This window comes from Lepidochelys kempii, chromosome 27, assembly GCF_965140265.1.
Source record: "Lepidochelys kempii isolate rLepKem1 chromosome 27, rLepKem1.hap2, whole genome shotgun sequence".
NCBI classification, from domain to species: domain Eukaryota; kingdom Metazoa; phylum Chordata; order Testudines; family Cheloniidae; genus Lepidochelys; species Lepidochelys kempii.
This window is the reverse complement of record NC_133282.1, coordinates 16,671,599-16,809,364: the sequence shown is the minus strand read 5'-3', so window position 1 is coordinate 16,809,364 and position 137,766 is coordinate 16,671,599. Positions and strand designations below refer to the sequence as shown.

Below are 137,766 nucleotides of genomic sequence, written 5' to 3'. Positions count from 1 at the left end.
CACCGTCTTCCGGCCCTGCCCCCCACCCTCCTGCGCTGCCCCCCCACTGTCCCCAAGCCCTGCCCCCTCTGCCCTCCAGCACTGCCTCCCAGCCCTGACCCCCAATACTCCCCAACCCTGCTCCCCACTGCCCCCTGGCATCAACCCCACCCCATGATCCCTGGTCTGCCCCATCTGTGCCCCCGGCACAACCCTCAGTGCCAAGAACCAGCCCTCCAGGGGACACTGCCTGCAGCTGGCCAGGCAGGGAACAACACAGTGCCCAGGGTCAGTGGTGCGGGGGGGAGCTGGGGGGCTCACCAGGATGTCCAGGCAGGCGGCCTTGAGCAGGGTGATCTGGTCGGCGATGGTGAGCGTGGTGAAGCCGGGCAGCTGCTTGGCGAACTCCACCGTCTTGATGATGCACTTGGTGGAGAGTTCACTGAACTTGTCCCACAGGTCGATGTCCAGCGAGACTCGCTGCTCCGAGCTGTTGTTCTGCAGGGACGTGCCGGCCACGGTGAGCGGGAAGGGGAGGGCCAGGGGTCGGTTCCATCAGCCTGTCACCGCACAGGGCGGCCCTCACGTACCCCCCTGTCCCCCGGCATGAACAGCGCTCTGCCCTCGCAGCACCTCTCAGTCAGCACTTAACTAAAGATGCAGGGGGCTCACTGTACAGCTGAGGAAACTGAGGCATGGGGCGGGGAAGCAAGTTGTTCAAGGGCATGCAGAGAATCAGGGACAGAGCTGGATAGAACCCAGGAGTCCTGGCTCCCAGCCCCCCTGCTCTAACCACTAGACCCCGCTCCCCTCCCGGAGCTGGGGATAGAACCCAGGAGTCCTGGCTCCCAGCCCCCCTGCTCTAACCACTAGACCCCGCTCCCCTCCCGGAGCTGGGGATAGAACCCAGGAGTCCTGGCTCCCAGCCCCCTGCTCTAATCACTAGATCCCGCCCCCCTCCTGGAGCTGGGGAGAGAACCCAGGAGTCCTGGCTCCCAGCCCCCTGCTCTAACCACTTCACCCCACTCCCCTCCCAGAGCTGGGGAGAGAACCCAGGAGTCCTGTCTCCCAGCCCCTCTGCTCTAATCACTAGATCCCACCCCCCTCCTGGAGCTGGGGAGAGAACCCAGGAGTCCTGGCTCCCAGCCCCCTGCACTTTTTGCTGTCAGCCCCCTGGGCACCCCAGGCCAAGGCAGCAGGGGGCTGGGAACACAGACCCTGGGTAGAGCGTGGAGCAAATGGGGCACTGGCAGGGATGTCAGGGGATGTCGGGCCGTGCTCACAGCTAGGCCAGCTGGGGGAGTGAAGCTTCCCAGATGCAGCCTGCCCCCCGGAGCTCCAGCCCCACTTCCGTGCACCCGAATCCTGATCCCAGCCCCCCAGGCTGCTGCCCCTCACTCCCGCCCCGCAACAGTGTTCCCCCGAGGCTGGGGCGACAGCCGGGCACTCACCGTAGTGTATTTGCCGAGCTGGCACAGGGCGGGGAAGGTCTCCTGGTGGGCTTTGCGCACTTTCTCAATGAGATCCTCCACCTCGGGCGTGAGGACGTAGCTCTCCGAACACTCCTGCTTCGGCGCCTCCTTCTTCTTCTTGTTCCTGTCGTTCCGGACGGCTGGGGGGGAGGGCAGGCGGGTGAGCGGGCCGTCCCCGATGCCCCTCGGCGCACCCCCCCTTTCTCACCGCCATGACGGGGGGGGTCACTCGCTGGGCACCCCCCCGGCGCCGAGAGCTCAGCGATCACAGACTGTGGCGGGCAGCGAGCCCAGCCCCTCGGGGCGTCGGTATCAGCAGCCCCCCCTAGCATAGGGGGGCGGGGCCCGGAGAGACGCCCAGGAGGGGATTGGGGGGGCTGTATGGGGGGTGAACTGGGGGGACTGCATGGAGGGGGGAGGTGAGCCCCCTGCACGGTGAGGACCAACAGCAGACGCTGCCCCACAGCAAGACACAGGCTGTGCCCCAGGAGCCCCCGGGCTGCACAGACCCAGGCCCGGTGACCAGCCCCACACAGCAAGTGGCAGAGGCAGGAATTGAACCAGATTCCCCCAGTCAGATGCCCTAACCGCTAAGCCAGCCTGCCCCTGCCCTGGACAGAACAGACCCGATCTCCTCCCCTGGGGGCAGGGCGAGCACCGCTGGGTGGGCCAGGAGCTAGCTGGGGGCCAGGGGTGAGCTGGGGGGTGAGGCGAGCTGGGGGCGAACTGGGGCGATCAGGCTCCTGGGGGCTGAGGCGAGCTGGAGGCGAGTTGGGGCCGCGGGGGGAGCTGGGGGACGGGCGAGCGGGGCCCGCGGCCTCAGGCGGTTGGAGCAGCCGAGCTGACAAATGGCAGCGAAGCCAGAAGCCGTGCACACGGCTCTTTAACAAGGCGCCGGGGCCATCAGCAGCCGATTACGGTGACAGGCCATCGCTCAGGCCGTGCGCCGAGGGAGGGGGACCGGGGCTGCGGGAACCACTCACGGCTGCTCGGCAAACCCAGCACCGTGGAGAGGAGCGAAACGCGGGGAGGGAACACTGCAGCTGTGACCTGGCGTTCATCATCGGGCCAGGGCACGGCCCAGAGCCAGCCGCACCGAGGCCTCAGCTCATCCCCCACCCCGGCTCCATGACACCCGTTGCAGCCGGCGGCTAGCACCCCAGGGCGGGGCAGGCTGGGAAGGGCCCCGAGCTCCAAGCTGGCCCCCTCCCCGCTCCCCAGGCAGGGTCCCCCCCCAGCCGGTCTCTGAGCACACTCCCGCCCCGGCTCAGGGGCACGGCCGGGCCACCGCAGCGGATGGGGCAGGAACCTGGGGGGGCAGGATGCCTGGGTTCTCCTGGCGGGCCCCACGAGGCGGGGGGCGGGGCCAGACAGCTGCACCCCCTTTGGGCTCTGCAGAGCCAGGCAGCCGGGAGGGCGGGTTTACAGGCGGGCGCCATGACAACTGGCCTGCAGACGCCGGGAGGCCCCTGTCAGCGTCATTTATCTCTGACATCATCAATCACGGGTTGCCGGGGCAACGGCCTGGATCCCGCAGGAAGGGAAGGGGCCCAGCTCTTGGCCTGACTGGGAAGCCCCCGACCCTCGGCCTGGGGGGGGGGAGTCACCAGTGCCCCCCCCCCACCCGCCCGGCCGGCTCGGGGACTCCCACGCCGGCCTGCTCCCCGGAGGGTGCAACGCCGGCTTTCAGCCTCCCCGCCCCGGGCCATAACCCCCCAGCCTGCCCCCCATGCCACGCCCCCCCGGCCATAGCCCCCCAGCCTGCCCCCCATGCCACGCCCCCCGGGGCCATAACCCCCCAGCCTGCCCCCCATGCCACGCCCCCCGGGCCATAACCCCCCAGCCTGCCCCCCATGCCACGCCCCCCCGGGGCCATAACCCCCCAGCCTGCCCCCCATGCCACGCCCCCCCGGCCATAACCCCCCAGCCTGCCCCCCATGCCACGCCCCCCCGGGGCCATAACCCCCCAGCCTGCCCCCCATGCCACGCCCCCCCGGGGCCATAACCCCCCAGCCTGCCCCCATGCCACGCCCCCCCGGCCATAGCCCCCCAGCCTGCCCCCCATGCCACGCCCCCCCGGCCATAACCCCCCAGCCTGCCCCCCATGCCACGCCCCCCCGGGGCCATAACCCCCCAGCCTGCCCCCCATGCCACGCCCCCCCGGGCCATAACCCCCCAGCCTGCCCCCCATGCCACGCCCCCCCGGGGCCATAACCCCCCAGCCTGCCCCCCATGCCACGCCCCCCCGGCCATAACCCCCCAGCCTGCCCCCCATGCCACGCCCCCCCGGCCATAACCCCCCATGCCACGCCCCCCGGGCCATAACCCCCCAGCCTGCCCCCCATGCCATGCCCCCCCGGGCCATAACCCCCCAGCCTGCCCCCCATGCCACGCCCCCCCGGGGCCATAACCCCCCAGCCTGCCCCCCATGCCACGCCCCCCCGGGGCCATAACCCCCCAGCCTGCCCCCCATGCCACGCCCCCCCGGGGCCATAACCCCCCAGCCTGCCCCCCATGCCACGCCCCCCCGGGGCCATAACCCCCCAGCCTGCCCCCCATGCCACGCCCCCCCGGGGCCATAACCCCCCAGCCTGCCCCCCATGCCACGCCCCCCCGGGCCATAACCCCCCAGCCTGCCCCCCATGCCACGCCCCCCCGGGCCATAACCCCCCAGCCTGTCCCCCATGCCACGCCCCTCGGGGCCCTAACGCCCCAGCCTGTCCCCCATGCCACGCCCCCCCGGGCCATAACCCCCAGCCTGCCCCCCATGCCATGCCCTCCTCCCCCCAGGCCATAACCCCCAGCCTGCCCCCCATGCCATGCCCTCCTCCCCCCAGGCCATAACCCCCAGCCTGCCCCCCATGCCACGCCCCCCCCGGCCATAACCCCCAGCCTGCCCCCCATGCCACGCCCCCCCCGGGCCATAATCCCCAGCCTGCCCCCCATGCCATGCCCTCCTCCCCCCAGGCCATAACCCCCCAGCCTGCCCCCCATGCCATGCCCTCCTCCCCCCAGGCCATAACCCCCCAGCCTGCCCCCCATGCCACGCCACGCCGGGGCCATAACCCCCAGCCTGCCCCCCATGCCACGCCCCCCCGGGCCATAACCCCCAGCCTGCCCCCCATGCCATGTCCTCCTCCCCCCAGGCCATAACCCCCCAGCCTGCCCCCCATGCCACGCCCCCCTCGGGGCCCTAACGCCCCAGCCTGCCCCCCATGCCACGCCCCGCCGGGGCCATGACCCCCCCCGGCCCCCCCCCCGCACTCACACTCCTTGGACATGCCGACGTCGAAGCACTTCTGCAGGCGGCAGTACTGGCACCGGTTCCGTGTCACCTTGTTGACGACGCAGCTCCTGTCGCGGTGGCAGGTGTAGGCCATGTTCTTCTGGATGCTGCGGCGGAAGAAGCCCTGGAAGGGCCGGTCAGAGCCCCGGTGAGCGAGGGGGGGCAGCCGGGGCACCAGCTGCCCCCCCCCCCGGCCCCGGTGCGGCGCCATGGCAGGATGAGGCCTCCCCCGCCCACGGGGTTTGGCTTTAATTACCATTAAAAAGGCCCCCCCCGCCGGTCCAGACCCAGCGGCTCCCCCTGCTGGCTGCGCGGCTGCATGGCGGTAAAGCCGGACAGGGTCGGAGCTTCCGGGGGGGTAAAGGAGCAGCAGGAGCCCGGAGCCAAGTCTGGAGCCAAGTGTACGGCCCCTCGCGCTGGGGGCCCCCCGGACCCCGACCGAGATGGGGGCTCCCCTTGCGCCGGGGGCCCCCCGGACCCCGACCGAGATGGGGGCTCCCCTGGCGCCGGGGGCCCCCCGGACCCCGACCGAGATGGGGGCTCCCCTGGCGCCGGGGGCCCCCCGGACCCCGACCGAGATGGGGGCTTGCTATCAAGAACAGAAGCACCCCAGGCAGAAAATGGAAAGAGCGTCACCAGCTTTTCACGGATGGGGAAACTGAGGCACGGAGCGTCTGTGGCAGAGCTGGGAAGTGACCCCCCCGCCCCCAGCCCCAGCCCCACACCTAGGCCGCAAGGTCCCCTTCCTCTCCAGGGGCCAAGAGGAGAGCCAGGCCGGTGGGATGGGCCCAGGGGAGGGGAGATTGGCCGTGGGCGCTGGAGCCAGGAGACGTGTGAGACTCCGCAGCCAGACGCTCCTCCTCCCCCGCCCCCGGGCTGGCCCCGGCCCAGCCGCTGCTGGAATGTAACTCCGACGTGCTGAGGGATGCAAAGCAGCTGAGCGAGGAACCCCGCACATCCGCGCTGAGGGATTAATCCCGGCTCCCATGCGCCCCCCTCCCGGGGTGGGACACACACACGCACAACGGGACACTCGGGGGCTCGGTGGGGGAGCTTTAACCGGCTGCGCTTGAGGGCACACGAGAGCAGGAGACTGCGTGTGAGCGACTCTGAGACACGCACCCAATCCGGCGCCCTTCACCCTGACCCCTACGCAGAGACGGTGACGCCAGCCGAACAGGGCCGGAGCCAGCGGCTGTTGCACTGTTTAGCGCTAATCCCCAGCAGAGCCAGGCTAAGCTCCACACTGCTCGCTGATCCGCGAGGCTGGGGCAGGGGGTGCTCTCCTGGGGGGCCCTGAGCTGCACGCACTGCAGGGCTGTAATGGGTGTGCGTGGGGGGTGTGTAGCGGTTAATACAAGGAACGGGGAGCCAGGACTCTGGGGTTCTATTCCTAGTGCAGACACACTGGCAGACCTTGGGGAGGGACTTCACTTCTCCCCATGCCTCAATTTCCCCCTCACCCAAGGAATGGTTTACGCTGCCCTCCAGCCTCAGGGCTGAACCGTCAGCAAAGCCCCTGGCCTGGAGGCTGCTGCCCAGCGGGGATGGAAGAGGGAGCCCCCTGCCCTGGCCAGCCACAGGCTGGGAGCGTTTTGCAGCAGGATGCAGAGCGCAGGGTGCCACGCCCAGGCCAACCACGGGTGATGGGCACTGGGGACAGGCGCCTGGCTGGCGGGGGCGGGGGGTCCTAGATGTGAATTGGGTGGAACAGCCAGAGAAACACCACAGCCGCCAGCCCCCCATGCCAGGTCCAGAGCGGGGTGGACACCTGGCGCCCCCTGGGGGCTGGGCTAGGAATGGGGTCACTGCTTTACGGGCAGGAAAACCGAGACTTCGAGGGGCCTCGTTCAAGCGCGCGGGTTCCCGTGACTGAGCACGGAGCTGAGCACGTGGCCCGGGAGGCCCATCAGCAGCTGCTTTGAGGCGAAATGACCTACGGCAGGAGTGGGGGCGCGACTGGAACCCAGGACTCCTCGTCCCTTTGTCTGAACCAGACCTGGGGTCCCCCCTCAGGGAGCTGTAACCTGTAACCATCAGCCCCCCCTCCATACCCGCTACCCGGGGCCCCCCAGCCCTGCCCCCCAAGCTCCCTGCTAGCCCCGCACTCACCTTGCAGCCCTCGCAGGCGCTCACCCCATAGTGGTAGCCCGAGGATTTGTCCTGGCACACAAAGCAGGGCTTGTAGATCCGGGGCAGCGGGGGTGGCGAGGGGGGGCTGGGGACAATCTCCTCGGAGCTGGTGCTCTGCGTCTCGATGGCTGTGGGGAGAAGGGGAGATGCGCTCAGGGGTCTGGCTGCTGCGTTTGGAGAGGCCTGTCCCCACCCACGGGCACCCAGAGGGACTCTGCCCCATGGCAGGCGCCCCGCATGCAGCAGGGCATTGGGAGGAGACATCGGGGAGAGGGGAGTTGCGGCAGGAAATTGCGGGGCAGGGCAAAGCCACTGGCAGGGGGGTGGGCGAGCCAGAGTCTGCTCCCTCCCCACTTCACGGGACCCTGCCACACGGCTGGCCATGCTGGGCACAGAGGGGAGATGCCTACAAAGCAGCCATGGTCTGCTCTTGGCATGGGGGGCTGCCCCTGTGCTGGCCTGGCTGGCTGTGTGTGTGTGTGTGGTGGTGGGGGGTTTTATCTCCCTACTGGACGAACGCCAGCCCATGGCCCTGCCCCTGCGGTGCCCAGTGCTGCTGGAACCCAGCCCCACAGGCCCCGTCACGACGGTATCAGAGCGTCGCGAGAGAGACACCAGCCGCAAGGACACGCGGCTCCCTCTGCTCCGCCCAGTGCCAGAAACGCCAGGGCAGCCTCCCCCCAGTGCCAGCGACACGCGGGTGGAAAGGAGCAGCCGGGTACAGGAAGCTCACGGTGCTCCGTCCCCTGCACGCCTGGCCGCCGCTGGGCGGCATTCCTGGCAGCAGGGTCCCCCCCTCAGGGCAGTCCCGGGGCCCCCAGGAGCCCATGTGCCCGCCAGGGAGCTGCCAGCCCTCAGCGCAAGGGAGGTGGGAGGAGGATTCCCAGCCTTGCAGATTCAGCTTGACGTTTCCAGGCCATAGGATGGAGCCTGGAACCGAGTCAGACACAGCCTAACCCAGGAGCCGCTCGCTGCCTCTGATCAGCATCTGAAGGGACCTGCTGGCACCCCCCATCCACCTGGCACCCCGCCCCAGCAGCCCAGCACTCCCCACTGTCTGCCCGGCACCCCGCCCCGGCCGCCCTCGGAGCGGCCAGATCCCTCCACGGGACGGAGGGGTGGGCAGGACTGGCTTTGCCAGCCGCACCCTGGAACCAAAGTGGCCTGGGCTCCCCCAGGAGCTGAGAGCCTGCTGTCGGGAGATGACGGGGTTCGTCTGGACACCCCAGAGTGTCGGGGGTGTGCGTGCAATTGGGTGAGTGCAGGGGTGTGTGTGTCTGCAATTGGGGGGGTCTGCAAAGGGGTTGGGGGGGCCTGTCAGGATACGACCTTGAACTAGAAATTTGAAAACAGATCGACCCAGCCAAACCCTCCCGTCCCACCCAGGAGACGCCCCAGCACCCAGGGCCCCAATGCCCCCTGCGACTGACCCTAACAGCAGCAATCGCCTGGCCGAGCGTCTGCTCCGGTGCTAAGGGAGCCTCCCGCATGCCGCGCACGGACGGCCACGCGCCCACCCGCACGGCACACACACTCTGCACAAACAGAGGTTGGATGGGGAAACTGAGGCATGGAAAGCACAGTGACTTGCCCAGAGGCCAGCAAGGGGGCGAGACCAGAAGCCAACAGTCCTGCAGCTAGTTCGTCCCCGGAGTGCACAGAGCTCCCCTGGGCCCGGCTCTCTACCAGCCGACAGGCCTGCGCTGGGCCCATCTCGAGCTGCCCGTTCACAGAACCACAGTCCCCCAACCCGTCAGAGCACCAGGGAAACAGCACCACAGACGCCCCCGCCCGCCCCAGCCCAGCGCCGATGGGGCTTAGCCAGGGAACGCGGACCAGGCCCTCGCTCCCCGAAGGCTAGGCGAACGGGGGATGTTGCTGGACTCCCTGGAGTCAGAGCGGCACAGCTGCCCCCGTGCCAGACCCTGAGCTCACCCTGCCAGCGAGCGGCAATACGGTGCCTATGACACAAGGCGGGGCAAGTCCGACTCCAGCCAGCAGAGGGTAGCGGCGCGCAAACCCTCCCCACAGCGCACTGCAATGCCCCCTCCCTGGGGGTGCTAGCACTGGGCGGGGGGGGGGGAGACCCAGGGGCTGGCTCTGGGGGGGAGGCCCAGCAGTACCCCTAACCCCACCTGCTCCCCGCGGGCACGGGACCAGGAAGGGGTTAAGGCGGCGATGCCAGCCGCTCAGGGTGTTTGCACACGGTGGGAGCCAAGCGAACCAGTCGAACAGGATATGACGGGCCTGGCCCCGCGGGGTTAACACACCAGCCCCCACCCCCCAGGTCTGCTCTGCGCAGGGAACAAGGGGGCCCTGCCTGCTGCCCATGCGGGGATCAGACCGCAAAGAGCAACGCGGCCCTGAGCACAGGGAAAGCCACCCCGGGCACTGCTGGGGGATTCCTGGCCCCCAGCCACTGCGCAGCCGGGAAAAGAGGGGGGTCGTGGTTAGAGCAATGGGGGCTGGAGGCCAGGACTCCTGGGTTCTGTCCTTGCTGTGAGATAGGCCAGGGGCAGGGCTCCCATTCCCCCCCAGGGGCACGGAGCATCTCTCTCGGGCATTCGCACGCCATCACGGGGCCGGCTGCTGCCGCTGCAGGTGAACACCAGGCACACGAGGGCTAAAGAGACAGGACCTGGGGTGGGACACCTCCCAGGGGGCACTCGACCAGAAGGGAAAGGGGGGCAACAGGTGGGGGAGTTACATGGCACTTGCTCCCCGCAGGGGGCTGCTGAGAGACGCCCCCAAAGCGGAGCCCCCAGAGAGTGGCTGTCTGGGAACGCCCAGGGACAGAGCGGCGCTGGATGGGCATTTCCCAGGCCCCCCACCCCAGCTCGGAGCCTTTTGGTCACAGCCACAGGGGAAGCCCCGGTTAAAAATGGGGGACCTGTTCCCATCACAGGTCCAGGCTGTCGCTTCTCCTGAGGGTAACGAAGGAGGCTGCGCTAATTACTCTGCAGTGAGGAAACCCAGGAGCTCGGGGCGGGCACAGTGGGCAAACATAGGCACCGTGCTACAACGAGTCCAGGCGGGCCCAGAGACAGGCAGAGGCAAGGGGAGATTCCCCGCAGGCCAGAGGCTCCCTGAACGACACCGACAAGGTGGGGACCCCAGAGCCCCCCGAAGGGGGCTGGGGCTCATACCGGCAGCTGCAGGGCACATCCTCATTGGCTGCACATGGGCAGTGCCAGGGCCCCTGTGGCAGACGCAGGATCCCAGGCCTGAGGACCCCCCCACAGGCCACAGCCCCAGGAGACTGGGCCAGGCGCCCCACGGGCCAGCGGGTCAACCATGCTGTCAGTGGTCAGAGCAGTGGGGCTGGCAGCCAGGCCTCCTGGGGTTGCCCAAGGGCAAGGGGCTGTCGGGGCTGTGCTGTAAGCACTAGGCTGGCTGCAGATCTGCTGACGCTGTCCATCTGTCCATCCCTCCGGGCCTTGAGGAGAGGGAGTCAGGGGCTGGAGAGCAGCAAAACAAGCAGCCCCTCGCCAGCTCCCAGTGCCCACCAGGACGCAGCAGCTGCTCAGGAGCGTCTGGATCCCCAGCCCCCACGGCTGCAGGGGCTCCCTGAGGGGCAAGGTCCGTCTGGGACAAGCAGCAGGAAAGAGATGGGCTCCCTACCCCAGCATCAGCCGGAGCCAGGCCCAGCAGCGCAGCCGGGGCGAGGGGCTGGGGAACAGGCCTCGGGCTGGGCTCAGAGCAGCGAGAACCCGGCTGGCAGCTGCCCCACGCCCTCCTGCAGGGCAGGAAGGCGTCTCGGCCCAGGGCTTCCCCCGCTGCAAGCCGGGATCCCTGGGCAAGCTCAGGGCCAGGCGCCAAGGAGCTGGGGCTTGGGCACTCTGTTCTGGCCCCTGGGAGGCAGTGGAGTCTAATGGTTAGAGGCGGGACCTGGGGCCAGGATTCCTGGCTTCTATTTTTGTAGCTGAGAGTGCAGCCTAGTGGGTGGAGCAGGGGCTGGGAGTCCAGGCCCGGCCCTGCCAGACTGTGTAATACCTTCGGAGAAGCACTGTGTTTGGGCCTCAGTTTCCCTCTCTACAAAGCAGAGAGAACACGGGTCACAGAGCCCCAGCCAGGGGTGTCCAGATGACTGCCATGGAGCCCAGCCAGGCCCCGCGAGCCCCCTGTCCTGAGCAAGCCACCCTCTGGCCCCAGGAGGAGTCCGCCTCCCCCGCTGCTTTGCAGGAAGAGCAGCTCCCCCCGCCCACACTGGGGTGCAAAGCCAGGCTGCAGTTCCTGGCCTGGTGTCGGGGGATCGGGGGGGGCTGACCTGGACGAGCTCAGAAGCTGGACAAACCAGTAAGCTCCTGACAAGGACAGGCAGGGGGAGCAGGGGGCTGAGGCCGGAGGGGGGCAGTAGGGGGCAGAGCAGGAGGAAGCAGGGGAGCTGTGGGGGGAGCGGGGGGCTGAGGGGGAGACTCCAAAGGGCATGTGATAAAGGCGCCGGAGGATCGGCACAAAGGGGCCATTGTTGGGTTAGCTTCTGCCAAGACCCACATTCTTGACAATAGACAGCCCAGCCCGGGGGGGGGGGGGGGGATCCTTCCCCTTCGGCTCTCCCAGCCATTCCTCACATGCCTGGCGTGGGGGGCTTGCGTTCCGGCAGGCGCGGGGTGGGTGGGGGGTGCTCACACACACGGGGCCCAGGATGCACACAGGAGGGGCAAGGCCCATGGGAGCATGGGGGGGGGGGAGCCCGGGGGTGATGCCAACAGGAGTGCTGGTGGGGGCCGGGGGGGGGCATGGGAGCATGGGGTGGGGGGTGCAGCCTGGGGGTGATGCCAACAGGAGTGCTGGTGGGGGCCCGGGAGAGGGGGAGGCCCGTGGGAGCATGGGGCGGGGGGTGCAGCCCGGGGGTGATGCCAACAGGAGTGCTGGGGGGGCCATGGGAGCATGGGGCGGGGGGTGCAGCCCGGGGGTGATGCCAACAGGAGTGCTGGTGGGGGCCCAGGAGAGGGGGAGGCCCGTGGGAGCATGGGGGGCGGGCCAGGGCTCGCACTGGGGCCTCTGGGCAGACTCGCGCTGTTTCTGTGCCCAGCCCCTCCTCAGGCAGCCCAGCCCGGGAAACAGGCGCTCGGCCCCAGCCTGGGCAGCACCCGCTCCTCCTCCCCCCGCCTGACAGGCCCTGAGCTCTGTGGGGCAGGGGCTGAGGGACCAGCCGTGACGGCTCCCACGTCCTCCCGAACTTCTCCCCACAGGGACTTAAACAACACTTTGCCCCCCCCCCCCCCCGGCCGGCAGAGAGCGGGTCAGCCCCACGAGAGAAGGGGAAACCGTGCAGCCTGGCCAGGTGATCAGCTCCCACAAAGAGCCCTGGGGTAGGAGACACTGCTGGTGGCCCGGAAGGGTCCAGCCTGTGTCCCGCGCCCCCCACCTGGCTCCCCCCAGCCCCACGCCACTGCCAGCTACGCTCAGGCAATGGGGCTGGGATGCCACCGTGGGAGGGAGCAGGCCGGGCATGGAGGGAGAATGGGATCCCCACGGGGCAGGGGCTGGAGGCTGCAGGGAGCCTGGTACCTGTCAAAGGAGCCTGGGGGACCCGATACCTGTCGGTGCCCATGGTCCTGTGACTGCAGCCCGAACCAGCACAGCCCCCTCGCTCTGCCAACACATGCTGGCACCAACTTTCCAGCGGGAGAGGAGCCGGCCTGTTCCAGCCCCACACCCCCCAGCTACGGGGCAACGAGACCCCACCCAGTCCTCACCCCACCCCCATCCACCCTGGCAATGCAGGCAGGCGCTGCCCATCTGGGGTGGGGGCTAACCCCTCCCTCGTTCCAGCCCAGCGTGGCGGCCAGTGCCCAGGGCTTCCCGGGACAGGCCCACTTGGCATCTGGCCCGGGCTGCGGGGCCAAGAGCCAGGGCAGGGGGCAGGAGATGCTGGGGTTCGTGACGAGCGCCACACAGAACGTGCTGGGCACTGATCCCCGGCGGGCGTTGCCACTCCAGGGAGCGGAGCCAGCCGGGCACCAGCAGGCCGGGGTCCACCACCCTCCTCGGGGAGAGCAGCGCTCGCCACTGAGAGACCGACAGAGCTGCCCACGCATGTCCCCCCACGCATCCCCCCGCCCACACGCGTGCCCCCACACGCATGTCCCCACGCCCCCCGCCCACGCATCCCCACATGTATCCCCACATGCATGTCCCCGCGCCCCCTGCACACGCCCCCCGCCCACGCATCCCCCCACACGCATGTCCCCGCGCCCCCTGCACACGCCCCCCGCCCACGCATGTCCCCACACGCATGTCCCCACGCCCCCCCACGCATGTCCCCGCGCCCCCGCCCACGCCCCCGCATGTCCCCACGCATCCCCACACGTATTCCCACACACATGCCCCCCGCCCCGCACACGCATCCCCACACGCATCCCGCCCACGCAGCCACCCCTGCGTGCACACACTCACTCCAAAGGGCCCCTGGCAGCAGTGAGCACTCAAGGCGGCTGGGGCGAGGCTGACGCAGAGAGATCTGACGTAGCAGCGGGTGGGCATGGCACCAGTGCTGGCCTCCTGCCCCCTCACCCCCCATCGGGCCACAGAGGGCCTTGCAGAGCCGAGCAGACAACTCCTCCCCCGCGTCCCGCCCATGCCAACACGATGGCAGCAGCCCCCGGCCTCCCTGCCCCAGCCCGGACCCCCGGGGCACATCTGCCGGGTGGGGGGGGGTGCGGACCGCTACCCATGACACTGCCAGGGGAAAGCTGCCCACCCCAGCCTGGGCCCCGGCAGGGACGGGAAAGGAGGGCGGGGTGGGGCGGGCGCTCCTCACGGCCCAGGGCAAGCACAGCCTGGTTCCGGTTCCCCCAACGTGCCACTAGGGCAGGAGATTTTGGCGACACAGACCCAGGGCGCTGGACCAGTCGGTGGTGGGGGGACCTGGTCAAGGGGTCCCCGCTGCTCGAGCTTCGTCACGCACGGGGCACCGGACGCCAGCTGCTGCCAGATGTGGGGCATGCAGAGCACCTACCATGGCGGTGAGCTGGAGTCACTCACTGAGTCCCCCTGGCAGCCCCGACTGTGCCAGGCTCGCGCCATCTGACCGAGCGGCTGCGGGAGAGCCACACTGGTACCTGCCTGGCACAGAGACCTTGCAGAGCAAAGCGGGCATGTCCCTTCCTTCCTGGAGGCCCCTGGCCGATCCCAGGAGAGCAGAAAGCCGGGCAGCCCAGCCCGCTCCCCACAAGAGCTCCGGGCACATGGGGCCGGGGGCATCGGAGAGCAGCACCCCCTCCCCGACGTACCCTGGGGAGCAGGGGAAGCTGCTCGTGGAGGGAGGGGCTGGCGTGTGAAATAACCCAGGGGGCGGAGGGAGCAGGAATGGGGTGGTGGTGGTGCAGGAGGGGCCCCACGAGAGGGGACGGTACAAAGGTGCCAGGAGGGGGGCTGCAGGCGACTAGAACCCAGGAGTCCTGACTCCCAGCCCTAACCACTAGACCCCCCCTCCCCAGGAGTAAGAGGGGAAGCAGCTGCAAGCCAAATGCTGCAGCTCAGAGCTTCCCTGGGCAAACAGGATTTAAAAGCCCCCCACCCCCTCCCTTCCTCCCACAGCCCTGGCTCTATTTTCACTCCTCATGGGTTTGCTTTTCCTGAGTCGCTGCACAGGAAATCCAGCGAGACACGCCCCAGACCTCGCCCGGCTGCCCAGCCCCCAGGCAGTGCCCGGGCTACCAGCTCCGCCTGGCCAGGGAGCCCCCGGGCGGGCCAATGTCACCACCGCGCCGGCGTGGGAAACCAGGCTCCCGGGCAGCGGGGCCGGCCAGCATTCCAGAGACAGCTGGGGAGAACCCAGGAGTCTTGGCTCCCAGATGCCCCCCCCGCCCCAATCTAACCACTGGACCCCTCTCCCCTCCCAGAGCTGGAGAGCGCGCCCAGGAGTCCTGGCTCCCAGCCTTCCCACTCAAAGCAAGAGACAAACACTCTCTGCCAAAGTCATCCTGCACTAACCCCTAGATGCCCCGTTAGGGGAATTCCCCATCCTGCAGCACTGCTCCCCCCACAGCCCCTGGCAGGCCCAGGCAAGCACGCCCTGTGAACCCCTTGGTGGCCTGACCCCTTCCTCCCCCCACACCAAGGAGGGTGCATCTGAGCCATCTGTCCTGGGGGGCCCCATATGATCCAGGGCAGCCTTGAACCCCATGACTTTAAAGGAGGGCAGCATCAGCCCCCCGGGTCTTGCCATGGTCGGACAGACCCCTGCATGGCTTGGAGGGTGGCGGGGGGGCTGCAAGCTCGGCCATCGCTCTCCTGCCCTGAACTGCTGAGCGGCTGGAAGAGGGTGGCCCCTGGGCGCAAACAACTTGGGGCCCACAGAGCCCCTCAGCTCTGGTCCCACAGCCCACGCCCAGTGCAGACCCGGCCTGGCCTGCCTGAGGCAGGCTGGGCCACTGGGCAGGGCGACCCCCCCGAGAGACCCTGGCTGCAGCATCCCTGGGAGCCTGAATCAAGGTGGGGAGACCAGCCCCCTCCTGCTATGCTACCCCCTCCCCCAAAGCCTGGTACGCCCTGCCCAGCTGAGCCATGGGGGGGCCCTCGAGTGGGAGGTAGCATACAGCAGAGCCCTGCTCGCAGAGTGCCCTCGGGTTCCCCCACCCGCAAGGGGAGAAAGGTCCGAACTCACCAGGTGCCCCCGACCCCATCTGCCCGCGTCCCGCCTGCCTGCCTGGCACCGCCCGAGTGCCGCAGCGCCGGGGGCTGGCTGCGGCAGAGCCAGCCGGGGTGGGGGCGACGGAGCACGGCTAATGTGAGGAGACTGCGGGGCCGTCCCTGCACCCGCCCGCCACGCTGCCCAGGAGAGCATCGCCCCCGCCCCGCACTGGCTGCCGGGAGCAGCGAGTGTCCGTCACCACCCCCCCGCCCGTGGGCACACACAGCCTCCCCCCGGCTCCTGGAACCCCACAGGAGCCCACGCAGGGGGGCTGCCTCCCCCTCCCCCCCAACCAGGCGGAGTCTCAGCTGGAGAGCAGGGGGCAGTGCCCTTGGCAGGGTGGACGCAGGCTCTGAGGAGTGGGGCAAGGCAGGGGAGAAGGCTGGGAGTCAGGACTCCTGGGTTCCCTTCTTCGCTTGGACGCTGGGGAGCAGCAGCGGACAGGTCACGTGATCTCTCTGCACCACAGTCGGTACCATGGACATTCCCCGGGGGACAGATCTGCCCCGGCCCCCTACCAGCCCCACCGCCCCCAAAGGGAGGGATCCCAGCTCCCTGGCTAGAGAGAACCAGAGTAACCCTCGCAGAGAGCTCCACGCAAACCGAGGAGGAAACTGAGGCACAGAAGGAGGCAGTGACTTGCCCTCCGTCACACAGCAGGTCAGTGGCGCAGCCAGAGATAGAGAGCCCAGCCCACTGCTCTAACCACTAGCCCACGCTGCCTGCCGCAAATAACCATCCCCAGGACTGGCCTGAAATGCTCTGGCCCAGCTGGGACTGGCATGAGCTCGGGGGGGGGGCCCCCGCGTGCCAGCTACATTACCCCCCCACCCAGCGTTCAGACCCAGCCGGAGTGGGGTGGAGGGTGTCGTATCGGCCTGGGCCAGCTACCCGCAGGGACCACTGCAGTGCTGCCAGCCGGGGGGAGCAACCCAGAGCAGACCCAGGATGGGCAAGGTCAGGGCACCCGTCATTTGTTGGCAATTCACCACGCGCCCTTCCATCCACCTCCACAGCAATGCCCGGCCCCTCCAGCCCTGTAGGGACTCCACGCCCCTCGCCCACCATGCAGGACAAGCACACCACGGCCGGACCACTGACGCCTGATCACACGCAGTGCTGGATCCACCCCCCCCCCCGCCTTTCCCACACGCTGCGCCAGATCCACCCCCCCACGCACCGCACCGGATCCACCCCCCACGGGTCACGCTTCCCCACACCGGCAGGTCATACGGACACCTCACACAGCACACCCCCAGGCTCTAGATGGGATGGGGGGGGTCAGGGAAAACTGGGGGGGGCAGGGAGGGCAGCACCCCCAAATCAAGAGAGAGATACCTGATCCGCTTTGGGGCGCTGGGAGCTGCAGCTCCCCTGAACCAGCCATCAATGCCCAGAGAAAAGCCAGGCAAGCATGGGTGCAGGGCGCAGACCTCTTGGAGAGGGGCAGGCATCGGCATGGGGGGTCCCCAGCCCGCCGGGAGAAGACACTCCCCTGCGGGGATGGGGAATGTGGAAGCCACCCCGGCTGTACCAGCTTTACAAGGTTCCCGCCTGGCCAGAGGGTTACAGGTTGGACAAATTTTCCCCTCGCAAATTGGGGCAAAAAGTCAGAAGTTCAGAACATTTTCATGCCCTGATCAGTGATCCGGCTTGGGTCAATTAACATGTTTTGTTTCCATTTTAGCCGTTGTTAGGGGGTGTTTGAGAAACTACAATTAGCTCCCCGTGTTAGGCAGGAAAGCTTTTTTTTTTTTTTTTTTTAAATTAAAGATTCTGAAGTCGAAATGGCTCTTTTCACAATTTCAAACCCTTTTTCTCTCCCTGCAAGTAAGTTTTTAGCGTTAAACCCAATAATAAATCGTGGGAACCGGCCCTCAGCCAAGTGTCTGGTTTCCATGAACTGGCACTGCCCAGAGACAAACGTCCGGCGGAAGAGTCGCGATCAGCCGCAGGAATCTGAGCAGGGCTCCCGCAGGGGTCTCGCCCACCCCCATAGCCTCTTCCCCGCCCCCCGGACAGGCCCCAGGGCCCATGGGGCAGGACTTGTGCCCCAGTCTGACCCGTCCCTGACTAGAAATCAGCAGGCTCCTGGCCCCAAGGGGCTGAGAGGTGTAGCCCTTCCTCCTCACAGCCCCCAGGCGAGAGCACAATGGGGATCGGGGAAAGTGTTGCCCCCCCCCACCACCACCACCATGCCTGGACCAACAGGTTAAGAGAGGCTCTGGATTTGGCATGTTACTGGCTGCCAGTGCCAACGGGAGAACCCAGGAGCTGCCAGCCCCGCTCCGCCAGGCACCCCAGGCTCCTCACCAGGCAGCCAGGTTTCTGCCACCACTTCTGAGGAGTGTGGGTCCAGCGCCCGGAGCAGCCCCGGGGCTGAGCGCCCGGAAGGGACACTGTCAACCAGGCTACTCCACACCCGTCCAGTGCGGGGCACCCCGACGCCTTCCTCACAGGCTGCCAGAGACCAGGCACTGGGACAGACAGAGCCTCCTCCCCAGCAGGCTCTGAATCCGTGCCCCCCTCCTATTCTGAAAGCCCACCCCCCAGCCAGACACCGGCAGTTATTAGATGGTGCTAATTCGCTTCGCCCGGCACCCGCCCCCCCACCAGTGGCCTCCACATCCCGGCCTAGGCTTCTCGGAGCAGGACAAGCAGAGCACATCCCATTCCTGCAAGCTACCCCCACCCGACACCAGGGAGCCCCCGCGCACCCGGCCCAGGCCAGCCGAGATCAGGCCAGAGCTGCCAGTGCCAGGGAGGTGGCCGCACGACGCGTGGCCAACTCACCCTTCCAAACCTGCATCCTATTTCCTGCACCAGCAGGCGCCTGAAAATAAACCCCGTCGGCCCCAGGCTCTGGGGCGCAGCCAAGGCCCCCCCAGGGCCCAGCCCGGGCCTTTCGCAACACCTGGAGGGGGAGGGGAAGGCAAAAGGGCAGCCCCCCTCCGCCCTCTGGACACAAACCTTTTAGAAGCTTTAAGCCAAAAAACCAACAAGCTGCCCAAGGAGCTTCCCACCCCCCTTGCTGACAAAGGCCCCGGAGGAGGGTCCTGTTGACTCCCTGATAAGAGCAAAAGGTCAAAGGGCCCCACAGACAATGGCAAAAAGGGACTTTGTTCTCTGGAGATTGGGCCGGGGAGGCGGGTGTTAGGAGACCAGGAGGGCAGGCAGCGCCCAGGGGCTGGGCATCGGGGAGGGGGGGGGTCGTGTCTGGGCGACCAGGAGGGCAGGCTGGGCACGGCAGATTTGGATGGACCGGGGCTGCACTCCAGGCCCAGCGCTGGCCTTGGGAGGTTTTATTTAACGGGCCCAGTTCAGGTGGCAGCTAACAGCTCCAATGCCAGGCAGGGTCTCGGGCATCGCTTTGGCTCAGTAGTACAGGCCAACCCAGCTGGGGGGGTCCCCCCATCCTTGCCCCTTGTGGATCCCCCAGCTCAGGCTGCCGCCCTGACACTGGAAGACAAGAGAGTCTCCCGGGTGCACTTGCTCAGCGCCTTGGGGCTCTGCCCTCCTGCACAGCCCGGGGAAGGGGGAGGCAACAGAAGAGGCTGCCCGCCCCAGAAAGCTGGCATCCAAGGGGGTGTCACTTTCACCCTCCATAACAAAGTCCTGGAAAGCCGCCCCGCCCGGCAAGGACTTTCCCCCAGCATGGCGCCGGCTGTTGTTTGCCATCCAGACCCAGTATCCCTGGGGAGCCGGGCAGGGCAGATCATTCTGCAGGGAGGGCCCCAGAGCCCCCCCCAAGGCGAAAACAATCTACAAAGAGCCCAGACACAGAGCAGGGCGGCGCGTTCGCCCTGCGTCCAGCCCAGCGCCTCACAAAGGGGGGGATTGTCCCTCCCAAAGGACGGGCCTCTCATCCCAGTAACCGGGCCGAAGGCTCGGACCTCAGCAGTGCTGCTGGCTCCAAAGGGCCTTGGACCGGACGCAGACGCACCAGGCCCAGAACCCCGGGTCCCACCAAGGAACCCAGCTCCCAGCCCCTCCGCTCCCCACACGTCTCTGTGTCTGTGTGTCTCGGTTTGTTTTTCTCTCCTGTTTCGCTCCGATCCCAGCTGGCCTGTTCGGAGCAGGCAATAGCCGCCTCTTGGGGGACTGAGCCGATTTCTAACCCACTCCACCCCAGTCTGCATTTCAAACACCCCCCCAACACACACACACCCCCATTCCAAGCCTCCTCCTCACCCTGCCTGGCGCTGGGAAAGAACCAGCGGCCTTAAACTCACTCTGTTTCAACTATGTCTTGACCCCACGCGCTCCAAAGGGGCCCGGGACAGTTCCTGGGGGGCTGCATGGGGGCAGGGTGCGAGGAATGCATCCCTTGGCACCCTGGCTGTCCCACACTGCGGTTCGCCTGCCGGGGGGCATATGAACTCTTGGCAGATCTGGTGGCCCCAGGCAAACTGAAGTTTTGGTCTCTACTCCCCCAGCCCCAGGAGCGGTGGACCCCTGATGGGCTTTGACAACCCTGCTCCCTGGGCTGGTGCGAGCCGCCGAGGGCGGGGGGAGAAATGGGTTCAGCTCCCTGGCTGCCCTTCGGAAAACAGGGCACCCGGCCTCTTCGTGTTAGGCCTGGGATGTGAACGGGTATGGGGGGGGGGCTTTCCAGGAAACAATGATCCCTCCTGGGAGCTCCACCCTGCCTCCACACACGGCCCCCCACACATAGATCGGATAAAGCCACAGCAGACTATTTAGTTAATTGGATTTGGTCAGAGAGCTGATCATGGGCAGTAAATACCCCGCTCATCCCCCTCCACACACACCCCCCCCCCGGGGCCAGGGAGCCGCTTTTCAATCCCAGGCTCTTCCCAGAAAGCCCAGTGTAGCCGGGGACCCCCAGCACCCCACCAGCCGCCTGCCCAGGCGAGGCAAGGCGGGGGGAGGCGGGAATTAACTAGGCCAAGGGTTGCTTATGGCGACGGCGCGGGGCATTAGCCCTAGCAGTAATCAGGAGGGATGTGCAGCGAGGAGCCGCAGAGGCCCGGCGAGGGGAAGCCCGTTCCCAGCCCAGCCCTTGGATTACAGCCGGATTTTCAGGAGGCTGCTCCCAGCCAGGAGCCGAATCTAATTCTGGCCCCAACCCCAAAGGCCACACAACGCTCCCCTGCTCCCCTTGCACACCGCTGCCTCCAGCCAGTGCCCTGCCATCCCCCATGCAGAGCAGGGCGGCCCCTGGGGCCAGGAAACCAAGGGGGGCTGGCAGGACCTTGGAGGCCTGGCAGAGATCAGGGCCCCCTGCGCCCAAGCACCGGGTCGCTCTCCACACGCTCAGGGGATGATACCTACAGTGGCTGGAGCTGCTCCAGGGCTGGCTCCGGAGCGGGGGGCCGTACGGGGTGGGGGGGCCGATCCCTTTGTCCTGGAGCAAGCAGGCCCGAGTCTGGCTGTAAAAATCCATCATGAGGAAGGGGTTGGGGCTGGGGGTTAGCCCGGCGACGTCCACGCTCTCGTACATCTTCCCGGGGGCTCCTTCGCCCGGCCCAGAGTCGGGGTCAGGCGGGTCAAGCCCCTCAGCAGGCTGCCGTCCAGGCGCTCAGCTCCCACGCAGGGGCCATGGGGGGCCCCGGACCCCGCTTCCGCTCGCCGCTCTCGGAGACCCACACCTGGGGCCCGGGCCCCGCAGCGTGCGAAGGGGGCTCCCCCAGCCCAGGACCGGCCCCAAATCCACGGCCGGGGGCGCTGGGGAACAAACCCCCCCGCCCCAGCCGGGGCTCGGGGCCCCTCAGACGTGGGCGCAGCAGCTAGTTCCCCGGCGAGGAGCCCATCGCTCCGTGCGCTCCCGGGGGCGCGGCAGCCTCCAGCCGGCCGCGGGCTGAGAACCGCGCGGGGCAGGAGGGGCGCTCCCGGCCCGGCCGGCCTCCAGGGGGCCCCTCCCGGGCTCGGCTCCGCGGCTCGGCCGCCCGCAGCGCGCTGCGCCCCCGGAGAGCCGGGCTGCGGCCGGCGCGTCTGCTCTGCGCACGGAGCCGCGGCTGAAAATCCCTCCTGCCACGCGGCGCCTCCCAGCGGCCTTAACCCCTTGGCTGCCTGCGCGGGGCCGCCGCGCTGCGCCACGGCCCGGCCCCGGGGCGCCCCTCGCCGGAAGGGCCTTTTCCGGCGCGGCAGCGCCCGCCTCATTTGCCTAATGGCATGCGGCTGAACTCCGGCTGAACCCGCCGCAAGCGCCTCACCTCCCCGTGACCCCCGGCCCCAGGCCCCGCCGCCCCCGGGCCCCCGCTCCAGCCACAGCGACGTGGGTGCGCCCCGCGCCGAGCTGCGCCCCAGCGGTTCCACCCGCGCCCGGGCCCCGATCCTGCGCGCCCCGCCCCCGCCGCTTCCTGCGCGCTCACGGCACCTACCGCGGGCCCCAGAGTTTGCAAGCGCCTAATTACCTACCCCCCGGAGGATTACATCACATCACACAACATAACACAACCTAGCTCCTCCCCAGCACGGAGCAGGAGCGCTCACAGCCCCTCCCCTCCTGCCTGTGTTTACCCTCCACCCCCTGTGCGGCAGGGCAGGGCTGCTGGCCTCGCTGGACAGCGGGGAAACTGAGGCAGGCAGAGCCTAAGCCACATGGGGAGCCTGTGGAAAAGCTGGGAACTAGGCCCAGACCTCCCCAAGCCCAGGCTAGCGGCCGAACCGCATCCTGGCTCCCCGCCACCTGGATTCACACCATCTCCCTGTCCCATTAATACGTGTGACACCCCCCCACACCCCCCATTCGTATCTGCAGCTACAGAGTCTGAACTGCCAGGTGCCTCAGAGCCCCCAGCCCTGCACCCAGTGGCCCGAGAGCAGAGGCCAGCGCCCAGCGCAGGATCGGGGGATCACGATTCACATGGGGCACGGACACGGCCCAGCTCAGCATTTCGGTCTGGTTTGTATTAAGGTAGCACCGGGCGCCCCCGTCATGGCCAGGACGCCCCCCCGGTGTCCGGCTGCACAAACACCTGACAGACAGAAAGGGGCCGGGGAGGGGAACTTGACTTTGTAAGCGCCCAGCGCTGGGTCCCGTTCCAGTTCGTGCAGCGGCAGAGGGGGTGCGAGGGGCGGTGACGGATAGTCCAGCCCTGCTGCGGCTCCAGCCAGCTCCAGCCATACAAGGCAGACAGCGAATTTCTTCGGGGGTAGAAATCTATAGAAATACACCCCCCCCCCCATTGTATGCTTTCCCCAGATTTTTGCAGTCCTTGACCCTGGCCAGGCCCCTGCCGCCCGTCCTAGTGCGCGGCCGTGCCGGCTCATGGAGCACTGTACCCCCACGCGCCTGCCCCCTTGCAGGAGGGGCTCAGGGGCACCAGCCCCATCTTTGCAGAAGAGGAAACGGAGCCCGGGGTATTGCCCTGTTGCTCAGCCCTGTCCACACCCGAGTGCCACCATTACACCAGCCGAACCCCCTGCGCTGCTCCCGCCCCTTGGGGAGGTGGGTGAGTGAACTCCACCGACGAGAGACGCTCTCCCCTCGGTTGGGGCTTTGCTGAACCGAGCCCCTGTGCGGGGCTGTAAGTGCAGAGCTGCCCTAGACACGGCCCAGGGAAGAGACTTGATCCCCACACCCAGGCCAGGCAATAAGGCCGGGGCAGAGACAAGAACCCAGGAGTCCTGGCTCTGCCCCCCCATTGCACCCACACACATCGACTGGGGATACAGCAGCAATGCAGCCTGCAAAGCCATTTGCAAGCTACAACCTGCCCTCTCCCCTCTTCTCCGTTTCCAAGCCAGGCCAGGCAGTGCGCACCTGGGTCCTGCTACCTTCTGCAGAAAGCAGCCGCCTTGGCACGAGGTGCGACAGGCAGGGAAGAGCTCACAGGCATTTCAGTTCCTTGCCCAGTCCAGGCTGAACCCCCTTCCCCGAGCCGGCTGCCCTTGCCTCACGGAGCAGTTCACAGGGGGGAACCACTGGGAGGGGATGGAGAGTCCTGCTCCGGGGCCCAGGGAAAACGCAGGCTCCTTAAACTGCAAGTTTGAATCCTGCCAAGCTCCGCTCGGCTGCCCCATGCAGCGGCACAGCAAGCAAGCGCCACCCAGCGACTTGTGCTGCCCGGCGAGTCTTGAAACAGCACGGAGACTTCACCGTTCTTCCCAGCACGGGGCGCCCCCACCGAGATCAAGGCCCCTGCCTCAAAGAGCTTCCATTGAAAGAGACAAAGGGCAAGAGGGGAAACTGAGTCACAAATGGGAAGGGACTTGGCTAGGGCCAGCGGCAGAGCCCAGAACTCCTGGGTCCCTGGCCAGCACCTGACACAGTGCTCACCCCAGCTGCCTCGTCTCCCTGGACTTTGAGGATCATGGCCTAAGAAAGGTCTCGCCAGGAGAAGACCAGCTGCTCACCCCACACCAGAACTGGAGCTGGGGGTGGGTGGGGAAGCTATGGGATCTTGCCCCCTTCCCCACAGCGCCCCAGGAAGCGCCCCACCCCACCCCTCCCCCACCCCGGGCCAGCTGGGCCTTCAGAACTGGTCCGGGGCCAGACTCCAGCACGTCCCAGACAGCAGAGCAGGGCGACACCCAATCCCCCCTCCTCGCTCCCTGCCCTCCGGGAGGAATCCGGCAGGACGCCAGGTCCAGGAAGCTGTGGGCGCGTCCACAGGACGGCACCGCTCGCTGGTCAGTTGAGTCGGGATTCCCCCACCCAGGCAGCCGCTGCCCCTCCAGCAGCTGCACGGCTGCCGGGGCTGATGTGCGGGCCGCAGGATCGGCATCGTCAGTGCCCCGTGGCGAGGCATCCCAGCCAAGTCCCCCCCTCAGAAATCTCCCTCCTTCTCTCGGGGGGGGCTCACAGTGGATTTCAGCAGTGCCAGGGTCTCGCACGTCTGTTTGGAGACCCCGGGGCTTTGTCACGGGCGCTGGGTGCTTCGCTGGACGTGCGAGCTGCGAGAAAGCCTTTTTATAACCTTCCCCCCTCCCCCTCTGCCCTGAAAGCTGCAATCGCGTGGCCATGGGGCGCAGTAAAAACCCACCCCCATCTCCTTCAGAGGAGCAGGGGGCCTGCGGGAATTCAGCTGAGATATACAACCTGACAAGGGCCTTTATGGTGGGCGTGTGGCAGGGGAGGGTATCTCCCAGTTTCTTTCCACCCCACTCCCCTTAAGGGAACAATGCAACTCCCCCAGAGTGACCCAGGCTGGGGTGGGAGGTAGGATGGGGTGTAAGGCACTCCCCCACAAAAGGTCAGAGAGGCACAACCTAACTCCAGTGCCAGCCCCCACATCACTGCCAGGCCCCTGGGGTCCCTGCCCCCACCCCAAAGCCTCCTGGTTAGTTTCGACCTCCCAAAGCAACCTGATGAGTCCTGGGGTTTTTAGCAGCCATGCTGGGCCCATTGGCCTCCTGCAGGCTCCATGCAGCTGAGTGAAAGAAACCAGGTCCCCTTCCTCTCTGATCTCTCGGCCTTATCTGCATGTGACAGGGCTGGGCTCCCCATGCATTAACCCGCCCCCCTGCAACTCCCTCTCCCTTCCCCGCTGGCCTAAAAAAGTGAACAGTTGGGCTGAGCAGGCTTGTCTGAAATCTGCCCCCGAAAAACCTGGAGGCATGTGTGCGCCTGAGAGAGAGCAAGGCATCAGCAGCGCCTGTTTAAATAATAATAGAAAGTCAAAGGTTTTGCTTAGCCAGCAGGTTTCTGAACAAAAGCCCAGCACTCTTCCAACTTCCTGCAGCGAACATGACAAATGTCTGCTTTGACTCATTTACTGGGGCTGGAAGGAAAGCTGGCTTCAAACACACGCCGGGAAAGAACCAAACAGGCCGGCCTGCGGTAGGAATGCTTCACCTTGGGGGGACACACACACACACAGAGCCCCCCGTCCCCCCCCCAAATCTCTCCTCCTCATACTCAGCCGCTGCCCACTTCGGTCCCGGGGTTCTGGAGTCCTTCCCCCCTCCCCCGACAACAGGAAAAACGAGTAAAAATTGTGTTAAAGAGTTCAACGCAAAAGCCAAACTCAATTGGGCAACTGGGAGCGACCGGCCAGCCAGGCCCAACTGCGCTCCTCATTTGCTGGCACACAGAGCTGGCCCCCCCGGGTGAGCCTGGTACAGGGCCAGGGGCTGACCAGCCTACGGCAGAGCCAAGCCCCGGGCCTGGCCCCTCACACCCAGGGCTTGCAAAGGCCCTTTGGGATGCTCCCTAGCGCATATGACCCCCGAGCGCTTTTGCTTTTAAAAACCCCCTCAATCATTTCCGGCCCCCTGGAAGCCCCGCTGCACTCTAGGAGGCGGCTCTCGGACCCCCCGGCTGCAGGGGCACTGGTGGGTTTGGGGGTGTGGTTTTTTTGGATTATTTCTGGGGCTGGTGCTCGGCCCTTTGCCAGGTGCCTGGAGTTGGCACTCTCCCGGTGCATCGCTCGGGAAAATCTTGGGCCCCTTGTTTATTCTGTCACCAGCGTCCCCCCCCCGAGGTCCGGCAGTGTGCCAAGCAGGCTCAGACAGTGCCACCTTCACGGACCCCGGCCTGCCGCTTGCACTGGGGAGCAGCTGCCAAGCCCCGTCGAGGAGGAAGGGGCTGCTCGGCCCGAGCACAGCGGCAGAATTTGGCACCCAGGTTTCTGGCTGGGAGATGAGTATCAATCTGGGTTACGCAACCCCCCCAGCCACAGAATCCCGGAGCCCTGACTTGTGGAGCCGGACCCGGAAGGGCTGCTAGAAACCTGCAACAAATTGAGCAGTCACAGCTCAGAAAACAGCCCGCAGGCCCGCCCTGTTTCTCACCATAGCCAGGCCGGCCACGGAGCCTAGTCCAGAACAGGGCTGACTTCTTCATCACTCCTCACAGGCAGCCCTGCTCCCGAGCAAAGGGCCCTGGAATTAGATGGGCTTCCCTCGCCACCCCACGGCTGCAGACAAGGGAAACCCGCTAACTGCCGGGAACGACGCAAACCCACAGGCTCCAACCAGAGCCGCCCCAAACATGCAATTTGCTAATCACACACCAGTGCAACGGTGAAAAACCTGCTCGCACGCGCCGTGCAAATGCCTCTAAAGCAGAGGGCCATGTCCCGGGTGTTCGCTGCTCTACCCTGCATCAGCCAGGAGAGCCGCCGGTCAGAGTATGGCAGTCCCAGCAGGGGCCACAGAAACAGTCGGAGGAACTGGGCATTTTCCATAAAGCACTTAACATCGAGCAGGGGAATGCACTCCCCTGGCCGGCTGGCTGCACACGTGCGCACACTCATTCACACACACATGCACGCACACGAACTTCTCTTCCCAAAATAAAACCGCTAGCCCCCCAGTGTTTAATCTGGAACCTGACCCTGGACGTGTGAAACATGGTGAGAAAACATTTCTCCGGTTCTCACCAGGCTGTTAGTCATGCAAAGTCCCTGTTGCAAAGGCAGACTGAGCAGAAGGGGGGGTGGGCTGGGGAAGGAGAGAAGAGAAAGGAAACAAGCAGAGAAGGGAAGAGTGGAAGAACCCCCAGCCTCTCTGGACTCCTCTGAGGCCAGTCGCGCCCTAGGGCATGCGGGAAAGTTGGGATCTTGCAGGTGATAAGCCCCCTAGAGATGCACCTTCCTTAAGGCCCCGCTGCAGAGCCCTGGGTGCAGCATCGGCCCAAAGCACCCCCCCGGGGCGTTCAGTCCCGCCCCGGTATCACTCCTGCTCTTGCACCCATAACATTGTGCCACAGGCAACATCTCCACGGAGGGGCTCTGCTTACGGGGCCTCAGCAGGCCCCGTTTGGTCTGGTGCTGGGCGTCTCCAGCCCTGGCACCGGGGGCAGAACACGGCCCCGGCCAAACCCAGGGCACAGGTTGCCCCCCTCCCCAGCCACCACTTTCGAAAACGGTACCAGCTGTCAAGTCGCTCATCACAACGCATGCGATTGGCTGCCTAAAGTCAGGTGGGTGCGTTTCCATTCCCTGATTGGATGGCAAAGGAGGGGGAATTATACACGGGGGTCAGCCTCAAGGACTTTTTCTAACCGAAGATTCTTTGAAGAAAACCTGGATGGGAAAGTTCCCGCTCTGCCGTTTGCCATCGCCTGGCGCTCAAACATTCAGCTACTTACAGCCAAAGAACTACCCGTGGTCCGAGCCCCCACAACCACCTCGGCCAGTGACCCAGGGCAGAGATTTTCTTCCGATTTTTGGTTCAAAACATTTTTGAAACTTTCATTTTTCCCCCTGATTTGGGGCAGAAAAATCCTTCGATACACTGAAAATTTTGGCAGGCCGGGAAAACTGCTCCCACGTGTGAGCTCGCTCAGGCGGGAGGCTGCCAGGGCATTGCCCGCTGCTGTGCCCAGTACCACAGGCAGTTGCTACCCAGGGCCAGAGTCTCCCAAGCACCGAGCGCCCACATGCAGCCCTGAGGGGTCAGCACCCGCCAGGCCGAGGGCATTAGAGAACAGGAGCGGAGACCCTGGGATCACTCTGGGTCCAGCGAGGCGGCCCAGGGCAATCACTAAGCAGAGCCGGTCGGCTTTTTATTTGTAACGTGACAGGATCAGAGCCCTGGATCGGTGCTTTCCCGCTGCCCCTTCCCAGCCCCACGGTGCGAATGCGCACTGCCCAACAAGCAGCTATTTGAAGCGGGCTCCCCACTTCCCCAGTGACCGGCCCTCGCAGGCAGACAGACGGTTTCTCCTACAGACCGGGCCGGGCCAGGTGTGGGACTTGTGACCATTGGCACCGGCAGAGGTTCTCGCTTGCCTGCATCTCAGCCGGTCCCCCCCGACTTAGCTGTAATGAGCACCAGGAGACAAGACCCCCCTCCCCAGTAGCACCCGCTGGGCTGAACAAGGACCCCAAGCCCACTCCTGCAGCCTTTGGAGAGTTGGCTCCCGCAAGCAACCCCAGCGGGGCTGGTGCCCAGAACCCGCCCTGTGCAACCAGAGGGGATCCCCAGAGAGAAGGGGACACCCCAACCCAGCCCCAGGAAAGGCAGGCATTCCAGAGCAGGGCAGGTCACCAGAGTGTAACATCCAGCCGATCACCCCGAATCCCCCAGGGGAGTCTGCGACTTCCACTGCAAGAGACCCCCCCACCCCCAATACTATCTAACCCAGGGGAACCGGACGGCAGAACGCCCTGTCCCCTTCCCCTCACTGCAGGCAGGGCCATTGTCTTGCGCTATTCACCTCCCTCCTTTCCCTCGCTCGGCTTTTGTTTCTCCCTGCAGCTCCCCCCACCCCCCAAAGGGGATCATTTATCCAGCTGGGCAGGCCTTTTTGAGAGGCACATTCCAGGCTCTCCCCAAACCCGCCCGTGACAGGATGATGGAGAAGCAACCTAGTTAATGGGCTTTCCCATCCGCTGGCGGTGCAGCCGGGCGCTCGTTAATCTCCCCGCCCCGGCAAAGGGGGTGTGCAGAGAGAAAGGACAGTCTAAGGGAGTCCTGGCAGGCACGGCCCGGTTCTCCCCGGCCCCTGCGATGATTATTAACCAGGGTAGTTAGGGTGGCACCGGGGGCACCAGGGAGGCTCAGGTCCTGCTGCACAGAGCTGGCCGGCCGGGCACAGGTAACCAGCAGCGAGGACGGCACAGACCTTGGGGGCACACTGCTGGCATTCCCCAAGCTGGCTGGACTCCTCGGGCGTGCCCAGCTCGGCTGTTGGACAAACCCGGAAGTGCCCGGGCGAGCAGCCAGCTGCAGGCTGAGCTCTGGGAGTTCTGGGCTGTGGCTGGTTCTTTACATGATGCCAGCAGGGCCGGGCTTGGAGATCAGCTCCGCCCGCCACGTCCAGACTAACTCGCGCAGAGGTGCTGGCCTGGCAGGTTGGCACCAGGGTCGTCCCCATGGCGACACAGGCCTGGGCTGTGCCCTCAGGGAAGGGACCCGATGGCTGATGGGGCCATGCCCCCGCAACCATCACCCTCAGATTCCTGCCTCTCTGGGCTGGGGTCTTCCACCCTGCCCCCAGCCCACCCCACACCGGCTAGGATGGGATGGGGGGGGATTTCAAACACAGCAACTGCATGGTACCTTCCCCCCACACACATCGCGTGAGGCTGGGCTCAGGTAATTTGAATAAACTGCTAAATTAACACACAGGGCTCCCCCAGGCCTAATTTATGGGGCTCCCAACACCCCCCGCAAAGACACAAGCGCCTGAACCCCAAAGGTGACACCCCTCCCCCACCGCTTCCCAAAATCACCCCACTTAGCAGGGGTCCCCCATAATCACAGCCATGGGCATGTGGGGAAGGGAAACTGAGGCACAGAGCCGGGAAATAATTGGCCCACGGTCACCCAACAGGTCAGTGGCAGAGACGGGAATAGAACCCAGGTGTCCTGGCTCCCCGGCCAACGCCCTACCCTCTAGACCAGGCTGCCCTGTGTATTGGGGCATGGCCCAGGGTCCAGCCCCAAAGTGCAGTCACAGCCCAGCTGGTGAGGGGACATGGTGGGACGGGGCTGGGGCTTCCAGCTGGGCCCTGTCCAGGGGCCAGCCCAGCCCCCCACAGGGTGCCCAGCGCTCCTTGGGATGAGCAGAGGGACTCAGCCAAGGACGAAGCCATCTCGAGGCAGCCCCCACCCCCCGCAACAAGGAGGGGAGGGGGGCAAACGACCTGAACCCACACTTTAAACAGAGGGAAAATGTCAAGTGATTTTGCTAAGAGCCATCTAATGATTGGGGGGGGGGGTGTCATTTGGAGAGAGACTACATATCCCAGCATGCAGCACTCCTGCCCCCCCCTGCATCCTGGCCCAGGGCACGCTGGGAGATGTAGTCTCTGCAGCCAGTCATGCGCGTGGCTTTGCTGGGAGCACGGGTGGACGTGCTGCCATAAGGAGTCCACTATGCACCCCCGCCCCGGAGCTGGCAGGGCCCCCCAAGGGGCAGCAGCGCTGAGCACAGAGCTCCGCAGCACCTGTGGACCGTGCCAGGGCACTGATGGCATCCAGGGTCTGGGCAATGGAGGGCTGCCCCCTAAGCTAGACAGGCTGGGGATAACCCCCAGTGCCTGGAGGTCCCCCAGTGGGCATTTAAACCTGCCCCCCCACACACACACACCCCCCACGGCTGCCGCAGCGGGTCTGGCCAGCAGGCTGCCCCATGAAGCCGGATGGATGCGTGGGGCCTGAGGACCACAACAGCTCCTCGAACCAGGGCCCGAGCTCCACCCGAGGGACCAGGCTGCCCCAGAGCCAGGGTGGGAGGGGATGGGGCTACAGAGGTGAGTGCCCCCCCCCCCACAGCACGCGGGTTGCCCAGGACCCACCCATGCTCCCCCGCCGCCAGGACCGGGGTTTTGGCTCGAACGCTGCTGAATGTGGCAGACCTGGGCCAGCGGGGGCGATGGGGCCTGGTGCAGAGCGGGCGAGGCGGCTGGGATCACCGAGCAGTTAGAGGGCTTCAGCTGAGCCACCAGCCCAGACAAAGGTCAGGGAACATTTCTAGGTGGCTGTCGGGAGAGCCCCCCACAGCCCCCCTGCCAGGGTACGGGACTGGGGGCCAGTGGGGGAGGTCATGCCCCAGCTCTGCCACCCCCCATGAGGCCTCAGACACGTCTCCTCCCTGCCTTGTGCCTCAGTTTCCCCACCAGGGAGCTGTAAATGTCCCATCCCCCTGCCAGGCAGGGCAAGGTGCTCGCATCCCCTCCCGGGACATCCTGGTGGCCACAGGCCAGTTTCGCCCCCACCCAGCGCCCACGCTGACGGCCCCACCCCTTCCCTTCCCCAAAACCCACAATACCGCAAGCTCTTGTGGCAACCGGATTGGGGGGAGGGTGGGGGGAAGAGACTCCCTCCAGGTGGTCAGCAGTGAGCCCCAGGCCCAGGTCTCGGGAAAGGCGGCTCTTGGCTGGGCATTGCTGCGATGGGTGTCCTCCCAGCTCTGGCCAACACAGGCTCGGTTCCCCTTTTCTGGGGGCCCTTACGAAACTGCACAAACCAGGTCACAGGAACCTGCCAACGCCCTGGCCTGGGAGCGGCCTGGGCAGGAGGTTCTCAGAGCAGCGGGGCCCGGGTGGGAGATGCTGGGGGCCTTGGACACTCGCAGTGCCCTGACCCCTGCAGCCCTGCCAAGTCCCCTTGCCCCCTACAGCATGACACCCCCTTCCTGCCCCCCTCACCGCAGCCCCCTGGATTTTCCTGAGCTGGGCCAGCCCCACTGGCCGTATCCTCGGAGCCCTGGGGCAACCGGCACGAAGGTCTCATGCAGGCCGGTGGGCTCAGCTCGACTATCCCCTCTGCCAGGGGGCTGGTCACAGCCACCAGGACCACACGCTCCAGCCAGGTACCAAGGGGCAGGGACCCAGGAAGCTGGCAGGGCACGGGCCCCCTGGCTCCGCTCCTTCACAGCCAGAGCAGGGGGCGGGGGCCAGGACTTCTGGGTTCTATTCCTAGCTCTGCCACCTACTGCCCGTGTGACCTTGGGCAAGTCCCTGCCCCTCTCTGTGCCTCAGTTTCCCCCCCAGAGGTGGAGGAGAGTGCCGGGGGGGCAGGGGCTCTGGGAGCTGTGGCAGGCCCCCAGGGACAGAAACTGGGTTGGATTTCTGCGCCTTTCCCACCCAGCCAGAGACAAACTGCTCACTTTGTGGCAGGGGTCAGCCCGGGATCCCTGGAGGCAGGTACCGGCCGGCCATTGTGTGTGTGTGGGGGGGGTTACGAGCCACTGCCGTCAGCCTCCCCTCCCCTGGGCCAGACCAGCATGCAGCCGGGGGGGCCCCCCTTCGGCCATGCCCGGGGCACTGGTGCGAGGCAGTGGGAAGTGATACGGCTGGAATCCGATTTCCTGCCCCGTCACTCAGCGCGGGGACAAAGCCCTACAACCCCCCAGGCCGGATCCACTGCTGGCAGCTCCCTCCGGCCCCAAAAGGTTCATGGAGACAACGGACCCTCCCCCTGACACACTGATCTCAATACACCATGGCTGAGCTGGGCAAAGAGCTTAGCTGGGGGGGGGGCCCTCGCTCTGTGTCCATGCAGCATCTGACACGATGTGGGGGCTGCAGCACCCAGCACAAAGGGGCCCCCCCATCAGCCTGGCCAGAGGGGTCTGAGCTGGGGGCTTTGATCTGAGCTGTGCCCAGCCCAGCAGGGCTGGCTTGGCCTGGTGCCAGGCTCCTGGGGCGGGAGAGGCTCGGGGGTCCCAGCTCTGAGTTGTCTGTCACCCGCCCAAGGACAGAACAAATCCAGAGGCCGCCAGGCCAGCTGCAGCACAGCTGGGCCGCGGGGGAACGACCACGCACCCGCCCGGAGCAGGAGCACAGGATGTCTCGGGTCATGTTAGGGCCTGTATGGGGGGGAGGGACACAGGACAGAGGGACGGCTACTTAACCCCAGCCCCCCTCCCTGCACCGGGCCCCCTGCTCCGGGGGACAGCAGCAGCTGGGCCACATGGGGTTGGCACAACGCCCCAGACCCAGGGGCTGCCCAGCTGCGGGCGCGAGGGAGAGGATTCAGGCCCAGGAATGGGAGGCCAGAGTCCTGGGTTCCCGCCCCCTGGAGAGTGCCACACATGGGCAGCGGGTACTCCACCTACAAAATAGTGTAGGTCCTACCTAAACGAGGATCCTCCCTCCCCACCAAACTTCCTTGGCAACCACGTGTTTCGTCACCTAGAGACAGGGCCTGTGACAACAGGCGCTGCCCAGACCCAGCCTGGAGCAGGGGCCCCCCATGGCGGCTGGCACTGCCCAGACATTGTGAGTCACCCCCTGACCCAAAGAGCTCACAGTGTAAATATACAAAGGATTGGAGAGGAAACCGAGGTATAGAGTGTGAAAGGGACTTGGCCAAGGCCACACGGCAGGTAGTGGCAGAGCCAGGGACAGAACCCAGGAGTCCTGACTCCCAGCCCCCGGCAAAACCACAAGAGACACACACAGGAAAGGGGCTTCACCCCTGCGCCTCATAAACTCCCGCCCGGCTGAATGTGGGGTGACGCGGAGGCAGCTGGCATCATCGATGGAGTTGCCCACTTACGCCGGTGCCATGGCTCAGCGCCAAGCCTGCACTGCCCACGGCCCCACCCACAGCCCCAGGTGATCTGTTTAAAGCGACTGCATGAAATATTCAGCCATCACTTTCAGCGGCACATTAAAAGTGCAGGGCTGGCAGGCGAGGGGGGGGGGGGGAAATGGGGCCACTGGTGATATGTTCAGAGAGCTTCCCTGCCCCATGGGCACTGCCAGCCAGGAGAGCCCCCAAGGGCCCCACACCTGGCCAGAGCCTCAGCCTCTGGAGGAGCGCAAGCAAGCAGCCCCCCTCGCCCCCAGCACCTTCCAACGGCTCCTGCGCCCACAAATTAACGCCCCGGCTCATGGCAAAGAGCCCCTGCCCCCCAGCACAGGGGGATGTCTGGGCGCACGCAGCGGCCAGCCAGACCCCACAACAGGAACATGACGAGCACCAGAGCAGGGCCCCCACGGGAGCTCCCCGCACCCCGAGGCTCTGCAGTCATAGCCCACAAAGCTCCCACGAGCAGGCTGGGCACTGGCCTGGGAGCGAAAAGAGGCAGCCGCACTCGAATTTGGACACAAGCCCCCGCCCCGGTCCCAGGCTCCCCCGTCCCCCCCGCGGCGGGTGTTTGTGATTATCCGGGGCCGGGTGATGAACGAGCCTGTCAGGGTAAATCGCAGCCGCAGCCGAGAGGCCGATTCGATTTGTCACTTTCCCTGAGCCGCAGCTCGGGGGCCAGGAGCCGCCGCGAGGGGCTGAACAAAGGGCCCATTAATAACCCGGCCAGGCCCGGGGCACCGGAATTTCGCCTCCATCCCCCACCCCGCTGAGCCACTTGGTCAACCCTCCCACCACCCCCGGAGAATGGGGGGAGGGGGCGTCTTTCGTTGCAGTTTGTTTTTAAATCGTATGAGGGGCCGTGGAAGAATCGGCCCCGATGGTGGAGAGACCTGGGGGTCAAAGCCAGGCCCCAGAGCAGAATGGGGGTGAGGGAACCCAGCCCAGGGGGAGGGGCACTTCCAGGGAAACAGCAGGGGTGTGAAAGAGGGAAGGGTCCTGTGGGTCGGGAGTGAGGGACGAGGGCAGAGCTGGGGAGGGGGAGCCCAGGGCTGGGCTAGCTGGGGGCTGCGGGTTGGGAGCAAGGGGAACCGGCAGAGCTGGGGAGGGGGAGGAAATAGGTCAGCTGATGGCTGAATCCCACTGGAGCAGGATCTGGCCAGCCAGTTCAGGCAGGGGGAGCCACGCGCTGTGCCCAGCCACCTCCCGCCCCAGGAGTGGGGGACAGTTTGCAGCCTGAGGAAGGAACTTCATACAGGGGAGTGGGGACCCCCCCTCCACGCCCCCATCCCAGTGCCACACGCTGATCGGGAAATTAAACTGGGGCCACGCAGGCAGGTCCCCGGGAGAGCGAATGCTGCTGCAGCTCCGGGCCCCAGCAGGCCTCCGTGGACCCCTCCCTTCCCCAGGGGGCTCTGCAGTGACTAAGCTGGGGCGCTGAAGCCCCCCCCAGAAAAAAGTGGGGCATGGGGGACAGAGACAAGCAGGCCTCCTTTGCAACTGCTCACACGATGGATGGGGAAACCGAGGCAGAGGTCTCCCATTCCATGGCAGAGTGGGGAATAGGACCCAGAAAGGGGGACTTGGCTGAGGGGGGAGGGGTGCAGACAGGAAGGGGACCTGTCAGACATCTGCCCCCCCACCCCCCATCAGGCCAGCAGCACCCCCCCCTTCCCAGCCAGGCCTAACGGGCTCACAGCAGGGCCACACTAATTGAAGCAAGATTCCCCCTAAGCAGAGCCAGCTGGGCGGCTGACGGGTGCGGGGCATAAACACAACAATTATCAACTCTCCGCGAGCGGCTCCAATTAACACCCCGCCCCGGCCGCAGGCAGGGAGCACCCACCAGCCTCGGCACGGCACAGCACTCACCCCCCCACCCCCCCTGAGGGGTCCCCAGCCATGCTGCACCCCCCGGGGCCAGTGTCAAGGGTCCCAGCCAGACTCCAGCCACCCAGGGCCTCGTCCTGGCTTCAGCACAGCCCTGCAGGCTGCCCACGCCGGGTGAGCCCACGGCCCAGCCTCCGGGAGGAACAAGCCGCAGCAACCACACTGTGGCTGCCCTTTGCCCCAGGGCAGTGCCCAACCCCCTGCAGACAGCCCAGTGCGCACCCCACAGCAAGGGCTGGGGGCCTGCAGGGTCCTCGATCGGCACGAAGCACCAGCTGCTCTGGCAGGGAAAACGCTCTGGCCAAGAGATGGGGTCAATATTAGGGGTGGGGTAGGGGGCAGATCCCTCCCAGGCCAGCCGATGGCTCTGTACCCCTCCACTCCCCCCCGGGGGAGCCCCCCAGCTCCCGGCACCACGGACAGGCCGTGAGAGCGTGAGCCACTGGGGGCTGCCCAGGGCTGCCCCCCCCTTGTCTGGGCCCTGGGGCTGAGCTCAGATCGCCCCCGGCATGGGGGCTGGGTGCGGCGGCCCCCCGGGCAGGGCAGCACTCAAGGTTTGTTCACCCTTCGGTTCCTGCCGCGAGGCTCTTCAACAACCCTCTCCAGGCGGGCACGGCCCGGAGCCGGATCACGAGGCACCGACATGCCGAGGGGTCCCAGTGCCACCGAGTCACCAGGCCGGGCACTGCCCATGCCTGGCACGGCACCAGTGCCCGGGCGGGGACCAACCGATCTAACTCAGTATTCCCGCCCCCCGGAGCCGACCCAGCCCTCCCCCCTTCCCCGCTCGGCCGCCCCCCCCCCCCCCGGAGCCGCCCCAGCCCTCCTCCCCGCCCCCACGGAGCCGACCCAGGCTAACGCCAGCCCCGGGACAGTGGCCCCCCACCCCCAGCTGGGCTTACCGGCGGGTCCGGGGCCTGTGGGGGAGGGAAGGGGTGCTGCCTTACAGATGGTGGGGGTGGGGTCTGTGCAGCCAGACACTCCCCCAGCCAGAGGTGCCGAGCCCCTAACTCCAGATGCCGGGCATGGCCCAGCGGGCACCGACTTTTTGCCCAGGCTCTGCTCTGACCAGCTGTGAGTTCCAGCCCCCCGAGCTCCCGGTCCCCCAACTCTGCTCCCTGAGGATCTGAGGCAGGGTCTGTCTCTGACCAGGCAGCGCCCGGTGCCAGCTGGCACCTCCTGGCACTGCCGCAGAGCCGTAGCTGGCTCGAGCTGGCAGCCCAGCCCAGGAGCTCACCTGCCCCAGCTGCTGGCAGAGCTGACGCCAGGATCCCCCTTAATTTCCCACCTCATTCCAAAGAGCAGCCTGGCACGCTGACCCCCAGCACCAGCTGCAGAGTCATCGTGCCAGGGTCCTTGCACAGGGGGGGCAGCGTACTTCAGAGCTCCGTGCCCTGAGAGCAGCCCCCCATGGGGTGCCCAGGGCCAGCACCCCACAGCATCCAGCCAGCGGGGGGACCCCGCAAGGACAGCCCCGGAGTGGCTGGCGCAGGTGGACACAGCCTGGCTGCAGGATGGGCTCTGTGCTCCTAGCCGGGCACCTGGCCCCCGGCTCCTCCCCAGACACAGCAGCTCGGCCCCAAGGCGCCCCCCCCTCCCCCCGCTTTCCTGCTGTGAGCCCCAATTGGCCAGCACGGACCTGACATCACAGCTAGGGTGAAGGGTCCCTTTAACCCTTTGAGCACTGGAAGGGAGTGAGGGAGGGCGAGGCCCTGGGCCCTACCCAGTCGTGGATGCCCCAGTCAAGGCCCTGTGGGCAGGCGCAGGGGGGAAGCATGTGCTGGGATGGGAAGGGGGTGGAGGGAGAGGGGGCTAGCTATAAACAGGCATGTCCCCAGCCGGGCAGCACTTCCTGGTGCTGAACACGATGATTTCCCCTCCCCTAAAAGGGGCCAGGACAAGGGGGCAGAGCGACCCAGAGACCCCCACCCCACCAAGTCTCCCCCTGGCCTTTCAGCCCAGCCTCACAAACCAGCACCCCACTCATTGGCAAATGGGGGAAACTGAGGCACAGAGAGGCGCAAGGAATGCGCCCGAGACACATGGCATGTGGCCAGCAGAACCAGGAGTCCTGGCTCCCAGCCCTCCTGCTCTAACCACTAGACTCCACTCCCCTCTTGGAGCTGGGAACAGAACCCAGGAGCCCTGGCTCCCAGTCCCCCTGCTCACAGATGACATCGCTCCGCCAGTGCCCCAAAATGCGCATCACGGCAGCTGCGCCCGGCGTTCCCCGGGGCGACAGAGGGCACGACCCGGGCACGGTACTCACTGGCTGGCGAGGGGGTGCTGTATCCACTCACAGGCAGCTGGTGCTGCATGCCCGCCAGCGTGCCCGGCGGCGAGAGGCCCCCAATCATGTGCGGGAAGAAGAAGGCGTAGTGGGGCACCGGGTACCCATTGAGGTGCCCGCCCCCCGGCGCGGGGCAGGAGCTGCTGTTGCTGGCCATGGCGTGGATGCACAGTCCTGGCAGAGTCACATGCAGGCAGCTCGCAGCACCACGGGCAGCTCCATGGGGCTGCCCCGGGAAACAGGGCCTTGCTGCCTCCCCGGGACGCAGCGCTCTGCGGGGCTAGGCCGGCGCCCACCGGGGCCCAGGAGCCAGGGCAGCCTCCCCACTCCTTCCACGAGGCCTCTGGGGCTGCAGGCAGATTCTGGCACCAGCGGGCAGGGTCCACGCCACGTGTGTGGCGTCCTCTTGGCGGCTCCTGGCCCACGTCGGCGCTGGAGCTGTAAGGGAAGCAGAGACAAACGGGGGCTGGTTAGCGAGGGGGCAAGGGCAAGGGCTGAGGTGCTGCAGGAACCCAGCCTGATACACGGCCACAGGACACCTGGGTTCCAGCCCTGGCTCCCAGGCAAACCCCTCCCCCTTCTCTGTGCCTCAGTTTCCCTGCTGCAGACACGGATGTGAAGCACCATGTGAATGAAAACTATCAGTATCCCAGGACAGAGATCACAGGTGCCCCAGGCCTGGCCCGGGCAAAGGAACAGGGATACCAGGGGGAGGGATCTGGGGCGACAAAACGGGGGTGCTGGGGCCAGGAGGGCTCCTGGGCGACAGAACCGGGGCGCAGGGGGTTAAGAACGAGACAGAACCCCCACCCCTCCAGCCAGGTCAGCACCCAGAGGCCAGGCTGCCCCAGCCAGCACTGAACAGGAGCATGGGGGGAGGGGGTGGAACCAGGACACCTGGGTCCCACCCCCAGGTCTGCTGCTGGCTGCCAGCCTTGGCCCTCCCCAGCCTCCAGAGCCCTTTGGTCCCAGCGCTAAGGGACAAAGGCCCAGCGCAGGCGGCAGGGCCCGGGCCCCTCTTCCAGGTGCCCCCGACCCCCAGGCTCCCTCCTCTCCCAGCACCTCTCGACCGTGACCCGCAGCCCCGCCCCCGGCTCTGACCCACAGCCTCGCTGGTGGGCACAGGGTGGGCACAGGATGGCAGCGGGTTGGCAGCTGCGCTCAGCCCCGCCTGGCACGATGGGCTCTGCCCACCAAGCGCACACAGGCGCATCCTGTCCAGGCCCTGGGGACTCGGCTGCAGCCGCCCAAGCGCAGGGGGCTGGGCAGGGGCCGTTTCTATTTTCTGGTGCCAAGTGCTGCCGGACAATGCGTCAGGCTCAGCCAGAGCCGGACCCCTCAGCGCGGCTCCGGCCTCCTGGGCTCCAGCCAGCCATTCCCCGCCCGCAGCCCTGCCAAGGATTCCTCCTCCGCCCCCCGGAGCCGCCCCAGCGCGAGTCGCCCAGCACATCAGCGACTGAACCCAGGAGTCCTGGATCCCAGGCCGCCGCCCCTCTTTCCCCCACAGCAGAGAGCCGACCCCTGGGCCAGCCCTGGCTCCCCACTGTGACCACTGGGCCACGCTCCCTTGAGAGCCAGGCGAGGGGCAGAGCCGTGGGCTGGGGGAGGGGAGCCCACAGCTGGGGCCGGGGGGGGGGGGGCACCCACTCTGTCCCCTGCTGGAGCTGGCCGGGGCGGGGCCGGAGCCGGAGCCTTTTCCTCCAATCCCACGGCAGGGCCTGGCTGGGACCCGCCGCTTCCTAGAATCCAGAGCTGGGTGCCAGGAGCCACGGCCAAGTCCCAGCCAGCCCCGGAGTCCCCCAGCCCAGGCCCCACCGGCTCTGCCCCCGAGGCACTGGGCTCAGGGCATGGCAGGAGGGCACCCCTGCACCAAGGGGCACGTGCCCCCCAGAGCCCTGTCCCCGGCCCACCCCATGCGCCATTGGGCCAGCTGCCAGGGGGACGTTCAAAGGGGTGGGAAGGCAGGGCCCAGCGGTGACCCAGGAGGGCCCCACCCTGACCTGCCTGGCACAGGAGCTGCTGAGAGGGTACCCCATGGCGCTGCCCCGAGTGCGAGACCTGGGGGGAAGGGGGCAGGAAGGAACCCAAGTAGAGCCAGGAACAGAACCCAGGAGTCCTGGCTCCCAGCCCGGTGTCCTAGCCCTGGGCCAGACTGCCAGGGGCAACACAGCCCTTCCCAGCGAGTTCGAGACCCATTAGCCCCAGGACACCTGCTGGCACCTGTGTGTGGCTGCCTGGCCAGGGAGAGCCCGGGGCCACACCAGACCAACGGGGCACCGCCCTGCCGTGCCCGTCGCTGCTTTGCCTGCACCTTCCCGGGGCGCCCCAGCGCAGATGCAGGCTGGATGGTGTTCTGCACTGGCAGAAGGGACTGTCACCCCCGGATGTGACACACGCCCTGCGGGCACGCGCCACACAGCAGGAAGGCAGCCCCATGTGACAGGGCGGGCCTGGCACAGGGGCGAGCCGGAGGGGGCACCGAGCCAGGCCTGCGCCCGGGACGGCAGCTGCGAATCCTGGAGGCTCTTCTGCTGCGGGAGAAGCCCTGACCGCACACTTCCCGTCACGCCTGCGACCGCAGCTTCCCCTTCAGTGCTCTCGATTCCTGGCCGGGGCAGAGCCAGGGCGGCTCGTGGCCGGGCTGGGCGCCCTGGTGCACTCCGGGAAAGGAGGCACTTAGCCTGACGCCCCCTCCCGACCAGCTGTTTATGGGGCCGTTGATATGGCAGCCACCCCCGCCCCCCGGGATGGAGGGACAGCAGTGCAGGAAGTGCCCCGACAATCTGAGGTGTGGTCACAGCCTGTGGCTTCCTCTCTCCTCTCGGCTATGCCAGCCTCATGCGCACGGGCAGGTGCTGCCCAGCCAGGGGCACGGGCAGGACAGGGGAGCCCAAGGCTGGCAGAGCAGGGGGCTGCAGGTCGGGCCTGAGGGGCTCCCCCCCGCCCCGACTGGGGCAAACCACAGCAGCTGAGACCCCTCCAGTCCCGGGGGCTGTTGCACCCGGAGCCTCACGCCAGGTGGGGAGGGGGGGCAGCACCCCGAGCAGCCTCCAGGCTCTGAGTCACCTGCACATTTGTTACATCCGATGGGGATGAATCACGCCCCCGGCCCCCGGGCAGGAGGGGGCCCAGGCAGCTGCTAAAGCGGCCCCCGCGAGACCCACCCTGGTGGCATTGCCGGGGCAGGGATCCAGCTGCCTGTGCCCAGAGCTGCCGCCCCCACCCCCACCTGTTAAATCCAACCGGGTCAGGAGCCCCTCCCCCCCACACTCCTGCCCTCAGGAAACAGGGCTGGGGGCCAGCTGAGGCCCCCACCCCAGCCATCAACCAGCAGCTGGCACACAGAGACACCCGCCGACAGCACCCAAAGACAGAGGGTGAAAATCCTGCAGCAGGCTGGCACCCCGGGGCAGCGCCCGCTGGAGGGGCAAGGCGGAGGTACGATCTGCCAGAGCGACCGGGGGTGGGGGGCAGGGCTGCTCCCCTCCCACACGGGCTCCAGCAGGCCCAGAGCCAGCCTGGCAAGGCTCCCCAGCCCCCGCGCCCCACCCACCCAGCACAGATCCTGCCCCCGCCTCCTGAGGCTGAAGCTGCAAAATGAAATTCCACCTGTCCCCGGCTCCAGTTACTGCCAGGAATGTGCCCCCCCCTCCAGCGGCCCCCCCCAGCGCCCCATTCTTCTCCAGCGACAGGTGCTGCCCCCGCCAGCAGCTACAGCCACTGCTCTGGCCCAAGGCAGAGGAACCGTGTGGGGCCCAGCCAGAGCTCCCAGCCTCGGCTGGGCCGGCAGGGGGCTGCGCTTCAGGAGTGAGGGGCACCGGAGAGCTGAGGGGGCCCAGGGCTGGGCTAGCAGAGGGCTGCAGGCTGGGGGGCGGGAGAGGGGAGCAGCCCTGCAGCTGCCCCTTCTCGCCTGGCCCTTGGAATCACTTGTCCGGGCTCCGAATCTGTGGTTTTAAATCGGAGAGTTACTGACCCCCCCCCGCTAAGCCCTACCCAAGGCCCCTTCTCAGGGGACACTGGGCTGGGGGGCAGCTCGGTGCAGCGTCACCCCGGCTGGGTTTGCTGCCCACACAAGCCCAGCGCCCCCAATCTCCCCCAGACGAGGGTCGGGGCTGGGCCGTGTGGACGGTTCCCTGCAAGGCTGGGGCCTGAGGGACGCAGGATCCCGACCTCTGGGGCCAGGGCCCTCCAGGTCATACCAGAATACGACAAATACCAAAGACTCCGAAACTGGGGGGGGGGGCCCTACCCCATGTCCCGGCTTGGGCTGCTGCTGCATTTCCCATGGGGGCCCCGGGCTGGGGTCTCCGCAGCCTGGCGCAACGGGCCGGGGGGGGGAAACCACCATTCGCACCCAGCTTGAGGGAGGAGCAAACAGCAGCTCTGCACCCCAGGCACAAGGCAGACCCTGCTTTGCCCCGTCCCTCAGCCTGCGGCCCCCCCAGCACACCAGGCCCGGCTCCCGCTCGATGACTGGGTCAGGGACCCACGGCCCCTGGAGAGGGCAGGACTCCTGGGTTCCCTTCCCAGCTCTGCCAGCCATCTCCTCCCACGGCCGAGCATGCCCATACTCACCCAGCTGGCATCGCCGCAGCACGCGACGGCCAGACGCGACCCACCACGCCTTTGGTCAGACAGGGAGGGCGAGGCAGAGCTGGGAACTGCCCCCCTGCCCCATCTCCCAAGTCCCTGCCCAGCCTTCCCCTCGCAGGGACCCTAGGCTGGCAGAGGGCAAGCGACAGCCCGGCAAGCTAGCATCCATCCATCAGCTGCAGCATGGGGGGCCAGCAGGCCAAGCCCCGCAGCACAGACACCGGACACGCTGCCCTGGTCCCATGCCAGCCCTGCTCATTCAGCGAGCTGGGCAGGAGCCCCAATGCAAAGTGGGGGGACAAGGGTCTCCAGCCAAGCTGGGGGGTGGGATTCTCAGCGCCAGCGATCTGGATGCAGCCCCCGCGCTCCCCACCCCCGCTGGACCCCAGCCCCACAGCAGTGGCTAACGTAGATCCAGGGACGCCCCGGGGCGGAAAAGGAGAAACAGAGCAAACAAACCCAGCTGCCAATCAGCTCCTGTGGCTGGCGGAGCCTGCCCGGGCACTGCCCACGGGGTCCTGGGAGCTCCCAACCTGGGGCCCATTGCGCCAGGCCTTGCACAGGGCGCGAGTGCCCCTGGGCCAGAGAGCTCACCAGCCAGGCGGGGCCATGATCCCCATTGCAAACGGGGGGGGACGGGGACACTGAGGCACAGAGCAATTCAGTGACTTGCCCAAGGTGACACAGCAAGCCTGCAGCAAAGCCTGGGGCTCCCCCGCCCCAGCCCAGCTCCATGCAAGGGGTTAAAACACTTTTATTTATTCTCCCGCCCCCACACTAAGCCACCTCCTGCGGCGGGGAGAGATTAACCCATTTTCTTTAATCAGCACATTTGTCATCTCGATGTGTTCACACCCGGAGGCAGGCGCAGTGGCCGGCAGCGTCATTACTTCAGCCCCAATCCTGGGGCGGCCGCACCTCCTGCCAGGGCAACTCCAGCTGGCACAACCCCACCTGCTCCATGGGGGGGGGGGGGAGACCATGCCCATGGCTGCTGCTAGCCAGCCCCCCAGCCCACAAGGGGGAAAGGTCTAGGCAGAGCCCCTGGACGAACCCGGCCTGGGCTCTGCTCCAGAGGGGATCACAGGCAGCCCTGGGGACATGGCCCCCCCTGCTCCATCCGGGCAGAGAGTCACAGGAGGGGGAACCCAGCCCAGCACAGGGTCAGCAGGGCAGGGAGCGTCCCCGGGCACGGCCTGGCATCAAAACGCCCGGCACCTCCACTCAACCCCCACAACACGGGGCCACTGTCAGCCCCGTTCTACAGGTAAATTAAGGCATATGGTGGCACCCCCCTGCTCTACCCACTAGTCACCACTCCCCTCCCAGAGCCGGCAGAGAACCCAGGAGTCCTGGCTCCCCACCTGCCCTTGCCCAGGGCTGGCCGTCAGGCCGGGGAGAGGTCGGGGGCCAGGCCAAGGCAGGGAGCAGGGGGAAGTGAAATAGCTGGTTATAAATAGAGTGGAGCCAAGCCAGCACAGGGTCTGGAGACACCAGCGGTGCAGCCCGGGGGAAGGCAGTGCCAGACAGCTCCAGCCGGGCCCTTTCCAATGCCGGGGACACTGGCCAGTCCCGACCTGAACGCCGGCTGCCCGGCCAGCTGACGGCTCCGGGCAGGGCTAAGCCACAGCGGCCGGCTTCCCGAGTGTGGCTGAGCTGGACGGTATGACGGGGACGGGGCGCTGAGCCCTGGTGTTATGCCCGCGGAGAGCGCCCCCAGCCAAACCTGAGAGCGGGGCGGGCAGAGGAGGAGCAGACGGAGGGTCCAGACCCTCAGGGGACAGACATGCGCCGCTGCTGGGCCCTAGAGCAACGGGACACCCATCAAACCAAAAGGCAGCTCAACCCTCAGTTACCCCGTGGAACTCCCCGCTGCTAGAACCTGACGGGACTGGGGAGGCCTGGCCCTGCAGAAGGCGGCAGCGGATCCCAGGAACCCACCTCCCCCATGACAGCCAGAGCCAGCTCCAGTCCAGTAGGATATGGGGTGGCACTTCCCACAGGCAGGGCAAGCCAGCGGCTGCCAGATGGGATGCCGGGCTAGAGGGGGCCCTGGTGGATGACGTCCATTCTCACCTCCACCAATGAGGTGCTGGGGCTCCCTGCTGCCCCGCAGACCCCCCCCCCATAGCACGGGGAGGAGCCGTTCCTATGGCGTGGAGCAGGCATGCGGCAGAGGGGCGCAAACCCCTGGCTTAAAGCCAGTCTTCTGGGGGGGGGGGAGAAGAGAGGCAGCGAGGGGGGCGGGGGGCAGCTTAACAGCCTTATCTCGGAAATCCTCTCAGAGCAGATCGAGGGATTACCGGAGCCAGGTGTGAACCAAGCTGCGGCCAGTGCTGGGTGGGGACCGGGCACCCCCAAAGAGAGCCCCTCTCCCCCGGCCCAGCCAGCGGAGTCAGAGCTCCACCTCCTCAAAGACATGGGGGATACCCGGCCACAGAGCTGGGGGGTGGGGAGGAGAGAAACACTCAGCAGTCCCTTTCCCCAGTGTCCTGCCAGAACAGAGACCCCAATGCCTCCCCGGGAGGGCAGAGGGGACAGGGTGAAAATTGGCTGCCTAGACCCCCACCCCATGGCAATCTACTGAGGCTCCGACCCCAACCCCGGGCCAGTGCTACCTGTCCACCAGAGGGGCACGTGGGGGTCACTTCACTGCATCCTCAGCCCGGCAAGAGACGCTTGGACTCTGTTCCAGCCACCTGGGGCTGGGCCCCCCACCTGCACGCAGCCCCGCCGGTGCCCCTCACTCCCAACCCGCAGCCCCCGGCTGTCCCAGCCCCATGGAGTGCTGGGGTGGGTGCGTGTTGGAGGAGGGACAAGGCAGGCAGGAGGGTCCCGGCTGGTTCCCCCGGCAGTTCAGCACCTTCCCCCAAGGCCCCTGCTTGGAGCGTGGCCAGGCACCCGCAGCCCAGACTCATGACTCCACACGCTCGTCTGTAGTGTCGGGACTGGCACTGGGCAGGCACCAGGCCCACCCTCGCCACCGCTGCCCCGGCCCACGGGGCTACCCCAGGCAATGGATTTGGGGCAGGGCTGGCACAGAGCCCAGGGGGGCTGGGAAAAGCAGGGTCTTCTCTCCAGCCCCCATCCCGCCCAAAACAAACTGCATTTATATCCCACTGGGAGCACTTCTCTTCCCATCCCCTCCCAGAATGCAGCCACTTCTGGGGCAGAGCACAGTGCCAGCAGCACATGGACATACCCCCCTGCATACAGAGGAAGCAGGCCAGACAGCCATCGGTCCAGCTGCCCCTCCAAGGGCAGGAAGGGCTGCTGCCGGGAGTGACAGCCCCCTCCCTGGCAGGGGGAGCCCCCATGAGAGCCCCGAGTCAGGAATGGGGCACGGTGCCATTCCCAGCTCCAGGCTCACCCTGCAGGGGAGGGTCCTGCCAGGCAGCCGCTGGGTGGGAGCCAGGGACAGACGATGAACAGAACACGGACTACGGGGACTAATGCCACACTTGAGTCTGCAGACAGCCTGAGCCAATCGCTCCAGGGCTCACGCCCCTCTTCATCCCAGCTGGTGGTTGACTCTGAAACCTAACGACAACCCTGATGTTGACAATAACGACGTCACTGCTGATCACTTTGGCAAGACATATTCAGTCAATCCCAGTGTGTCCAGCCCCCTTCCTCTTTGGCCAGGAGCATCCACACAAAGACCACAACAACGATTTATTATCTGGGCCGCGGCTATCACAGACCCCGTTGTGCTACGAGCCAAGATCCGCAGCTCACTAGCACCTGGGCATTCAGGGGTCACGGAAAATAAATGAAGAGAAAGAGCAGAGGGGCCCTCTGCTCCCTCACTCCGAGAGCTCAGTAAATACCATCTATGCTCCCATGCACACGCAGGAATCTGAAAAGGTCCAGGGTCTAATGGCCAGGGCATCTGGGTTCTGTTCCCAGCACTACAGGACTTAAGGGAATTCTCTCCCCCCCCATGCCTCAGTTTCCCCATCAGCACAGCAGAGATCGCACTGGGGCTTGTTGGAAAGTGCGTGGAGACCCTCGCTCGAGGAAGTGGCACAGGGGTCTCACCACAGGGGATGCTCACTCAGATCCACCCTCCCTGCGGCCCAGGGAGTCGGCACCTACCGGGCAGGGTAAGGCCACAGCAGCCTCTGCTGTTCTGCCAAGAGGTGCTGTGGCCACGGAAACGCAGCGGGCTAGTTCACACCTACCCAGGGTCCCAGCACTGTCCGTCCAGGGGGCTGCAGGCTCCACAGGGCAGGGGGAGGACACCCACTGCACTGGCGTTGCCCGGGACCCACCCCCCCGGGCTGGAGAGCGCCATGCTCACACCTCGAGTGCGGCGACGAATTTGCTGTTCTCAGCAGCGCGCCAGACAGACAGAGACCAGGACGCAGGTAACACACAAGGGCTCCCCCCAGCCCCAGGCCAGGCTCCCGGCTTCTGCCACACAGGAACGGACCTGCTGCAGCGGCCCACGAGTGACGCAAACACCCCCCCCCGCCCCCCCATGGGAGGGAACTAAGGGAGGGTGCCAGGTGTGAAGCTGTGCCAGCGGGTTGTCTGTCGGCAAAGAGAGGACTTCCTCCTTGGAGGATCACCTCCTCCAGTCCTGAGCCATGCCAGGAACCACCCCGCCCCCGCCCCCCGACCGCAGCAGGACAACGAGAGCAGGCGTAGCGCAACCCCCCACCAGCGGGAAGGTGGCCACCATCAGCCCCCCGGTGCCGCGCCGGAGAGCAGAGACACGGCAGGGAGCGCCCGGACCAGCCCATGCCACTGCCTGGGGCATTCGGACATCCCGCTCCTGGGGCAGGAACCGGCCTAACCGCGCAGCTCCGAGCGCATGGCCCGCGCCCGACACCGGGCTTATGGTAACGGCCAAGCCAAACGCGGGTCCCGGCAGGGAGTGCCCAACACCGGCCCCCCAGCCGAGACCTCCGCATGGCCCCAGGTCCCGCAGCTCCGAGGGCGTTGTCCACGCCGCAGAGCCGAACGATGCATCCCAACAGTCTTGCGGTAACTGTCAAGCCAAATGCGGTGTCCCAGCAGGGGGTGCCCGACACCAGCCCCCAGCCCCGGCCGAGCGCCACGCACCGGTCCCCGCAACACACGCAGCTCCGAGTTCAGACCCGCACCCCCAGATGCTGCAAAACCACAGCCTGGACAGATCCTCTTACCCTGACCCACGGGCTGGGTTCGCTGCCCCGGTTCTCTCACCCCCACCCACGGCTGTTCCCAAGTCCAGGCCCCAGGCCCGGCTGCAGGACACCTGTTGATGGATCACGGCACACGGGGGAAGGGAGCGGGCCGGGGCCCCATGCTCGTCGCCGTGCAGATGCCTTTCGGAAGCCGCGTCGAGCCCTTTAAAGATCGCGCCAGGCCGGGGAAAGTGACACACAAACGAAAGTGTCTTTTTGAAATCTTCCAAAGCAGGCGGCCCCCTGGCACGGCACCAGCACGGGCCCCTGGAAAGGCCAGAGCACAGCAACTACCCACCACTTCGCCTCAGATAACACCAGCTAAAGGGGAAGCAGCCCAGTGCTCTCCGGATGGGGCCTGGCAAACAAATCTGAAGGAGTGAAAAGCTGTGTGTGAAAGCGCTCAGCGCAGCAGGGCGAGCCAGCTGGCCAAACCCACGCCCACCCGCTCACCCCGGCGCCCCTGGACCGTCTGGGAGCAACGGGGATTCCCCACAAAAGGCCCCGGTTCTCTCCCAAACGAGGACACAGCTCGAGCAAGGTGCAGGCGAGGAAGGAAGCCAGAGGTTACCAGTGGTCCCTGGGCAAAGGACGCACTCCCCAGCCTGGCCTGGAAGCTGCCCTGGGGCGGTTACCCCTTGGCAGGGACGGAGCTGGGGGCGGATCCGGTGACAGCTGGGAATGCTCCCAGCCTGGAGCAACTTCTGCAACAGTTGGGTTCAGACATTTCCAGCTGGGGAGGGGAGGGGAGGGGAGAGAAGAAAAGGATCTGCCCCCCCACCCCCCAGCTGTTCTAGCTCAGAGGCATCGAAGTACCCCACAGCCCCCGGGGTACCGGGCACGGCAGGATCCCCGCCCCTCGACACAAGCTTACTAGGGGCCGGGGGGGAGATCAGCGAGAGACAGGGGCCTGCAACGGGCGCTGCCGTCGGGGGGGGGGGGAGCGGGCGGAAGGAGACCCCCCAATCCCCCTTCTCCGCAAGTACACCTAATACCCCCAGACTCCCCACCCCCCCAAACACCCCCGCCCCGCAGCACCCCCGCCCCGCAAACACACCGAGCACCCCCAGACTCCCCACCCCCCAAACACCCCCGCCCCGCAGCACCCCCGCCCCGCAAACACACCGAGCACCCCCAGACTCCCCACCCCCCCCAAACGCCCCCGCCCCACAACACCCCCGCCCCGCAAACACACCGAGCACCCCCAGACTCCCCACCCCCCCAAACGCCCCCGCCCCGCAGCGCCCCCGCCCCGAAAGCACCCCCAGCCCCCCGAGAACACCCCCAGAGCCCCCAAACACCCCGGCAGCACCCCGTACCCCCCCGCCCCGCAGCCCCCCCAGCGCACGCAGCCCCCCGCGCCGCTGCGGGCGGTACCTGGGCCGGGCGGTGGAACGTTGCGCGGGGCCAGGCGCGCGCTCAGCGCTCGGCGGCCATGGCCGGTCATGTGCTCGGGGAAACTTTACACGGGGCGGGGGGAGGGGAGCGGCCGGGCCACGCCCCCTGCGCCAGCCGGCCAATGGCGCGCGGGGGGCGGGGCGGCGGCTCCGGAGCAGCCCTTTGAAGTGCCTGGCGGGTTGGGGGAGGGAGAGGGCTCTTAAAGGGACAGGGGCCCCGCCTTGGTGGGGGGGCGAGCGGGGCGGGGCCTGTAGGGGGCCGGGCAGGAAGCCAGGACTCCTGGGTTCTACCCACAGCTCCGCCCCTGACCGCCCTGCGTGCCCGTGGGCAAGTCCCTGCCCCTGCCCCTGCCTCAGTTTCCCCTCTCCCCAGCCATGCCAGGGGGTGGTGTGTGGGGAGAGGAGCTGGCGGGCGCTAGCCTGGGTAGCCAAGATGGCAGGAAACCCCAGTGAAAATCCCACCGCCGGATTCACAGAGAGAGCTGCAGTGTGCGGAGATGGACAGATAGACGGACAGATGGCTAGACAGACGGACAGGCAGACGGACAGGCAGATAGATGGACGGACAGACAGATAGATGGACAGGCAGCTACTCCGCAGCATCCCGTGGCCCTGGGATTTTCCGAGCTGGGGCCCCGAACGCCCAGCGTCGAGCTACCGGAGAGTCACGCGAGCGATCGCGAAGCGCCGAGTCTTGTTACCGACCCTGGCCCCCGTCGGCCTGAGGAAGTCGCTGGGCCCTGCTCAGTGCACGCAGCTGCCGAGCAAAGGCCCACAGCGAGCGCGGAGCCGAGCGAGACGCAAACCACAGAGCGGTCGCTCTCGGCTGCAGCACGCGCCTGCCGGCCGTCGGACCCTGCACAACTCCAGGCCTGGCTGGGGCTGAATTAATGACTTATGCCAGCGCCGGACAGCCTGGGAATTTGTCTCACTCAGAAAGGGGAAAGAAGAAAAGAATCCAATGGGTTCCCTCCCGCCAGGCCGGCCCCAGAGCCAGCCGCTCTGCCGGGGAGCCCCCCCACCCTGTCCTGGGGCTGCCTGGGGCTGGCTGTGCCCCCCGGGGCGGAGTGCAAGATGCACTGTTCTCGGATCTTAATGGCTGGCCAGGGATCGGAAACGCATCCGAGCAGGAGAGGGGGAGGGCTTCGAGGAGCAGGCCCTGATTTATGGGCTGCCTCTGCTGGGAGCTCCCCCCAAGGCAGGGGGGCTGGGTGAAGCTCACTTCCGGCTCATGGCTGCCCACCTCTAGCTCATCCCACGTGGGGAGCAAAGGCCGAAGGACCCCCCGGCCTCAGTTTGGGCATCCCTGGGGTCTGCAGCCCCTGCATCTCGGACCCTGGCTGGCTCCATGCTGCGGGAGGGGAATCAGGCTGCCCTGGCAGCATGTTGCAGGGGTCCCGGCCCCTGGAGCCCAAGACGTCAGACGAGAGCAAGGTGCCAGCCGTGTGACACGATGGCAGCTCCCCTGGCATGTTCACACGAGTCAGGGCGTTGGCCCTGGTTCAGATCAGCCCTCTCCCTGAACTCCCCCAGCCGGTTCTGCTGCCTCCCACACTCGGCCCTAAGCCAGCACCACGCAGCTGTTACACAGCAGCCACTTTCCACCCCAGAGCTGGCTGCATTTCACTGACTGGTGAGTGAACCCCCCCCGCACACACACACAGACAACATAAAAAGACCCTCATTTGGGGTGCAGTCGGGCTCTCTACTGTCAGGACATGCCAGAATGCTGGCTGCCATGGTACGAGATGTGTGGGGCAACCTTCCTACCAGGCCCCCAGAGCCAGGGGAGGGCGGGACGTGGCAGTTCTGTGCATTATGGTGCCACCCGTGGGGCAGGGCAGATGCCAGCACTCTCACCAAGGCCGGGACCCAGCTGCCAGCACCAGCCTCCTTCCTGCTGCACCGGACCCGCCACCCCAGAGAGGCCGGAGGTGCTTGGAGTCACGACCCCAGGGCCTGAGCCCACCGCCCTCACTCCCAGGGTGACAGATTGATCAGTTCCTACAAATGAAACCTCCTGGAGCCTTTTAACCTGCCCGGTGAGGGGGCCGGGCATCCAGCGGTCTGGAGTTGGGCCCCACACCCCAGCAATTCACCCAGACCCCCCAGGCTTCCTGCTCACATCTAAGTCACACCCCTCCCCCCCCCGGATTCTTTGCAATCGGAACTCGAACCCGACCATTCTGTCATGAGACTGCTTCATTGCACACAACCAGCAACAGCCCCCCAGGGACCCCCAAACCCCAGCGTGTGTCGGAGACACCAGCAACATCCCTCGCCCCACAGGCTGGGATCACAGGAGCCTTTTCACAGAGCGGGGGAAACTGAGGCATGGAGCAGGGCAGTCACACGCCGAGTTGAGGACGGGGCTGGAACAGAACCCGAGGGCCTATCTAGCATCCCCCTGCTCTAACTGCTTGACCCTGCACCCCTGCCGAGCACGGCCTGGGGCAGCGAGATTGGGGGGAGATGATTTCATTCAACTGAGATGAAAAAGGCACCAGCAGACCAAGTCACAAACCTGTGCGTGTGCACGTGTGTGCAAATGTGCGTGTGTTTGTGCACGTGTGCACATGAACCTGCTCCCGTATGCCTGCATGCAAACACACGCATGTCCGTGTATGCGCTCACACCGGTGCACATGCGTGTGCATTAGGACCCCTGCTGCGTCTTGCACTGCTCCTGTCGGGGGGGGGGGTCCATGGGGTGCAGTGCTGGGTAACACCCAGTGGGACGAGTTTGGGAGGCTCTGTGGAGAATGGCCCCGGCTGGGAGTCACCTGGACACAGGTCGCGGGGGGTAGAAGCGGGGGGAGCCAGGCACCCGGATGCCTGGGTTCATTCCTGACTCACTGCTTGACTTTGGGCACCTGGGTCTCCGTGCCTCAGTTTCCCCAGGGGGGAGGGCGATGGAGCCTGAGTCCGTTCAGGGCAGGGGAACTGTACAGCGGCAGCGCAGCCCCCAGGAACCGAGGCACAAGGTCCCATGGCCCCCCGACACAGTGAAGACCTGGAAGGCGCTGGCTCCATGTGGGGGGGTGGGGAGACACGGCGGGGGGTCCCTATTGTCGAGGTGACCCGCCCGCACTGTGCTGGGAGCTGCCCGGGCGCTGCACCGCTGCATGCGCTCAGCCTGCAGGAATGTCCCAGATCACTCCCAGATGTGAGGCAGCCCCGGCAGCTCCCGCGCCAGCCGCCCCCGCCCCCCTCAGCAATCCCGGCCCGCAGCCCCCCGTGGGAATCCAGGCCACGTGCCACACAGACCCCGGGCACGGCCGTGGGTCAGTTCCTGAACGAGTCCCTGGGCAAGCGCCCCCCACGGCCCCAGGAGCTCAGGCCCCCGGCATCTCTGGGTGGGCTCCAGCCGCTGGGCCGGGGGCGGGCACGGAGCCTGGCAGCGAGGCCAGTCAGTGCCAGCAGGGGGCAGAGGGACACACCTGGCCCCGGCCCAGCGAGTTTGGCCCGGAGTCCCCCACACCAGCTGGGAGGGATTGACAGCCAGCTGGAGCGGGACAAAGCACGAACACGCAGCCCAGGGAGCCGGCCCAAGTGAGGCCTGGGCGCCCCAACTCCCTCCCGCTGCTGGGGGACACGCCCCAGGACCCCACGCACGCAGCCACCCCCACTGCACTGCAAGCTCCCCCCAGCAGCCACAGGGGGCTGCGGGTTGGGAGTGAGGGGCACCGGCAGAGCTTGGGTTAGGGGAGGAACCCAGGGTTGTACCATGGCCCAGGTGCAGCCAGGTAGACGCCGTCAGATGCCAACGGTTACAGCTGGCGCAGGGCGCCACCCTCCCCCCGCGCTGGTCCGGAGGAGGGGCACAGAGCTGGGGCCATGCCCAGCATGGATCCCACTAGCCCTGCACTTCCCACCTTCTGGGGCCCTGGGGGAGGTCGGGGTGGGGGGGGGGGTTTGGCAACTGGCATTTTTAGGGGGGTGGAAAGGATCCCCCCAAATCCAGCAGCCACCTGCACGGCCACAGGCCATTCCCTGTCACCCCCCAAGTCCTGGCTCCCCCCAACCTGGGGGGCACACATGGCATCCGTGCCTCACAACCACCAGGGGGCAGGAATGGAGCCAAAAGGGAAAACACAAAGAGAAGCAACTCCCCCCCCCCGCTATTAACCCAGGTGATGGGGCAGGGGGGCAATTTCCCAGTGTCCTACCAGCTGCCCCATTACCCCCAGTGGTCCCCCCACCATCGTGCCGGGGGCTGCCCAGGCCCCGACCTGGATCCCCCATGGTGCCAGGCGCTGCACACACAGCAGGGGACAGGCCCTGCCCCGCGAACCCATGGTCCTGAGGGCACCTGGAGCTTGGGGCGTCAGGCCAGGGGGCCAGGTGCCAGGCAGACTGGCCCGTTTCAGACACAGCCGGGGCCCACAGCTCGGGACAGGCCCAGCTCCCATCCGGGCGGCAAGAAGCCGCAGCTGCTCCTGACACATCCCTTGAGATTGGCAGAGCAGGGCCCTCCCCCGTGCCCCTCACTCCCGACCTGCAGCCCCCCATGATCCCAACCCTGGGCTCCCTGCTCCAGCTCTGCTCCATCCCATCCCTTCCTCCTCCCCCATTCCCCAGGTCACCCCCCAGCTGGGCACCGCCATCTCACACACAGATCACACGCGAAGCTCCCCCCCCCACCCTCACCCCATGGCTCCTTCTTGGCGCAGGACTGGCCAGGGCCACACTCAACAGGGTCATGCGGGGTCGTCCCCCCCCCCGCGCCCACAGCTCCGGTGCCCGGCAGAAGCCCAGCCGTGTGGAAAACGCTCCCTGTCAGATGGAATCTGGGTGCAGCCAGTGACGGCCACGTGTGGGCTTATGTAAGGAGAGTGCAAAGGAGGACAGGCCGTGCTGGGGTGGGGACGGAGCACCGGAGCCCCCAGCACAGCCGCAGCCGGGGAAGGAGCTGTCGGAACCTGTGGGGAAGGGGGGTCCCTGGACTTTGCTCCCCGCAACCCAGACAGCAGCCTGGAGAAACTCAGAAGGGAGGGAAGGTCCTGCGATGCCCAGCCACATGTGCACACACGTGTGGAAGCGGTCTCAGGCATGTGCACACGTGTGTGGAAGAGGGCTCGGGTGTGTGCGCATGGAGCCAGGCACGTCCCCCCCATGCACACTAGTGAACGCACACCTGCCCCATCCATGCACACGTGTGTGCAATCACACTAATACATATGTCCAGTTGCACACATGTCATGCTCAGTACCCCACATCCTGCCCAGACACGGCCTGTCCTCCCCGAAGCCTCCCCGACTCCTGGCTGGGGCCAAGCCGCCACCATGTTCCCTTGGCAGCTCTGCCGGTGCCCTTCACTCTCAACCTGCTGCTAGCCCAGCCCCGGGCTCTGTCTATTCTGAAATGGCTGTGCTGGGATTCCTGGGGGGGGCTGGGCTGGGGGTGTCCCTGCAGCAGCCTGCCCTGGGGCCTGGGAGCCATCACTGAGGCTGGGGGTTCCCCTCTCCCCAGAGCTGGGGGCAGCCAGGGGAATAAGGTATCCCGCTGTGTTCAGTCACCCCCCGCGGGATCCGTTAGCGCGGGCAGCCCGGCCCCCCCGCGGCCGGTGATTAACGGCTCTGGCAGGAGGCTCCGGCGCCGCCAGGAGTGAATCAATTTGCGCCATCGATTTTTCATCCACTGCGGCAGAAAGTGGGATCTGAAGGGCCGTGGAGATGACAAATCCGCCTCCCGTGGCCCAGCATGCACGCCCCCCCACCCCGGTGCCCACGTCCCCCTGGTGTCAGCCCCCCGGTGCCTGCATCCCCATAGGCCAGCCTCCTCCCCCTGTGTGCCACCCCCTAGTGCCCAGCTCCCCCATGTGCCAGCATCCTTCCCCTATGTGCCACCCCGCATGTGCCTGGCTTCCCCCAGTGCCATCCCCCTGCCCGCCCCCGTACACCAGGCTCCCCCCACCCACATCTGGGACAAAGGCCCACGGGATCTGGAGAGTGAGGAATCGATCTGGGACCCTGACATGCTGCTCTGGGGGACCCCCAGGGTGAGCCGTAGCCCCCCACTCCACCCCACCCCAAGGAGTTCACAGGCTCCATTGGCCACACCCACGCCAGCCACACCCAGCCCTGATACGGGCATCGGTGCCGACACTCTGCCTTGTCTATGCCATGGCAACACCATGCCTGCACCCGTCCATGCCAACGCCCGGACAATGCCATGCCCTGTGCCAGTCCATGCCACCCACCGTCCCTTGCCCTGAGGGACTGGCCCCGGCCCCGCCAGTAGCAGGGGGTCCTCACCAAGGTTCTGCGCCCCCCGTGCCCATGGCAGGGTCCCAGACTGCCAGTGAGGCGTGATGGGGAAGGACACGGGGGCCTTTGTGCCATCCGGGGGGGGAAGTCTCCCATTTCCAACTGCCCCTGATACCAGAGCTGGGCAAACATGGGCTCCGAGTGCCCCCTTCGGCAGGCAGACACTCCCTGAGCTGCCTGGTGGCCCCAAGAGCAGCGAGCCCACAGCGCATGTTGGGCAGGGCGGCTCCTTCCCCTGCGCTGGCAGCCGCGGGTCAACGCTGGGCACAGGGACCCCTCGGGGCCAGCTGCTGGGCTCCCCCAGAGGTGGCTGCATGTCAGTGCTGGGACAGGCCAGCCCGACAGAGCCCCTCATTTGAGCTGGGCCTGGGGAGTGGATCAGGGCCTATCATCCACCAGGTAACAGCATAAGTCCCTGTAGTACAGACCCTGGGAGTCCGGGCTCCCAGCCTCCCTGCTCTAACCACTAGACCCCACTCCCCTCCCAGAGTCAGGGATAGAACCCAGGTGTCCTGGCTTCCCCCCTGACCAGTCCCTGGGCCCCGCTGTCTCTCTGTCCCCTCCACATTCACATCCCCCTTCCTAGGCGGGCCCCAACAGCCTGTTTAACCCCTTAGTGGCTGGGAGGTGGGCACCACGGGGAGGGGGAGGCCTGGCTCATTCGAACACAGCAAAGAGCTCGTGTCCCCCGCCTCCCCCCCCCAAGTGACCTTTACCGGGCAGCCCCAGAGGGGCAGGCTGCAGGGAGCCCCCTGCCCACGTCAGCCCCAATCAGGCTCAGGCAAAGGGCTGGCAGCCCAGCCGGCACCCGGGAGCAGCCGGCTGGGGATGGGGGAGGCTTCGTTGGGGGGGTGCTGCTGAGGCCCCCGACTGCCCCCCAGTGCCCATTCAGGGTGTTCTCCCAGGGGGTGGCGCTGCCCAGATGGCACCAGCACCTGAGCCAACCCCATTCCCCAAATTTGTTCCCCCGACACCCCACGGAGCCGGAGCAGCAGGACCCCACTCCCAGCCAGGCCTCCGGACGCCAGGGCAGAGCTGGGGGCTTGTCCGCCCCCCCCCCCCCCGCTCTGTCTGGAAATTAACCCGGGAGGAACGGGGATGACAGGTTTCCCTAGTCTATTTTTAGCACCGGCAGCCATTACCCACAATGCCTGGGGGGCTCCTGCTGGGCATAGCAGCACCATGGGGGGGGCAGCACCATGGGGGAGGGGGCAGGACAGTGTCAGGGTCTCCTCCAGATTGTGACGGGACCGGGGGGGCAGCCCCCCAAACAGCTCCTGTAGCACCTGCCGGCGCAGCGTGAACCCAGGAGTCCGGGCAGCCAACAAGGCTGTTTCTCACCTCTGCTTGGCATCGCCCCCCCTCCCCCCCCCATGACAGCAACCCTACAATCAACAAGCCCTCCAGCCCGGGCAGGGTACACAGATTGGAGCCTGCGGGGCACATCCCGGTCACCCCTGCGAAGGGGGGGGGCGGGACTGGGGGGCCCTGTGCAGGCAGGGGGGATCCCCCAATCTGAACAGCTCCCCGATCTGCCTTGAAGGTTTCCCTTTCCTGGGGGGGGCCAGGGCCCTGGCGGGGGCCAGGGCCCTGGCAGACTCGCCCTCCCCCGTCACACCGGCGTCACTGCGGTTGGCAGAAACCCCACGGCCTTTTCCTTCCTACTGGCGTCATGGGGCCCGCGTTTCGTACCAGAGCCAGGACGATGCTGGGGATGAGTCATGGCAGAGACTCGGGGCAGGGGCATCCCAGCTCCTGTCACCCTGGGGAGAGCTGAGCCCCGGCTCAGCCAGGGTGACACCAGCACGGCTGTGCACAGCACCTGGGTATGCCGCGGTGCCAGGGGAGGAGCTCCCAGGGCTCCCCAAGGACGCCAGCAGCCCCGCGTGGGATGAGGCCGCCCCAGCTGCCCCGAAAGCTCCCCAGCCCCACCCCAGCCTCCAGGGGCAGGATCTGGGAGGGCGGAGCCCAGAGGGTCCCCTGGGTAGGGGAGGGGCAGAGCCTGGGGCCACCCGCTGCCTCTCCCGCTCCCCTCTCCATCAATGCTGTCCCGTCACCCCCCAGCTCAGCCCCTCGCTGCCTCAGACAGAGACCAGCAGCCTCAGCTGAACCCGCCCCAGAGCTCCCCCACGTCCCCCCCGCGCTCTGCACGTCCACACATGCCAGGGAATGCACAGCTATAAATAGCCCTGGCACATTATCTGCTTAACTCCTGCTCCCAGGCAGCGCACGGGGGTGGGAGGCTTCCTGGTAAAGCAGGGACCATGGGCAGCAGGGACAGGAGAGACAAGGGGGGCAAGGGGCCGGGGAGCCAGGACACCTGGGTTCAGTCTCCCCAGCTCTGCCACCAACTCGCCCTGTGACGTCAAGGCCTGACCTGCCCTCGCTGGGTGCCTCAGTTTCCCCCACACCCAGTAAAATGGGGGTGATGAGAGCAGCCCAAATCCTTACTATACAAGAACGGTCAGACTGGGTCAGACCAAAGGTCCGTCCAGCCCAGTGTCCTGTCTGCCGAGTGCGGCCCGGGCCAGCTGCCCCAGAGGGAATGAACCGAACAGGGAATCATCCAGTGACCCATTCCCAGCCTCTGGCAACACTCCAGGACTGGGCAAGCACTGGGAAAAGGGCAGGCACTTCCCTCCCGCCCAACCAGACACAGCTCTCCCCGTCCCCGCCCAGCTGCTGAAGCATTTCCTAGCATGCGTGGGGAGCCCAGGGCTGGGAACAGCAGGGGGCTGCGGGTCGGGAGCAAGGGGCACAAGGAGCTCAGCAGTTGCCCTGGTGGGTGATTCTGGGCAAGATGCTGCCCCACTTCCCACATGCGCCCTCCATGCAGGGACCCATAAACACTGAACGATTCCTGTAGGTCAGGCATCAGCCCCAGGGGATGGAGGGAAACTGAGGCACGGCAGGGAGAGAAATGATCCACACCCCCTCCACAGCCAGAGAGTGTCAGAGCCAGGGCTGGAACCCAGGAGTCCTGGCTCCCAGCCCCCCTGCTCTGGCTCCTCTCACCCTCCCAGGGGACACTGGCTAGTTCACGCCAATGCTGGTAACAGGGAATCTCAGTGATGAGGGGGGCTGGGGAGGCCCCTCCCCTTTCCTGCCTGCCCCTCCCTCACCCGGGGGAGCTTCCCACCTTTGGGTCGGTGCCCAAGGCCCGGCCGGTCGCTGGCGAAGGCCCTGGCCGGGCGCCAGGCGCGGGAGGATGGAGCTGGGAGCAGGCGCCCGGAGGCCCCTCCGCCACCCACTCCCAGCCAACTTGGCGAAAGGTCAGGAGCTAAGGAGCCAGCCAAGAGCAACCCCCCCCCCCCCGCCCGCCCCCACCAGGCAGCGGGACCGGCCCTGGCTGCACCAGGCCTGGGGGGGGGGGGGGGGGGCAGCGGAGGGGCAGCAGGCAGGGCCTGTCCCAGCTCACAGGGCTCCTGGCTGAAGGTGCCAGGGGTCCATTGGGGGTGAGGGGGGGCTGGCTCAGAGCCCTAGAGCCCCCCCCCCAACATGGGGCCTCCCAGCACTGAGCAGCAGCGACACCTAGCGGCCAGTGGGATGAATGACAAGGTTATTCGTCAACATGCCAGTGCCCCTCACTCCTGACCTGCAGCCCTGTTAGCCCCGTGCTGGGGTCCCTGCCCCCCACTCTGCTGGTGCCCCTCACTCCTGACCTGCAGCCCCTGACACCTGGGGGGCTGAGCAGGCAGGTGAAGTGCATGGAGAGACAAGGCCAGCTGGCACAGGGCTTGCTCCCGGGGCCCATTTGGGAAATGACTCCGGCCGGCTCGGGTCAGCAGTGACCCAGGGAGCTGAGCCATCCCCCACTGCTCCCCAGGTCCCCTGGATTGGCCCCTCCCCGCACAGGCCTGTCCTCCTATTGGGCCATAGTGCGGGCCTGCCAAGCGCAGGGCTCCCGCGGGGATGGGGATGGCCGGAGCCTGTGGAACTACCTGCTGCTGGACAGCAGGAATGGCAGAGGCCTTGCTGTGCTCAGCACATCCCTTACGCGGGGGGTGGGTTTCACCATAGGCCCATCCAGCCCCTGTAAGATCAGCTGGCACCCCCATCCCCCGCACTCCCCCCCCATCCCCGACTCTCGGCCTAAAAGCCAACGTGGTATTTCTCAGCTGTCAGATCCGATTAGCTCCCTCGGGCGCCCGATGGGCCGTGGAGCCATAGAGCAAGAAATGAGAATGGGGGGGGGGTGCTCAGGGGGGGAGGGGGAGGGGAATGGAACCGGGAGACTCACTCTGGCGTTGGGGAGCACGAGAAGGGAGACAGCACTGTCGGGGGAGAAGCTGGTCCCAGCTTTGGGAGGGGTGATAGTCAGGGGGGGTAACCTCACCTGTCTGCACTGTGGGGACATGGCCAGTGGGGGAAACCACAGCAAAGTCCCCCCGCCCCCCCAATGACAGCGGGGGAAAACTGAGGCACACAGAAGGGATTCACCCAGGGTCACACAGGGAGTCTGAAGCAGAGCTGGGAAAAGAACCCAGGAGTCCTAACTCCCAGCTCCCACCCCCACTCCGAAAGGCCCCACTCAGCCACACAAATCTAATCAAGTCCCCTTGACCCACCCTGATTTCAGTACTGGAGGCTGCTGGAGATCAGAGGGTGCGGCCATTACAGGGGGCTGGGAGGGGGAAGGAGAAGCAGGGACAGCATGGGGCTGAGGGGGCAGGACTGACAGGCACCGTGACCGGCTGAGCTGGGGGTGCATTTTCAGAAGGCCCCCTCCCAGGCTGCTGGAAGGTTTGCGCTTCCGAGGCCAGGCCGGGGACAGCCCAGGCCCCCATCCTCTCCAGTTTCCATCCCCCCATCTGCCCTGGGGAGGGTGGAGCCCATCCAGACCCAACTGGCAGACAGGCCCCTTTCCCTGCCAGACACATGGAGCTTAGTCTAGTGCAATCTTGCCAACGATCTCAAAGCCTCTCTCCTCCCAATTGTCATTATACATCTGGGAAACTGAGGCACAGAGAGTGAACCTCCAGCTCACACAGTGAGTCACTGGCAGAGTCAGGGATCGAACCCAGGAGTCCTGGCTCCCAGCCCCTCCCCAGTCTAGACCCCGCTGCCCCCCATCACCCCAAACTGGCAAGAGGTCTGATTCCGGGCTCCAGTCAAATGAACGCGACAGCAGAGGATGCTCCTCCGCCCACCCCCAAATCTGGTCAATACCTCCCCCCGCCCATTACTCAGCCAGGAGGGGGGGCTGTTGAGCTCTGGACACCACCCCGCTCCTATCACTCTGGACTGGGAGGTGAATCCACTTCTCCCACCAGCCCGCGGAGGGTGTTAGCCCCCAGGATGGCTGGATGGGGTCCCCACACTGAGTGCTAACCCATAGGCCAGCCAGTCCTGCAGCAGGAGGGAGAGAGATGGACCAGGCGAGAAGGGCTGGCTGGTGCCATGGCACTGAACGAGCTGCCCTCCCCGTCCCCCTGCATGCTCTAATTGATGGAAATCCAGGACTCACCCATCTGCATGACCTACATTCGCTCAGCAGCCAGCGGAGCCGTGAGATAATTACACGGGGCCGGGGAGAGTACCCGCAACGTACAGCCAGGGAGCTGGCAAGCCGCATGTCAGGCAGAGCAACCCCCCCCACACACTGCCAATAAGTGGGGACACCCAGGTGCTCCCCAACAGCACCAAGTGTTGCACCCCTCCCCCAGGCCCGGGGACCGATGGGGATCACAGGGCAGAGACGGCAGCAGGGACCGAGTCCCCACCCCACCTCTGGGCGCAATGCACCCCCTGCCTCAGGCAGCTGCCCGGCCCAGCCCTGGCACCATGGCTGCTCTGAGATCCAACCCCTGGGCACGCACACAGCAGCTGGCAATGCCTGGCAGGGTGCCCACACACAGACCCACTCAGAGCAGGTCCTGGCAGATCTCCAGTGCTGTCGGCGGGGGCGGGCAGGGAGGAGGCAAACGTTGGTCAGGGCAAGACAATGGCGGCTCGTTTACAGGACACAACTGGAGTCAGGACTCCTGGGTTCTGTTCCCAGCCCAGCCACTGACTGGCTGTGCAACCTGAGGCACGTCCATGCCATTTTGTGCTTCGGTTTCCCCATCCACAGCACAGAGACAATGCCCCCCCACCCTTTGCAAAGCCCAGGTTTGGGACACATGCACAATGGCAGAGGGCTCCCTGGCCCGGCACCCGCAGCACACTGGGGCCCTGGCAGGGGAGAGTCCTGGAACCTGGGGGGCACTGCCTGGCGCGGGTCTGGCCTTGCAACTGGTTGTGCCACCAGGCCCGGTTCCTCCCCCTCGTCAGGCCCACAGGAAGGCTGGGGTGTAGCGAGGATGCCTGCCCCATTTCTCTGCCCCCCAGCCCTGGGTACAACAGCCGCGCAACCAGAAAACAGCCAGTTAGCCTCCCTTCACTGGCCAGATGTCCGGCTGCTCTAACCACCGCCAGAGCCCAGGGGCCTGACTCCCAGCCACTGGGAACTCAAGAGTCTGTGCCGGGGACCCCAAAAACCAGCCTAGTCCGTGTCTAACCAGAACCCTTCAACTTGTCCCGTCGTCAGGCCTGCGCGTGCGTCGCCTTAGGCAGGATCGGGGCCATCCTGGCTTTCAGTCTGAGAGCAGCAAACACAGCCCTTGGCACACAGATATTTGCAGTTTTGTTCCAGGCTTTAATCTCTTCTGTTGCTCAAAAAGCCCCCAACATCCTGCTTTGGCTTTTGGAATGAATCGGAAAAAGTGGAGATTTTGCCCCTGCCCCTAATTCAGAATTACCCAGCTCCCATTTCAAGCCTTCCAGGTTCTGCTGGAAATCTCTCTCTCGGCCAACCCTGAAATGCAGCCACCTCTGGGGTGGAGCTGGCAGCAGGCTTTTAGCAACGGCACAACAGAGAAGCCGGAGCCGAAGCCCGGCACCGGCGAAACTTTGCTCCAAGTCTCCCAGGCGCTCGGCTCAGCCGAGAGCAGAAAGCGGAGTTGTACAGACAGGGCCATTTATGTTGCATTGGGGAGTGGGGGGGGGACACACACAGATCCAGCTGGCAGACAACAGCTGTAACGAACATCACGTGGCTTCAGGGCTCTGCCCCTGCCTTTCATGTCTCGTTTCCACCTCGCCCCCCCGGGCCCTGCAGCCCCCGTGCCCGGCTGGCAGCCGGCAAACAGAGCCCTGGCCCCGGGACTCTGGAGAGCAAGACAGGGCTGGAGACGGGACTGCCTAGCCCCAGCCCTGGACGTGGGGAAAGTTCACATCAGCTCCTCCTCCGGCTTGGCACCGAGAGCCCAGCCCTGCCCGTGCAGACGGCGGGTCCAGCCCCCCCGCCCCAGGGCCCTGCCCCTGTGGGAGCCAGCCCAGGCTCCGCGCTGGATTTCCTGCCAGCCCAGGCCGGCGGCTCGCCCCAGCCTTTCCCACTTCTCCTTCCCCGCAGCAGCAGTTTGCAGCTCCCTGCGCTCGGGGGCTGCCGGAGAGTTTGCAAAGCTCGGGGGGGCGGGGGGCGGCAGTTTGCAGAGACAAGCTCGCCCCGCCCACCCCCACCCGGGACAAAGTGCAGCCGCCGGGGTGGGGCGGACACGAGCAAAGGCACGAAAGGGAAGGAGCCCCCCCCCCCCCACCCCCCACAACTTTCTGGGGCTCAGGGGCCCTGCAGCAGCTGCCCCGCGGCCGGGCTGGGGGCGCCCCGGGGCAGAGGCGCTACAGAGCGGGAAGCTCGCCTTTGAGGGGGCGGCGGGGCTCGCTTACCTGGCGGGGGTCAGGGGGCCGCTCGGGGGAAGCCCTCCTGGAAGCCAGCAGCCAGGATTCCCCTGCTTCTGGGGGAGTGAGTGTTTGCACCGTCTGCGGCGGCAACAGGAACTCGACTGCCCCGGGTCCTAGCGCCTGGCCGGCTCCGCGCCAGGGTGGCCCATCTGGGGCCTTGGCGGCTCATTGCCAGGCGGGCTCGGGGGCACACGGACTGCGGGGAGCAGTCTAAGGGCCCCCCAAATCCCCAGCAATAAGGGGGCTAAGCTCAACCCGGGGGGGGCGCCTCAGATGCGATGCTACCCCCACTATAGACCGGGGGAAGGAGGCCAAGGAGATAATCAGAGGGGAGATATGCACAGGCCCACGTAGACATGGGGAGACGGAGGCCTTTGGAGGGAGGCTTTCAGGCTCAGGAGAGTGTTAAAAAGCCAACCCACCCTTCTTCCTTCCCCTCCTGTTTCCATCCCATTCCTGCCTCTTCTCTACCCCCCCAGGCCCCAGGGAACTGGGCCATCTCCCCAGGGTCCAGGCAGCTTCCCACGCTGGCAGCAAGGATGTTTTTATTGGCTTCCAGCGGATTAAATAAATATGTGAAAGGAAACAATCTGCAGGGAGTTTCCCTACAACACTTCTACTCGGAGCCATCACCTAGCCACCCCATGTGGGACTCTCTGCTGCAAGGTGCTGGGGTGGAAGTGGTGGGGTTTTGAGGGAGGGGCTTCCCCGAGCCTGTCACAGAGTCCCTGGACGATGCTCTGGAACTGCTCCCCATGAAGCCAGGCAGGACTCTGGGGAAGTCTCCTCTCTGGGAGCAGCCTGTCTGCAGGACACACAGCTCACCCGGCTTCCACCTTCCTGAGTCTGACCTCGGAGCATTCAGCATCCTCTGCCCCTCCGTGTGCTTCCCCCAGCGAGTCCGCCCAGGTGGGGTCCTGGGGAAGCCAGAGGGTCCTGCCCCCCAACGCCGTAGTCAGACGTGACTCTCAGCCAGCCAGTAAAACAGAGGTTTATTAGACAACAGGAACATGGTCTAACACAGAGTTCGTAGGTGCAGAGAACAGGACCCCTCAGCTGGGTCCATTCTGGGGGGCAGTGAGCCCGACAACCACATCTGCACTTGACTCCTGGTCCCCAGCCAGCCCCAAACTGCCTCCCCCTCCAGCCCATCCTCCTCCGGGATTTGTCCCTTTCCAGGCCAGGAGGTCACCTGGTTCCTTTGTTCTCCAACCCTTTAGCTCTCACCTTGCAGCGGGAAAGGGCTCAGGCCATCAGTTGCCAGGAAACAGGGTGTTGGCCATTCTCTGTGTCCAGACCCCTGCACGCACCTGCCCTCTAGGGCTCTGCAACAATCATACACCCTTATCCCCCCACCTAGATACTTAAGAATTGCATAGGGGAAACTGAGGCACCCCCAGAATATTCAGAGGAAACATTAAGAACAGTCCTGCTTCATCACACAGCCCCACAGCTTGCCCATCACCTGCTCTGCCCTTGACCTCACCCGCACCGCATGTCACCACCGCTGTCATCCTCAAGCACCCAGGCTGCTGCCAGGAGTCAAACGCACCTGCTCCGTTCCTGAAGCGACTGTAAAACCAAAAGGTTCATAAGGATCCCCTTGTAACAGCAGGGCTCCCTCTGGGGCACCCATCCCAGGCTGGGGGCGCAGCCCTGCTGTAAACAAAGGCATCTTTGGGGGACCAGGGAGCTAGGGGGTGCGGAGGGGTAAGAGCAGAGATGAGAACAATCCACACTCTCTCGCTCCTTTCTTTGCCCAAAGTGCTCTGCAGATCCTGTAAACTGCTCCAGGAGGCTGGATCCTGGTGCCCATGCCCCAGCCGTGCAGAGGTCCAACCACGCAGATAGATCAGGACCTACCTACACACAGGAATTACTGTGCCTGCTGCTGATCTGCAATCTCCTCTGGGGTGGAACAGCACCAGTGTTCGACCATCACACAGGTATGACTCTAGGGAAGGGGCGTTGGATTCAGGGAGGCAGAGTGTAATGACCCACGGTGGACCATGCTCCAGACCTTGGCAGTACCACCCTGACTCCTGGGGATCTCCAATGACCACATGTAGCAGGACAGGTTCAACCTGTTAATGAGCATTGTTAAAAGGGTTCCATCCATTGCCAAAGGGCAGCAGGGAAAACAGGCTCTACCGGCTGCCTGCGAGGGGCTTGGGTTCAAGTCTCTCAGGCAGATGGCACTAATGCAGTACAGCCGCTCTGCTGCCTGGCCAGAAGGGGGCACCCCTCTGCACTCAGAGGCACTGCAGTCATGCTGGGGCGCCTGACCCCACCCCCCAGGCATGTAAGAAATACAGACTACACCTCCCAGCGTCATTGCCAAGCAGTGCAGGGGGGCGGTACCGGGCCTAATAGGCAGGGATGGGAGGGGTGGAAGAGGGCCTAGAGGAGACAGTTGGGCCCCCTCATTAGAAATTGCTGATGAGGCTGTTGCAGGCTGTGTGGGAAATGGTTGAGAGATCAAAGCAGTCTAGCGTGATTCAGAACCCAATTAGTGCCTTTAAAATAAAAAGGGAGCCCTATTGCCAGGGCACAGTCAGCTGTTGTATGAAGCTAGGCTGAGGGCCCTGCATATGCACCACTGACTGCGGGAGCCCGGCCTTCATCCCACAGCCATCAATTGTTGAGAAAAGGGGCCACCAGGTCTGTACTCCAGGCCAAGGCGGGGAGGGAGGGGGTGTTGGGACCATGCCCAGCCATGGTGCCAAACTATCTGCTCTTCTTAGACACCCCAGAGCTTCCCTCCTATGCCAGAGCCGCTCAGCACGGCCCTGCCCAGAGCCTCCCAGCAGCAGCCCCTCCTCCATTAGCAAGCAGCAGTACAGGGCCTATGCCACATAGCTGAACAATTCAAATCCGACTGGCAGAGGGCAGCTGCACGCTAGCCCCATCAGGACAATTGGTTCAAACGGACGAGCCTGTTTTACGCACAGGCCGAGCTTGGAGGCACGACTAAGAGGCAAGCCTGAAAGGGGTCTGTACCCTAGGTCACTTCAGCCCCCTCCTCTGCACCTTGCCAGCCCCCGCTGCTTCCAGGACAAACATGGTCTCCCCCGCACCTCCACATCCCTTTCCCCTCAGAGTAGCTTCAAGCCCACTAGCCAACAGCCCAGCAAGGTGACATGCAGCCAGGCTGTTGGAAATTAGTGCCACTTCATCCCATTGCTTGCCAGCTCTGCTCCAGCTCTGTGCCAGTTACTTGGGGCCAGCCCCTAAGGCACGCCAGGCCTCTAACCTTCACTGGGGGAAAGAACGAAAGAAACAGCTGCATTTTTCTCTAGTGTAGGTGTGGTGCTCGGTCACAGAGGCACCTGCCTCTCCTCTTGACATCAGCTGCCAGGTGCAGACCTGCTCTGGAAGTGCTCGGCTCAAGCCCTGTCTCTGATTAATAGCAGCAAAGTCCTCACTCAAGGGGATTAAAGCCTGCACTTAGAAAGGGCCAGGTCTCGGTGGGCTTTAATTTCTACGCAGAGGATTTCTTTCAGGCGCCATCCCCTCCATGAGCACAGCACAGCCCCACTCCGCTGCTGCATGGACACCACACCCTCTTTGCAGCCTGGAGAGTGAGTGATCAGCAGCAGTAAGGAGCTGTTGCCTTTTCTGACAGCAGTCCTCATTCTCAAGGCCCTGCAGGTGCCATTAGCACTAGGGAAGACCAAGCTGGAGTCTTTTCTACCCTGGATAGCAACCAGCCACGACAGGAGAGGAACCAAAGGGATTCGCAGATCCCACTGGGAGGCTGCAGCAGGGGTGGTTAAAAATAAATCAGCTTTCAGCTTGCCAGCACAGCAAGCTGGTGCTGGGAGCTGCAGAGGGTAAGAAGGAAACAGCAGCCCACAAGGCCGTATCTGTTGTGGTGGCTCTGGCTGACCCGTATCTTGCTGCCAGCATCTTTGCAAATTTGCGAACAGTTTGGACCATCTGGCACTGGACCCAGTACAGACAGTAGCTGCAGGAACAACTGTCTCTCTCAAGGTCTCCACAGCCAATAAAATGCCATTTAAATCAAGGCTCCCATCTGTTCTCAATCCTGCTCCGAGCCTGCTTCTTATTAGACCACAGCTCATCTTCACCAGCAGCCCTTTAACTTTGCCCACTGGCGTTTTCCACACTGGGTGACTGTTAGAGGGGCACAGATCCTAGAAAAGGTAGAAGCTATCCACACACCCCTTCCCCTTAAGCGTTGATAGCAGGAACAGGGGGGCTCCAGCATTCACTGTACAGCCAGTCAGCCTACTTCAGGCCACCTCCCCTTTCTTTATTCACCTGCTATGAGAATGGCAAAGGCTAATGGACTAGACTGGGTGAACAGCACCACAGAAACTCCTTGTAGCGCAGGGCCTAGATGGGTTCCAGTAGCCAGGAACCTGGGTTGCTTGGGGACCATACATCCCACTCCATTTAAAACAGTGGGCATCAGAGAGTTCCCACTGATTACACCACATGCTGCACTGGCCATGCGTGGTGGCAGCTTACCCCTCCCTGCAATGTGTGTGGAGAATCGGAGCACCCCATGGGATAGCAGAGGGGCTCCAGACAAGTTAGCATCAGTCTCACATCCCCACTGAACCCCTTTTGAGGACGGCACCAGAAGGGGGAGGAATAGCTGGCCTATCAAGCAAGCTACGATTTTGTCAAAGCCTGTATTATTTTTAACATAAGCTGCAGAAAATGTAATTGTGTCTTCTCAGCACTGGAGGATAGTTTCAATGTGTCTGTCGAGCTGGTCAGAGAGTGCCACACATCAGTGAGAGTGGAGGCTTTTTTATGTTTCCCAACCTGTAAATACAGCTGGGCCTGTCTCTCAGTGGAGTTGTGTCCTTGCACCTGCCTTTCAAAACACATCTGCTACAGGAGTGAGTCCACCCAAGGGCAGCTCTAACCTGGGAGATGTGGGGGACAGAGAGGTTAGGGAGGGACATAACACATGCCAAATGTTCACTGCATTGGCACACATTTGTCTGGTCTATGCTCTCACAAGAGGCTCATTACAAACAGATGACACTGTGTGCAGACAATAAGTCATTTTCAACCCAGAAAGGCTACTTTTTAATTTAAAAATAGATAGGAGAAGGAGTTGCCCAGAATCCCCACGCTGTTTGGCCTCACACACGCAATACAGCTTCCTCAAACTTTACAAACTTGTTCCAGGCGACAGAAGCACCGGTCATTGTACTACAAGAATGCCCCCTGCTGGAGAAACCTTGCTCCAAGGGCGAATACATCACAAGGTCTGAAGTGGGTCACTTCTTCGGGACAAGGGGTTGGGGGAGGGATGGAAGAGGAAAGAGTAGATCAAATTAAAAACCAACGGTGAGATTAGGAACCTCCGATGTGCAGAGCAGGATGCAGGCTGGGTGGGGTCATAGGACAGATGTTCTGTTCTACTGCGCAGGAAAGGGGAGAAGAAACCAGGTCTTTTGGAAGAGGCCTACCGTGACTCTTCATAATGCCACAAAGAAGAAGGAATAAATGTATCCACAGCTTGAACAGTAAGATACACACAGCCCTCAGGGCTTCATACTAAGCCCTGATCGAGCCCCAGAGACATTCAGCCTCACTAAGAGCGACATCTGCTACGCGGAAATAACCAGACTTCAAAGGAGCCTGGGTTGGGAGCGCAGCGCCTGCCATCTCATTTCCTCCTGCAGCCTCTCGCACTGCTAATGGTTTCGTTTCTCCAAACAGACTCTTGCTGCCTGAGCACCATCTCTTTGATCTCCAGCTGTTCAAAAAGGGCAACATGATGGCGTACGTGCAGGTTGTGGGGAAAGGATGTCAGGATGGCCAGCAAACATCCTGGATCCAAGAGGGAGATGAAGCCCTGCAAGAGGCTGAGGGTAGGGCCTTCAGCCATTCCCAAACAGTTCAAAATCCACCACAAGGAGGGTCAGTTTGGCTTTGTCTCCGACACAGGGCATTATCCACCTCAGCCGGCAGCATGTTTAAAAACAAGTATACAGTTAAAAACAAACGAGGCAGCTTTATAACAAGATGCCGTGAGATGAAGGCAGATCAAATTCATCCTTTTAAACGCTCCACTGCCATGGCTCAGCGTGACCTTCAGCAAAGGTTGTTACCGCGGACAACGGAGCCCATGCAGTTATTTGTATAAGATATGGAGAGAGCCACATCCCTTTGAAAAAGAGGCATCAAGGTAGATGAGTCTAGAGCCGCCCCCCTGCCAAGATGTTTCCAACCAAGACGCCGTCCTTGAGGGCATGTTCCACATCCCTCTCCTCTATCTTCAGGGAAACCTGGAGGAGAGACAAGGCTCCTTACTACACAGACCTGCCCAGCATCCGTGGTAGCCAATGAGCACGGCCCAGGCTACTCAAACCCTCACCCGATGTTACAGAGTCCATAGAAGCAGCAGCACCAACAGGAACTGCCCCCGTGCAGCTGACCAACAATAGCCTGCTATCCTGCCACTCCCGCACTGGCCCACCTAGCCCACCACCAGAGCAAAGCACTAGTGCCTTCCGTCTGTAGCCCGCCTCCGAGAACGGTCGGTGTCAGATCCTCCAGGAGTTAAAATGTCCCCACGACAGAGCTTACTGGTCTGGGAACCTAACTGTAAGGTCAGGGCAGCCCTCCGCTGCTGTACATGCCCCCTTCAGGGTTCTCCTCGACCCTGCTGGCTCCCCAGCTAACCCTGCATTTTCCAGTGCTCTCCTCCGCTCGCCCTCAAGGCCTGTGTGTCACAGCCACGCCCCTTCTGCAGCGGCTCCCTTTGGAGCCTGTCCATGGGGAAAAAGCAGCATGGTTTGTAGGGGTACCTTTGTGAGCCTGGCTTCCTTGGCTTTCTTCAGTGCCAGGATGCCCCTGGATTCCAAGAGGGTGGCGAGGGAGAGGCATTCGGAGTGGGCTACAGCTGCCATCTGCTGCTGCTGGCAGACTCTGCTGTAGGCTTCATGTAGCTGCAAGAGGAGGGAGGGAGCAGACATTACCCACAGCCACTGAATGCAGGTGAGGGAGATGCACAGGTGCCAGCAAGCCTCAGCACCCTCCCCGGGCTGACCATCTCCAGGTGTGTGGCTAGACCTAATTCCCCCTCCAGAATGTGTCAACATCACTCTGAGCACCTGCCGGGGAGTTGCTAGAGAGCAAACAAGACTGGCCCACATCATATGCCCAGTGGGGCTCACGACTGGACCAGTGAGGTGGAAGAGACTGTCCTTCCCAGGGATTTGCAACCCCCAACCTACTGCCGTTGGACTAGGGCACGAGGCAAAGAGCTCAGCTTCTGCTGCAGGATCGTCTAGCCGTACAACCCAATGGTCTGACTCACCTTCCCCAGTGTCACCTCCTTGGCTTTCAGCTGCCTGGCTAGGAGCAGCAGGGAGCAGACCAGGATCTTCTGCTGCAGGGGGAAGGAGTCACTGGCCCTATCATTTCCCAGGGCCATCCTGTCACCATACACATCTGAGATCACCTGGGATATGTGTGGGAGCCCAACTCTCCTAGGAACTGGGGAAACCGAGGCAGATGTAGTGGGCGATTTACCTGTAGGCCAGACAATGCTGAGTCAGAGGAGTTGTGGTTTGATCAATATAGAAGCAATACAAGACTAAGGACAGGAAATAGGTCAGGGCAGAACACACAGTGTATTGGCTACTGCTAAAGGCAACTCAGTCAAGTCCGAGTTGTCAGACGCCATGGGTTTGAGTGGGATGTAACTATCCCTTCCTCCCCCATCGCATTGGGAACCCAAATCCTGCAGCCCTGGGCCAGTGCGTGGGAACCAGGAAGTGAAACTGATCCATCTAGTTTCGCTGTTAGGACATGGCAGGGCAAAATGCCAGCGGCATAAAATGGTGCAAAGAAAAGCGGATTTTTTAAAGCAAACTTCATCTTATTATAGTCTGAAGCACCAGGAGTAGTGGGAGAGAGACTCATATTCTATATATATGGTCACAAAATTGATGAGGACCCAAGAGTGGGGGATGTTTTAGCCACCCCTAAGAGCAGCACATCCTGCATATGGCAGCCAAAAATCCAAGGGGAAGGGCTGAAGTCCTTTGGAACACGGGCTGAGACACGGCTGTGCTAATACCCCCCCACGCACAGCCCCTATGTACAGCTTGCACTTGGAAAGGTTCCACAGCTCCTATCCCAAGCTCTCCCGCCCACTCTATCGCCCCCTTTTGGGAGCTGCTATTTCACACCTACACTTAAGTGCTTTCATTCTAGTTAAAGCCAGCCCCAGAGACAAGAGCAGGTGTGACCTTCACATCCAGGGCTTTTGCTTCCAGAGAGCTGGAAGGAAAGCTCCTTGCGTGCCAGGCGTTTGTTCAATCTCTTGGGGAGTTCCATTCCAGTAATGCGCAAAACACGCCATTGGCAAGGAAGGCTACAATTAAGGTCGAGGAGACTGACAGAAAAATAAAAGCCAAGAGTGCAGAGCTTCCTGACTCAGGCTGGCGGCAACTACTTACAGCCAGGCAGTGGTTTGAGGACAGTCTGGCTTCTCACGTCCAACTCCACAATCTCAATGGCTCGCCTAGGACACAGATTTACGCAAGCTACTTTAGACTGAGCCTTTGGGGCTTGTCAAAACCTAACGCCCCAGACCTGCCAGCAGCACCCTTGCCCCTCTGCACTGAATCAGAGCAGCTTGGAACATGAAGGGTTTGCATGGACTCGGGTAAATCCCCATGGCATGCCCCACACCTGGACCCCCCTGACTGCCCCACTAAAGAATGGTCCCCTAACAACAACGGGGCATCCATTCGTCTCCAAGCAGGGATGCTCACTGCTAGCTGCAGCCTGGGTCATGCCGCTATGGGACTGCTGCACCCCCTCCTTCAGCTGTGATCACTTTTTAGGCACCAACTCACCCCACCCCACTCCCAGAAGGCTGGACCCAATCTCCCAAGAATTCCCGGGCAGGCAGTATCACAGCCAGTAAGTAATAAGCCCTGCACCCAGGGAGAGAAGCTAAACCAGCATGAATACAGAAGTTGTGGGATACAAACAGCAGCACACAGCCCATTAACAGGAGCTCATTTTCATCTCTAAACATGGCCCTAATGAGACAAAATCCTCTAGTTGCTGCAGGGTCACTGATGGATGGAGGCTGGGAGAGGAGGCGCCCAGGAAATCATTTGATTTTAAGAAGTGGACCACAAAAGGAAGCAAGAGAACCACTGCATGCCTGGCAAGATGATGCGGCATTTGGGTGGCCAGCATAGCAGGGGAAGGTTCAGATCTGGGTGGGGGGAGCAACCTGACTTCTACAGCATTCTAGTGTAAGTTTTTCCTAGTCCCTCCCAGCCCAAATTCTGGGCCCAAACTGGTGGCCAATGTCCCTCCAATACAGCTGTTTTCCTATTGGGACAGCCCTGCTTCTCCCACACTCCCAGCTCAGGATGGCACCTGTCCTTGTGCCAGTGCGGAAGCCCCAAGCAACAGGATAGTCCAGAATGTACCCTTTGGCACAGGCTTAACTGGCACCCCTTTCTGGAAGTGATGTGCCCCAGCAAAGGAAGTGTCCCCAGTGCGGTAGAGAAGTCCCACCTACAATGAAACTGGAGGAGGAAAACAGCCCCAGAAAGAAAGAACGAGGAGAGAAAAAAATTCTGAAAGAAAAACTGGTTCAGCTTCATAAAGAAGCCTGCTTGAGAGCTGCTAATGGGGCCTTCTGCAATACAAATGTAATTAACCAATCTCTAGTCACAGCAGGGAGGGCTGGCAGCAGCCCGTTGTCTCACCCTCCATAGGTAATGGACTGCGAACGTCTCAGACATTAACATGGTCAGGAGGCAGCATGCCTGGAGTGATGCAAGCCCTCCTTTCAATGCCAGGGAAGCAGCGGCATAATGGAGCCTTAAGTCACATTCGCTCAAAGGACACTGGGTAAGGAGCCTGCCTTCAGAGGCAGCAGGGCAAGGCGGCGGCATTTACCTGCATACATCCAGTGCCTTGCGAGCATCTCCCGAAACGGCAGAGACTTTCCGGGCACAGAACTGGACAGCAGTGCTGTCCAGGACCTGATCACCAGACACCTGCCAAGAAAACGGGGCACAGGGCAGTTATGGAGAGGTCTCCACTGCAGAAGCCTCAGGTGGTCCAATACAGCACCAGAAAGCTGCTCGTTTGGTTCCAGATCTCTGTGTATAACGGCTCAGGAGTCTAAGCTTGTTCCCCAGAGAAGGGGATGAGCCCATGTGGACTTGGTCCCTGGGTTCTTACCTGTCTCAGCCGTTCCTGCAGGATTGAGGCAATCTGCTCCTTTGTGTAAGGTGGGAAGTTTAGTAGCTGGGGTTTGCACTTGGGCCGGGCCTGTAGCCTGGCCAGGATCCGGTCCGTGAGGTCCAGGGCATTGGCCACTCCTGTGAAGCACATTGAGGCTATTGAGAATGGCAGCCTAGGCTAACAGGGAGTGGGGAGATCTTCCAAAGCCCAGGGTTAGAATATCATGTGCAAGGCCCTGCATCGATCATGCATCCTGGGGCTGGGCAAGGGCAGTTTTTAAACACACCTATCAGGTGATAGGTTTGCTACTATAACTAGGCTGATTTCTGTTGCCAGAAACCAGCTTCATAATCTTCCCCAGCTTTCTCCAAGAGGAAAAATGTCAGGGCACCTCCTGCAGGAGGGTGGATACGTGCCATCCCCTCAGGGCACTCCGACACAAAGCTTCCTGCAGCACCAGGCCAAAGCATTGTCACAGCACAACTGACACACTTACCGATGAGGACAAGCCTGGAGCCAATGAGCCAGGGCCACTCGAACACTGTGTAGAGCACGTCCTGTCCTTTGCTGTCCAGCTGGTCCATCTCATCCAGCACCAGCACGCTATGCAAAGGCAGGAAAGAAAGCCCAGCTCAGCACCGAGGCTTTACCCTGGGGGCATGGAGACTAACCAGCCCCTGCTGAGGCATGGCGGGGCACTCCCCTTCTGTGCTGGGGCATGGCAGAGGCAGGGTGCAATCCTTCCCTGACACAGCCTGTACTTAGTAACAAAATAAGGGCCTGGTTATCCCAAGATGCCAAGCACCCACATCTCCTCCTGACTTCCACTGCAGCTGGCAATGCTCTGCACCTCTGGAAAATCAAGCCCTCAGCCCCTGGGTGCAGAGAGGCACCGATCAGCTCCCTCTTCTGGCAGTTAACCAGCTGCAATGACTAGGGGAATCTTGGCTGGGAACACAGCTATCACACAGGCCCAGCCTCTGGCTCACAACACTTCAGGAGAGTTTCGGAACAGGGTACTCACATCATGGGCGTCCCCTCTGCTGTCAGCTGCTTCTCCAGCTTCCTCACCAAGTCTCTCCCAGCTACCTTGGATGCCCCCTGCTGGCCCATCTGCTCAGCTATGGCTGGGAACACAGCCTGGGAGCTGCTGAGGGACATGCAGTTCAGGACAATGGTTTTGCTGCCCGGGAGTTCATTCTGCCACAGGGAGAAAAGGGAGAGTTAGAGAGCCAGTGAGCCACAGTTCAGATCCCATCCCACTCACCCTCCTGCGCCAGGCAAAGGCTCAGGCGAGCCAAGCAGATCAGCGCACCGGAGCACAGGACAACGCAGCTCAGCTGACCCAGGCTTTGACAGTCTGTCCAGAGCGGAGACTGGCTAGCAGCCAGCTCCCTTTCCCAGTGCACCAGTCCCACAGCATCATCACAGCAAATTCATGCCTCCCAACCTCACTTTCAAGGTGTTGTATTTGTCTCTCTTTCTCTCCCCATTATGTCCCTCGGCCTCAGGCCTGGTCTACACCTAAAACTCAGGCTGTGTGCACACTAGAACTTCAGTCGGTATAAGTTATGTTGCTCAGGGATGTGAATAAGCCACCCCCCCTGAGCAATGCAAGTCACACTGACCTAAGCGCTGTTGTGGACAGGGTTACGTTGATGGAAGAACCTCTTCTGCCAACAGAGCTACCACCGCTCACGAGGACGGGGGTAATTAAGTTGACAGGAGAACTCTCTCCTGTCGGCTTAGAGCGTCTGCATTAGCAGTGCAGCAGCCGTGCTGCTTTAAGCTCTGTAGCATAGCCATCGCCTTAGATCAAGCTGGCTACATCACTCAGGGGGATGAAAAATTCATCCACAAGAGATGTAATTAAGCCGAGCAAAGCTCCCGTGTAGACAGTGCTAGGGCAGGGGAAGAATTCTTCCCTCAACCCAGCTACCGCTTCTCAAAGACATGGATTAACTAAAGCAATGGACGAAGCCCTTCCATCTCTGTAGGAAGAGTCTACTCTACAGTGGTGCACCTGAAGCGTATCTAGTGCACACTTACTCCTTTCTCCTACTCCGATTCTCATGGCATCTTCCCCTCTTCTTGAGGAAATGCCCTCAACTATCTCCTCCTCAAACCCCACTCTGCACATGCTCTATCTCGTTATTCCCCCTCCACATGCACTGCATTTAACTGCCTGAACCAGACTAAGCACCACACGACAGGGACCAGGGTTCGTAGATTACTCTGCACATACATGGAGCTACGACATGCCCAAACTGCAGTAATAAGAGGTGCTAATGCTGACTGGGGATGGCAGATTAAACCAAACATGAAACATTAAGGCCAAAGTGTTTGAGCTGTGGTGAGCCAGAAGAGCAGCCTTAAGGAGGGGCCGGAGAACCAAAGTCACCCCATTGTTTGCTCCCTTCCCTGTATGCTCCGAACCACTTGTGTGATTTGCCTCACGCTTCCCAGGAAAATCCATCCCACATAAGATCACCCAAGAAAGATTTCATGGGGATCAGATTTTGTTTGTCAAAGGTAGGGGGTACACTGGGTTTATAGCAAGTAGGCATGTTCCTGCTGTAGCTACAGAAGAGACACTGACATCCATAACAGAGCATTTGAGACAGGTGTCTGAACCTCCAAGCACAGCCATACCTGGAAGTCTTGCAGGATTCTGCTCAGACAGGCAGTTTTTCCAGTGCCAGGAGCACCAGAGATGTAAAGACTGCCAGGTTTCTCCCCACAGACATGCTCTTTCAGGAACCGCCTGATAGCATCAGTCTCCTTCTCCCTGGCAAGAAGCCGGTCAGGGACAGCCGTGTGCAGAACACTCTTCGCCTGCTGATAACAAGTGCCTATGCCAGATAAAGAAACACATCAGAGAAGGTTGCGGAGCTGCCCTGGGGCTTGTTCTCTACCAGACATTGCATCAACACCTACTTTCCTGCTTGAACAGCTGGTTGCACACAGGTTCCTTGTTGAGACGAGAGCGCTCCGAGCTTCTTGGGGTCTCCTGCCGCTTGTGGAGTGGGGATGGCACCAAGTTTTTCCTCTTGCCAGGAGACTCAGTCGTTGGCTGCTCGCTGAAGAACAAGCATCGCCCCTTGTGAGAGGCAGATAGGAGCTCATTCTCCTTCTTGCTCTGTTTTGTTGGGGAGCAGGGCAGTGATTGAGGGATGTTGCACAGGTTGTCATCACCTACAGGAGAGAAGCGTCAAGTTCAATAGGTAGCAGGGGCCAATGGAGAGGTAAATGGCTGGAGGAAGGTCTGGCATCTGGATGCCGTGACAAGGGACCAACTTACATTGCAGGATTAAGGCACGCTCTGAAAGACAGGCTAGGATGTCAACCCCTTGAGAAATTTAGAATGGCACCCAGCAGTGGTAACTACAATTAATGGGCCAAGGGGAAAATTTAGCCCCGATAATAGCAAAAGGTCCGTGAGACAGACTTATCCAGCTGTGGGCCAGCCTCCCAGGGGAGCAGTTTCATCTGTTGCTTGGGATCCTTCATATTAGGCTGGGTTAAGACAATAAAACAATCCTGCATTGGCCTCAGGGAGGGGGAAACTTCCCTTAGTCTACAGGGCCCAGGAAAAGCCTGCTGGGTCTAACACAGGTGTTAACTTTCACTGCAATCCCTGGGCAGTGGTTTCCATTTAGGACCACGTCTCACTTCTGACCTCAGCAGAGGCTGGCACAGATTAAAAGTGTAACAGCATTTATGCAGTGACTAAGCTTTCGGTCACCCTGGCTTATTTGTTCAGTGTCTTGTCATTTTCATCATCACTTAGTGGAAAAACTTGCTGCCCTTTAGAAACAGCACTATTCCTGCCTCGTTTCCTTCCTTCCCCATCTTCCTCTCCCACTTCTCTGATCTCTTTGCCCTGCAGCAACTCCTAGGTACCACTAGGGTTGCCAACTTTCTACTTGCACAAAACCAAAAACGCTTACCGCACCGCCCCCCCACTCCCATCTGCTCATTTTCACCATGCTGGCTCAGGAGGTTGGGGTTCAAGAGGGGGTGAAGGCTCCGGGGTTCAGGAGGGGGCTCCGACATGGGGCTGAGGGGTTCAGAGTGCAGAAGGGGGCTCCGGGCTGAGTGGGTTGGGATGCGGGAGGGGGTGAGGCCTCTGACTGGAGGTGCAGCGAGGGATGAGGGGTTTGGTGTGCAGAAGGGGGCTCTGAGGTGGCACCGAGGGGTTTGGAGTATGGGAGAGGGCTCCGGGCTGAGGCAGGGAGTTGGGGTATGGGAGGGGGTACAGGTTCTGAGGGGGCTGCAGGTTCCAGGGTGAAGCCAGAAATGAGGGGTTCAGGGTGCACAAGGAGGCTCCGAGCTGGGTCAGGGGATTGGGGTGAAGGAGGGGGTCAGGGTGCAGGCTCCAAGCAGCGCTTACCTCAAGCAGCTCCCAGAAGCAGCGGCATGTTCCCACTCTGGTTCCTAGGCGGAGGGGCAGCCAGGGGGCTCTGGCCAATGGGAGCTGCAGAGCTGGTGCTTGGGACAGGGGCAGCATATGGAGCCCCCTGGCTGTCCCTACACATAGGATCAGGAGGGGGGGACATGCTGCTGCTTCCGGTAGCCACAGGGAGCCTGCCTTGTCCTGCTGCGTTGTCGACCAGACTTTTAATGCTAACCGGAGCTGCCAGGGTCCTTTTCTGACCAGGCGTTCTGGTCGAAAACCGGACACCTGGCAACCCTAGATCCCACCTCCACATCCCTGGGCTCCGTTTCCACTCCCCTATTCCACCCACTAAAATAATCTAGGACCCTAAGAGTGAATATTTCAGTGATGAGTGGAGTGGGGAATGGACACCGCTGGTCTAGGCTGTCTTGAGACCTGAGTCAGTACTGCCTTAGTTACACACAGTTCATAACTGACACGCTCTTTGGTATTTGGGGTGGGGGGTTGGAAATAAAAGTTTTACCGATATAATTGTGTCAGTTAGGAGCGTGATATTTTACTGACATGGTTATACAGGTCTAAGCTCCTGTGTGGCTGAAGTTGCATCAGTGTAGAAGTGCCTTATATATGCAGCCACATGAGGAGGCTTGCATCACTCTAACTATACTGACATACTTAAAGGGGCAAAATTTTCTAGCGTTGACAAGCCCTTGGATTCTGGAGATGCAAAAGAACTGGACTTGGCCCATGGGCTGAGTGTTTGCCACCCCTCCCCCAGGATGACCAACCAGGTAGTTATTTGCTACCCAAGAAACAAGGCCCAGTTCTCAGGCATTTAGCAATCACAGTGTCTCCTTTTTCCAGGTGGAAAGGAAAAGAAAGCCTGCTGTCTGTGGGGCGTAGGGGACAGCCTGGTAACGCCTGTGGGAATGGTGAGCTCCAAGCGTGGGGCTGGGAGCCAGGAACCCTGAACTCATTAAGGTTCTGGCCCTGCAAGAGGTGGGGGGCAGGGTAAGTCCCCTGGCAGTACCTCACCTAGGCGTTTGCGGGGGCTCAGCGGCAGGACCGTCTCCCCGGGTGAGAGAGGCAGGAGAGTCACCCTGGTGGGGTTCGATGTGGCATCTCTGTAAGCCCCAGCGCGTGCGACAGGCGTCCTGGGCTGTTTCCTCCGGGGGAAGTCAATAGCAGCCTGGGTCTGGGACCTGGTGCTGGGCATGGCTGCCACACGATACCTGGGAGGCAGGGGAACCACTGGCCTCAGACTCATCCCCTCCCCATAAGGGGCACCGGCCCCCCACACAACGCTGGGCGGGGAAGGGGGGAGGCTCAGCAGCTAGATGGGAAACCCCCGACCCTCCCGGGCAGCTGGAAGAGCTGCCCCCGGCTACCCCCTTCACAGGAGCAGGCTGGAGCCAGGGGACTCAGCCAAGAACACACTCGCCAGGAATACTCCTCCCGCCCCCACAACCAGGCACCACGCCCCCCTGCCACCCCCCTTTCTCACCTCAGCCCCCCCGCCCCCAGTCACCCCCCTTTCTCCTCAGCCCCCCACCCAGCCACCCCGCCCCCCCTTTCTCACCTCAGCCCCCCCAAAGCAGACACCACGCCCCCCTGCCACCCCCCTTTCTCACCTCAGCCCCCCCGCCCCCAGCCACCCCCCTTTCTCCTCAGCCCCCCACCCAGACACCCCGCCCCCCCTTTCTCACTTCAGCCCCCCACCCAGCCACCCCGCCCCCCCTTTCTCACCTCAGCCCCCCCAAAGCAGACACCACGCCCCCCTGCCACCCCCCTTTCTCACCTCAGCCCCCCCGCCCCCAGTCACCCCCCTTTCTCCTCAGCCCCCCACCCAGCCACCCCGCCCCCCCTTTCTCACTTCAGCCCCCCACCCAGCCACCCCGCCCCCCCTTTCTCACCTCAGCCCCCCCAAAGCAGACACCACGCCCCCCTGCCACCCCCCTTTCTCACCTCAGCCCCCCCGCCCCCAGTCACCCCCCTTTCTCCTCAGCCCCCCACCCAGCCACCCCGCCCCCCCTTTCTCACCTCAGCCCCCCCAAAGCAGACACCACGCCCCCCTGCCACCCCCCTTTCTCACCTCAGCCCCCCCGCCCCCAGCCACCCCCCTTTCTCCTCAGCCCCCCACCGACACCCCGCCCCCCCTTTCTCACCTCAGCCCCCCCAACCAGACACCACGACCCCCCTTTCTCACTTCAGCCCCCCCAAAGCAGACACCACGCCCTCCCGCCACCCCCTTTCTCACCTCAGCCCCCCCCAACCAGACACCACGACCCCCCCCCGCTTTCTCACATCAGCCCCCCCAAACCGGGCCCCAACCCAGCCCCTCGGGCCCCCCCAGACCCGGCCCCACGCCTCTCTCACCCGGCTCCGGCCGCTCGGCGCCAAACACCTCAGCGTTCTCCCTCTCACTTCGCGCCACCGGCCCGAACCAGCCCCGCCCACGCGCCCCATAGGCTCCTCTGCCCGGCGCCTCCGCCAATCGCGCGCCTCCGCGCCAAGCCGAGCCGCCCGGCAGCCAATCAGCGCCCAGGGAGCCGCCGCGACCCCCTCCCCCTTCCCTCCCGGAAACCGAGGCCCCCGCGGAGGACTACGGCTCCCAGCAGCCTATGCGGCAGAGCTGAGGCCGCATCGCGTGCTCACGGGGCGCAGTGCATGCCGGGAGATGGAGTCCCCGGGGAAAGACACGTGCTGGGCCTGACGGACAGCCCGCGCGGGACAGGAGCTGGCGGCTGCGATACGCCCTGGAGCGGGGGGGCCCAGGGACAGCCCGGCCCGGAGCGGCGCCAGGCAGGAGCGGACTCAGCCACGGCCTCGGGCCAGCAGCTCCAGGGGCCCCTGCTGTTGGGGAGGGAGGCAGACGCTCCCTGTCCCCCCCCCAGCTACGTGCGCGGGGGGTTTGCAAACGCCCGGGGCTGGACGCTGGGGCTGAGGGCCAGAGAGGGAAAATGCAGGCTTGGGAGCAGCAGGAGGGGGGCGTAGGGAGCCCTGTGTTTGGGGAGCAAGTGGGGGGCTGAGCCACAGAGAGACTCGTCAGAGCACCGGGGGTGGAGGGTTTTTAGAACATAGGAACTGCCCCCACGGGGTCAGAGCCAAGGCCCATCTCGCCCAGCGTCCTCGCTGCTGCCAGTGGCCAATGCCAGGTGCCCCAGAGGGAATGAACAGACAGGTTATCAGGCCGTGATCCATCCCCTGTTGCCCATTCCTAGCTTCTGGCACACAGAGGCTAGGGCCACTATTCCTGCCCATCCGGGCTAATAGCTATTGATGGACCTATCCTCCATGAACTTATCTAGTTCTTTTTTGAACCCTGTTATGGTCATGGTCTTGGCCTTGTCCATATCCTCTGGCAAGGAGTTCCACAGGTTGACTGTGGGTTGTGCGAAGACCTGCTGCCTATTTTCCCAGTGTGAGATGAATCACAGCTCTAACAGCCACCCAGGAGCAGGATTACTTCCTGCAGCAAGGCTCGGCCCTTGGTGAGCCCCGCCAAGGAACACAGCAGGTTAGCCCCAGCCTATTAGAAGGGCGGTATCTGTAACTCCTGGATCAGTTCCGGCAGGTGAGTTAGCAGGATAGGAAGGCACAGGCAGGTCTCAAGCTTTGGAAGATCTGACCATCCAACCACCACTGGAAAGGGTAGTGCTCTCTTCTTCTTCAGGGACCAGAGCCAGACCATACCATTAGCAATACACACATATCCATCTCCTTCAACGAAAAGCAAAGGCATGAGCACGTAGCCCCAACAAAGTGAGAAAACATTTGCACTCACTGCTGAGGAAAAAGGACAGTCCCTACAATTAACTATATCACTAATTAATTAGTAACAGGACAGGGAGGCAGAAGGCTGCTTAAGGAAACTCCACGGGTGGTGCAGATCCAGCCCCGACTGCTATGGCATGATAGTTATGGTGATCAAGTATCCATAGCCTACCTCAGCAGGCATAACACAGAGAAGCCAGTGACTGAAGCCTCTTCTCTGTGGCTGAGGAGCTAGGCTGGAAATTTATACCACTGCTACCCGCACTATCGCTGGAGGGCCATTACCACTAAAAAAAACAAACAAAAACCCACTCAGGTATTTTTTGTAAGCATGCTTAAACCTACCCTTTTAACAAATCTAAGTCTCTCTCCAAGGCTGATGGGCAGGGTGTCAGCAGCCCTGGGTGTATTATTAAAGAAGCCTGCTAAATGCAAACTGGGACAAGGTGCCCAGAGATAAGAGTTAATATTAACCAAGTTTTCTCTTTGGCCCACCTCCACTCCTCCCCACAGACCAGAAAATAAAGAGAACTGATAAGAGCACACATTACATCTTCCTCTTATGAACTATAGTAGTGAGGTTCAGAGAACTGAGAACAGAGCCCCGGTGTACTAGGTACCTTACAAACACAATGCATGAGACAGCTCCTGCCCAGCCAGGGTTTATAATCTAAACAGATGCGGGGGAGAGGCACAGAGGGACTTGCCCAGGTCACAGAGCTGAGACTAGACCCTAGGTCTCCGGGATCAAAAGGCAGTACCGTACCGTTTATACAGCACAGCTTCTCAACCCCGTGAGAAAAATAGCAGCCAGCTCTAAGCACCTATTACTGGAGAATCAAACCTGCTGCAGCCGGCCACAAGCCGTGGAGTTATGTGGATCAGAAAGTAGCGGATTTTTAAAATCTGAAGGCAGTACTGCAAACTGGGCAGGCAGTGATGGTGCCAGCTGGCTCTGTGCTCATCTGCACTAATGATTAGCATTCCACAGAACATTTACCTTAATTATGGTGAAGCAGCCACGCGCAGACTTCATGGAAGCCCTAGTTCGAGGAGAATTTAGAATGACAAGCTCCGGGAGCTGCGACAGAGCTGGGTTCAGGGCACGCACTGGGTCAGAATTCCTCTACTCAGAGGAAGTGGGGTTCTTACTCATTCAGCCACTAGGCCAGAGGCTGCTGCTGCCCTGCAAGCCGGGAGTCCTTGGGTAGTGCCCAGCTCTGAGAAGTTTCCTAAGCAGAATTTTCAGAAAGGGAGTGGGGGGACAGGACTTGACTCTAGCTTCAATGCCATTGTTGCGTCCACTCAGCCCTGCCACCTCTGGACTCTGCAGAGAAGCTCCCAGACTGATGTAGGTAACTCAGGTGAAGGTCTGGCCAGGGCAAGCAGCCCATCTGAATCGCTGTCATGTTACAAAAACAGACAGGGGCAACATTTGCTAATAAGACCTTCCAGCCAAGCCAGTAGCAAGTTGCAGGTCAGCTGCCTGTTCCATTGGATACACAGCAGGCTCTTGGCATCTTCTGCCTTGGAGATAGCTTGATTGCAAACTTCAGGGCTGCTGAAGCCTTGGGATTTTCCCTCGTTCCTTCCTATCTGAGAATTCAATGCACTTCACAGACCCAGAACACTGAGATAGGGAAAAATCCCCCAGTAGAGAAATGGGGAAATCGAGGCACGGAGCTCTAAAGCCACCCTTTTTCAAATGTCTGTAGACACCCCCCATTTCAGAAGGGCTGAGCTGCTGCATGTCCCACTGAAATCCATGGGGTTGGGGGCACTCCGCACCTCTGAGAAAAATCCCATCCAGGGCCTCTCAGTCCAGGCAGCCGTGACCTCTGATTTGGCAGCCTGACACCAGCTGAGGAGCTGCACAGAACAGGACACAATACTTGGCACTTAGCTAGCAAGCTACAAGGGAACAGCTCAGAGCGCTTCAGGAAAGGCAGGTCTGAGTCACCCCATTTTACAGATGTGGACTGTGAAAACCCAGGCAGGTGAAATGACCTGCCACAAGTGATTCCTCCATCCAGCTGTTGTTTCCGCTGGGAGATGGGAGAGCGGGGGATTCACCAACCTGGCCAGCAGCTCCTTGGGGCCTCAGGGTAAGAATCTGAAGCACGACAGAACATTGCGATTATTATTTTAATAGTGAGGTTTAAAGAATTGCATGTAGCAGAGACAGGAAGAAACATACAAAATTAGACCAGAATCTTGAGCTACAGTACACATCCCTCCAAGGGAGAAGTCAAACCTTTAGAGATGGCTACAGTCTTGCAGCAAAATGTAACAAAAAAAATCATCATACAATAAATTATAAAAATCATGCAGACTCCACACACAGGTCAGATCTGGTCCATTTATACAATGGGCCGTCGAATACTTGAGCTCTTCCAAGCTGAGGAGCGGCTGCAGTGGGAGAGACTCAAGAAACTGGAACCCTTCCTCCCAGTGGCGCTGCAGTCAAGACGAACTTGGGATTTAAAATAGGACCAAACAGGTGAAAGGAAAAACAAATCTCAGTGGTGGGAATATGCATGCTGAATTGTTTCAGTCCGCAAAGCACAAGGAGAGGAGTCCGAAATGCTTTGGACACAGGTAAGGCACCGTAAGCATGAATGGAGAACGTTTTTCGTTTTCTTTACATCCATTGACTGGTCTCTCACTGAAGACCCACTGAGCCTCTCCCTTCTGCAGCCCTTCGGAGCTGCTCCAGGTACAATGCAAGACTACGAAAAACAGTACTGTTAGGAACTTTGTTTCCAGCCGATCCCTGTGATCCCAAAGAGGGCACAGCAGAGCCTTGCTAGCTGGAGCATCCAAACTGATTGCTCACCTCTTGGGGGGTGGACACACCTCCTCATTGGTGCAGTGTCTATTACTACAAAAAGCCCAGGCTCAAGGGCCCCATTTCAAGCAGTCAGGAAAAAAAAAAAATCAAGCAAACCCCATGTTACGTTAAGCAAAGCTGACATTAAGCACACTTAAGTCAGGCTAGTTGAGGAAGCATCACATTGCCATACAGTGGTATCTTCCTGTTCTTCCTTCTGCCCCTCTTCCCCACCCAAACAAGTCTATGCCTCCTTGAAGGGCTCCCTGTGATCTACCATTAGCAGCATCCTTTGATGAGTCACAGACCAGTTTGGCCGAACCATCTTGGATACTCCCCGCATTGCTACAAAGCTGGTTCCGCCTGCGTTTTCCCACCGACCGATAAATGACCAAGGCATACAGACACCACAGCAGGGTGATGAAGGAAACGCTAACAGGTCTCCGACGAGCAGTGGAAGTACCACAAAACATATACAAGACAACATTCGAAACACCTAATAGCAAAGTGCTTTGGCCCAGAAGTTGCGATTTGAACAGAGGTGCATCTTTATTATTTTTATTTAAATGCAATTTCAAGCTTATTGGTTTTTATTTTTTCCTTTAAAAAGAACCCCCTCTGCTTCCAAAACAAGACTCACAGGAAGCGAACATTATAGGGAAATACTTTTTTTCCTTTTTTAAAATTTATTTAAACAAAAATGCACAGTGCATTAACTTCTCTTCCAACCAGCTAAGCTGGGCAGATATTTTTCCTCCAGAAAAACAAAAAACAAACCCAAAATTTCCTGTAACTGGGCAGTGGTCCTCAACATGAGTGCTGCCTAGTTCTAACATAAAAAGGATACATTTCCATCATCATAGAAAAAGAGCAGTTTAAAGGTGAGGATTTTAGTATACTTGCAACAAGCCCACCTTAATCCTATATTACAAGCTTTTTACAACATACAAAATAGATCAGTAACTATGATTAATGTAACCCCTCCTGGTTAGAGAGTAAATATACAGAATAATCATCAATCTGGTACCAACAGGAGGACAGAAGTAGTGTATAAGGCAAAACAACAGCTAGGTACTGGATTATTGTTAGAAACCATGGAATCTGAACAGTCATTAGCTAGTTTGGCCAAACGAGGCAATCCCCCCATTAGAAATAGTGTGAAAACACTCTCTCTAGCCAGGCAACCCACAGTCAGAACACAAGGACCCTGATCTCCCCCCCACAGATTAAAACCTATTTAGCAGGGTTTCCATATTTTTTGCTTATTAACATTACAACGATGATAGTCTTCCTGTTAAAATGATAAATCTGGTCATTTAGCATTAAAATCAGAGTACCCAGCAGGGCATGAAGGGCCGTGCCACCCATCGGGAGCAGAGACAGCATTTCGCAGGAACCCATCAGTCTGATTAAACTGACCGCTCCCAATACAGCAAGCTCCGACATCACAGGCCGCTAGCTACCATCCGTCTCGTAACCAGGGGGCAAGCTGGAGATGCTTGCAGCTGCTGTTACCAGGTTAAAAAACCAGGAATGATTAGCCTTGTCAAATTCTCTTCCGGGGGGAGGAGGGGAAATCTAGCAGTGCCCTATTTGCTACAACAATGCGCTCTGAGGAAGGGCCACGCAGCCATGGACAGCATCCCCAGACAGAACACGGCCCACAAACAGCCTGCATGTTCCAGCCAGGGGTCAGTCCCTCTGGAACGGCTGGGATAGCATGCCCTGAGCTAGCATTTGCTCCGTCCAGTGTGCCCGTGTTCCTTTGGGACAGTAGGGTCCCCTTCGCTGTATCCATGGGGGGAAATGGCAGTTGCTGTGTCTGGGTAAATAACCATGTTAGTTTAAACTCTTCCTGTACCCTGTTGCTTTAGCTGACCTGATCAGTATATAGTGTTCTCAGCCAATAGTGTTCTAGACATTCCGCTTTTCAAAAACCCATCCCTTTTCCTACACTCCCGTCTCCAAATCTGACACCCCCCTCCCCCCCGGGCCCTTTCCCGCCCTCCCTTCTCCAAATCTGACGCCCCGCCCCACATGCCCCTGCCCTAGCATGGAGCACCGGGGGGTACTGGCCACACCACGCTGGTTTCTGGCCCCAAAGCCATCACACACTGGCTTTCTTGCTTGGAGTTCACCCTACGTTATATTAACTTTGTGGACCAGGAGAGTCTTTTTGCACAGATCTGCAGAATGGCGCAGGAAGCCTCTTTCCAGCGCGGCCCGTGGATCTGCAGCTATAAAGTGGAGGAAGGGACTCACCCAGGTAAGTCCAGGTATGAATGCATAGATGGAGGTGAGAGGGGATTCATCCGGGTTTGTTTGTTCCTTGCACCATTGGAAAAACAAAACAAGACACTGGGAGCTTCTCATGCAGGTTCCTAGGGGCAGGAGGGAAAGTCCATTCAAGGAAAGGAGAGGAGGTCTGTCTCCTCGCCAAGGAGCAACCAGGCAGTGCAGCTGGACTTCACCTGGGAATGGGAGGCAGCGGCGGGGCCCCCCGTGTTGCTGCAAGGCAAGGAAGCCGGGTTAGTTAGGCTGTAACAGGAAGAGCAGGAGTTTCCTGGCCAAGACACTCAGTTCAAAGGTCTCCTCACCAGCTGCCGTGTCAAGTATCGGTCCTTGGACACCAGCCTGGCCAACGGCTGCCGAGTCTGTGCACTCATGGGCCACTTCCCCCAGGGAATTCCCAAAACCTGGGATCCCTGTCCAGCAACCACAGACCCAGCTGTCACTGGTGCACGGGCTCGTTATCATCCCAGCTTCCAGCACTGCCCCCTGGGGCTCCAGCTTCCACCCACCCAGGGGATGCAAAGAGCCACCGCCCCCGAACGAGCCATGGAGGAGCCCAGTGTGAGGCCTGGGGTTTTGCAGGAGCGAAGGGGGCGGGGGGGGAAGGAAATCAGGACTGCATCTCCAGCCAGTGCCTGTCAGCAGCAGGCTCCCAGGGAGCTCAGGTGGGGAGGCCAGAGCCCTGGAAGCTCTGCACTGACGGAGGCAGGTCTCTGGGGGGTGCTATTAGAAGGCACAATATTGCCACAGGCCATGAGCTTAATCAAGGCACCTTTGGGGTTAGACCCCATGTGTGAACAGGGGCAAAGACCCATCGCGCGGGCTTGGAGAAGCCTAGCAAGGGAAGACAACGGGCTGATAGAAAGGCAAAAGCCCATTGCTCGCTGTACAGACAGCCGGTGGACAGCAGTGCTCAGCAGTGGCTTTAGCCCTCCTGCTCTGAAGCGGTAGGTGCCACCCAGGTGGCTTAGCGGGACAGGCGCTGGGGAGTCCTCCACCAACCAGGCGCAGATGTTTTAGCGGCGAGACGCATTGGCTAGGTCCGTCACCTACCTCGGTTCGTTTTGCTGGGATAAGTTCTCTGGAAGTGTTTATACTCCTCTGGAGCTGGAAAGTCTTCAACTGGATGAAAGGAATATTTGGACTCAAAGTCATCTGGGAAGAAGGGAAAAGGGTGAACTAACTAAGACAACTGAAGAGAGGAAACAGAAAAGGTCAGCTTGCACCCCGATTTCTCGGAGCTCCCAATCGGAGCCAGTGACGCAGAAGCGCTCTACTGCTGGGGGGGAGCACGGAGAATCTCTCCCCACTCGCGGGAGCTGCTGGGCATGTTGGAGATCCAGCTGTGCGAGTCTGAGCAGCTGGGGATGGAGATACCCATCCTGGTCATGCTCTGGGTGTCACGGGGGAGCGGAGTCAAACAGTGTCTGGCTAAGCAAGTCAGTACAAATGAACCAGAGGAGAATTTTTCCCTCCCCTTGTAAGTTCCCATTTCTCTCTGTGCCATGCTTCCTGGCTGGCTGACAAAGGAGAATGGCTCCAGACACAGGGCTGAATTTCCACCTGGAACCCGATCAGCGGGTGTTAATCACGCAGTTAGAGACACGATCCCATTGACGGGGGCCCTCCATTCACTGCGCTAGCTGCAAAGCCACTCTGCAAGCATTAGGGAGTGCTGCGCGAGTGGAAATCAGGCCTTAGCCTCATCGAATAGTTGGGCCCCAGTACCTGTTAACTGGAACATGCTCCCTCCCCACCCTCTGTTCCTAGTGGGCCTGGACCCGATTCAGACAGGAGCCAAATGGTTCACGAGGCTCAAGTTCCAGTCGATGGTGGTTAGATTTTCTGAGTGGGGCCCATGACTCCAAGCCAGGGGGCAAATACAGAACCTGATCACTTCAGCCTCTATCAAATCCGGTTCCAGAGCAACGCACAGGGAGTTTGCCCACCCCAGCATGTCTCATGCCTGGCACTGCCCAAGGCCGGAAGGTTTTCATTCAATAGTTAAGCCCAGTGCTCTGCAGGAGTGGGGATTCCTGAAGGTTTCCCACCCTTGTAGCCAGCATAGACACCACAGCCAGGGAACACAGGGCTTCCCACCACCCCCTAAAGCCTTCATAAGACCCTGAAATTCATCCATTTTATCCTCCCTTGTCTCCAAAGGAGCTAGAATTCTACCACGACATGGTATCAGAAGCCAGGCTGCTAGGGGCTAGAGAGACACGAGGCAATGAATGCCCTGGGGGGAACAGAATTCCTCTCTGAACTGAAGGAGGACAGCAATAGCGGGGTTCCACCCCGGAAGCGGGGAAGGGCAGAGTCAGCCCTGCAATAACACCCTTCGGAAGAAAGCATCTGGCTGTTAAGGGCAGGGAGGGAGGGAGCATTATGCTCTCCTCCCAAGAGCCAGCCACAGCAGAGGCACTGTACTGGAGACAGACCCAGGAACGCTCGAGCTGCCGGAGAGTCGTGCGCCCACCCATGAAGATTCCTGAACTGCTGCAGCATCAGCAGGGAGTGGCTCGCACCTTGTTTACGTAGGACCTACAAGAACAGCAGTTTTCCATGCACCTCCCCAACGCAGTGTCTGTAGAGAGCTGTTTGGAACCTGGACTGCATTGCCCAAGCAGGCCGAGGCAGGTTCTGTCTGGGGTCTAACATCATCTACTTACCCAAGAAAGATCTCATGGTGGCGATGGAATCTCTGTGCCCATTTCGCACGGGCGGAGGTGGAGGGGGCGGCCCAGCAGGTGTCCTGGTAGGTGGGGGCGGAGGTTTCCCTCGACTCGGAGGCTCCGATGACCCATGCATTCTGTAGGGGGGCGGGGGCGGGGGAGCATCACGACCACCATTCCGCATCAGCGGGGGCGGGGGCGGGGGGGCTGCAACAGAAACCCTGATCAGCACAGATAAGGACATAGGAACGGTCAGACCCATGGCCCAGCCGCCAACACCAGGTGCCCCTGAGCAAATGAACAGAACAACACAGCCATCGAGTGATCCAGCCCGTCGCCCGCTCCCAGCTTCCAGCAAACAAGGGCCCGGGAGACTCTTGGATCATCATGTCCATCCGCGCAGCCTGGGCAGGACTGTGCCTCCCCCAGCACTCTCCAGTGAGGCATCCTCCAGCAACGGGGCACTGAGGGTTATTCCACCGCTCGGAAGGTACTGCCCAGTTCTCCAGTGGGCAGCCCAGCGGGGGACAGAACGCCAGACCTAACCTTCCTCCAGCCGGCTGGGGAGCCCACGTTCAACAAGACTGGTCGTTACCATTGCAAAATCCCAGCACACAGCTCACCCGTCAGGCTCTGGACATTTTTCAAGCCAGTATTTTCAGGGGCCCACTCTACCCCCTCATGCCAGCCGAGACTCCAGGTCAGGCAGAGATGCCAGGCTAGAGCACACCAGGATCAGGGCTCGGCAAGTACCTACTAGAGCCTTTCTGCTGTTTCGTGCCCCAATGAGACATTTTCAGCTCATGTTCCTAATTAGGTTAATTAGACAGAATAATGCACCAGCTCTGTAGCGGTGACTCAACTGAGGGACTCCAGCAGGGCCACAAGGGGCTGGAGCTGGCAACTAACCGAGGCAGAACTGCAGCCTTGTGGCGCAGCCCGGGACGGTGCATTCGAAGAGCCCGATAAAATACGAGTGCTATGCTTTCCCGACTCCAAGGGCTGACCACAGGCGGATGCTTGCACGGCCACGGAGCCACGTGCGAGGGGGAAGCTGAGGGCATCCGGGAGAAAACGCAAAGAGCTTGAAGAGAAAATGTTGCCTTAAGTCGTGCTCGGAAAGGCTGACATCAGACCCTGAAGCTCTGACTTTCTCCCAGGAAGCTCCTGCAAACGAGGGCTCTAACGCAAGGGACAAGTTCCAGGAGGAGGCTGAACCCCCTCAGGGATCAGACAAACACATCGGTAAGCCTGACAAACGAACGCCCCTTACCCGCAGCAGGCACTGGGGATTCCACCCCGCCCCCTTGTCTCTCCTCACACCTGGGGAGCCACGCGGCTACACCGCTGCAAACCATCAGGAGCCGGCAGCCGCGTCTCACGTGGCTGCCTGACGGCCACACTAGCTCCGGGGCTGCTGACCAGGGTGCGCTGGAGGGGCTCTTACCTGCTCCCCTGCTTGGAGGGTCTCGGGCTGGCGGAGGGGGTCGATTGCTCTGGAGTGACGGGGAGGCCGAAGAGGGTGGAGGAGGGGCCATGCCCCTCACGGAGCCCGGGGTTTTCCTATGCAAAGAGTTGTGTCTCTGGGGCAGCTCCGGGGCCAGCTCGTTGATAGGGCTGGAAGGGCCATTGTGAACGCCGGGGGGCTGCCGATAGGGGGGCGGAGGGGGAGCTAGAGACTGGTTCTGAGAACTTGGCCCCGTTCGGACATTCACTGGGGATGGGGGGGGCTTGATGGGGGGCGGTGCTGGGGGGCCATCCCGGCCTGCGGTGAGCCGCTGTCCTGGAGTTGGTGGTAACGGCTTCTCCCGGTTGTAGGAAGGCGCTTTGCTGCCATGCATCGGAGGAGGTGCGGGGGGTGCGTTGGCTCGGCGGCCTGGAGGCGGGGGCGGAGGGGCAGACGAGCTGTGTTTCATGCCAGTACTGCCTGCGCTGTTGGGCCGGGAAAGGTCAGGCAAGGAGGGTCTCTGCATCCGGGGAAGCTCGGGAGGGGAAGCCCGGTTGTTGTCGGAGTCATCATGAGGTCGGCTGTTGGTCACAAGCACCGGGGGTCTTGGGGCTGCTGATCTGGAGCCAGGAACCTGAAGCGACTGCTTGCCAGAGGAGCTGTCTGTGACGGACAGAAAGCTGGGTTACTTGCCAAGGGAGGAAAAGGGTCCCAGCCGGCCTAGGGCTTGAGTTGAGGGAGATCGATGGGCCCAGCTTGGTCTGAAGGGACACACTGGAGCCAGCGCCCGGCACACAATTCAGCGGAGCCAGAGCGCTCAGCTCAGCAGAGTGCCAGGACGGGGGAATGGCAAGCACAGGGATCTCCAGAGGGAGCGGAAAGCTCCCCTCCCAGGCAGCACTAATTAACCCTCGCAGGTTCTGAAGGCCAAGGTTATGCACAGAAGAAAGGCAAAGTAACATTCTTCTGTTAACACTTGGTGCACCTAGGGCCATTCCCAAAGCACGAGACAAGACAAGCCTCATCCCACCCCGGGAAATAAACTATCCTTAATGGGACAGATGGGGGAAACTGAGGCACAGAGGGATGCACTGGTTTACCCAAAGTCCCAGACAGGATGGCTGTAAAAACTGGGATTATCGCCTGGCTCATAGGCCTGTGTTCAGACAATTCCCCCGTCGGGGCCAGCCTGGTAACCCTGGTTTCATGCAGTGAGAACCCCCAGCCCTTCTGAGACCAGATCAGGTGCCAGAGCCTAGCGAGGGCCGGGGGCCACGGAAGGACTGGTGCATTGCAACGTGCTGTGATGCGCCCCTGCACCCCAGCAGCATTTCAGACCCCCCTGCTCGACGCTGGTGACCAGTAAGCAACGGCAGCGAGCGATTTACTGGGTACCTGAGTTGTCCTTCGCTCCTACGGGTCTGAGCTTAGGGACGCCCCCTTGGAAGAGGCCCCCTTTGGGCTGGAGCGCTGCTGAACTGGACCCGCTGCTGCCGCTGCCGCCTCCTCCCTTGGGCTCTGAAACAAGAGGGGTCCAAACTCAGCCCCTAACACAGCCTCCCTCCCAAGGGGCCCCTTTCCTTCTCGCGGCTTTGATTTGAAGCATCCCAGCTCCAGGTGCAGCATGCCTCAGATTAGGCAGCACCGGGCGCGTATGCGGGGCATTAGCAGCTCTGTTCACCCCCACTCGCTGTCGCTCCAGGACCACTAACTGAACGGTGCCTCTCACGTCTGCAGCTGGAGCACCAATATTCCCCCAGGCCTTGGCTCAGGAGTGAGTGCGTGTTCACAGAACGAGGACTGTACGCCTAGGAGCATGGGGCCTCAAAAGTTTCTAAGGGAAGGTGTGGGGAGAAACCAACTCGGCCAGTCCGGAGCAGCCATGGGGCTGTCGCAGTTTCACAACAAATGCCCTTCCCAGCAACGGCAGCAATTTGGAGGAACACCAACTGGAATTGCAGTTAGAGGTGGACAGGAGGCTTTGGGGCCAAGAGGCACCGCCCGGCGCTTTGGACGCAAACGCCTAGGATACTCACTCTCCAGGACTGGAGCGCTCCGGTCATTGACCTGCGTCACCTTTTTCAGTTTGGGCCCTTTGCAGATATCTTGGAGCAGGGCTCCTCTACCTCGCTGCTCATCTCGGCTCAGCTTCGGGAGCTCGGTGTTTGCCTAGAGACAAGAGGGACATTACAGAGAGAAAGCAAGTCAGTGCCAGGCACGTTCCCAGCCCTGCTGGTACAGACGGGCTGGCTGGAAGTCTCATTACAAACCAACCCCAATCCCCCCATTCCAACCCTGACTGCAGCCCCTGGCAGCAATGCACTGTCCCTTCCCGCCACAAGGCAGCTCTGCTTCAATCCCTCCCTTCCAGACGGAGCATCGCGCCAGACCCAAACCAAGGCACACGCAGAGTTCTCAGGTAGTACCGGGCAGGTTCCTCCTATGCCCAAGAGGAGCGTCGCTACAGTCCTTGCCCCCTTACCCCACACATAAGTATCCCCATCTCCGCTGGGTCAAAGGGGCATAAGAACCACACCTGAGATTCTTTGCTCTCCCTCTGGGGCCATTTGGGAGGGAAGGGGGCAGCAGCCCCACATCACAGGATCTCAGCCCTCCCCTAGCACGCCTCGAATTGGCTTTGGTGGAGGAAGCGCCACTCCCAACTGACAGGTGATGGCAACCGTTAGCCCACCAGCAACTTCACTTCCCCTGTTCCCTCCTCTCATCCCCTGCTTCTGACCAGCTCCACTTCCCCCGCTGCCCAAAACGCGCCTAGCTCTCGCTGCTGAGCAGGGCCCTGTCTCACACCAGAACTTCTGCTAGTGACACGTCCATAGGGCTGGTCATGCTGCCCAGCTGAGCCCTGAGGGGACACTGCAGCAGGCAGTAACCACACAGTGCCAGATCAGAATCATGCACACAGGGCACAATCTCACAGCATCACCTAATTAATCAACACGTCTCCAGCACTTAGCATCGTCTGTGTCACATGGGCATTCACTGATCCCCACCACACAGCCAGGGAAACTGAGGGCAGGAGTCAGGTGACTTATCCACAGTTACACACAGTCTCTGGAGTCCCATTCAAGCTGCCGCCAACAGCTCCAGCAACGCACCAGGGTGTCCAGCCAGAGAAAATGCAGCTGTGAAGAAAGCACCCCATGTACATGAGCTACCCCAGGAGAAGGGAAGTGGCAGGGCAGAGTAGCCACTAGCCCCAGAGAGAGGGGGCGAGCGGGGCCGTACCTGATTAAAGGTTGGTGGTGGAGGGGGGCCAGGAGGCGGTGGAGGGGGAGGAGGTATTGGCATCCTTTCCCACTCCTGGCTGGCTCAGTCTGCTTAGCGTCCGTGGAGCGTTTGGTCCCTCATATACCTGCAATTCAGACAGAACCAGTCAGGGACCCGCAGGCCGTTTCAGCAACACAACCGTGCAAGTCCCAGGGCAAGGAACGGCAACTGGCACGAGCGGGCCACGCTGTCTGAAACACCCCACTTCAGCAGCCCCGCCTTTCTGAGAGTCCCCAACGACACGGATCCTGGGAGAGAATCACAGGCGGACGCTGAGCACAGAGCTTTAGGATACAGCACCACATGGACGTCCGTCGGGTACAGAGACTTCTACAAGGGCTTGGCTTCAGGAGAGCAATACCTGTGAGCTTCGAGCGCCACCTCCTGGCCAGCTTAAGGTGCGAGATTCCTTGAGAGGCAACTACTTCAATCACACCTGGAAGAGCAGCCTGGGGGCAGCTACTATCTCCCAGACCCTGTATCTGGACCCGCTTTTACGTCCCTAGCAAGGAAGGCTCAGCACTTGCCCAGGAAGCATGGCTGGTGAGAGCTGCAAAGCATCCAGAATTCAATTTATTTTTAACCCAATCATCTCACTTGAGAAAGGAACAAACCAGCTACCTTGATCCTACACTCCATCAATCCACACCACTTCAGCCACAGCAGGCGGCTGCTAACGCCAGGATTTAACGGGCCCATGACATCTACAGCTCATCAGTGGAAATCGAGCTAACGCTGCAGAATTCCCAGGCGGGAGCCACAAGCCATAAATGTATCTACATCTTTTATCGTGTAAATCATCATCAAGAACCATTTGAGATGGAAGAGACCTGGAGCCTGCACCCCTGGGTCACAGCAGGGGAGAATCTCTTCTTCCTGAACCATCCCTGAGGAGGCGGCATTAACGGCCAGATTTTCAAAAAGGTTCAGATCGCACACAGGCGCCAATGCAAAGGGCCAGCGGAGTACCTGAAAATCTGGCCCAGTGTCTAGGTTATTTCTAACAGTGACTCCAAAGTGCCCAATGGGAGCGTATTTCACTGTCTGAACTGTTCATATAGAAATATCCTAATAATGTATCTGAGTTCTACCCTACCTAGCACAGCCACCACCAACTGCTGGTAGGCCTTTGAATAACCTGGGTACTGAACAGCCTGTACAAACCATCCACTGTCACAAATGAAACATTTCCGTGGAGGAAACAGATAAAGGCACAAGATGGTGAATCACCAGGTGACTGCAAGACACTGATACCTGTCAGAGCCATTAGTCTGACAACATGAAATTACAAAATTAAAACTCTCAAACAGTAGCGGCTAATGGGATTGGAATGTGATGAACACCAGGACTCACTTGTCAAAGCAGGAGTTACATGTGCTCCAGATCCCTTGCCCAGATCCCATCATAAGCAAACCAAGGAGTTTAACAGGCAGTTACATGACATAGCAAGATGGTACCAGTCCACATACTTCATAATGCAGAAAATAAACCCTGGCCAACCTTTGAGAGGTGGGAAGTGAGCAACAGAGGCTGCAATGGGGGCTTGTAATAAGATTTCATTATTCCTACAAGATAAACTATAGAACAATTTACTAGTGAGGCAACCCATATTGTCTAAATAAATCATGTACATTTTAGGTTATCAAAGCAGCTTTTTTTTAAGTTGTGTTCATTTCCTTTCATGCTAATTCACAGAATCCCGTCATTCCCACAGTACTCCTTCCACAATCAGAGCAAATTAGGGAGGTTCTAGTCTCATCATTTATATGTATTGCCTTGTTTAAAGGGACACCAGCAGACTGAAAGAGTCAATTTAAAAAAACAGAGTTCAAAATAATGTAAAGGACTTTCCCTGCCCTAGAGCCCACATACCAATATTTGTGGTTTTACAACCCCTTCTCTAAAAACGTCCCTCTCTTGCTGGTGAGTGAAAGAGCCATACAGACAGCGGGAAAGAGTGAAACTGGCCCTACACAAACTGCTGTTAAATACATAAACAAACCGAAGAAAAATATTTGTCTAAGTCTTTTGTTTAGTGTGATACTAAGTGGCACTTGAAACATTACTATGAAAAAAAATTCAGATAGAAACATCTCTTTAAATAACGAGGCTCCCTGTTTGAACACGGCACACCAAGTGAGCGCTGCAATCCAGCTACCCAAGAGCCCTTTCAGACAACAGCTCTTCATTTTGACACCGCTGTGGAATTCTGTTCGGGATGAGATCCTGCTTTTAAATAAAATCTAGACCTCATCTACAGCTATTACTCGTCTCAGCACTTTCCAGACTCTAATCCCAGACCTGAAGAAGAGCTCTGCATAAGCTCAAAAGCTTGTCTCTTTCACCAACAGAAGTTGGTCCAACAAGACACTACCTTACCCACCTTGTCCTCACAACAATCGAGAAGGCAAGTGAATTGGAGTAAGACATCAAATCCACTCAGATAGGAACTCGCACACAAGAACAGATCTGAAAGAGAACAAATTTCTTGGCTGGGGTTTCTCTGCGCTGCCTTCACTGCCTTCGGTGTGTCTGAACAGGAGCTCGCTCCCTGAGTAGCATCACGTGTGCTCCCACTCCTTCCTGCGATGAACTCATGCTTTCGTGTTATGTTCGCACTGCCTGTTGCCACAGAAGCAACTGTGATGTCACAAGGCCAATACTGTGATTTCATAGCTCGGCGGCGAAGATGAAAATAGCTTGGGGTAATTAGCTTACACTAACAGCTGGGAAATGCGCACGGGGTAAAGATTTATGATTCAGTCTGAGGTATTTGAAAGCCATGCCTAGCACCCAACTTCCTCTTTAAAAATATCAAAGCCATGAAGAACTGCTCCCCATCCTCTCGACGCGTGGCCTGTAGGAGCATTCAGATGATTAGAGGAGTTATCAGCAAGGTAACGGATCTCCACTGAGCGGAAATCAAAGTTCAGCAGCTTGCTACGAGCATGATCAGGCCTGATGGAATCCCCATCGCAGTCCATGCAAAGGAAGGTGTTGCTATCTAGCCCTGTACTTACACAACAGCACTTCCCATAGATCCTGAACATTACATACACCAATCCTGCCCAACCGTGCGAGTACCAGCCGTGCTCAGATGCTACAGAAGTAATACGCGGACGACTGTGATAGGCACCCTAGACCAAGAGCTGCAACCACCATTCCACAGACACCGAGTACGTGATTTGTTTACGGTCACAAAGCAAGTCACTGGCAAAGTCCAGGATAGAATCAGGGCACACCTGCTTCCACATCCTACTTCAGACCCCTGGGACCTCACTGTACCTCGAAGATCATTACTCAACTTTCATCAGTTTGACGTGCAATCGTTCAGTGGAACAGAGGGGAAAATCCCGCAGAATTAAACTGAGTGACTGTGGGGCTGGTTGGGGAAAGATTCTCACAGTACATGTGGATGCACTTTAATCTCTGAACGCTTTACATTGAGCAGAAGTCCCAGTCTACTGAAACAGGCGTTCAAATAAAGGTTCTGCCCTAGAAGAAAAAAAGCAGAAAGAGTCTAAGCTAAAGCAGCTCAGAGAGAAAAGGGAGCTAGATTTCTAATGACCAGGTCACTTCATTTTAATGTGTGGCCCAATGCACATTACAGATGAACCACTTGGCAAGGTGGGCAAGGGAATATCTTTTATTGGACCAGCTTCTGTTGGTGGAAGAGAGAAGCTTTCAAGCGACACGGCACTCTTCCTCAGATCTGGGAAAGGTCTCTCGTATATCCTGCAACTAAACACGGCTACAAACCCCTCAGCAAAGGTCAGGTTTAAAATTAAGAGCCAATGAATTCAACTGAGCTCAAAAAACAGCCCCTATTGGAGCGCGTTACTTTATACCGAGAGAAACCAGAAGAAAACTCCAAAGGAAGGCTGAAGTAATCTAGATCTTGGAATCTTAAAAAAACAAAAAAAAAACCACACCACATCTTTTGTTAGGTTCATGAAGTCAGTCAACACAGCTGATAAATTTCAGAGTAACAGCCGTGTTAGTCTGTATTCGCAAAAAGAAAAGGAGTACTTGTGGCACCTTAGAGACTAACCAATTTATTTGAGCATAAGCTTTCGTGAGCTACAGCTCACTTCATCGGATGCATACTGTGGAAACTGCAGAAGAGTCTCTCACAGCAACACTTACAGGCCCTTCCCGTTGAGTCTGCACCTTATGGGAAACGCGCCCCTTTGACACAATGCAGTTAAGACAGCCGATGCCCAGCATTTCATTTGCTTTGTCCTTTATTAACCAGGATTTTTACCTGGAAAAAAATCTTAATGTTCAAGGGTTTTATACGCTCCAACGGTTTAGCCTCTGGTTTGTGGTGGAAGCAATTTGAAAGACCCAGAGCAGGGCAGCATGCAAAAGGCACCGTAATAGACTAAAGCACAGAACACAGCCAGGCTCTTTGGGTAAACCAGAGGAAAAGACATTTGCCATTTAGTGGGTCTTTTATACATAAAAATAAAGGAAGCATCTTCTTCCCAGTTTCTTCAGTTGAAGAGCTCAGAAGGAGGCAAGTGGTTTTTGGATGGCAAGGTAACCAGGCCTCCTTTGACAGAGATCCTTTATAGTAACCATTCAGAACTCAGCTTGTGTCCCACCCACTGGAAAACTTATACACTAGTTCATCCGCCCAATAAACCCAGATCAGAAGTGGTCTATTTGCAAGCACTTCTATTGAGCGTAAGAACAAGTCCTTTCCCCCACCCTTTTAAAGAATAACTAAGCCAAACTTCATGCTCAGAAACTCACTGGATTGTAGTGACCAACTGTGCTTAGCCTTCGAAAATCCACACAGATCAAACCCATGCTGGAAGTAGTTTAAACTTTCTAGGCATTTGTGAAATCCAGATGTGCTGTAAAGGGAAATAACTTGTTTTCTAAAGCATTCAGTATTGATCCAGTCAGGACTTTTCACTGGAGATGCAGCAGTGCCTTTCACAGGTCAGGAGCACATTTCCTCACCTTTCAAAGGGATTTGGGTACCGTGCCAGATTCATATTTCATAGTTACAATGCTTCTACGGCTAGTTTGCATTTGCAAACCAAGATGAAGAAAACATTTCATCCTCACAGAGGGCAGTGGCTTTGAACTGCAGATTGGAGTGGAATTTCCAATCCTTATGATGCCGGACTGATTGCTGGATGTAGCTATAGTAGCTTTTAGACTATACACAAGATTAGAGCACTTCCATAATTTCCTTCTTCAGCACCCTGAAAGTATTCCAGATCCTGGACTCAGTATCCCAGACCCAACCCTGAAGTGCGACATTCCTGAGTCTCTGTTTCTGAAGAGCACAGAGGTTGCTACATAACTAATTTACTCTGCAAAATATCTCGGAATTGAGGGTCAGTCAGGCTTTTAAAAATGTACCATAAATGTTTTAAGAGAGCAAGCTGCCATCTCAATTCAAAGCTTCTCAGACACATGGCCCATCTCTGAGTGCAAACAGACATACCTGCTTCAGTTTGCAGGACTCAGACACTCATCATGAATTACTAACAACCCACAGGCCCTGACAGTGCATTTTTAACAAACCTTGAACAAAAGTTTCAGATGCCTCAGGGCCAAATTCCAGGGTCCTCAATGGAGCAAGACCCCGCTTTGCAACTCAGTGGGAGCTTTGCTCCATTGGAGGGCTGCCAAGTTGGGCCGTGCATTAACAGCTTTCCAGAAATCTTAACTTTCTTCATTTGGCAAAGGAAGAGTGTCAGCAGGATCAAGGAATCCTGTCATCACATCAAACTGAAGCAAAGGAAACAGTGATCTGGCAAGGAGGAAACACCCCTCCCATAAAAGCTTAGGGATTTCCCTCCCTCTCCCGCCACAGAACAACCCATGAGGTGCAGAGAGGGATGGGGACGCATGTGACGAAAACTAACAAGAGGACTTTTCTTATCAACATTTTATTTTAAAAAATCCTCTACTGATCATTTAACTGACAACAGTAAATAGAGACTGAATCAAGGGCTTTCTGAGGCTTTAGAATGTGACCCCATAAAGGCATTTGGGGAGGGGAAAGGGGGATGCATTCAACTGCACCACCCACGCCTCCAACCAAACAATATGCTGCAAGAGGAAAAAGGACCCCAGTGCCTTTGTTTGATTGACGTTAGTAGCTTATAGTTCAAATAAAAGTTACATTTCTTTAGCAACAGCCAGTAATCCAACATCCCCGTCCACTAAGAGCTCAAATAGCTGCTTGTATGTTCCAAGTAAATTAAACTCTCACAATTGAAAAGAAAAAAGGGCTATTGTTTAGTTCATCTCATATAGGCCCCCGAGAACGGTCTCAGAGCAGAATTTAGGTGCAACAACAGAATGTACTAGGCAAGGAGAACGTCCAATGAAATTAGACTCAGCACTGAGCAATGCAGAAGCGGAGGAGACGTCACTGGCTAGGCTGATAGCATTTTCAAAAGGTGCTAAGGGTCTGTAAGAGTGCATCTTCACCTCTAGGGCACCCCCTCATGCCTGGACGCAGTGCTGCAGGGAACTTTGCCTCTCGCACCCTAACCGGTGGCCACTTCCTTGGCCCCACGATGGCCAGTCCCAGCCCGTGTCTTCTCCTGACTCCCTCTCTGAGTGTGTCCACACTGTAATAAAACACCAGGGCTGCTCCATCTCAGCTGACTCGGGCTGCAGGGCTATGAAGTTACAGAGCAGACATTTGGGCTCAGGGCTGTCCAGACTGCTCTTCTTTATTCCCATGAGTTCTACGTTCTTCGCAGTTTGAGTCATTCCCACCCATCCTTACTTATTAACGGACCAGCTGTCTGTGGAGCACTCCTCAAAGATACCTTCTCAGCCCTTCTTGTTCCATGGAAGTCTCTGGCCTTTAACTTGTTCCTTTTGCTATCCTTTGTTTTTTCCCCTGTAGGCCACAAGGGACTGGACGTACTGGTTTGCCTGCCTCCTCCACTTTCTAGGAGGGATTCTTTCACAGGCTGGGATCTCTGAGCACTGCCTTGGGAGGCAGCACTGGCCACAACAGTCCCTTGCATTCTTCTCTTTCAGTGTGGGGAGAGATCTCTCGTCCTTCCATGCGATCTAGCGAAAGCAGGCTCCTGGGCCCAGGGACATAGCCAAGTATTCGCAGGGTTTTCCTAGGCACGGGCCAAGCAGAGATGGACCAATTTATAATCCAGACTATGCAGGGCAAGGAACAGGCATGCAGTGCAAGTTATTTTGCGTAGCTACCACAAATGGCCAATCCTTGCTGTAACAATGTGGGAACCGTTTAATGGAATTCCACCAGGAGAGTCTGGTTACCCCGAGCTGAGCCAAAGCCAGGATGACCTCACAGAGAGAAGAGATGCAGTCAGGAAACAGTTTGCTGCATGTTTTTTTTAAACCTAAGTGGCTAAAAACGCTGCTGCTTCTAACCAGTTCTGCAGTTCACGAGCAATTAGGAGCAAGTTTACAAGCCCAGGGCCATCTATTCAGTGCTTGCGAGTGATATTGGGCCATTTATACAATCGCTCAATGTTTGTACACAGTTCTGAAGACACAAAAGCATTACACATGGGCCCAGTGTTATGCTGGAAGAGCCATATGGGTGCTTTATGGCATAAATATGCAATTCTACTGCCAATGGCAAGACTATAACATCGCTCTCTCTGCAATCCAGCCTGCAAGGCATTCTGCTATCCCCACCACTACCTATGCACTCTGGGAAAGACGTCAAATGGAAGCATCTTCCTGCCAGGTGTGGTGGATAGTCCATATGGATCCCCAAATCATTTTATTAATGCCATGTCTTAGCCATAGGCCATTGTGCATAACCCGGGACCACTAGATTAAGACAATCTTGCAGTCCTTACTCAGGCAAGGCCCCCCCAGAAGTCAACAGGAGCTGAAGGAGCAGGTGTTAGGGCCTTCACCACAACAGCTCCAGTTGCAGGGGCGTGTGTGTTTTGCAAGGGTTGGGTAAGTGTAAGAAAGGTCTTGTGTCAACACGGGGGTGAAACTGACACACCTGCAGACTAGAGCTCAGTACCCAGCCCCGTGGACTGATTTAATCACTCAATGCAAAGCCTCCAGTTCACTGGCTGATTTAACCTGAGTTTTCCACTGGGACTTTAGAAAATAACTGAACAAAAGCACATTCTAATTGATTGATCTAACCAGTTAAACATGTTGATTTACAACTAAATAGAGCCTTTACACGAGATCTGCTCCATTGCTTGGCCGCCTAGGAGGAGCCGCTGTAGCTATCCACATTTATTTAAGCAATTATCTAGCTTACACCTGAGAATTTGTAAAATGTTACGAAGTGGTGAATGATACATTGCTTACTTACCAGCTAATTCACTTTTTGTTCCTGATTTGTATCCAGCTGCACTAGGGTGGTAACTGGAATTACAGACAACACCATGTTTATTTTGTAGGGAAATGTTTTGAGAGATTATAATCAATCTATAGTATCTATAGCACATTATAATAAATAGTCCGTACTAAATTCAAATTTTAAACAGGTTTATTTTTAAAAAAGAAAATTTCAGCCTTGGCAGAGTCATCCCCGGGGTGGTCTACACTACAGAGTGAGGTTGGCTTAACTACATCGCTCAGGGCTGTGAAAAATGTCACCCCCCCATATGGTGTCATTAAGCCGACCTACACCCGCGTGTAGACACCACGAGGTGGATGGAAGAATTCCTCCCTCAATCTAGCTACAACATCTGGATTTATTACAGGGACGGAGAAGCCCCTCCCAGTACTGTCGTGTGTACGCTGCAGCTGTCGCGCTACAGTTGTGCCATTGTAGCACTTCCAGTGGGACCCGAAAGTCACCCTGGGTCCGTTCTGGCCACGCATCGCCAGCAAGAAAGCTTCTGTCCTGTTCTGCCTCGTGCACGGAGACAAGTAATAGCCTCCCAGAGCTGCCAGCGCTTCCAAGGGAGCTGCTGCTCTGGTGTCCAAGGACGGGCTCTGGAGAACCAGGAGTAGGGCTAATGGGAGGTGAGAAGCCAAGACTGCTTGTCAGGGGCAATGGCAGCATCTCATTCATCCTGACCATGCAACCAGAGTGTCTCCAAATCACAATCCCAATTCCACCACTGAGTGTATGACCCATGGCAAGTCACAGCCACTAAGAGCCTCAGTTTTCCCTTCTGCAAAATGGGGGCCACGAAACGGACTCACCTTTGTGAAACGCTCCAGTACTAAGTGCTGTTACTGTGCCCCAGAAGCACAAAGAGGGAATTGATTCAGTAAGTGCTACTGGGAAGCCAGGAGATGAAAGAAGACAGTTTGTTTTCGTGGGATGTCTAACTAGGGACCATTTTCCCCCAGGCAACGTCTGTTTCGCCGTGAAAACCCTACTTTTATTTTGAAGAATGGCTCTGTCTTGCCCTCTGAAAGAGCGAGAAGTAAGTAGGTCAGACAGACTTGAGGACCAAACGCCCTGACAGAATCGCTTGAAAGCGAAGAGAGCCCGGCGGCGAGAGCCCCGCTCTGAAGCAAGCACCCTCACCTCTCCACTGGCGTGCAGGTGACTGTCACGCCTCACTTCAAAGATAATGCATGAAGAGCCAATCCAGTCAGAACAGAAAATCCAATAACGGAGTGGAAGTCTTGAGCAGCGACTCTCATTGCTGGCGCTAATGCCCTGGGGCCAGAGCCACAGAGACAGCTCGCTTCTGAAATTCACACATTGCCATGACTTGATGGCCGACAACATAAAGTAGGGCTTTGATTTAGCACCAAGTTATGAACACCAGTCAAACGGACCCAGTGAAAGGGGAAGATAGTAAATCAAGCCAGCCTGTCTGGCTCTGAAGAGCAACGGCCCAGCTGCAAAGAAATAATGTCTGGAGAGAGGGGGGCAATTTGTGTGCAGATCCGATGGACAGCCTGCTCTCCCCCCAGCTGTGTGGTGCAGCTCACATATCGAACGTATGCGAAGTTGCTGGATGCGACACTTTGTTCAGGAAGCGACCGGTCTGGGCAGTTTCTGGCCCAATGCACAGCTCACTGTCATGCAGGGGGGGCTGGGCCCCTTCAGAGCCCTAAGCAGCGAAGCAATACAGCGAGAGAGCTGAAACTGGGCAGAATCTTGCAACGTCATTCGACAATTTGCAGCAATAACCTAACTGACGACGTTTCCGATAAACTCTCCATGAGCGAGCCGAGAGGCCTAGCGGGTGTGCCCAACTACCCAGGAGTGTGACAACCGCAATAAGCCCTGGCACTAAAACACTAACGCAGGCATCAGCCCAGCACCGCAGGAGACATTCTTGGCAGGTGGGTCTGCCTCAGAGAGCACATTCAAATCAGCTCTCCTGCATGATGCCGGACAAATTCACGCCTTGCCTGAAACTGCATCGGCTCCTTCAGCAGCGGTCAAGGCACTACCGTAAAGGGGAATCAGCTTCACCAAGCGCCTCTGGCGTTCTCTAGCAGGGCCACCACGGGCCACACCAAAGAGATCAGCAGCAGGCAGAGCAGAATCCAAGGCTGCTGACAGCTAAACGAGGGGCCTCAGACAAAGCCACGGCATCTTTCCAAACATTCCCACCCGCATGCAGTACATGAAATATGCTCTCTGCAGTGGTTCCTTTAAATGACTCCCCCATGTGATGCTTCTATCCTCGGCACAGCCCAATTTTAGGACACCTGCACAACCCCACGGAAGAAGCTGTAACATCCCCGTCCTGGCGCGCTTAAGCTGCACTTCGTCCTTGGCCTGAAGGTGTCTCTTTGCCTCCCTCCATGTACAACACCTGCATTTCAGCAAAGAACGACTTCCATGCCGATACCAGCTGGCTGCAAGGAACTGTTGGTAACGCCTGTGAAGTGCTCTCAAGGTGCCAGGAGCAGTGCATTCATTTATCTGCTGATCACTACATGCAATTCACATCTGCTTCCACAACATCCCATCGGGCGACACTAAAATAACTGCTTGCCAAGGCTCCTGAACAGTTGCAAAGGGGGCCATTGTCTCTCTCTAAATGAATTTGGTTCTCAGAGCTACTGAATCAGAGATGGATTATTCATAGCTTATTAACTGCAAATGGATTTGTGTGAGATACTCATTCCAGATGCATCAGCTTGGAAGCTAGCTCAAGCTGCGGTTTGGAAAATACTCACTACGGACCCCAGAACACCAGTAATAACCTAGCTCTTACCCAGCACTTGCCATCAGCAGATCACAAGCGCTTTACAAAGCGGACGAGTATTACCACCTCATTTGCTAGATGAGGAAACAGGCACAAAGAGGGGCAGTGACTTTCCCAGTCACCCAGAAGAAGTAGAAGAACGGTAGTACTGTTCTAACATCAGCAGTAGAACCCAGGTCTGCTGAATCCCAGTCTAGTGCTTTAGCCATCAGGCCACACTGCCTGTAACACACTGCTTGCTGATGGCTGAGAATCCCTCCCTAATTCAGTCCCGGGCTACCCACCCCCAGCTCTGCTGCTGCCGCCTCTCACACCTGACCTGTCGTTCCAGACCCAGTTCCCACATGAGATTTGGCCAAAGCCCCTCAAAACCTGACATGCAGTTTCCCTGGCTCTTCCAGTACAAGACATTCCCTGTACAGTCTTGTGCTGGGACTGAATAGCCGAGTGAGAGAGAGAGAGAGCGAGCCAGCCCATCAATTAGGTGACAGTAGATGAGCAAGCCAACAGAATGCAGTGACAAGAGAAAACTCAACGCCAAGACACCTGGCACACACTCCGGCTGTGCAGAGATATTCTTCCCATACACAGCCCCCAACACGCAGCCAGTTCTGGAGCCCTGAAGATTATCTGGGGGCACCAAGATACCACACAGACAAATGCCTATAACAGACTAAAAGAAAAGGAGTACTTGTGGCACCTTAGAGACTAACCAATTTATTTGAGCATGAGCTTTCGTGAGCTACAGCTCACTTCATCAGATGAAGTGAGCTGTAGCTCACGAAAGCTCATGCTCAAATAAATTGGTTAGTCTCTAAGGTGCCACAAGTACTCCTTTTCTTTTTGCGAATACAGACTAACACGGCTGTTCCTCTGAAACCTATAACAGACTAAGAGTCACAGTCTCTGCACAGGTGAAACCTGAGCCTGGAAAAGCAGGAGAATAATCAAGGACAGGAATAAGCCATATTACTTCTGCAGAGCAAGGGGGTTGGAAAGGACAGTGCTTATACCATGGCACATTGGCCTGACACCAGTTTCTTTCAAGCCATGATAAGACAATTATCAGCTGCCTTCTCGTTTGTTTGTTAAAACAAGGACTTTGCACAGGGAACCCCAAAGATTTACAATGGAAGCACAGAGCAGGAAGCTGGGGGAGCACCCAGGTTATCACATGATTAGTTAGAACCATGGCAATGCACAATTTACCAGATCAGATCAGACTATTGGTCCTCCCCAGCTGTTACCCTGCCTCTAACTGCAGGCAAGAGCTGATGCTTAAGAGGAAAGCAAGAAACCCCATCATGCACCTGACCAGTTGGGCAATTCTGTACATGGCCCAGGAGGAGAGTTCCCTGGCTGCAATTGGCTTGTCAGATTCCCCCAGACTACAGATGAAACTGAGGTGTTCTCTTGCAGCCCGTTCCTTAAAATCCAGCAACAGAGACAAACCCATCACACGCTAGCCAAGTTCTCAAGTATGTTGCTGGCAGTCTGTTTGCCTGTTTTTCCTCATCTGCACATAAACCTAGCTTTGAGAAGGCTAAAGGCTGGGCAGGTAACAGCCTGAGCAGGGATAAACACCTGGGTCAAGATGCTTGTGAGAGTCTGAGAACGGGTAATCCTCTGCCCCAAGACTGACGCTCCCTTGGCTGACCGTCCAAGTCCTTCATGGGAGAGTGGCCACACGTCGGAGAGGGCTCCGGGGGACCCCTGGCAGGCGCACGCGTTCAGGAGTGGGGGATGACTGGGAGACGGACGGGGAATTTGGAAGAACTCTATGTCTCTTCTCAGAGAAGAAGGGGCAATTTAAGATTCGGCAGCACAAGCAGCTCGTCAGGCAGAGGCAGGTGCTTTGGCGATGCCAATAAGGCCGCAGCCTCCTTCCCAACTAGTGCGACGGGAGCGACACGAACAGCGTCCCACAGGGGCAGGGATGCCACGCACCCCCGGTGCTGCCAGGGCGTGGGAGAGAAGCACCGACACAGCGGGCCGAGAGGAACGAGCCCCTCCCTGGAAAGGGAAATCCCACCTTCCTCATGCAGGGAGCAACACAGAGCCTTGGAACAGCTGGCAAGAGCCCCCCGACCCGCACCGAGCCCGCGGCAATTCACAAGGGCAAGACACACCCAGGAGGGGCTGAACCAGGGAGTGCGGGGCGGGGGGCGGCACCCCACTGGGCTGCAGGGAATCGGAGCCACCCCGTTCGCTGCAAGGGCTCCCCGTCCGGATCTTCGGGCCCCAGCCCCAGACGACCCCCCCCGCGGGCCCCAGCCTCCCGCAGACGCCCCCCCCCGGACCCCAGCCCCAGAACCCCCCGCCCGGCCGCCCCCGCCAGCCCCAGACGACCCCCCCCTTGGGCCCCAGCCTCCCGCAGACGCCCCCCCCGGACCCCAGCCCCAGAACCCCCCGCCCGGCCGCCCCCGCCAGCCCCAGACGACCCCCCCCGCGGGCCCCAGCCTCCCGCAGACGCCCCCCCCCGGACCCCAGCCCCAGAACCCCCCGCCCGGCCGCCCCCGCCAGCCCCAGACGACCCCCCCCGCGGGCCCCAGCCTCCCGCAGACGCCCCCCCCCCGGACCCCAGCCCCAGAACCCCCCGCCCGGCCGCCCCCGGGCCCAGCCCCCCCGCCCAGCCCCAGACGACCCCCCCCGCGGGCCCCAGCCTCCCGCAGACGCCCCCCCCCGGACCCCAGCCCCAGAACCCCCCGCCCGGCCGCCCCCGGGCCCAGCCCCCCGGCAGACCCCCCCCGGCGCCTGTGGGCTCTGGCACGTCGCAGCCCCCAGCAGCGCAGGGCCCCGCCCACCCGGGGCTCCTGCTCACCCGGAGCCGCCGCCGCCGCTCGCTCCGCACCGGGGCCTCCTGCCTCCGCCAACCCGGAAATGAGCGAACCTCCCCGGCCCCTAGCCGCGGCGGCCAAACAAAATGGCGGCCGGGGAACCCTCTGCGCATGGGCAGAGGACACGCCCCCCCCATCCGGTTTTAGCGCGACGGGACGCTCAACGCTTGGGACAGGTTGAAGACGCCATGTTGGGAAGGTCATATGGCCTGCCAGTATGCGGCCATGTTGGCGAGGTCACCCGGTCACACAGCAGCCCGCTGCCCTGTTGGGAAGGTCAAGCGAAACCATCTTTGTGGCCATTTTAGGAAGGTCCAAAGGAAGTGCTGCTATGTACGCCTCTTGGGAAGGTCGCTGAGCTGTGTGGCCTGGGCCACCATGCAGGGAAGGTCACATAGGGCCCTAGGACCAGTGAGTGGGGGTGGGTTGCTGAGGCTCTTTGCCAGACCCTGGAGCACCCTGGGACCCACCTGTCCGCAGGCCTGTGGAGCTGAGGCTGCCACCTGCCCTCAGCCTGGGGTACTGGCATTTCACAGCACGACGTGACATCATCACACTGCGCCAAAATGATGTCACACCTCAGTAGGCCTCTACTTATTGTTTCAGTGACATCACACCACTATATGACATCATCATGCTGCACCAAAATGCAATGATCTTAAGCCAACCTCATGCCCCCCCAGCCATGTCACAAGACCCCCAGCAACCCTACGGGGGTGGGGGGGGCAGGGTGTCAGCTGGGAGCACCACATGGGGTCCTCTGCCAGCTTCTCTCCTGGGGTGACGGCCATGTCCCTCTCTGCACAGCGCACACACACACACCCCGATAACCCACACTCAGGAACTCGGTGCCAGGGGTCCGATCCTTCCTACTAATTGGATCCCCCAAATTGCTTCACCCCGCTTTAACAGCTGAGGGGCCCAGCTCCTGGGCATGCTGGAGCCCAGGGAACATGCAGGGAGTCACACACAGAGTGCTAGGGAGCACCTCTGGGCGCAGCCGGGGGAAAGGGCACATGGACTTAAGGTTGGCGCCTGTCCCAGTGTTCTCAGGAGCGTCCCTCTGTTGAGGTAGCTGTCCTAGGAAATCCACAATGGGGTTCATACACACGCCAGCTGGCCAGGTTGATGGGCTTAGGATAGAGACCCTATGCACTACAGAGACGGCCATCTTAGGCACGGCCAGCCCCTAGGTTAACCTCCCCTCTCAAGAGACGCACTCGGGCGAAAGGGGGTTAGGGACCTTGGACTTTAAAGGTGTAACGCCAACAGGCCCCCGGCCGGCAGCAAGCAGGATCGAACTGTGGCTCTCTGGAGCTTAGTGCAAGAGGCTCTTCCGCATGAGCTAAAAGCCAACTGGCTGTAGCTAAGGCTGTAGAGCAGACTCATTGTCTCTCTCTAAGTGGTCTGGTGCCACGAGATGGGACACAATGCCACGCCCAGGAGGTGTGTGGGTTACAAAGGCCTCTCCTGAAAGACTCTCCCGAAAGACTCTCCCAAAAGGCTACGCCACGCAGAGCCCCGTTTGTCTCCCCCATGGGGCGTGACGAGTGGAACTGAATGAGAAGGGGCAGGTTGGCCTGGACTGGAGTCTAGAGACTCAGCAGGTTGCATTTGCCTAGGGCCAATGCCGTGCGGTTCTGGTGCCCGGCTGGGGCTCGGACCCGCTGCTGCAATCATTCAGGTGCTGGACATGCCTCTCAGTAGACAGTGCCGCTTTTATTGCCAGTTCCGGTCCGAAGTCTTCCTCCCACCCCAGTGCTTCTGGAGCATGGTAAAATAATCATAAACTCAGAACCCAAACAGCCTCAGCCAAGCTGCACAGTGCATCTTTCCATTCCAGCTCGTGTGGGCAAAGGGCCGCAACCCCAAAGCCGCCCGTAGAAAAGTCTCTGTACAAAGCACCGTAGCACACAAGGAGCTGCCGTTTTCTTTTAAAAAATAAATTTACAATTAAGAGAGCATTTTGGTACAAAACATATACATTCTCGTGTTAGGCCAGGGAGCCGCCCAGGCCGCAGGCGAGACCCTCAGCCGTGACAGAAACAGAAAGACCCTGAATATACATAAAGAGAACCTCCTCGGGCTGTTTACCACGCGCCCAAAAGGATAGGTACAAAACTAGAATTGCGGGGAACATTGTTCTGGGGCTCCCCCGCCCACCTGCTGCCCCTTGCAACCACCTCACCCCACTCTTGATGCCCACTCCCGTAGGCTGCTATCCTCTCTGCATACTGCCATGGGGGCTCCTTGGGGCCAGATACAGCTGGCTGTAGGGAGTGGCTCCCATCCTGCCAAGGGGCACAATGTGTGTGTGGGGGGAGGGGGGTTGGGGTTGGCTTCATCCCAGGTGAAGAGTCCCTGCTGTAGCAGTGGGGGGTGGCTGGGGGCCGGGGCGTTAGGGTCATGCTTCAGGACACGAGCAGCTCTGTGGAGCAGACAGGCAGGGTTTAAAGGCAATGCGGTTACACAACTGCCCTTAGCGCCGGCCCAGGCATACTGGGGACCCTGCCCTTGGTGTAGGTAAGCGAGGGGCAGAGATGGGGGAGAAGCTGGGGGGCAGGTGGAGTCTAATGGGAAAATAAACCCAGCCCCAGAGCACTATGAGGGCCACATAACCCCCACAGGGGGCTCTGCCTGCCCTCCCCCTGCCAGCCCATGTATGAGGTTAGAAAGCTGTTGAAGGGATTTAGGGCTCTAGCTCCGGTGGCTCCTGCTTTCCACTCTGTAGCTCACAGGTTCAAACCCCACCTGTGTCAGGTACTGCAGCCAAACTCCTAGGGACCAAGGCACCCCGGGCAGGTGGGGACAACCCATAATTTTGAAACTAGAGGGAAGTGAGGTGCCTGCAGCTGGACCGACTCTGGGGGACAGAGGCATGGGAGCCAGGGCTTCTCCCCAGCACCCCAATGCTGTTTCCCCTGGGGGGGGGGGAGCTTTGCATTCTGACATGTACTGAGAGCACCCCAGCAGAGGGGGTCTGAGAGCTGGCAGGGGGTGATGCAGTCACAGCTGCTCTGGCTGGGGCAAGGAGGAAAGGAGGGAAACACACAGGGGTGGGAGAAGCAGGAGGGATGAACCCAAGAAGAGAGGACAGGAACGGGGAGAGAGGGAGCTGGGACCCTGTAGAGGGGGCACAGGTCCCCTTTGTTTGCCAAGGGGAATGCTGACCCCACACCACATGCTGCCCCTCACCCCACCTGGCTCCAACCCACCCCACTGGCACCTGGCAGAGGGGACAGTGTCTCCTGCCCATGCCCTGGTCTCCCAGACCGTGCCCTGGGCGCCTGGCCCAGAGTTTAAAGCTAGACCGAAAGCCAGTCCCGGCCCACCCCGTCTGCGCAGCAGGGGTTGTCCCCTCCCACCCCCTGATGGGGAAGGGCCATGTGTCTAGAGTCCAGCCGGCTCTGTAAACCACAAAGTGCCGTGGCTCTGTAAACCACAAAGTGCCCGTGTCTCTCCGCGCACAGGGGCGTCCAGCGAGCCGGGGCCGCGGCCAGCCAAAGTGCTGTAGTGTGACGGATCCAGCGCCCCCCCGGCTGTCACTAGCTGCTCGCCTCCAGTTTGTAGGAGAGCTCAAAGAGCAGGTTCTGATTGTCGATCACCTGGAACTGGCGCACGTAGGCCTTGGTCTGCAGCTGGCTGGGCGACGCCTCCAAATCCAGGCCTGCGGGGGAGGAGAAGTCAGGGCGCATGACCCGGGAGCCAGCAGCAGGAGGCGCTGCTCTCCCTCCCCTGGTGGAACTCACCTTGCCTGGCTCCTGCCCGCATGAGAGAGGACGGCGGGCTGCTTGCTGCCCTGGGGCTAAGCATGGCGGCTGCCAGGCGGGCCCTGGCACAGGTGGCCTGACCGGGCCAGCTGGGAAGCTTCCCTGAGAACCAGACAGGCCAGCCTGAGTCGGCTTTCGCACAGGTTTATGGCCCGGGCAACAGATCTCTGCCGCTTGGAAGGTGGCAGCTTTCATTTGTTCCCATGCTGGGCAGGTTTCAGAGCAGTAAACCAGGGGCAAAGGCCCCACCCCCTAAGTCACCCCGGCTGCCAGTCCCAGTGCCCCCCAGTCGGGATCTGCAGTCTGGGGAAGCAGGGAGCTCCGTGGGGTAATGACGCTGCCCTTCCTGTCCCTGGAGAGCAGCGCGGGGGGGCAGCCTGTGGGAGACGCTCATACTCACACAGGGGACGGCTGCGATACTTTCGGATTGTCCTCACTTTTTCGGCGATTGAGTGCTGCAAAGGAAGGCAGCCACGTGGTTAACAGCCTGGGCGCTGGGCCTGGCCCTGGGGCAGCCCAGGCCCCAGCAAGGGCCTCAGGACCGTGGGCCCAGCCCCCGAGCCGGGTACAGAAACGAGACCGGCAGTCAGGGCAGTGAGCCGTCCCGTGCCACAGCTGGGAGAACCCACCTCATCCCACAGGGGACAGGCACCGACTCTGCGCCCACCCTGCGCCCGGGCGCCCAAGGAGCCCGATCCAGTTGGCTCTACCCCTGCAGGTGTGTTAAATAACAAACAGCTGGTCGAAGCCCTCCACGCACAGGGAGCAGAGGGCGGTAGACACCCCAGCCAAGACACACACAGGGGCTCAGGTGCAGGCGGGGGAGGGGATTTGGACCCAGCTGTTGGTCTCTCGCAGCACCCGGGAGCCCCACCAGTGCCAGGAGCAAGGCTGCCTCTGCCGTCCCGGCACCCATCATTCCTTGCTGCTGCCCTACAGGGGCTGTGACCTGCAGGTCGCGCAGGGGAAATTCCACCCCGGGGGTTGATTTAGCAAGACCTGGGCCCCGGTTTCCTACACCAAGCACCTAGACAGGGTGCCTGGATCCCACCAGGGGTGGGTGAGAGGGAGCTCTGAACTCCAGCCCAGCACAGCACCCAGCACCGATCCAGGGGGGACCCAGGCAAGTGAGACGCCCGCCCCGGGGCGCAGGCTGAGCCGGGAACCCTGGGGTGCAGGGAACTGCTGCATTGAGCTGCCAATCCGTAGGCAGGGACGAGGCTCCGAGGGGACAGGATGCCGTGTGGGGTATGGTCATGCCCACGTGCCCAGGGCAAGGCCGCCCGGGTTCGCTGCGGAGACCCAGGGTGCCGCCCCCTGCCGGCGCAGCACCGCCCCAGCTGAAGGGCACTGACGGGCTGCGTTAGTCGGGGAGCGACCCGGCGCTTTGCTCGGCAGCCAGCCCAGAGCCCCATGAAACCTGAAGAGGGGTGCCGTGGGGGGAGGGGATCTCTCAGCCCAGCCGCCCGGAAGCTACGGGCCAGGTGGGGGGAATTCTGCTCGGTGGCTAAGCGGCAGCGGCTCCGTTTACACCAGCTCAGGAAGTGGGACATTCAGCACAGGGGAGTCGAGCTGGACAGATGGGCAGATCGGGCCAGAATCTCCCCAAGGGCAGCAGGCGCCCCCCAGCCTGGCCATGGCCCGTTCTCTGTGCCGAGCTGCGGCCCAAGGACCCCATGAGCCGAGCGCCTGGCACGTCCCTGGAGGGGCTGCGGGACTGAGTGCGTAGCCATGGCAACACTGGCTCCATGCAGCAGCCCCCCCCCCCCCACACTCCACCTCTGCTGGCTGCGGCACTCCCGGCCCCCCCGCGCCTGCGCCAGGCTGAATATTGCATGAAGGACGTTCCCAGGACAACGCCAGTTAATCTCGCGGGGGGCGGGGGGGCACTGCAGGGGGCTGGGGCTCTGCCACCTGGGGTCCCATCCAGACAAAGGCAGAGCTCGCTGCCCTGCGGGTCCGGTGCTGCAACGCCCCCCACCCCACCCCAGACACCAGCTGTTCTCAGAGCCAGGCCAGGGGCTTGCAACAGGCACACGGGGCGGGAGCCGTCGCCATCTCTGCTATTGGCCTGCTGGGTGATCCGGGCCAGGTCCCGTCCCTGCTCTCTGCCTCAGTTTCCCCTCCCACCCTGTGTGAGCTCTTTGAGGCAGGGACGCACTCTGTGCGTAACACACGTCACAGAGGGGAAGGGCCTTGCCAAGGAAAGAACCCAGGTGTCCGGGAAAATGAAACCCACTGGGGAGAACTGGATCCAGGGGTCTCTTCCTCCAGGGGGTCGGAGGAGGGGGGCAACTCACCAGTTTCTCCACGTTCACTAGCCCGTCCAGGAGCGTCTTGCTGCCCTCGTGCACAAACGTCAGGTCTGGGGGGCAAAGGAGGAGGGACAAGGTGAGCGCAGGCAAGATGGACTCTCTCCTCCCCCGCCCGGATGCCGTGCTGGCCCGGGTCTCAGCCCCTTCTCCTGCTCTGTGGGCACCTGGCTGGGAGATCCCCATGCCCCAGTCCATAGCTCTGCAGGCAGCGGGATTCCCAGGGCTGCCGGATCCGGAGACTCTGCTTGAGGGCAGGACACAGCCCCCAAGAGTCCCAGGAATCAGCTGCTTCTGGGGTGGAGCACGGCAGCTGTCAGTGGACAAGGGAAAATCCCGGGCGGGCAGCAGCGGGGGAGGGAGGGGAGCAGGCAGGGCTCACTCTGCCCAGTCGAAATGTGGCCAGGGGCAGGAGGCCCTTGTTGGCCAGGAAGGGCTGTGGGGTCACCAGGTTTTACCACCTCCTGGGAGCGACAGCAGGTCAGGCAGCCCAGTGCCTCCTGACACCGCCCTGGGGCAGTGGGGTCAGCACTGACGGTGAAGGGAACATGCCCCCTACTGAGCCCTGGGCCCTGCTCCCTGCAGCACAGCTGGGGAAACTGAGGCACCGAAGAGGGAGGGGAGTTGCCCAAGGTCACCCATGAGACAGCAGCAGAGCCGGAAGCCCTGTCCAGCAGCCCCCCAGCTGTAACCACTAGGCAATGCTTTCCCTGCACAACGAGGTGCAGACACATGGGCCCTCGGCTGCCAGGATTGGGTCCCTGCGTGGCCACGAGCTCTCTGGGGAGGGGGCAGTGGGGAGCGCCTCCCAGGAGCCCCCAGGCCTCCCCAGGGAGGGACTGTACCTGGCGCTCCCTGGCGGCCCATGGCTCACCTTTCAGGATGAGGGGCACGAAGGGGATGAGGGGCGGGTTCATCTTGGAGAGGACTTCCCGGTAGGTTTTGTGATTCCGGCAGGGGTCCTGCAGGGGGCGGGGAGGGAGGACAGGTCAAGGGGGGGTGCTCCAGGGAACCCCGGCCTGGACACCCCAGCGGGACCCCAGAGACGCTGAACAAGGGGCTGGGCTCTGCAGGTCGAGGGCCAGGAAGAGAAGAACCAGGCAAACCCCTCGGGGGACCCAGACCCACCCGGCTGAGCTTGGCCACACTGTGGCACATGGGGTCACGCCGGCGTCAGCCCCGTTGCCACCCAAGGCTCCGCTCTAGGCAGCCGGGCCGGTGGCTAAGATCACAGCGTTGGCAAGGCCCAGCCCCCCGCAAGGGGGTCTCCAGCCGGCCGGCTTGGCACAGACGAGGCAGCACGGCCTAGTGCACCCAGCGTGGCTGCCTCAGGAACTCGCCGGTTCCAATCCCCCGGTGCCTCCGGGTAGGAGCCAAGTGCTGTGCGCTCAACACGGATGGGGGAACCCGCCTATGTCCCCGACACTCAGACGCTGAGCGAGGGGGCAGATGCAGGCCGGTGTTGGGGGCGAGAAGGCCGGGCTGGGAGGACGGTTCCTGCCGTGGCACCACGTTATCCACACCACCTCTCCGCGGCAGCCGGGGGCATGTGGTGCGTACCTCTCACCCGGCTCACGGGACTCCCAGCAGGAGGCGCTGGGGGGCTGCCGGTCGCCTCGCCCAGCACAGGGGCGAGGCCATTGACCGGCTAGTCCCTGGCCCTGTTTGTGTTTTCCCTCCTCTCAGCCGCGTCCTTGGGCTGCTAGTTAACTCCGAGGGGAGATTCCCACTGGGGGCCCCCGGGAGCGGAGCCGCAGGGGACCGTTTCCACCCCCTCCCTTCCCAGCCCCCACCCCGCCCCTGTGCGGGTGCCAGGTTACCCAGGTACCCATGGGTGCCCAGTCCTGCCCCCCCAGCACCTTGGCACAAGAGCGGTGAGCGCCCCACTCAGCCCAGCCCCCCGGGGCGAGGGTCTCACCGTCAAAGTCTCAAACTTCCGGAACAGGTTCTTAAACTTGCCCGGAAGCTTCTGAAAAACAAACGGGACCGTGAGTGCCCAGCCCCGGGGCCAGGTTCAGACCCCGCCGCCCAGCACCCCCGTGCCAGGAGGTCACCGGCTCAGGCTGGCACATGGGCATCATGGGGGACTCGCCTCCATCGCAGGGCGCCATCCCTGGGCAGCGAGGTGGAGCGGGGTCACCGGGCCCCAGGGAGGGGGCGGGGAGGCTGCTGGAGCGCAGCTAATCCCCGTCTGGGCAAGGGTCTCTTGTGCAATGGGCCAGGCCCTTGTTAGCAGAGGGAGGGGCCTGGGGTTTATTTCCTGGGTTTGTTTACTTGGAGGGAGGAAAAGGAAGATAAACAGCAACCGGGATCCCCACACACTTTGCAGCTGCGGAAGGAGCCATTTCCCCCAGCACGGAGATGCAGCCACCTCTGGGGTGGACCACGGCAGCTGCTTGCCCAGCCGCGGAGCAAGGCTGCATAGCCTCTCTGGGCAGGGAGGGCAAGGCACTGCGTACTCGGCTGAAACCACAGGGGCAAGGCTGGGTGCAGGACAGGGCTGGAATTGAGCCCGGGCATCGGGGTTAAAAGCCAACTCGGATGCAAAGGGCAGTCGGCAGGGTCTTTAATGCCTCCAAAACAGTCCCAACCTCGGAGAGACAGCAGCCCGGGCCCCCTAGCACCTGGCTCGGGTCAGCATGGACTACCAGGGGAGCGCGCCCTCTACTGAGCCCCCACCCCAGTCCCTGCAGCACAGCACCCCGTAGCGCCCCCCTGGGGTCAGCACTGACTGCCAGGGAAGAGCGCCCCCTACTGAGCCAGCAGCACCCTGGGTTCTCCTTAGAGGTCTCCCTCCCAAGCACGGCGCAGGCTGGATGCGGTCCATGACGTGAGGTCCCTGCCAGTCGGGGCAAAGCGACCCAGCTGGCTCAGATGGGGGATGGGGAGCCCTGCCCTGACCGATGGGGGGTCCCAAACCCTGGGCCGACAAGCAGAGACCCACACTCCTGCTACCCCCTTACCTCCCAGGTGAGCCGTAACCGGCTGACGGCCGCGTTGTCCAGCCCCATCACCACAGCATAGAATGACAGCATGTCCTGGTTCTGCTTGCATCTGGGGACACGGAGCAGGAGACTCAGGGGCCAGCCGCTAACGGGTTAAAAGGGAGAGAGATCCTGCCCCCCAGCCCAGCGGGAGGGGTAAGGGGCGTGCAACCTGCGGCCCTCCAGCTGGGCAAGCTCTAGGCATGGGGTCATCAGGACCCTGGGGGCAAGTGGAGGGCAGCCCCATGACCAGTGTCCCCAAGCCCCTGCGGAATCCCACCCCCCACCCCCAGCACTCCAGTCCCGGCCCTGGCGGTGCCAGTCAGGGGCCCGGCAGCCTCCTGCCGCATCAGCACCGACATCCACGCCTGACCTGCCTTACACGCTGTCCCAGCTGCCCACGCAGGAGAGACGCCCGGCAGCACAGAGCTGAGGCCGAGGGACCAGGGACCGGGGGGCTGGGACTGCAAGGAGGGGGGCCCCCCCCGTCCATAGCACCCGCCCCAGCCCCATGCAGGGCCCCCCGGTCCTGGCAGCAGGCAAGACGCGGCGCTCACATGGCTGCAATCTTGATGAACTTCTTGAGCAGGTGGGCGCGCTTCCCCAGCGCCTCGCACAGCAGGATCTCGGTGGCCACCCAGTGCTGCACCTCACTGCAGCGTTGTAGGAGCAGCTCCAGGTTGGCGGTCTCCCGCCGGCCCCGCTCCCCGTGGAAGACGTAGTCCACGAACTCCAGCTGCAAACCACGGGAGAGGGGTGCGGTGGGTGTCGCTCCACGCCAGTGCGCCACGGCCTGAACCCTGAGCTCCTGCCGGTCACCCTAACCCCGTCCCGTAACCAGCCCCCAACCCTGAACCCTTTCCCTGCCCCTGCCCCCTCCTGTATAGGAAGTCTTAGCAAAGCCCCAGTGCCCTACACGCTTCCCCCCGTCAACTACCGCCAGACTCGTGTCACCTACGGGCCAAACAGCTGTTTGCTGGGAACAGCATTTGCTGCCTGCTGTCCTAGGCTGGACTCAAACCAGCAGCGAGGAGCAAAGGCCCCATCTCAGAGCTGGGCACCCCACAGAAAAGACGTTCGATTCCATGGAGAGCGTTGTGCCGCTTTCCATTTTTGTGCGGGAATCTCAGATTTTGTTGACCCGGCCGGCCCATTGCTCCTGTTTGCAGCGGCCGGGTTCGGAGCCTACAAAAACGTGGACCAAATTTTTCAACAAAAAATGGGCGGGGGGTGGGGGATTGTTTTTGTCAATTGTTTTTGGCTTCCCCAGCATGCTCTGCTCCGTGTCTCCTCCCCCTGCCCCCCATGTCTCTCCACCATGTGCCCTGCAGCCCTGCACACAGGCTTGGGACCTGCAGGCCAGCCCCACCGACCTCACCTCGTGGATGCAGCGGAAGAGCTCCCAGTGAAAGGCCGTCAGGTGATTGGCTATTTCCTCAGCCTCCGCGCGGTGGATCTCAGTGTCGCCCGGCGAGACCTGGATCTCCTCGGGGAGCGGGACCTGTCGGGGGTAAGGGGCGAGACTTGCCATGAGGCTGCAGCCTCAGGCTAATTGTGCGGAGAGGGGGCAAGGTGCCTGGGCTATTGGCCTCTGTAGCAGCCTCCCCTCCCCCTCGGTGGGCCGTGAGAAAAGCCACTGCATTCAGGGCGGGGAGTTTCTCCCCCCACCCACATGCTCAGAAGGGGAGAGAACCACACAGCTAAAGCGACCAGACCCCAGTTAAATCACCCGCTCACGCAGCGCTGCCCCAGTAAGCCAGTGGCACTGTGGCCATATGTCCCTGGTACAAAGGGCACCTGCATGCGCTATGCAGGGACTGCAGCGAGGTCCAGCGGTCAAGAGGGGACTGGCGGCCTTGGGTGGGAAAGGCGGTCTTGCCTAGTGGTTAGATCCTGGGGGCCCTTTAAGATTTCATGATGCTTTTTGCAAGCGTCGGGACATCGACCCCAGGGCTCTGGCCACGTCCCAACCCCCGGGGACTCTGCTTTGTCTCCTGCAGCTTCAGCTGGATACAGGATTTCTAAATCCCCACCCTGCGCTGTTGTGCAGCGTTGTGGTGCACTGCCAAGCAGCTGCCGTCCCACCCCAGAGGTGGCTGCATTTCACTGCTAGCGCAGTGATCTCAGGGTTAAGACTTGTTTCCAAAAGCCCTGGGATTCCCCTACAGGATGAATGAGAACCACGGGAGATCAGCGATCCGTCCCCAGGGTTGGCAGGGGCGGGGATGGCTGGGACATGGGGAACTGGGGGGGTGGAATCTGCCAGAGCCCCGCCGAGGGGAGGGCAAGGGAAGTAAAACAAGCAGGATTCTGGGCACCAGCGTCCCCAGCTCCCCCTCTGGTTTGTGACACAGCTGGCATCATTTGGCTGCCTCTGGAGTAACAGGCAGGAAGCCGGGTTCTGCCGTGGGCGGCCCCTGGCGCGTGCCCTGGGCGGGGCGGGGCTCTCACCAGCGACTCGATGGCGTCCTTCGTGCAGGCGAAGAGGTGGCTGTTAATGCCTAGGGTGGTGAAGACACACTCCTCGCTGGGCTGCAGCACAGCCTTCTCTGGGGGCAGGAGAGACGGGGCTGGGGTCAGTGTGTCAGCCCACCCCCACGCCCCGTCTCCCAGCCACACTGCCCCCTCCCTCTGCCCTGGGGGTGCGGGGCGTAGGACCCAGGGGCCAATCAATGCCAGTCTCTCTGCTCATAAGGGGGGCTGGCTAGTGCCCAAAGGTTTGTGACCCAGGCTCTGGGACCTGCCAAACTCACTGCACCTCAGCCAGCAAATGAATGGCCATCAGGCTCTGCCCCCCCGGCCTGGAATGGGAAGGGGGTGGCAGTGGGCTCATGCAGGGTCCACATTTCTCTGGATCTGTATCAAGGGGCCTCTCGGAGCCACCAGACCCTGGAATGCCCCAGGCAGGGGTCAATTCCCCCACCCATGAGCTGGCAGCAGCCAGGGCCAGCTGTAAAATACCCTTTCTGCTCAGACCCCCGCGGGGTAGCGGGTCTCTCCTTCCTGCAGCCCCTTTCACCCATGTCTATCCAGGGTTGGCACCAGCCCGTCAGCTGGAGACTGCAGAGGTCTGGCGTGGCCCCTGTGCCCCGATAACCACCCAGAGTGCCCCCTACTGGCACCCAGGGAGGACATCGCTGCAGGCTCCCTGGGGCAGGGGCCACGTTCTGCTCAGACCACGGAGGCCTCGGCGGTTCCGGCTCAGTGGATCAGGCGGACCTGGAGGGGGCTGGCACATCCTTGGTTTGATGCGCTGCAGGCAGCCAGGGGAAGCGATGCCAGGCCGGACCCTGCCCAGTCATGACCCTCCGAGCCCCAAGGGAAGCTGGAACATGCCTTGCACTGAGACCCCCTAGGCCAGTCACCTCCAGACGACGCCACCGCTACCAGGGCGAGGGCTTCCTCGCGGGCGCCCTGCTCCTGCGAGTACTGCAGCTTCTCCGTCACCGCGGCCAGGATGTCCTGCACCGAGGCCGAGAGGCGGCTGCGGATGGTGACGTAGGAGTGATCGGGCATGTACACGCGGCAGAAGACTGCAGGGAGACAGATGAGGGAGGGGTAAGAGGGGGGGCTGCTGTGGGGGTGGAATTTCAGCCACATCCCCGTTGTCCCATCGCCGGCGCCCCCCGAATGGAGCGGGCAGCAAGGTCCCGCTCTCGTGAGCCCGCGGCCATACAACCCCATTGATGGGCATGGGGGGCAGGGGATGTGTGCGGAGGGGCCCCCTGGCGGGGGCTCTGCTGGCAGGGTCACTTAGGGGCTGCTGTTGGCTTGGGGCGGGGGGAGATCAGACATGGGGGCAGCTCACAGTTCGTTCTCAGCGTCACTTTGCACCCTCCCTCCCAGGCTCCCAAAGCATTTCCTGCTTGCCCAGCCACTTTACAGATGGGGAAACCGAGGCACAGAGCGGGGAAGGGACTTGCCTGAGGTCTCCCCGCACTACCCAGTGGGGGCAGGGCCCACATTTTACACCCCCAACAGCCACTCTGGCAGCTCGCCCGGAGCCTTGGGGCTGCCCCCAGCCCACGCAGAAACTGACGCAATCACAGTAACGAATGCAGGCAGCAGGCATGTCATCCCCCCCCCCCCCCCCCGGTGCCAACCACCCTCCATCGGGGGCAGGAACCCAGCGCTGGTGACTGGGGCCAAGCAGCTACATCCTCCCCCGCAGGAGGGAACCCAGACGTCCTGCCTCCCAGCAGGGAATCGGATTCTGCTCGCCGTGCCAGGCCGACCACTCGGACCCCCGCCACCACCACACTCACTCTCATCCGAGCCCCGGAAGGCCACCCTGGTCTGGAGGCAGGAGTCGATGCGCCGGAAGTGCCGGAAAAGCGGCTTGACCTGTTTGCTGGGTGGCGGGATCTCCTCGGGCACCCTGCAACCAAGCAGGGGCAGGTCAGGGAAAGGGGCAGGATGTAGGGGAATAATGCCCTGTGGGGGATGGGAGGCTGCAGAGTGGGCATTAAGCCACACTTGGTTTTCACGAGGCCCTGGCCCCCCCAACAGAAATATCTTTGGGTGCCATCTAGTGTCCCCCAGTAGTCCTTTGCACCCAGGTCTGGGTACCAGCACGGCACCAGCCGGCTTAAGGGGGCCCTGAGCCCGGATCGGGGCCTCTTGGCGTTATCACGCTGCTCATAGCAAGGGTGCAGTCGCAGGGCCGCGGCTCGGGGCAGCGTCGCTCCAGTTAACATGGCGGGGACCCCGTGTCACTCACTTGAGCTCCGCTCTCTCCACCAGCTGGTGCAGTCTCAGGATCTCGTCTTCCAGCTCCGGGTAGAGGGAGACGTCTTTCATGATCAGCAGGTAGAGATCCTGCGGGGGGGCACAGGGAGGGGGGTCTTCGGCTGCCCGGCCAGCAGGGCTCCCCCAGCTCAGATCTGGCCTGGCATTGCCCTGACACACTGGGGAACAACCCCCTGCCCCGGCCATGGTCAGCACTGGTTTTCTGGGGGGGCGCAGCCGAGTGGATTGCAGGGCCCATGTTCCGGCTACTGAGCAACACATCACCAGAGATACTCTCCCTGGGGCAGGGGGTCCCTGGGGTATCGGAGCCCCACACACAGTTTGGGGGGGAATTAAATCTACTAGGAAGAATCAGGGCAGCCGGGTGGGGGCCAGTGGGGCAGCCCAGAGAGTGAAATTGACCAGCCTGGCCAAGCGCAGAGGGTTAAACAGAGGTGGGCAGAGAGGATCCGATGACCCCCCCCCCCTCAGTGACAGACCCAGGGTTGTCCTGCTCTGGGCTGGGACCCCCCCGCCCCTCGAGGGCTGGGAAGGAGGGTAAAGCTGCCCCCCCCCCGACCGCCACGGACCTTAATGACTTTCCCAGCGCTCTCCTCCTCCTGCAGGATGCCCTTGTAGGTCTCCAGGAAGTGCAGCAACACGGTCAGCACGGCCCGCTTCCTCGGGCGCGCGTCGCTCGCCGCCCAGCCAGGCGAAGGGCCCCCCGACGCCAGCAGGAAGGTGGGAACGGGGTTAAGGGAAAAGAGACCAGGGAGCTGGGGGAGGGGAAAGGGGCTGAAAGTCTCCCCTGGGGGAAGAGGGGCAACCAGCCTCTGGGGCAACGAGCGCCCTGGCTAGCGCAGCGAGAGAAAGGGGCCGGGCTGCGGCGCCGGACACCTGGGTTCATTTCCCAGCTGCCCCCCGGGGACAGATGAGCTCAGCTCTGGAGGCGGGTGCTGAGCACCCCGGGCCCTGCTCTGCACACCGTGGTTCCACAGGGGGGGCAAACAGGGGTAACCCCGCGGGGGGAGGCGGCGGGACAAGCGTCTGAGTGAGCTGATGCGAGTTTCACTCGAGCTCGCCTGGCCCGGAGATGGGGCACATTCCCTTGGGGAACGAACCAGGGCACCCGGCCAAAGCGCCACGTTGGCTCCTTCCACCTCCTCTCTCCTGGTCGACTCTGCTCCAGGTCAGGCCGCGAGGGGAGCCACGGGCATCCCGACCCCGGCCCTCCCTGGCGTCGCCGTCCACAGGGACCACGCCGACACACGGGCAGCCTGGCATGAATACACGTCAGCAGGCCGGTGCTCAACCCTACCATAACAAACCGGCCCAGCTCCCACCCTGCTCTCAGGAGCAAACCAGCGTGCAGAGCACAGCTCCTCACGGGAGACCCTACAATAACAAACCAGCTTCTACCCGCCGTGGAGGAAACCAAGTATTCACCCCACGGGATTTCCAGTTCGAGCTTCCGCCGGTGCTATGGAAAATCACAGCCAGGGCATGGCTGCGCCCGACATCCCCACGGCGAGCGAGCGCCTCCCGCTGCAAGCAAATAGCCGGGCAAAGGCGCGCCCCCCCGAGTCCGGCCCCCATCAGCTGTGGAAAGGGAAGAGGCGAGATCAGACCCCCCTGCCCATCCCCACTGCCCCCAACCTAGGGGCCTTCCCCCGAAGGATATCACCGGTGCAGCTCCTGCAGCAAGTGCTCGGTCGGCAGGAAGAGCGAGTGGGTGAGGATGACGTCGTCCAGTAGCACGTCTAGGAGAGAGACGGACACGGGGTTGGGGGCTGCGTGGGGCAGGCGGGCGGCACTCTGTGCCCACTGACGGTGGCACGGCCAGGCCACGCACCCACTGGTGGACGCACAAACACCGCGAGCACGGCGTTAGTCACAGGGAATTGGCCCCATCCCTTCCCGGGGGGCGGGTAGTAGGTTAAGCGCACGTGGGCCACCCTCGCACGCGGGCCACCCTCGCACGCACGCTGCCCTTGCACACACGGTCCCTCAGGCGCACACACGCCTGCATCGAAGCTATTTCCAATCGCTTGGCCTGTGCCAGGGCTCGGGTGAGTTAACAGGGTCGACGCGGAGGCCCCGGGCCGGGCTCACAACTCGGGGAGCTCGGCCCCCGTTGCTACAGGATAATCTCACGTTGCTCTTAAGAAGGGTGGGCTGGCATTGTTAGCCCAGCTGGGGAAACTGAGGCAGGGGCCGTGGGGAGGACTCGCTCAGTCCCAGCGCCATGCATAGAACCAGGCATCCTGTCACCCACCTCCTGGCGCTAGCGATTGGGCAGCAGCACCCAGCTCACCCGCTTTCCCCAGGGGGCCGGCCTGGAGGGGCGGTGGGGGCAGCCTGTTCGGTCCCTGACCTCCCAGGGTGCACTGGTATCGATTCCAGGCTGTCCCCGTGCCAGGAATGCTGTGACTCACCCTCTGCCCATGGACTCTGCCCCCAGCCCCTGCCTTGCCCCCTGCCCCCGCTCTGACCTCCTCCTCCACACCAGGGGCCAGCGAGGGCTCTGCAGAGGGGGTTCTCTGCACCCACGAGCCACGGCCCCCCACAGCTCCTTGATCCAGTCCAGCCCCCTCGCTAGGTGAGCCCCTGGCACGACCCCGGGGGGCAGCAATGCTGGGTGATGCCAAAATGTCCAGCACCCACAGCAAACCTGCAGACCCGTTTGTCTGTAAACGAGTCACCCTCGCATCCACTTCCTACACCCCCCATATACCTCACACTCCATATACCCCCCCACTCACCCCTTCATACCCCACCTATCCCCCCACCCACTTCCTACACCCCCAAATACCTCACCCACCCACTTCCTCTACCCCCCATATACCTCACACTCCATATACCCCTCACCCACCCCTTCATACCGCACCCCATATTCCCCCACCCACTCCTCATATACCCCCACCCACTTCATATACCCCCACAGCACGCACCCACCCACTTCCTACACCCACCCCACCCCATATACCTCCCCGCCCACTTCATATACTCCCCACCCACCCACTTCATATACCTCCCCCCAAAACACGACATCACCCCCTGACATGCAGCAGGAAGGTGGGAACGGGGTTAAGGGAAAAGAGACCAGGGAGCTGGGGGAGGGAAAAGGGGCTGAAAATCACTGACATGCAGCCACCTCTGGGGTGGAACACGGCACCCGCTGAAGGGGTCGAGTCCTGCCATTCCTTACTCAGACAAGCCTCCCCAGCGGGCACTTTGCCCGCGGAAGCCCAGCCTGTCCAGTGACACCACGCGCCAGGCCAGAAAACGGGGGAACGAGCCTCTGGCGTCAGTCAAGATTAGCCAAAGGTTTTTCTCAAAGCAAATCCCTTTGGTTTTGCTTCAGGGCCTGTGGCGCTGAGCCCCGCTCGAGCTCCCGGCATCAAAAGCCAGCGGGAGGCCGAGCGCCCGCCCCCAGCAGGGCAGCCACTTCACAGCAAGGAGGTGGGTGGCAAGGAAGGAAATTCATTCACTGCCTTCGTAACGCCATTGTGGGAGCGAGACGGTTCCCCACGCGAGGAGCCTGCAGTCAGAGCAGAGCACCCCAACTCGAAAATGCGCTCGGAGCCCACACACCCCGCCCAGCCCCGAGACCCTGCCACCTCTAGCGTGCGGCCCCGCAGCCGACTGGAACAGCACAGCTTAGGGCAGGAGGCAAAAGAACAAAAGATCCCCACCAGCCGGCGCAGATCGTCTCCCCCACGACCGGGAGAAGCAGCCACCTCTAGGGCGGAGCCCTGATTTGTTTAACAGCACACGGGACAGGCAGGGAAGGAAAATACTCTGTCTGCCGGAGGCTGCAGGGTGGGGTGGGTGTAGGCAGGAAAGCCAGGCTAACACCCCCCCTAATATTAGTATTTGTAGCACCGGGTGTTGCTTAGAGGCCCGACCGAGACCAGCACCCTGTTGTGCCGGATGCTGCACAGAGACAGACAGGCCCTGCCCCGAGCAGGTGACAATCTAAGCAAACAAGAGAAGGGGTGGGAGGAGAAACTGAGGCACGGTGCAGGGCCATGACTTGCCCACGGTGACACGGCAGAGCTGGGAATAGAACCGCGAGTCCTGCCTCCCTGCCCAGTGTCCCTGCCACCAGGCCAGGCTGCCACAAGCCATCAAGCCCTCGCCAGTGAGCCTCAGGGCCTCTGACCACTGGGCCACGCTGCCTCTTGTCAGGTCTGGGACAAGCTCAAGCAGCCAGCACCTGACGCAGCCGTTGGGATCCCGGCCCGGCACATGCTGCCGCGGGCGCTGCCGCTGGCTGGCTAATCGGCGCTGAAGGAATTCTACATTTCTCTCTGCAGGGGCGCGAGGTACCAGGGCCGGGGGAGACAACGAATGCAAACCCCAGGAACAGAGCAACCCCGCCAGCTGCTCAACCCCAGCCAAGCTGGCTCCCAGCCCCTTAGCGAATCCGGCTCCAATGAATGGACACGAGACAAGAGGCCGCCTCGCTAGGCCCCAGCGAGATGCCAGGCCGGCGAGGCCATGAGCAGCAGAGACCCCGTGGCATAGAGCGGAGGGACAGAGCGGGGCTGCACCCCACCTGCAGTGACTCAGGGGCTAAGTCTGGGGGCGGGCGGGTTGAGAGGAGGGGACGGGGTATCAGCACGAACCCCATTCGCTGGGTCACTTCCATCGTAGGCCCGCGGGGGGGGCCCGTCCCTTTGATCCCAGTCTGTGCAGCGCCCGGCCCGCCGAGCCCTGACGCAAGACTCAGGCTCCTGGCGCTGCCCCAGCCCCAGCGAATTCACAACAACAGGGCTGGGCCAGAGCGTTTAACCGTCCCAGGGCTCCACACCCAGGAGACGGGCGGGGGCTGAGGGGTCCTCTTGCGCCACCCAGGAAGGAGCAGAGCCCAGATGTCTCAAGTCCCAGTGGCTTGGTGTAACCACTAGTCCACATTGCCTCCCCCTTGGCCAGCGGCAGCACCCAGGGATCCTGACCGGGAGTCAGCTGCTCTAATCACCCACCGCCCGGCCCCAGATCTGGGAATGGAACCCAGGAGTCCTGACTCCCAGTCCCCCTCCCCCGGCTGCCAGCTGTCTTTGAACAAGGGGGGGCGGACGCTGGGGAACGGGGCCCCCCGCCCTGCCGGCTGTTTATTTAGAGAGCAGGCACCACCTGAGCAGGGCAGGAGGCTCCCACCCACACCACGCCCTGCCTGCATGCCAAACCCTGCCCAAGGAGCAGCTCCAGGCCCACGGTCGCGCCAACAAGGGGTCGGTTAGCACCCAGTGTGGGGCGGGTTCTGGGCCACGGGCACCTGGCTCCCCCAGAGCCAGGGGGAGCGTTTCACAAAGGGCTCTTGCGGCAGAGTATAGAGAGTCCTCGCCAGCCCCACTCAGTCCAGCTCCCCAGTGCCCGCTTCCTGGTGCCCACTCCCCAGTGCAGGGAGAGAAGTGGAATTGCCCAGGGGCTGGGGGGCGTTTCCCTGAGTGGGGGGAGGGGATTTTAACTGCCGGGGACCCCGGTTTGGCCCAGCGCCGGCAGGGTGACCTGGCCTCTCCCCTTTTCCACCGCTTGGAAGATCAGACCCCAGGTGGCTTCCGACACCAGGGCGTCCGGCTCCCTCCCGCCCAGTCCCCTTGGCTCTGCGCTGCAATTTCTCTGCCTTGGGAAGTCTGCCCCTACCCCTGCCTCGTGCCAGGTACCAGGCTGGGCAAGCACTGCCTGGCAGCAGGGGCCAAGCGTGTCCTGGCAGGGCCAGCCCACAGGTGAACGCCGACACACCTACTGGGGCGGTCAGGGAAGCCAGGTGGGGTCTAAAGCAATCAATGAGCATCCTTCCTCGTGGCGCCAGCCAACCAGCCCGCTTTCCGCCCGCTCCCTCGCGGTGCCCAGAGGCCCGAGGGAGGGACCATCTCGTACCCTGCCCCAACCGGGGCCTACTCGCCTGATGTCGCCCTCCCCATGCTCAGCCAGCCGCCTGCCCTGGGCGTGCGCTGGGAGAGGGCACCCACCGCTGCCCAGCCAGGGCGGCAGGGGACCCTGCGGCCCGACGTCAGTCGGGAAGGGCTGCAGTGCAATCTCTGGGCGGCAGATCGGCCTCGGACCAGCCACAGCAAACTCCCACCTCCCCTGGCGCAGGGGGACTACCAGGGTTAGCCTAGTGCAGGAGACCAGGGCTCCCTCTGGCCTGGTATGCGACCCCTGCCACGTGGCCTCAGAACAGCGATGGTCAGGAGGCGTATTATCTAGAGCGCGCAGCCCAGACTGGGCCCCATGGTGCCGGGTGCTCACAGATAGACAGTCCCTGCCCCATAGAGATCTTAGCCTAAGCAGACCCAGGACGGGAAAGGAAACTGAGGCACGCAGAGAGGAAATGACTTGCCCAGCAGGTCAGCAGCAGAGCCAGGAACAGAAGCCAGGAAGCCAGCCCTGCCCCCTGAGTCACATTGTCCCTCCTCGGATGTCTCTCCTGCTGCACGGGCTCAGAGCAGCCATTAGCCCAGCAGCCCGTCTCAGACAGCAGCCAGGACAAGGCGCTACAGAGGAAGGTGCCTGGATGGACTATACAACCATGCAGTTCATGCCCTAGCCTGCCTCTAGGGGACATTCCTTCCTGACCCTGGGAAGGTTCGGGTTGACTTGTGCCCTGATGCATGAGGGTGTATATCCCTCAGCCCTTAGCTAGGATTGCTGAAGGACAGACCAGATGTTCCTTCTATTGTCCCCAGGGGCTGAGATTGGGGATCTAGGGGCATTTGGGATCAGGGTCCCTTAAGGCCCTTGGAAAATGCCAGGGTATGTATTTAACGCTTTCCTGAATCGTACCGAGCCCTTGACCATGCTGCTACACCTTGGGGCAGTGAGCCCCGCAGGCTAGGGGGTATCTCCGTGTATAAGAAAAGGGGATTTCCTGCTAGCCGCATGGTCGGTTTGTCTGGCTTGTTTGGCTTTTCCTTGCCATGGGGACCGTACCCTGGAGGACTCCCAGAGGCAGGGTCCTTCCTTCCCTGCCCCAGACACTCAGACCCCCCCCAGCCCCACCCTCCCAAAAACATTCCTTAAAGCGGAGAGAGGCTCAGCCGGCTCCCCCCGCCCTAGAGGGCTTGTTCTAGCAAGATCGAGGCTGCCCATGGGGTTACCAGCCTGCTAGCTGGCTGCCAGGCTGGGAGCCTCTGGGAACACAGCGCCTCCTAGGGGACGCTCAGCACCGCTTGGGCAGTGGCCCTCGCCATGCATCGAGACCCCGCCAAAGCCAGGCGGGCAGAGCTAGAGGCCCAGGGAAATTCCCAAGGCAGGAACCCGTGTGCGGGGCAAGCCCATGCTCCAGAACAGCTGCAGGGTATTCGGCACCGTGCAGGCGCCCGGGGAGCGGGCGGGGGGGGCTGCTCCCTGCCCCGGGGCTCCCACCAGACAGCAGTTCTGAGCACCCAGGGAGTTCAGAGCAGCCCCTTACTGCAGCGAGGGGAGCTGGTCTGGGTGCTCCCAGCACCACTGCTCCTCCCCTGAGCCCCACAGGAGAAGGGGGCACCTCTGCCAGCCCCCCCCGCCTGAAACACAGCCAGCATGACCCACTGGTACCCCCCACGCCCAGCCCCCTCTGCGAGCTGCTGGCCCCCACGGGCCCAGCCGCACTCTGAGGTGGGGACACAGCACCTAATGCAGGGAGGGCGCAGGGTGTGGTTTAAACGCCCAGGAGTCAGGATGCCTGGGTTCTATCCCTGGCTAAGGGAGGGAGTGGGGCCTAGTGGTTAGAGCGAATGGGGCTAGGAACCAGGGCTCCTGGGTTTTATTCCCAGCTCTGGGAAGGGAGCGGTGTCCAGTGGTTAGGGCAGGGAGGCCACGGAGGAGTCACTTGCCCTCTGCCAGTGGGGCTGCCGACAGCGGGGTGGCGAGTGCCTGGAGACCCTGGGATGGGAATCGTTCGGCAGGCACGTTGTTCTGGCTCAGGGCCAATGCCAAGCTCGGGATCAAAGCACTGCCAATCTGCACACGAGGTAACTCTGCACCAGTGAGCTGGAGATTAAGCAAATCCGTCACACAATGGAGCCAGGGCTGTGCTGCCAGGGTGGTCCTGCAATGAGGGCTGCGGGGCGGGGGCACCGAAATCCTTCTGTTCCCCAGGCTGGACCTGTCCTGACATTTCATCCCCTGCTTTATTGTGAAAATCCGGATAATTATACCCCACACTGCATTGGGAGGCGACGTACACGGAGGCACGTGTCCCGTGGTCACTACAGGGGACCGGGAGCCAGCACTACTCCTTGTTCTGCTGTTGATGTACTGTGCAAGGCTCCACCTCGCTTTGTGCCTCAGTTTCCCCATCTACATACAATACAAGACACTGCTCCTGTGAGGCTCTCATAGTGCTTCAATCACAAGTTAGCCCCACAGGCCCTTTGTGACACGGGTAAAGGGATCACTTCAGGTGACACTGAAATGCAGCCACCTCTGGGGTGGAACACAGCAGCTGTTGAACAGCTGCATGGCCACCAGCATCGCTGGCATTGCCCATGCACTGGACAGTAGGGTGTGGGAGGCAGCCGGAGCAAAGACAAGCATCCAATCAGAGGGCTCTGCCACCTCCCAGAAGAGCCTCGATGGATGCTAAGGTCCCAGAGTCCTAGAACAGACGCCAGCTTCTCCTCCTGCCCAGGATCCTCCCCGAGCCAGAGCTCAGAGATGGACGGGAGGCAGCAGGGCTTGTTGCACCCCCCAGCCAATGCAGAGATGGTCCTGATCAGACCCACCCACGCTGCTGCTAAGGTCCCAAGCAAAGGAGTGACAGCCCTTTCCCCGCATGCCCACTGCACCCCCTGACTCGGGACAGGAACGTCCAGGCCAGACGGTGGTTTGTTCCCCTCCACACACACAGACACCCTTTACAGAGGACGTTCAAGGCGCAGAGGGTGAAGCTCTGGCTCACTGCAGGAGCTTTGCTACCGACTCCCTGAGTCTAATTCTCCAGCACCCGCTGTGCTGGAGGGGACTTGCACAGCCGGTGCCTGCTCCAGGCCTGGTTTTAGCTCCACAGACCCGAATTCCACCCCCCACGTCTCCCCTGAAGCCAAACGCTGCCAAGTGCTGCATCGCTGGCCTCAGCCAGGGGTCCCGCTCCCCGGCCCTAAACACCCGCCCAGACAGCCCAGCCTCGACTAGGCACAGGGGCAGAGCGAGGCCCGAGGGGCCGGGGCCATCTGCCACTGGGCTTTCAGGTGGGGAGCCCAAGGCGAGAGGGGCAGCCCATGCCAAGGATGGCCGAGGCTCCTGCTCCAGCGAGCTGCCTTCCGCGGCCACCCAGACAAACGCTGACAAACGTTAAAGATTAACGGGCGGCTCGAGGGGCAGCCAACACCATCTGGGCCCCGGCGGCACCGCCGGTCATTTCCGAGCCCCCCGCAGCCGAGTGTCTCCTGGGATCTTAGGGAGGCCCTGGGGCCGTGCTCGCCAAGGGCTGGAAAAGCCAGATGCTGCCCAGCTGGCCAAGGGGGGCCCTTCCAATGGAGCCCCCTTGTCCCCCCCGACAAGCATCCCTCTCTCTGGAGGGGGTCCCCAGCCTCTGCCCCAGGCTCTCCCCTGACACGGCGCCTCCTGGTGGCTCCGATCTGCAACGGCACCGCAGACCACCACAGTGGCCAGCTCCTCGGGAGAGGTCCCTCCAGGCCCCCAGCCGGTTACCGTAGTGCAGGATCCCGCAGCCCACATGTGGTTACCCTGGGCCCTGCCAGATCTACCAAGAGCCCAGCAGGTCCCCCTGAGCTTCCCCCAATGGCCTGACCCTCCCCCGCAGACTCCCTCCCCCACTGTGACAGCAACCAACCCCCACTTTCAACATGCACCTCATCCAAGGAGTCAGACCCTCTCTGCCACCATGGGCACCTGCTGACCCCCCTCCCGCTAAGGGCACCTGCTGACCCCCCCTCCCCTGGCACCAGACCCTCTCCCCCTACCACCATGGGCTGACCCCCCTCCGCTGGCACCAGACCCTCTCCCCCTACCACCATGGGCTGACCCCCCTCCCCTGGCACCAGACCCTCTCCCCCTACCACCATGGGCTGACCCCCCCCTCCCCTAGCACCAGACCCTCTCCCCCTACCACCATGGGCTGACCCCCCCTCCCCTGGCACCAGACCCTCTCCCCCTACCACCATGGGCTGACCCCCCCCTCCCCTAGCACCATGGGCACCTGCAGCCCCCCCCTCCCCTTACCTGCGCCGCAGCCCTGGCCGTGCGAGGTCGGGGCCCCCCCGAGCCGGTCCAGCAGCGCCCCCAGCAGGCGCTCGGGGCTGTCGGGCGGGCCCGGGGGCCAGCAGCAGGTGGCGGCGGGGTCGGGGCTGAGCGGCGGCTCCCCGCCGCCGGGGGACAGCTCCTCGGAGGAGAAGGACGAGGGGGACCGGAGGGCGGCGTCCGGGGGCCGCAGCTCCAGCCAGCGCCCGTCGCCGCCGGGCCGGGCCGGCTCCATGCCCCGCTCGGGCTCCTCGGCGGGCTCCCGGAGGAAGCCGGGCAGCAGCAGGCGGGAGACGCTGGGGCGGCGCTGCAGCCCCCCCGGCCCGGCCCCGGGCCCGGCCCCGGCCCGGCCCGCCAGGTGCGAGCCCTGCTTCTTCAGGAATTTCTCCAGCGGCTTCATGCCCGGCCGGCCGGGGCGCACGGGGGGCGCACGGGGGGCGCCCGGCTCCGCGCTGCGCTCCGGGCCGGGGGGCTCAGGGGGCCATGGGCCCCGGCGGCGGGAGGGCCGGGCAGCCCCGGGCTGGCTCCGCGGCGCAGGCTCGGGGCGCTGCGGCGGGCGGGCGGCGCTGCCCCGGCGCCCCGGGATGCGGGGATGCCAGAACCGCACCAGCCCGGCGCCCGCCTCCTCCCCGGGAAGGTAACGAGCTCCAGGCTCCGCCCCCTCGCCCGCTTCGCCCCGCCCCCCGGCCCCCTCCCCCTCGGGCTGGGAGGAGGCGGCCCGGAATAAACCCGGGCCAGGGGCCGGGCGCAGCGACAGGGGATCGGGGTGTGTCTGCGCGGGGTACAGCTCTGGGCGCATGGGGGGGCGGTGTGAGAGGAGAATCCCACCCATGCTGGGGGTGGGCTCAGACTTGGGGAGACCAGGCCCCTTTGGGGGTGAGAGAACAGGGAAAAGCCTGGCTGTGGGGCGGGAGGTGGAGATTTGGGGTGACACCTGCAGCCGCTTGGCTGGGGGGAGATCCCATCCCAGGGAGTGGGAGCCGGGGTCGGCAGAGTTCCCACCCCCCCAAGTTCCGTAGGCCCAGACCCTCCAAGGTATTTCAGCTCCTAACTCCCAGTGTAGTCCAGGGGAGTTAGGAGCCTCACATCTTCAAGGCTGGAGAATGTGGGGAGAGTCTGAGGCCAGAGGGACCATTAGGTCGCCTGGGACGAGCTCCTGCCTCGCCTGGGCCCGACACCCCTAGACGGAGCCCAGTGTGCCCCTGCAGAGAGCCCCAGGTGCTCTGTATCCGTTGTAACAATTGAGACCTAAAAGGAGGTTTTTGTGCTGGAGGGAGCTAGGGTAGCGCTTTTCAGCCATACGGATCAAGGCTACGCTGGGTCCTATAGGAGGAAAGCGGATCACGTACATTGTATACGTCTTGTACAGACCATATATATCCTTCAGGAAGCAAAAACAACTCAACAGAGGCCTCCCCCTATATGGGTGATTAATATCATACAATAGTCTGGGAGTGGGACTTGCGAGAGCTGCACTTTGATCTCTCAGGATTTCTGGGTTCTATTCCCAGCTCTGAGCCTTTGGACCAGTCACCACCCCACCCTGTGCCTCAGTTTCCCCCGTGATACCATGCGGGGGGAGCTACTCGCTTTTGTGCTCTGATAGCCTCGTTGGAAAGCAATTGATCCACGGCCTTTTGACCATCCCTCTCCAGCACAAACTTTCTGGGATCGACTTCCAGGCACGTTGCTAACACGGTCTGTCGCCCTTCCTAAAGGCCGGTTGGCGTTTGACGCGCCTCTTTCCCGGCTGCTTGACGAGAACTTGAAAGCGACGTGTGAAATCACGCCGGGGGCTGGAGCGTTTTCTGGCGCGCGGCCGTTCTCAGAGCCTTGCTGACCCTGGGTCACAACATCCCCAGGGACGAAGAGTTTATTGTCAGTGCATTTGATAGCGTGTTTTTAATGGATTCTTAAAGCTGGGTCTAATACCAGCCCCATCGCTATTCACAGCCGCTAGGGACTGGCGCCTGAATGCTCGGCCTGCACAGAACCCTTCGCGCTGCTGGATGCTCTCGCTGTTCTCGCAGCTCGGCCCCAGGTCGGCAACGTGCTTCGGCATCCTCGAGGAATGGAGGATTTAAGCGTGTGCTTAACTGGGCTCTAATCCGCGCCCAAGCAGCACCCTGGGTGTGTTGCATGACACAAAAACGCAGGAATCTCCACTGCCCGACTGCGGCACCCTGGCTGCAGTCAGAAATTCCAAGTGGAACAGCTCCTCCTGGCTGCTTGGGCATCTCCTTGGAAGTGAACCGAGTCCTAGCGAGGGGAGCGCTGGGGAGCTGCTGGGGCAAGAATGACACAGGCTGACAAGGAGAAGGGTTTGCAGGGTCAGACCCACAGACAGAGCCCCAGTGAAAATCACAGACACCACAGAGGGATCTGTTTCACTTTCTGGTGTCTTGCACAGTTTGCTTGCTGTGCTCCGTGGGTCTGTTTATTTTCTGAGTTGCACATAAGTGCCGATGGCCTAGAAATATCTCAGCTCGCTGGCTAGCTACCTGAGCAGGCTGCTGGCATGCCTGAGGGCCCAGCATTGCAGAGAATTGTTCAAATCCACCCCAAAACCCTCTTCATTGAAAGAGCTCAACGGACACAGACAACATGACTAGCCCCGTTGGTTTGTAACAGCCAGAGCCACAGGCTCATCCCCTTGTCATACAAACCCTGCGTTCTGTTCCTACATGGCTTGGCAGGGGCCGGTCCCCCCTCGATCCCTTTCTAGGGTCACCCCCCACTGGGTCAAGGACCAAGTGCCCAGGGAGCAGCCAGGCTGGAGAGCAGCTCAGAGAGGCTGTATTCGTCTGAGTGAACCAGGAGACCCTCGGGGCTGGGGCCATGGGGTGGGAGCCTGATCTTGGTTTCTGCAGAGCAACTCCAGATGGGTGCTGGCCTGGCTGGGAGCTCAATCCAGCCCCACAGCTGATGAGCGTCAAGCGCTACGTCGCGTGTGGCCCAGCCCCCGCCGATGGCCTGGGGAGCAGGATCAATGCGATTCCCACCCCCACCCCGAACACCCTTCCCTGCCACATGGGACTGGAGTTCAGCTGCCATGACTGAGCTTCCCCTCCTCCTGCGGCGGCTGGAGAATGGCCCAGAACGTCTCCGAGCAGGCCCGGGCAGCGTTCTGCCTCCTCTGCCTGGCTGCCTTGCCCGGGCACTGGGGAGCCCCGGCCGACGGACGGTTCCCTGCCAGCGGGAGGAAGCCAGGCGAGGCGAAGGGGAACAGGAATGTCAGGCCAGGCGAGCCGGGACAGGCAGCAGGGCTGGGCCCGTCGCTTGGAGCAGGAAGCCGAGCGCCGTTTTGTGTGGGAGGCCGGTAATTGTGGATCAAAAACAAGGGACCTTGCCGATGAGCGATGGGGCCTTCCCCCCGTCTCCCTCTCTCCAGGGCCTCGCTGGGGCTAGACATGGGGCTCCGGATGATGCCGGCTGCCAGCAGGGACACATGTCCTGATGCCCCCCATGGGGATCGGGCTCTGCCCGGCTGGGGGGCCCCCAGCCCAGCCATCTCCCTGCCGGGGTCCTTCCCACTCATCCTCCCACAGCCCTGAGCCAGGCGCCCCCAGCTGTCAGCAGCCCCCATGAGATGGGCAAGGAGCCGCCCAGGCCTCTGGGCCCAGAGGGGATCGAGATTGGAAGTGGCATGAAAAGGGGGAGGGGCCCTGCTTACAGCCATTGTCATGGAAACGCCTGAGTTTGTAACAGTCATGGAAGGGGGGGGCCAATAGCAATTCTTGGGAACTAGAGTGTGCAAGCCCCTGCCGGTGCCCCTCACTCCCGACCCGCAGCCCCTGGGCTCCCCCCACCACCCCAGATCTGCCGGTGCCCCTCCCCGCCCCAGCTCTGCCGGTGCCCCTCACTCCCGACCCACAGCCCCTGGGCTCTCCCCACCACCCCCAGATCTGCCGGTGCCCCTCACTCCTGACCTGCAGCCCCTGGGCTCCCCCCACCACCCCCAGATCTGCCAGTGCCCCTCACTCCTGACCTGCAGCCCCTGGGCTCCCCCCACCACCCCCAGATCTGCCAGTGCCCCTCACTCCTGACCTGCAGCCCCTGGGCTCCCCCCACCACCCCCAGCTCTGCCGGTGCCCCTCACTCCCGACCCACAGCCCCTGGGCTCCCTCCACCACCCCGAGCTCTGCCGGTGCCCCTCACTCCCGACCCACAGCCCCTGGGCTCCCTCCACCACCCCGAGCTCTGCCGGTGCCCCTCACTCCTGACCTGCAGGCCCTGGGCTCCCCCTCAGCTCTGCCGGTGCCCCTCACTCCCGACCCGCAGCCCCTGCTAGCCCAGCCCGATGCTCAGCTGACCCACGGCTGTCAGTCGTTCTGACCCTTGTGGTGGATTTCGCCCGCACAGCTGTTAGTGGACCAGCCCCACCAGCTGGGATTTGTGCCTCAATCTAGGACCCAGACACCCCTGGAAGGGTGGGGCCCAGGAGCCCACTCGACCCTCCGAACCCACTTCCCAGAGACTGGGGAGGGTGGGCGGGGGGGGTTAAATAGCGGCTGTTGGCTCACACATTGCCCAGGTGGGAGCTGCCCCCAGCCCTGGAGGGGGCCCTTGGGGACACCAGCCGACCGGCTGTTTCAGTCCCTTGCCAGTGGCGCTCAGCCGGGGCCCAGTGACAGGCTCTGACACCAAAGCTCCCCGGCCCTGCGGGCACCTGGGATCCAGGCTCTCTGGGTCTCTCGGGCGGAGGCAGAGGGGCTGGGCTGGGCTGGGGGTAACATTTACAACCAGGGTCCAGTTTGCACCGATCAGCCCCCGGGGACCAATGCACCCCCCTGCTTCCCCCAGCCCCGGGGGTCGCCTGGTCCGGAGCCATCCCCCCACAGCTCGGGCAGCCCAAAGCCCCTCGCCCGCAAAATAACATTAAAACCCAGGCGTTGGCTCCTGCGTGGGGTCCTTCGGCCTGTGGGGCTCACGCCACTGGGGGACCAATTCCTGCCCCAGAGGAGTCACCGCGCAGGGCCAGGGACGTGCGGCCAGGCCCTTGACTGCAAAAGGGCCCCACCTTAGGCCGCGACAGCCCTGAGGCCAGGGTGAGGGGCTGGGCCAGGTGAACAGGCCTCCACACCACAGTGTCCCCTCTGCAGCAGCCTTCATGGCCCAAGTGGGCCAGAGAGAGACCCCACCCCACCCCCGAACCCACCAGGGCAGGGAAGCAGCAGCAGCTAGATGGATCGTATGTGAGATTGTGTGTGCCCGCCCTGTCCTGCTCCTCCAGGATAGACACAGGCCCCAGCAGCTCCTGACCCCCCTGCTCCCCGGCCCCGCCCCGCCAGCCTTCTCCTTCCTGCTGAGCCTTCCAGCCGCGCCCGCTCGGCCACACCGACTAATCCCATTAGTGCTGCCCAGCTCCCCGAGGAGACCAGGCAGCTCCAGGAGCTGCCCTCTGCTCAGCTCAGCTCCAGGATCTGGCCAAGCGGGGTCCTGCCCCAGGGCACCCAGCTGGCATCAGCACTGTAGCCGCTTGGCAAAGGGGCCAGCTTGGGCCCCTGCCCCAGGGAGCCCCGGCCCAGCCCCTGGTCCAGGCCAGCGGGTCACCTCCCCCACCCCCTGCAGGGCTGGACCGAGGCACGTTAATTACGATTAACGCAGACCCTCCTGTGGGAGCCCATGCGGCTCTCGGGGGCCACGCGAGGGCCAGGGTCCCAGCAGCCCTGGCCGCAGGGCTGGAGCCGCGCTCAGAACCACAACGCTGGCCTGGAGACGCCACCGTTCCTGTGGCAAGACCTTTGTGCCCCATGGACACCGGCACTTTGCTGGCAGCGCCCCACGGGCCTCCCCCCGAGCCCAGATGGGCAGGAAGCTGCCCCGCCTGGGGGAAGGGGCACAGGCCCAGCCTGCAATTACCCAGCACAACCCGCGCCTGAGAAGGGGGGTGCCGGCTCTGGGGCTCACGGACGTCTGGCCCAGGCTTCAAGCCTGGGGAGCTGGACTCCTGGGTCTGACTCCTGGCTCAGCCGCTGAATCCCGGCCTGGCCTGGGGTAGGGCCCTCCGCTGACCCCGGGCACTCGGGGCGGATTCCCAGAGGCCTCTAAGCAGCCGCCGGTCTGGCTGGGGGCAGACACCACCCAGGACATGGTGGGCCCTGCCGGTGCAGGGCTCCCCTTACCTGGGCCACGCTCCCAGCCCGGCCCGCTACCCC

At 61.9% G+C, this 137,766-nt stretch overlaps 4 protein-coding genes across 9 annotated transcripts in view; all 4 read right to left on the bottom strand.

Moving 5' to 3' along the window:
* RARA (retinoic acid receptor alpha) overlaps positions 1–62,816 on the bottom strand; it is a 65,024-nt gene extending 2,208 nt beyond the window's left edge. Inside the window, exons 1-6 of one of the 4 annotated variants that reach the window (XM_073325661.1) lie at positions 62,726–62,816; positions 37,569–38,027; positions 6,850–6,998; positions 4,720–4,861; positions 1,431–1,591; positions 301–477 (exon numbers count right to left, since the gene is read on the bottom strand). In XM_073325661.1, the coding sequence (XP_073181762.1) occupies positions 301–477; positions 1,431–1,591; positions 4,720–4,861; positions 6,850–6,998; positions 37,569–37,746 (807 nt within the window). In that variant the 5' untranslated portion in view covers positions 37,747–38,027; positions 62,726–62,816. Of the gene's footprint in view, positions 1–300; positions 478–1,430; positions 1,592–4,719; positions 4,862–6,849; positions 6,999–20,806; positions 21,678–31,142; positions 31,261–37,568; positions 38,028–48,733; positions 48,819–62,725 lie in introns of those variants that run through there. The other 3 variants (XM_073325659.1, XM_073325663.1, XM_073325662.1) reach the window with 3 other exon arrangements.
* Positions 62,817–67,842: 5,026 nt separating this feature from the next.
* Positions 67,843–79,771, bottom strand: CDC6 (cell division cycle 6). Its single transcript, XM_073325665.1, has 12 exons — positions 79,731–79,771; positions 78,390–78,586; positions 75,893–76,150; positions 75,608–75,807; positions 73,980–74,155; positions 73,452–73,558; positions 72,953–73,092; positions 72,665–72,765; positions 71,197–71,261; positions 70,050–70,264; positions 69,538–69,678; positions 67,843–69,015 (listed from the first exon to the last, which is right to left on the bottom strand). The coding sequence occupies exons 2-12, from the start codon at positions 78,568–78,570 to the stop codon at positions 68,926–68,928; spliced, it is 1,674 nt and encodes a 557-aa protein (XP_073181766.1). The 5' UTR covers positions 78,571–78,586; positions 79,731–79,771; the 3' UTR covers positions 67,843–68,925.
* Positions 79,772–83,259: 3,488 nt separating this feature from the next.
* On the bottom strand, positions 83,260–107,734 carry WIPF2 (WAS/WASL interacting protein family member 2). 2 transcript variants are annotated; one of them, XM_073325524.1, is made up of 9 exons: positions 107,608–107,734; positions 101,969–102,021; positions 93,619–93,745; positions 92,409–92,541; positions 91,768–91,890; positions 90,373–91,035; positions 88,923–89,132; positions 87,304–87,405; positions 83,260–86,466 (listed from the first exon to the last, which is right to left on the bottom strand). In XM_073325524.1, exons 3-9 carry the CDS (start codon positions 93,679–93,681, stop codon positions 86,426–86,428), a joined length of 1,335 nt encoding a protein of 444 aa, XP_073181625.1. In that variant the 5' UTR covers positions 93,682–93,745; positions 101,969–102,021; positions 107,608–107,734; the 3' UTR covers positions 83,260–86,425. The 2 variants fall into 2 exon arrangements, with proteins under 2 accessions (XP_073181625.1, XP_073181624.1); XM_073325523.1 differs by lacking the exon at positions 101,969–102,021.
* A 1,811-nt stretch (positions 107,735–109,545) lies between these two features.
* RAPGEFL1 (Rap guanine nucleotide exchange factor like 1) lies at positions 109,546–132,008 on the bottom strand. Of its 2 annotated transcripts, XM_073326308.1 has the most exons (15): positions 131,591–132,008; positions 123,099–123,177; positions 122,008–122,158; positions 121,410–121,507; positions 120,955–121,067; positions 120,055–120,222; positions 119,141–119,238; positions 118,068–118,190; positions 117,247–117,425; positions 116,669–116,759; positions 115,624–115,674; positions 114,580–114,667; positions 113,694–113,758; positions 111,794–111,848; positions 109,546–111,290 (listed from the first exon to the last, which is right to left on the bottom strand). In XM_073326308.1, exons 1-15 carry the CDS (start codon positions 132,006–132,008, stop codon positions 111,169–111,171), a joined length of 1,899 nt encoding a protein of 632 aa, XP_073182409.1. In that variant the 3' UTR covers positions 109,546–111,168. The 2 variants fall into 2 exon arrangements, with proteins under 2 accessions (XP_073182409.1, XP_073182410.1); XM_073326309.1 differs by lacking the exons at positions 109,546–111,290; positions 111,794–111,848; positions 114,580–114,667.
* Positions 132,009–137,766: the final 5,758 nt, after the last annotated feature.

Excerpts from the sequence above, each read along its gene's own strand:
- WIPF2 (XM_073325524.1), bottom strand. The coding sequence starts at position 93,681 with ATGCCAATACCTCCTCCCCCTCCACCGCCTCCTGGCCCCCCTCCACCA. Across the intron at positions 92,542-93,618 it reads CACCACCAACCTTTAATCAG|GCAAACACCGAGCTCCCGAA; the intron begins GTACGGCCCCGC and ends TCTTGTCTCTAG. Across the intron at positions 86,467-87,303 it reads TCCCAGCAAAACGAACCGAG|CAACACGGGGGGCCCCGCCG; the intron begins GTAGGTGACGGA and ends CTTGCCTTGCAG.
- RAPGEFL1 (XM_073326308.1), bottom strand. The coding sequence starts at position 132,008 with ATGAAGCCGCTGGAGAAATTCCTGAAGAAGCAGGGCTCGCACCTGGCG. Across the intron at positions 118,191-119,140 it reads AGGACGCCATCGAGTCGCTG|GTCCCGCTCCCCGAGGAGAT; the intron begins GTGAGAGCCCCG and ends TACCCCCGACAG. Across the intron at positions 115,675-116,668 it reads GGTTACGGCTCACCTGGGAG|AAGCTTCCGGGCAAGTTTAA; the intron begins GTAAGGGGGTAG and ends TTTGTTTTTCAG.
- CDC6 (XM_073325665.1), bottom strand. The coding sequence starts at position 78,570 with ATGCCCAGCACCAGGTCCCAGACCCAGGCTGCTATTGACTTCCCCCGG. Across the intron at positions 75,808-75,892 it reads CCAGCTGTTCAAGCAGGAAA|GCACTTGTTATCAGCAGGCG; the intron begins GTAGGTGTTGAT and ends TATCTGGCATAG. Across the intron at positions 73,093-73,451 it reads CTCCAGGCTTGTCCTCATCG|GAGTGGCCAATGCCCTGGAC; the intron begins GTAAGTGTGTCA and ends TGTGCTTCACAG.